The sequence below is a fragment of the Anomaloglossus baeobatrachus genome, chromosome 1 (genome assembly GCF_048569485.1).
Source record: "Anomaloglossus baeobatrachus isolate aAnoBae1 chromosome 1, aAnoBae1.hap1, whole genome shotgun sequence".
Classification (NCBI taxonomy): domain Eukaryota; kingdom Metazoa; phylum Chordata; class Amphibia; order Anura; family Aromobatidae; genus Anomaloglossus; species Anomaloglossus baeobatrachus.
Window position 1 is genome coordinate 316717240 of NC_134353.1, and position 144179 is coordinate 316861418.

A 144179-nucleotide genomic window follows, 5' to 3' on the forward strand; every position below is an offset into this window, starting at 1 on the left:
CCTAGCCTTGCCGGGATCCGAAAGGCCCCTGCCCTGGTGCTGACTGTTCTTCGTATACTGCTCCAGACCGCCGGGCCACTACCCGTCCGCGGTCCTTCCAGCAACCTCCGAGCAGTCACCCCTGCGGACTATCACCGCCGTCTGCTGACCTTGCTGTCACAGTCCGGGGCACACACCCGGACCAACTTCAGGCTTTACTACTGTCACTTTTCTGTCACGTCAGCTTTTCTCGTTAGCTCCACTACTACTTCCTTCTACTTTCACTTCCTAGCTCTTCTGCCTGGTTCCTCCCGCCTCCAGGGCTGTGAACTCCTCGGTTGGCAGAGCCAACCGCCTGGCCCACTCCCTGGTGTGAACATCAGCCCCTGGAGGAAGGCAACAAGGATTTTGGTAGCCTAGGTGTTCCTAACTGGGGTGTAGGGTGTGGTGGTGTGATGACCTGTGACCCCTGGCTTGCCCAGGGCGTCACAGTATACATAGCATTCTTCCCTGTATACACAGTATTATGTCCCAGAGCCTCCTGTACACAGCATTATACCCCAAAGCCACATATACATACTATAATGCCCCACATACACAAGATCATACCCTGTATACACAGTAATACCCTGCATGCACTGTATTATGCCCTGCATATAATGTGTTATGTACTATGTACACAGTACTATCTTGGTTCATGTAAGACAAAAATGGTGACAGGTTCCCTTTAAAGCACAAAAATTGTTACAACATAATATTGATACAGGATGTATCATATTCACTGGTTGAACATACATACAGTATATACAGTACATTGTATTTCATGTAGTATTCATTGTCCCACCACCTGGTGGCGCTGCCTCACATAATTACTGTAAAATTGGATGTAATCTTTTGCTCTGCGTTACGATAGAGGACAAAAAACAGGGGTGTATAGTAGTCAGTATGTATAGTAGATCCTGTACTATTTGGGCCAGAGAAGCTTCTATCTGTCACTTGTATCCTCATGATTATTCTTTTTATATCTGTGATGCTAATGCTTAGGCCGTGACAGATGTGGGGTCACTTCCGATTACTTGTGGCCCCCTGACTGTTGTAATATAGACTTCACTGTAAGGCTATGTGCCCACGTAGCGTATTTTCATGCAGTTACGCTGCGTTCTGCACCGCAGCGTAACTGCATGCGTCCTGCGTCCCCAGCACAATCTATGAAGATTGTGCCTAATCCATGCCCACGTGGCGTATTAGAACGCAGTGATTCGGCTGCTGCTGTGTCGCCAGGGGTTAAGGGGATACCCAGAACCGGGCCAAGGGGTCGCTTCTGGAAAGGGGATCACGGTGTCGTGACCCGGTCTGTGCTCCCTGGTTCCACAATAAAAAGGGGGGTTATGTTCGTGACGCCACCCGTGGAATGTGATCAGAGATGACCACCGCTGCTGCAGAACCTCCGGGGTGATGGAAGGCAGCTTGAGATGGGACGGCTCCCCACGGGTAGAGCCTTTTCCCCGGGGCAGTGTGTAAGTCTATGGGGGGAGTGCAGGACACGAGCACAATAAACAGGCAGACTCACGGTTTTGCAGTTTCTTTGTCCTTTACTGATGATGGTATTCAGCAGAGTACTGTCCACGGAGTCTGTGAGGGGTTCAGGGTTTCTCCCACCCAGCCGGGCCGTTTTGGCTTCCTTGCCTGCACTGTGTGTCTGTGGCCCTGCCGCTGTGTGAACTATGCAGCCGGCCCTGTGCTCCTCGGTACCGACATGACAGGCAACTCGAGTCCTTACTAGTATGTTCCTGAACTCTGCGCTTGTTGCTTGTGTCTGTGGTACAGGTGAAAGATCTGGAATCTTCACTTCTCTGGTGGTAACTATGCAGTATGTAACTTGCAGTCTCGGATCCAGCATCCGTTCTGTGTGCTCCACTGGGGATGAGCTCTGCAATGCTCTGTCTCCCAGGAATGTTCCTCTGAGTACTCTTTCTCCTTTCCTCAGACCCTCAGCTAGGCCTGGAATTGGTCAGTGGATCCTGAGGTGAGCTAAAGCCAGCTTCCAACCTACAGATCCTTTCTCCTCAGTGCTCTGCACTGAACTTCCAAAACTGAAACTACTCCTGACCATTTCCTCCCTCCACCAGAATATACAGGGAAGCAGCTTGGTCTCCCCCTTCTGGCCAGGAGGTCTTGGTGTTGTGTGTGGGGAGTTAACCCTTTGTGTTGTTACTGTGGCAACCCTGGGGTGCCACATTCCCCCTTAGTGAAGAACAGTACTCCGGGACTGTGAAAGAAACAAACAAGTTATCACAACAATTATATATATACAGAGTCTCAAAAGAAAAAAATACAAAAACCTTAAAGTTCAAAAAGAGTCCAACATGTTCAAAAATATGTAAGTATTCATACAGTATAGTCTCTGTAGGTACTGGGCTTTTGGTCTTAACGTTGCAATTAAATAAACATTTCAATAACCAAACGCTTCTTAAAGGTGTCTCTACTCTGGTCGTAAGTGCAGTAGACCTCACGGCCCTCGGGCCACCAACAATGTGATCAAGTTGTAACTCTCCGTGCTGCCACCTTACACCACTCTTCTCTCACCTTTTCTGTACACTAAACTGTTACGGTTTTTCATATAAACATTATAACATATGTACATTTTATATGCAATTCCACGTTAGTCTTTATATCTTGCTGGTATCTGACCCTGAGTACTACGCTGTGACCTGCGTACTGCTGGTGTACTGGGTGTACTTAGCATAATGGTGTGGGTGGAAGTGTACCTATTTGGTGATTCTGGTACTTGTGAGGATGGGGGGCTGACTGTAGGACTGGCAAGCTCACTGGGACCAGGAATCTGTTCTTCCTCTACGGTTTCAACTTCCAGTTCTTCTTGTCTTGAGACTTCTTGTGGTATGGGTTCTGATTGTGGTTCCACCACTTGAGGGAAGGCGATCATTGGGACTACTACTGCTCCATGGTAATTTGGCCATGTTTTTGGGAAATCTCCTAAGACTGTATGGAATACATCTTCTTCCTTCTTGACAGGTTGTACCTGTATGGGTAAGGTGACTTTTGGTGTCTTCAGGGTTTCAGGACACGGTTTGAGTTGATCTCTTGACACGACAGCTGATGTCCTTCCTTCATCCTTACTGATGAGACACACTTTGGGATTATCCATACTGGACGGTAAGACTGTATATGGGGTGGTTTCCCACTGATTATCCAATTTGTTTGTGCGCCGTTTCCTCTTGAGAACTTGGTCACCAGGTTGCAATGGGGTTGCTAGAGCATGCTGATTGAAGGTTCTCTCCTGTCTTCCCCTAGCTTTGTGGAGACTTTTCTCTACGCACTCTTGTACTTGGCGATACTGCTGCTGACGTAGGGTATCCCAATTGGATTCTTGAGCTTCCGCATCTGGCTTCAGAATTCCCATATCTAAATCAATTGGCAGTTTACCGGGCCTTGCACGCATAAGGTAAGCGGGGGTGCAGTTTGTAGAACTCACCGGGACATGATTGTACAAGTCCACCAAGTCTGGCAATTTCTCTGGCCATTGATTTCTTTCTGACTCTGGTAAGGTCTTCAACAGGTCAATCACAATATGGTTCATCTTCTGACATAAGCCATTTGTTTGGGGATGGTATGCTGTTGTGCGGATCTTTTTACAGCCATACATGTTGCAGAATTCTTGGAAGATCTGTGATTCGAAAGCTGGACCTTGATCTGCAAGGACTTGTTCTGGGTAACCATGGGGTCTGCAAAAGTACGTCTGGAATGCTTTAGCTGCTGTTCTAGCTGTAAGGTCTTTCACGGGTACCACCACTAAGAAGCGTGAGTAATGGTCCACGATGGTTAAGGCATAGACATAGCCAGACCGGCTTGGTGACAACTTGACGTGGTCTAATGCAACTAGCTCGAGTGGTTGCTTGGTTACTATGGACTGGAGTGGAGCTCTCTGGTTCTGTTGATCCTTTCTTCTGAGGTTGCACGGTCCGCATTTTCTACACCAATCTTCAATTGATTTTCTCATGCCAACCCAGTAGAATCTTTCTCTTAAGAGCACTTCCAACTTTTTCCAACCAAAATGACCAGCACCGTCGTGGTAAGCTTCCAGAACCATCTTGACGTCTCTCTTGGGCACGATGATCTGCCAGACCAACTCATGTGTTTTTGGATTGGTGTGCCTTCTACAGAGCTTCCCTTGGTACAGGAACAATTTACCTCTCTCTTTCCAGAGATGTTGTGTCTCAGCTGGGGCATTCTGATTAGGGTATGCACCTTGTTGTGTAAGCAGTTCTTTCACTAGCTTCACAGCTGGATCGCTGTCTTGTGTGTCAGCCCATCCATGGTGTGCTAATGGGTTGAGAGTTGCCTGCTGTTGTTTTTGGTAAACACTCGGTTGATACTGTCCCACCTTAGGACGGTGAAAGGCCGGCAGCTCAATTTCTTCCAGTCCCTCCGGTTCCTCTTCCACGTTCCCCGAGTGTGGCATCCGGGATAAGGCATCTGCATTCCCATTCTTGTGGCCTGCCCTGTACTTGATGACAAAGTTGTAGTTTGACAGTCGGGCTATCCATCGCTGTTCCAGCGCACCTAATTTTGCAGAGTCCAGGTGGGTCAACGGATTGTTGTCAGTAAAGATGGTAAATTCTGCAGCTGCCAGGTAGTGTTTGAAACGCTCTGTTACAGCCCAAACTACTGCCAGTAGTTCTAACTTGAAGGAGCTGTAATTCTCAGGGTTTCCTTCTGTAGGCCGGAGCTTCCTGCTTGCAAAGGCAATAACTTTCTCCTTGCCTTCCTGCCTTTGAGACAATACTGCTCCCAGTCCCACGTTGCTGGCATCCGTGTACAAAATGAAGGGTTGATGGTAATCTGGATATGCCAGGATCTCTTCTCCTGTCAGTGCCCACTTCAACTTCTTAAAGGACTCTTCTCTCTCATCACTCCACTGGAAAGGAGGATTTCGGGCTGCAGACTTCTTTGACTGTCCTACCAGGATGTCTTGAAGGGGAGCTGCTAGCTTCGTGAACCCTTTTATAAATCTTCTATAGTAGCCTACCAGTCCCAGGAATTGCCTCACCTCTTTCACGCTGGTGGGTCTCGGCCAATCTCTGATCACGGTAACTTTTTCAGGATCTGGTGCTACCCCTTCTGAGCTCACGACATGTCCCAGGTACTGTACCCTTGACTTTAGAAGGTGACACTTGGATGGCTTGATTTTCATGCCATATCCAGATAAGGCTTCAAACACTTCTGCCAGGTCTTGTAGATGCTGTTCATAGGTCTTGGAGTAGACTATGACGTCATCCAGGTACAGGAGGACAGTTTCAAAGTTCTTATGTCCTAGGCAGCACTCCATCATTCGCTGGAAGGTTCCAGGTGTGTTGCAGAGTCCAAACGGCATACAATTGAACTCACAGAGGCCCATCGGTGTGGTGAATGCTGTCTTCTCCTTATCAGCCTCTGCCACAGGAACTTGCCAATACCCACTAGTCAGATCTAGGGTGGAAAAGTAAGTAGCGGATTTTAATGCAGCGAATGACTCTTCTATCCTAGGTAATGGGTATGCATCCTTGTGTGTAATGCGGTTGATCCGTCTGTATACTACACACATCCTCATGGTCCCATCTTTTTTCTTAACTAGCACTAGTGGGGCTGCCCAGGGGCTACAACTGTCTCTTATTACCCCTGCTTCTTTCATTTCTTTGAGCATGTCTTTGGCGCATTGGTAGTGAGCCGGTGGTACTAGTCTATACCTCTCCTTTATGGGTGGATGGTTACCTGTGGGTATAGTGTGCTCTACCCCTTTGATCTGCCCAAAGTCTAATGGGTGTTTGCTGAATATTTGTTCATATTCTTTCACTACTCGGTATACTCCATGCTTTTGATGGGAGGGTGTAGAATCGGTACCTACATGTAGCTTTTGGCACCAATCCTCCAGCTTTCCCTCTGAGCCATTGTCTTCCGCCTGACTTGACGGCTTCAAGGGCTCAACGGTGGTGATGGCGTTGTTATCAACCGTATATAGCTTAGCCATGGTAGCATACTTTGGTAGGGTGACCTCATCTTCCCCACAATTTAGAAGGCGTATTGGCACTCTTCCCCTGTGTACCTCAACTATTCCTCTGGCCGTCAATACAGTGCGCCTACTGTCTGAGTACACAGGTTCTACCAGGGCCTGATAGTCTCGCCCTCTGATGCCTATTGCGGCTCTACACCAGACCAGCATTTCAGTTTTGGGAGGAATTACAATAGGTATTGGGTCACTTACCCTTGCACTGCCAATTTCACCTCCTGACATTTCTACCTGCTGCTTCAGCATCAAGGCTTTAATTTCCTTCTGCAGGAGTCTCTGTTGCCCAGGTTTGGCAGTCTCGACGATCTGCTGCAAGACAGTAATTACCTCTGCAAAACAATTTTCAATTACATTCATTCCTAGCAGCATAGTTGGTTCACGTTCTCGTCGGTCAACATCAACAATGATAATACCTTGGTTCTGCAATTCTACTCTCCCAATCTTAATGGTCATTTCTCTGAAACCAACCTGTGGTACTAATTCACCATTGCTAGCCCATATATTCAATGCAACATTAGATGGACCACTGCTAACGTCTGAATCAGCCCAGTACCTCTTATAAAGGACATGCGGAATTGATGATATTTGGGAACCAGTGTCCAGCAAGGCGTTGAGCGGAATGCCATCCAGCACGATGGGGATGACTGGACGTCCCCCCACATACTTGTCGTGCCAGGGTGAAGGACCTTGAGAGTTCATTCCTGAGGAGCGGCCCGCCTCCCCAGGGCATCCCCATTTAAAGCACATTCACGGGCAAAGTGACCTGGCTCATTGCAATGGCGGCAAATGGGCTGTCCATCCGGCTGGTAGCGGTCGCTGGGTCGTCCTCTCGTCGCTTGGTATCTCCTAGGCCTCATCCACGGGACATCCTCCTTGCTGGTCGCCAGCTCAATCTTGGGTGCAGACTTGGATCCACGCAGCTCCTGGACGATTCTAGCCATGGAAGCAACGGTGTCTGTAAGGGCTTCAAGCTTTTGATGTAGAGCCTCATTAGTGATCGGCTCCAGGTGGTTAGCAACAGCCGCTGACATGGCCGATGTCACCGGCACTACTGGCTGCTGGGGTGCCACTGTAAGGTGTTGAACAGAGTCTATATCCTGCGGCTCCTCCACCTGCTGGAGGCGGATGGCTCTATCCTTTAGCTGGGCAAATGTTAGCCCTGGATCCTGGATCACCATCATGCTCAGTTGTCCCCGGTGGGAAGGGGATGAGAGTCCATCCAGGAATTGGTCTATCAGCAGCTTATCTGCTCCAGGGGCTAAGGCAGGTTCTGCTAATTTAAGTGCTATGAGCGCCTCCTGTAAGTTTAAGGCAAAGTCTCTTGCGCTCTCTCTAGGTTTTTGCTTGCATCCAAAGAACCTCATTTTAGCCCGGCTGCCAGCAGTGGATTCAAAAGCTGCTTTTAGTCCAGCTATTATATGCTCTACAGTGTCCTTTGCATCGTCCGGCCAGGATGTAGCCTCCCGCTGGGCATTGCCAGTTAACTGTCCCATAAGCATACCAACACGCTGAGCTTCTGTCAGGGGGTACATGCTGTAGTAGATTTTTAGCTTTCCGATAAAGTCATTAAGTGTGTTGGGCTCACCTGAGTACTGCGGCAGCCACACTGCACCCGGGGTGTACGGCATCAGGAACGGCATGATAGGTGCCGCTGCACCTCCGGGTACAACAGCGTCTCCCTGCTGCGACATCTTTGCGCCCCCTTAGTTAATTTCACCAGTCTTCTTGACAGTAAGCCTGGGACACTTTTCTGCGTTTTCGTTCGGGTCGCAGCACCGAGCGCACCTCCTCTGCAAGCGGTAGGCGGAGTCTTAGTTTAGGCGCGATGTTTTCCCGCGCGTAGCAGGTAATGGCGTGATTAAAGATGGCGCCTGGAAAATGTTACCAATGATGTTTTGGGATTTTTCCAGGTATCTTTGCAAAGTTTAAAGTCCGTTCTTTGTTGCAACAATTCACAGTGCAAGTCTTTTATGCGATGCAATAAGTCTTTACAGGCACACGTCACCCGGGTTGCAGCCGGGTCCAGTCCGCATCCTGTTCGTGACGCCAAAGTTGTGTCGCCAGGGGTTAAGGGGATACCCAGAACCGGGCCAAGGGGTCGCTTCTGGAAAGGGGATCACGGTGTCGTGACCCGGTCTGTGCTCCCTGGTTCCACAATAAAAAGGGGGGTTATGTTCGTGACGCCACCCGTGGAATGTGATCAGAGATGACCACCGCTGCTGCAGAACCTCCGGGGTGATGGAAGGCAGCTTGAGATGGGACGGCTCCCCACGGGTAGAGCCTTTTCCCCGGGGCAGTGTGTAAGTCTATGGGGGGAGTGCAGGACACGAGCACAATAAACAGGCAGACTCACGGTTTTGCAGTTTCTTTGTCCTTTACTGACGATGGTATTCAGCAGAGTACTGTCCACGGAGTCTGTGAGGGGTTCAGGGTTTCTCCCACCCAGCCGGGCCGTTTTGGCTTCCTTGCCTGCACTGTGTGTCTGTGGCCCTGCCGCTGTGTGAACTATGCAGCCGGCCCTGTGCTCCTCGGTACCGACATGACAGGCAACTCGAGTCCTTACTAGTATGTTCCTGAACTCTGCGCTTGTTGCTTGTGTCTGTGGTACAGGTGAAAGATCTGGAATCTTCACTTCTCTGGTGGTAACTATGCAGTATGTAACTTGCAGTCTCGGATCCAGCATCCGTTCTGTGTGCTCCACTGGGGATGAGCTCTGCAATGCTCTGTCTCCCAGGAATGTTCCTCTGAGTACTCTTTCTCCTTTCCTCAGACCCTCAGCTAGGCCTGGAATTGGTCAGTGGATCCTGAGGTGAGCTAAAGCCAGCTTCCAACCTACAGATCCTTTCTCCTCAGTGCTCTGCACTGAACTTCCAAAACTGAAACTACTCCTGACCATTTCCTCCCTCCACCAGAATATACAGGGAAGCAGCTTGGTCTCCCCCTTCTGGCCAGGAGGTCTTGGTGTTGTGTGTGGGGAGTTAACCCTTTGTGTTGTTACTGTGGCAACCCTGGGGTGCCACACTGCCAAAGCGCTGTATTCTAAGAAGTGACATGTCACTTACTTTGTGTGCTTTGTATGCAGCCCCCACTCTGTCTATGGGAGGGGCTGCATCCAGAGCGCATGAAATCGGCTTTTCATTATGGACTGTTTCTGCAGCGATTAGAAGCGCACGTGTGCTGTTCAAATCGCTGCAGAAATTTCTGCAGGGACAGAATGCAACGTGGGCACGTAGCCTAACAGTATAGACTTCAAATCAGAAAGGGTTGTATGCTGATCTAGGCATCAGAGTGAATTACACTAGGCAGAAATTTTTCATACACTAAAGGGTCCTTCACACGCTGCGACATCGCTAGCGATGTCGTGCGCGATAGCACCCGCCCACGTTGCTGTTTCGTCATGGGGTTAATCGCTGCCATAGCGAACAATATCGCTACAGCAGCGTCACACGCACATACCTGCTTATCGTCGTCGCTGGAGACACCGAACAATCTCTCCTTTAAGGGGGAGGTTCGTGCGGCGTCACAGCGGAGTCACTAAGTGGAGATCAGCTGAGCTGTCACTGAGGTTACCCGCGGCCACCGCTGCATCCACTGCTGGATCCAGGTAACCTCAGTGACAGCTCAGCCGATCACGCGGCTCTCTTCATTTGCTGCGTGGAGGTGACAGGAGCGGCGGTTTCTTCTGCTGCTCCGGTCACCTTCATGCAGCAGAGCTGGAAGCGACGCTGGACCATCCTGGATTCCGCCGGACATGGAGGGCTTTTTGGGGCTGATTAAATTGGTGAACCAGGGAATGTGTTTGTGTTTTTTATTTCTAATAAAGGATTTTTCAGTTGTGTGTGTTTACTTACTGTAATTTACAGATTAATCATGGAAGGTTTCTCCGGGAGACGCCTGACATGATTAATCTAGGACTTATTGGCAGCTATGGGCTGCCAATAACTCCCTATTACCCCGATTTGCCAACGCACCAGGGCAAATCGGGAAGAGCCGGGTACTGTCCCAGAACTGTCGCATCTAATGTATGCGGCCATTCTGGGCAGCTGCTGACTGATATTGTTAGGCTGGGGGGCTCCCCATAACGTGGAGCTCCCCATCCTGAGAATACCAGCCTTCAGCCGTATGGCTTTATCTGGCTGGTATTAAATTTGGGGGGAACCGCACGCCGTTTTTTTAAATTATTTATTTATTTCTATACTCCATAGTGACACGCCCACCGGCTGCTGTGATTGGGTGCAGTGAGACACCTGTCACTCAGTGTGGGGGCGTGTCTCACTGCAACCAATCATAGGCGCCGGTGGGCGGGGAAAGCAGGGAATACGAGATTGTTTAATGAGCGGCCGGCTTTTTCAAATTAGAAAAAGCCACCGGAGCAGTGTGAATGCCAGGCAGCGCCGGTGATCGGTGAGTATGAGAGAGGGGGGGACACTTCAGTCACTCGGGGGATTAGAGGTCACCGGTGAATCCTTCACAGGTGACCACTAATCAGTACACAGCACAGACAGAGCCGCGGCATGACAATGAAGTCGGGTGAAATTCACCCAAGTTCATTCTCATCGCGCTACTCTGTCTGCTGTCTGCCGACATGTAGTAAACGACATTTTGCATCACACACGGACATTCCACATGGACAACACAAACACATGTCAGTTAAGTTTCACACGCACACACGGACATTTCACACGCACATACGGCTAGCATACGGGATACATACGCAGGCCACACATACCATAAAGACGGACCTAAAAAAACAGAAAACGGACCCGAAAAACGTTTTACAAGGACGTAGTTTTCACGGATGTGTGTTTTAGGCCTTAGACAATGTTGCCCCCCTCCAGTATACTAACTTTGGAGAGTGATGCCAATCACAGCTGACACATACTGTACAATCTCAGCTAGACTGCATATCATCAGTACAGAAGCTGGAATTAATCTGACATTTGTGAAATTTACAGTCTGATAAGCATCTTGTTAAATAAGGGCTTGTTCACGTGCTGCGATTTTTGCCCTTTTTTACTGCATAAAAAAAGCGTTTTACAGTACCACCAAAGTCAATGAGATTTCTAAAACCTCATGCACACAATGCTTATTTTTTCCTTACAGATTTGAACCATCAAAGCATCAACTCCGCACAAATCATTTTCTTCAGAGTTTTTCACCCATCAGGGAAAAAGAAAACTTATTGAATGTTCTCAGCGAGAGGAACAAAATTATAATCTTGTGATACCTTTTTAAAAATGGAAAAAGAAAATACACATTTTAATCAGCATTTTTTTTCTGCCAACAATGTGTGTGTGTGTGTATATAATATATATATATATATATATATATATATATATATATGCAGTATATATATACTGTAAGGATTTAGTGTAGTCTTGCCAGCAGGTGGCAAGGTATAACATCACATTTTTGCCTCCTGGGAGGGGATATGTGCAGTGCAGAGTGGGCGCAGCTTCAGCCTGGCATCGCTCTCACCCCTGCATAGCACATGGCTGACGCTGGCAGACAGGCATGATCTAGAGGTATGCTGGTGAGTGGTGCCTGGGCATACGTGTGCGCTGTCGTCTGCCCATGGCTATGTGTTTCTGTGTATATTCCCTGCAGGGGGCAGTTGCCAGGGTGACCGGCTGGTTAGTATAGCTTCTATTGTATGCAGGCTGGAGGTGACAAGCAGAGAAGCCATCCAATACACTCAGCATTCTAACCACACATTACACACCCCGCACCGTCCACATTCAGCTACAATAATTGCTTCGCTTGTCTATGATTCCCACTTTGGGCATATATAGGTGGTATAGGCTGGCATATCGCTCCTGACCTTTACACTGGATACTTGTAGAGAATGCTACAGTTCTGCAGTTGTATCCTTTGCCTGCAATGGATTCTTCCTTTGTCTTGTGACTGAATGAAGAAGAAACATTAGGTAGGTGGCATGAATGCATAGAACATAAGATGCAGTGTAAAGCCGTGACTAGAGCATGCTTGTATCCGTCTTCTTCACATGTCATTCTGTGCGTTCTACTATTTCATCTCTGAGCGCGTGGTATGGATTTCTTTAGCTACCTAATGTTTATTCTGCTTTGTTTTGTCCTGATGTAAAAGGAAGAATTGTCTTGTTGTAAAGGAAGTTTATATTTCAAAGTTTACAAATATTTAATCATTGCCAACATCATTGTTACCTTGAAACTGCTGACAAATCCTTCCGGAAATTGCACATTCCTTTATCACCATAGTCACCGTCCTAAAACCCGACATCTTCCTAAAACCCGTCACCAAATTAAAACCCGTCATCGTCCTAAAACCCGTCACCATCCTAAAACCCGTCACCATCCTTTAACCCATCACTACAATAAAACCCGTCATCATCCTAAAACCCATCATCATCCTAACACCCGTCACCATCCTAAAACCCGTCATCATCCTAAAACCCATCATCATCCTAACACCCGTCACCATCCTAAAACCCGTCACCATCCTAAAACCCGTCATCATCCTAAAACCCATCATCATCCTAACACCCGTCACCATCTTAAAACCCGTCATCATCCTAAAACCCGTCACCATCCTAAAACCCGTCACCATCCTAAAACCCGTCACCATCCTAAAACCTGTCACCATCCTAAAACCTGTCACCATCCTAACACCTGTCACCATCCTAAAACCCCTCACCATCTTAAAACCCGTCACCATCCTAAAACCCATCCCCATCCTAAAACCCTTCACCATCCTAAAACCCGTCATCATCCTACAACCTGTCACCATCCTAACACCTGTCACCATCCTAAAACCCCTCACCATCTTAAAACCCGTCACCATCCTAAAACCCATCCCCATCCTAAAACCCTTCATCATCCTAAAACCAATCACTGAATTAAAACCCGTCACCATCCTAAAACCCGTCATCATCCTAAAACCCGTCGTCATCCTAAAACCCATCACTATCTTAAAACCTGTCACCATCCTAAAACCCATCATCATCCTAAAACCCGTCACCATCCTAAAACCCATCACCATCCTAAAACCCGTCACCATCCTAAAACCCGTCACCATCCTAAAACCCGTCACCATCCTAAAACCCGTCACCATCCTAAAACCCGTCACCATCCTAAAACCTGTGATCATCCTAAAACCCATCACTATCTCAAAACCTGTCACCCATCATCATCCTAAAACCCGTCACCATCCTAAAACCCGTCACCATCCTAAAACCCGTCACCATCCTAAAATCTGTCACCATCCTAAAACCCGTCACCATCTTAAAACCTGTCATCATCCTAAAACCCGTCAAGTAGCCAATAGCAAATGTATCATATACGTTGTAATTGAAGCCAAATATTTTTAGTCATTTAGTCTTGTAAAGGTGGTATTGTTTCTCATGGATGGTAAATTATAAAATAATGTAAAATAATAGGAATAAAAATATTTGGAATATTTGGCTTATTGCCAGTCATGTGTTTGAACCTTGAGGGAGAATTTTGACACTAAACGGAACAAGACGACATATTGCAGATTTATTACTTGTCTTAGATCTCTTGTGTATCTTGACAGATTTGAAAAATATCTAGGATATTAGGGAATGAGTGAAAATCATAATAATATATTAATGCTGAACGGGACATTTTACACAATATATTGAGGAAAGGTGTGGCACCCGGGAGGCGTCATGAGTTGTGTCGAATGTATTATCCTTTATTGTGAATTGTGCCATTTGCAGCGTCTTGTAGGAAGATGCATCATTTTGCTATTTCGAGGCAGATTCACTGAGATAAATGCACCAGAATTCTGATACAAGCTGCATCACATGCTTTTTGCACCTCATTTGATGCGTAGGTTGAGCATAAATTAGCGGAAAAGCCAGTGTGACTTTGGGGAATATCTATTAGAACTGTCCAATTTTTAGTGAATATAAATTTAGATTAGACGGCATAAGGCTACGTGCACACACTGCGTTTTTTTCTTAATGCAGTTTTATCACAAATCTGCATGCCTATCGTTATGTCAGCAAAGTCCATGAGAATTCTGAAGTTTTCTGCACATTTTTTCCATGCAGATTTGGTGCAGAATATATATTGCAGTATGTCAATTCTTGGTGCGTTTTTGCCAACGTTTTTCCACCCTAAATGCATGGAAAGCACGACAAAAACACACTTTTTTCTGCCAGGAGATGCACATTTGGTGTAGAAATTTCTGCAACCAAATACTCAGAGTACGCACATAGCCTTAATAAATGCCAGATTTATAAGGCCCCATGCACACGCTGCAGTTTTTGCCACATTGCTTTTTTTTTGTCTGCAGTTTTTGTGTGACCAAAAAAACTACAGCATGTCAATTCTTTGTGCGTTTTTGTCCAGCATTTTTTAGCCCTTCCAGCCATTGATAGCACCCAAAAAAAACGCATTGGGAAAAAACGTAGCAAAAAACGTGTGGTTTTTTTTATGTGTTTTCTGCCAGAAGGTGCAGCTTTGTTGTTACCAAAAACACTGCAGCATGCGGACATAGCCTAAGGCTGTGTGCACACGTTGCGTTTTTTACCGCGGAAACGCTGCGTTTGAAACCGCAGCGTTTCAGTGGCAAATTGCATGCGTTCAGCTTTCCCAGCAAAGTGTATGGGAAAGCTGAAAAATCAGTGCACACGCTGCATTTCTAAACGCAGCGTTTTTGATGCCAAAAATCGGTGCGGAAAGAAAAGCAGCATGTCACTTCTTTTGTGCGTTGTGGCTGCGTTCTCTCCCCCATTGAAATCAATGATGTGGGGTCAGAACGCAGCTACACCGCAGTGACCTGCTTTTTTGTTGCGGTCCGCGGGCTTTGTCGGCACGCCAGAACGCAGGCATTTACCTGGAAGTGAGGTCAAGAGGTTTCCTGTTGACCTCACTTCCTGGCAAAGTTCAGGAAAGCCCCCGGTGTCGCCAAAGTGCCCGCCCCGACCCAACAAAATCCAACATGGCCGCGCGCACAGTAGCGCACCGGCCGCCCTGCTCCTATGTTATCTGTCGCATGTGCCTTGAGACATGCGACAGAAAAATGCACCCAGGCCCTGCCCGTTCACCCCAATTCCCCCCGGTGTCATACATACCTGTCCGGTCACAGCGCTGATCCCCCGCGGTTCCCTCCTCCTTCACAGCAGACACCGGCCGGTCACATGTGCCGAGCAGCTGACAGCCAGCACTGTGTTCAGTGTGAGCTGTGCTGGCTGCTCGGCACTCTGCAGCTGTGACCCGGGGAGAGTGGGTGCAGATTTTTGCACCCACTCTCCTCAAATGGAGGGTCTACCCTCCTAGAAAATGGGGGATACGTTCCCTGAACGTGCCCCCATATTCTAGAAGGTCCAGAGGCGACGTGGGACATCCAAATGGATTTCTGCGATCCCATTTTTTTATTAAATTGGAGAACAAGGGAATGATTTGGGGAGTGTTTTTTCTAATAAAAGATTTTTTGTTGTCTTTTTTTGCTTTTGTTTACTGTCAATTAGTTATGTCGGGTGTCTGATAGACGCCGTGACATCACTAATTGCTGGGCTTGATGCCAGGTGACATTACACATCTGGTATCAGCCCCATTTATTACCCCGTTTGCCAACGCACCAGGGCGCGGGATGAGTTGGGGCGAAGCGCCAGGATTGGCGCATCTAATGGATGCGCCACTTCTGGGGCGGCTGTGGCCTGCTATTTTTAGGCTGGGAAGAGTCCAATAACCATGGCCCTTCCCACCCTGAGAATACCAGACCTCAGCTGTCAGCTTCACCTTGGCTGGTGATCTAATTTGGGGGGACCCCATGTTATTTTTTTTTTATTATTTTTATTTATAAATAAAAAAAAAAAACCTGGGGAGCCCTCGAAATTGATCACCAGACAAGATGAAGCTGCCAGCTGTGGTTTGCAGGCTACAGCTGTCTGCTTTACCCTGACTGGCTATCAAAAATAGGGGGGACCCCACGCCATTTTTTTTTTTGTTTTTGTGATAAAAACTAGGCTAGGCACCCTTTAGTGCCACATGAAAGATACTAAAGGTGCCAGCTTAGAATATGCAGGGGGGGATGGGATGTTGTATATCTATTTGACCTCCATTGACGCTTTTTAGGCTGGATGCCCACAATCGGGGTTTGCAGCGTTTTGGGCGCAGAGTGTTTTCCCTGCGTCCATGACGCTGCGTTGTGCAGTAGAAGCACAGTGGAAGGATTTTTAGAAATCTCATGCCCACTGTGCTTCTTTTCTCTGCAGCATAAACCGACCTGTGAAGCAGCTTCCCGAGCCTCAGCATGTCAATTTATGCTGCGTAGATGAGTGTTCTGTTCTCTGCAGGTAGAATAGAGCTCCACAGCAGCCTGAACCCAAATCGTGGGCATGGCCAGCTGCGTTCTCCCGTGGGAAACACTCACATCTCTGCAGGAAGGCTGACACTGTGTACTGGACGCCGTGTCGCTGGATCATGGCCACATAGCCCAACAGTGAGAATATTGTTGCTACAGCTACATTTTGGGGGAAGTAGCTGTGGATTCAAAATGATTAATATACTCCTGAATAAAATCCTTGAGGGGTGCAGATTCCAAAATGGGGTCATTAGGTACCCAAGTCTTAAAAAACGCACCTAAAAAAAACGCATGGAAAACGCATGAAAAACGCATGAAAAACGCATGCGTTTTCGATGCGTTGTTTCTCAAAAAGCATTGTTTACAATTCTCCCCTCTGCCAGAGGGTGCGTTTTTTTCCGCGCGGAAAAAAAAGCAACGTGTGCACATACCCTAACAGAGGCTCATGATCAATGATTACAGTCTTGTCTAATCCCACACAATCTATTCGTTTACTCACTTTCCTACCTGAAGCTTGTGTAAAAATTTGGGTTCATTTTGTGCAATTTTATATCAGAACATAGCCCTTTCCTTCAAAACATAAAAAGTGGTGCAAGGCATGTCAGACATATTTGTTCCTCATTGCGCCAGAATTCTGCCACATTTCCTATGGTAAATTTCACACGCAGTTCTGCATTGAGATAAGCCAATTAATAAATGGTGGAAACTTAAGCGGGCTTTACACGCTACAATATATCTTACGATGTGTCGGCGGGGTCACGTCATAAGTGACGCACATCCGGCATCGTAAGTTATATTGTAGCGTGTGAAACCTCCGTGTGATTGAATGTTAAAACGTTCATCGCACGCACGTCGTTCAATTTCTAAAAATTGAACGTGAGGTGGTTCAATGTTCCCGAGGTAGCGCATATCGCAGTGTGTCACACCCCGGGAATGATGAACAGATCTTACCTGCGTCCCGCGGCTCCCGGCCAGCAATGCGGAAAGAAGGAGGTGGGAGGGATGTTTACGTCCCGGTCATCTCCGTCCTCCGCTTCTATTGGCCGGCTGCCGCGTGACGTCGCTGTGACGCCGAACATCCCTCCCACTCCAGGAAGTGGACGTTCGCCGCCCACAGCGAGGTCGTATGGACGGGTAAGTACCTGTGACGGGGATTAATCGTTTGTGCGACACGGTCAACAAATTGAACGTGCCACACATACGATGGGGGTGGTTACGATCGCATACGATATCGTATTCTTAATCGTAACGTGTAAAGCAGGCTTTAGACTAGACGGTCTATAGCATTTAGCTATTTTGGGGGAGATTTACAGAGATACACATTTTTTGGGGGGGGGGAATTTAGAGATGCATAAAGTTTATCATTAGATGGATAGATAAATAGATAGATATTGGATGGATAGATATATATATTGGATACATAGATGATATTATAGATGGATAGATAGATATGTAGATATTGGATGGATAGATATTGGATAAATAGATAGATACTGTAGATAGATAGATATTGGATGGATAGATAAATATTGAATAGATAGATAGATAGATAGATAGAGGGATAGATCGATCCCAATATAAACATTCTATTTTTGCCATCCTCTATGGATTTCTTCCTTTTATCCCTGTATTGGACTCCATTTTTATTACTTCATGATAGAAGATTGGATCGTCTAGATGCAAATGTGAGAGCATCATATTAATATTAATGGGGTTGTCCGACCATAGGGTACAAATTCAATGCACACTTTGAGCATTCTCCGATGCGTCAGGCACGTGACCTCACTGTAATTTTCATACATGTAGTAACGTGCGGACTAGCTGGGCTCAATACAAGTGTAATAAGTGAGGTCAGACACGTCTAGAGGGAATGTGGCAGGAAGTATGAAAATCGCATTCCTGACGTCTCCATCGGAGAATCTCCACAGCGCACACTGCGCGTTCTGTAAGGATTTGTAAGTCTGCAGTCAGATAGAGCGATACATACAGTGACTGCAGACTTGTGCATTTACACCGGACAACCCAATCAGATAATGCCACTTTTGGGTTTTATTCCCATTGATTTTACCAAGCAATAAGGTGCGCAAATAATCAGTGAATATTAAACACACAGGGGCTGATTAATCAAAGTGTTTACAATAGTATTCTGGCACACAACACTTTAAAAAGTTGCCAATAATTTTGTGGTACAGCAACCCAGAGTTGTGCAAAAATTTGGCAACTATTAACATTTTCACACTAGTTCTGCCAGTTCCACCAAAGTGGATGAAGCATGGGCGGAACAGAGGGTGGCAGTGCCCACCGCACAAATATGTCATAAGTTACGCAACTTTTATTGAATGTGGCACATCTGACCCCTCCACGATCCTTCATTAAGACTGTGAATAAACCCGACAGTATCAAAGAGGAAAAGCTCATGTTGAACAGGACTATTGCCACATTTAAAGGGAATCTGTCACCATGTTTTTGCTCCCTCATCTGAGAGCAGTATAATGTAGAGACAGAGATCCTGATTCCAGTAATGTGTCACTTACTGAGCTGTTTGCTGTCATTTTGATAAAATCACTATTTTCTCAGCAGTAGATCTAGCAGTTATCCAGAGCTCATGAATATGCTGGACTACCTGCAGCACGCCAAGTCGTCCTCTAATGATAATCTACTGCTGATTAATCAATGATTTTATCAACACTACACTAAGCAGTCCAGTAAGTGACACGCTGCTGGAATCAGGATCTCTGCATTATGCTGCTCTCAGATTAGGTGGCAAAAAACCTGGTGACAGATTCCTTTTCCAACGGTGACTATATACATGTATGCAAGATCACTAAAGCACTGTATTATAAAAAAGAACATCTAATAATGTCGCGGGCGGAGGAGGGGACGCCGCGCTCTCCCACTGCTCGGGTCCGGCTGCCGCGGCCTGCTGCTGCTCGGTGGCTCGAGCGATGGGCCGGATCCCGGGGACTCTAGCGGCGCTCCTCGCCCGTGAGTGAAAGGGGTTTGGGTGTGGGGATTGTTTATTGTCCGTGACGCCACCCACGGTTGTGGTGATTGAGTGTACACCACCGCTGCTCTGGCTGGGGATCCCGGAAGTGATGGTGTGGAGCAGCCAGTTGTTGTGTTGCCCCTCCGTGGGTAGGGGTTGGTGATACCGGGGCCCATTGATGGGGTTGGGATGGTGGACAGGCGGGCTATGGGCCTGTGGAGGTGCAGGGGCGCAGGGGCAGCACTGTGCCGCACGGCACGGAGGTACTCACTCAGCCAGTCAACACGACACAGTTCTCGGTAAACAAACGGCTGGTTGGACGGGTCCCTCAGACGGTTGCACTGTTGAAATACCCTGCAGGCGACGGTGACGGTCTCTTTCCTGCACCTATGTGTTGTTGTTTGGTTGCGATGGGTTCCCACCGGTAACCCGCTCCCCAGCTTGGATATGAGCCGGAGGAGCTCCACTCTTGCCCGCAGGCGCTGGCCCTGGGAAACTGGTGCCTTGGCGGTGGCGGTGTCTCCCCTCTATGGTCGGACTGTTGCCTTCAATCGGGACTTGGTTGTTGGGAGACAGTCATCCCCTTCACTGACGGATTTGGCAAATTATAGCGACTCCCAGCCTTGCCGGGATCCGAAAGGCCCCTGCCCTGGTGCTGACTAATCTACGTATACCGCTCCGGTACCGCCGGGTCACCACCCGTCCACGGTCCTTTCGGCAACCTCCAATCAGTCTCGCCTGCAGACGGTCACCGCCGTCTGCCAACCTTGCTGTCTCAGTCCAAGGCACACACCCGGACCAACTTCAGGCTTCTTGCTGTCACTTTCTCTGTTGCTCTTACTTTTGCTCCTCTACCACTTCACTTCACTTCCTTTCACTTTCAACTCTAACACTCATCTTCTTGTTTACTCCTTCACTTCCCTAGCTTAACTCCACTCTAGCCCTCAGCTAGACTTCAACTGCCTGGTTTTCCCGCCTCCAGAGCTGTGAACTCCTCGGTGGGTGGAGCCAACCGCCTGGCCCACCCCCTGGTGTGGACACCAGCTCCTGGAGGAAGGCAACAAGGATTTTTGTTTGACTTAGGTGTACCTGCAGGGAATGTGGGGTGCGTGTGGTGTGGTGACCTGTGACCCCTGGCTTGCCCAGGGCGTCACATTCCCCCTTAGCAAAATGCAGACCGTCCTCGGGCTGCCCGTCCAACACCGGTTTTATTTTCCTTTTGTTTGCTGTAAAAATATGAAAAACGGTAACATATTTACAACTTATGGCATCATCCCACATCGGGAGGTTCAATTCTTAAACGTTGCAAACGGTTTACGGTTACGGTCTCCGCTCTCTCCCACCCAAGTAAACTGGCCCTGATGCTGCCCCTAAAGCCCAGGCAGCACCCCTTGACCCCAGTCCAGCACAAGTTACCCGAGCGGGATCTGTCCTTCCCCTCCAGAGGGTAGCCACCGGTTCCTGTGGTGGCTGGGCCCCAGCCGGCTCTACTGCGGGCCCTCCCTCCAACCTGCCTCTCCGGAGGCGGCAACTGCGGAAACGGTAACGGTAAAACAACTTATTTACATGCCACTTAACGTTTGTGGTTGCCCTGCAAGTTCACGGGCTTGTCCATGGAAAGTTCTCCATGCAACTTTTTAAACGGTCCCCACGGGGACAACGGTGCCGGCAACGGCCGGTTTTCCAAATCACGGTGAATCAGGTGACTGTTCGGTTATCATCTTATCATCATCTTTTTCAAACTTGCAAACAAAACTCAGTGGTGGTCCCAACGGGGACGGTGCAGCGGTACCCCATTGCCATTACTCCGGATATTCAGCTTCATCCGAGGGAGGGGGTGCAGAACTCACTCGGCTCTCCTGGCTGCCCCTCAGTTTTGCATCTAGGGCGAACCACCCCATCTCTCCACAGTGCCGGGTATACTGCACGATGTCACCCGGCATCAAGTTACGGCCAGGGTGCTCCTCGGGCAGGTGGGCATTCACATCCCGCCGGGCTATAAACACTTCGGCCTCCAGGCCCGGTTCGTAGATAAACCCATAGCCCCGGCGGACATCAAACCGCCTCACCTGTCCTTCATACAGCGGGCCCCGGACACGGAACATCGCCTGGCGGAGGTTCTCCTTCTCTCAGATTGCCCGTGCCACCAATTCGGCTTTCTTCTTCTCCCTTTCACGGATCTCCGGACCCAGCAGTACCGGCTCCCTGTCCCAATACGGTGCTGCTGCGAGCTCCGGCGCACGGGTCGGGCCCCGCGGGACATTCTGGATGCTGCCCACTGTCAGAGATCTGGGCAGCAGGTCCCGCGGCGTCTTGGCCTTGGGCGCTGCCTTGCAGCGACAACCCGGCGCTACCTCAGCCGAGGTGTGGGGGATGGGCACAGGGGCTTTCCGCAGCTGGGCCTCCGGCTCGGAACGGGTCATCAGCTCCGGCTCGGGGAACTTCTCAGGGGCTGCCTCCGGTGCAGACTTCGGGGCCTTCCATGGCAGCACCTCCGACTTGCTACGGGCTCCAGCTACAGGTCGGCCCGCCGGGGCGGGCATGCTGGGTATCGGTACCGGTTGCGGTGGCAGCGGACCTAGTGGCGGGGTCACAGCTTCCGAGACGGGTGGCGAGGGAGTCAACAGAGCGAGAGGGCTTGGACCGGGTCCCGCAGCCGCGATGACCGGCCCTTCAAGGGCATCGGGGCGTGGGTCACTCACCCTCCCTTCCTCGGCTTCCTCCTCGCGTCTCCCCACGGTCACTATCACGTCCGCCATGTCGGCCTCCCACTCCTCCATGAGGAGCTGCATTTTGACCTGCAGCCTCTGATAGAGCTGCGCGGTCCGGATCTCCACCCACGCCGCGGTTCCCGGCGCGGGGGCTACGGTGCCTCGGGACGGCATCCACATTCTGCTGCTGACTTCTTCCAGGAACAGGGTGACTGCAGAGTCCTGGCGTCCCTGCTTTTATAGCTGCGCTCACATGCAGCCAGCCGCCATCGTGTCCCCCTTAGCTTCTTTCCGGCCCCTCCTCTATCGGGGCGGGGTTTTGGCCTTCGCGCCTCTGCTACTCGAGAAGACGCTCAAGCGGGAACTCTTCGCGCCAAAGATGGCGGCTTCTGAAATTTTTCGGCCGGACACCTCCAGCGGTAACAAGGCGCACCTCTACCAGACGGCAGAGCGGTAAGATCCTGTTCGTGACGCCAAGTTGTCGCGGGCGAAGGATGGGACGCCGCGCTCTCCCACTGCTCGGGTCCGGCTGCCGCGGCCTGCTGCTGCTCGGTGGCTCGAGCGATGGGCCGGATCCCGGGGACTCTAGCGGCGCTCCTCGCCCGTGAGTGAAAGGGGTTTGGGTGTGGGGATTGTTTATTGTCCGTGACGCCACCCACGGTTGTGGTGATTGAGTGTACACCACCGCTGCTCTGGCTGGGGATCCCGGAAGTGATGGTGTGGAGCAGCCAGTTGTTGTGTTGCCCCTCCGTGGGTAGGGGTTGGTGATCCCGGGGCCCAGTGATGGGGTTGGGATGGTGGACAGGCGGGCTATGGGCCTGTGGAGGTGCAGGGGCAGCGCTGTGCCGCACGGCACGGAGGTACTCACTCAGCCAGTCAACACGACACAGTTCTCGGTAAACAAACGGCTGGTTGGACGGGTCCCTCAGACGGTTGCACTGTTGATATCCCCTGCAGGAGACGGTGACGGTCTCTTTCCTGCACCTATGTGTTGTTGTTTGGTTGCGATGGGTTCCCACCGGTAACCCGCTCCCCAGCTTGTATATGAGCCGGAGGAGCTCCACTCTTGCCCGCAGGCGCTGGCCCTGGGAAACTGGTGCCTTGGCGGTGGCGGTGTCTCCCCTCTATGGTCGGACTGTTGCCTTCAATCGGGACTTGGTTGTTGAGAGACAGTCATCCCCTTCACTGACGGATGTGGCAAATTATGGCGACTCCCAGCCTTGCCGGGATCCGAAAGGCCCCTGCCCTGGTGCTGACTAATCTACGTATACTGCTCCGGTACCGCCGGGTCACCACCCGTCCACGGTCTTTTCGGCAACCTCCAATCAGTCTCGCCTGCAGACGGTCACCGCCGTCTGCCAACCTTGCTGTCTCAGTCCGGGGCACACACCCGGACCAACTTCAGGCTTCTTGCTGTCACTTTCTCTGTTGCTCTTACTTTTGCTCCTCTACCACTTCACTTCCTTTCACTTTCAACTCTAACACTCATCTTCTTGTTTACTCCTTCACTTCCCTAGCTTAACTCCACTCTAGCCCTCAGCTAGACTTCAACTGCCTGGTTTTCCCGCCTCCAGAGCTGTGAACTCCTCGGTGGGTGGAGCCAACCACCTGGCCCACCCCCTGGTGTGGACACCAGCTCCTGGAGGAAGGCAACAAGGATTTTTGTTTGACTTAGGTGTACCTGCAGGGAATGTGGGGTGCGTGTGGTGTGGTGACCTGTGACCCCTGGCTTGCCCAGGGCGTCACAATAACATCTAGCATCTAATAAGTGAACAAATTAGAAGAAATCAAAGATGATAAATTAAAAAAAAAAATTTTTTGACAGCTGCACAATAGGAAAATGGGGGCAGTAATGTCAGAGAATATAGAAGACTTTGCTGTTTTATTTATTCAGAAAATATATGGATAAAAATAAAACTATAAAACATAACAGGCAGTATTGTAACTAGTCATATGGGCCTCAGAGACAACACAGTAATTCATATAGCCAATAAAAGAACTATACAACTAACAAAGGCCAGCATACTGTTACTACACAAAACCCAATGTACTAAAACCAAATACTATCAGCAATGATATTAGAATTAGAGACTGATTATATACATACTGTATTTCCTAAAAGTTTAATAATGTATTATGGTTTTCCAAAATGTTCATAACAAATGTTGGCTGTCCATGATTTTTGGGCATGATGTCCAGAAAAAAATAAAAAAAAAATAGTTGTCTATTCTGTTTTGAGGCTATGGAAAAAGGGTCGCATAGCACCTCCTGAAAGTGACCCTCGATTCTTCACCCTTGGACTGAAAAGGGACTATACATTTCATATATCTAGTCACCCTTCCTGGTGCCTTCAGTTTGGATCCTGCTGCTACGTGTTCAAGTCCACATTTTGGTCCTCCTGCTTCCAAGTTGGCAACATGCCATTGTATTAGCCATCTTGACATCACTTTTAAAGGGTTTTTCCAAGAATGTGATAAAATGGCCATAGTCACATATTTCAAACTGCAGTCTGTCCTAATATCAGGAGAGGTTGCTGTCTGAGGAAACAGCTTGAGACAAAAGAGCATCTTAAATATACATACCTCCTCACTGACTGAGCACAAAGGGTTATTTTCTACAGCTGCATCCTTCTCCATGCTATACCTGCACTGCTGTGTCATACTGACAGCTTTATAGCAGGGAATGGAGTCTGCACACAGAGGAATGAGGCTGTAGAAAAAAAAAAAAAAATGTGCTCAGTCAATGAGGAGAAGATTTATTTTTTCTCATATCACAGCCCTGCTCTGGTGGCTGACTGAGGGATGTATATGATTCTTCAGGCTACAGCCAGTCCTGACATATGACTTCTACAGGCTTCAGTTTGAAATAAATGACTGATTATTGGAGAACTCCTTTAAGGAACATATATCTGGAGAGTGGAAGCAGCAGGAGGCAACCGGAGTGCACTAGCGCACGTCATTTCTTCAGTCCCAAGTTATGGCAACGCTCTAAAGGGAAGGTATCGCGTTTTTTTATTTTTGTATTAAAAATAATGATTATAAAATCAAGTATTTCTAATACAAAATGAAAATCGCTGCTTATTTAGTTTTTATTTAATTCTAATTTAACTGGAGGCACTGGGGGTTTGCATGCTGGATTTGCTGTGTCTGTAACGACAGTTACTCACTCCTTTATGGCAGCCCCTGTGCATAGAGAACAGTGGTCGGGATCCGACCCCATGCAGTACGTTATACTGGGTGTCTGCTGTGACCTGGACGCGCCCCCTGGGCTGCCTAGATCACAGCAAAGGGAGGAGATCAGCGCCATTATTGTGGAGCTCACAGTGTATGCTGTTTGCTTCACTATACCCCTGTCAACCGCCGGGATTTGTGAGTACGGGCTGACTCCCCTCCATCCCCTCCCCCCGTTACCGTCTCCGATGACATCCCATCCCTCCGTTCTCCCCAGCCCCTGCTCTGCCCCCACTACTGCCGCCACCCCTCCCCTCCGCCGTTACCGTCTCCAATGACACCCCCCTCCCTCCGTTCTCCCAAGCCCCCGCTCTGCCCGCTGCCGCAGCTCCCCCCGCTCTGCCCGCCGCTGCTGCTGTGTGTGTGTGTGTGTGTGTGTGCGCGCGCTACTGCATGTGAGTACCTGTGTGTGTACCGGTGATACTGTCTGCAGGGTTGTGTATCTAATCCTATCCTGTGTGATACTGTCTGCATAGCTGTGTATCTAATCTCCTGTGTGAAACTGTCTGCTGAGCTGTGTATCTAATCCTATCCTGTGTGATACTGTCTGCAGGGTTGTGTATCTAATCCTATCCTGTGTGATACTGTCTGCAGAGCCGTGTATCTAATCCTCTCCTGTGTGATACTGTCTACACGGCTGTGTATCTAATCCTATCCTGTGTGATACTGTCTGCAGAGCCGTGTATATAATCCTATCCTGTGTGATACTCCTGCTGTCCTTGGTGACACTTTAGACATTTGTGATCATCAACAAAATGGCTCTGGACTGTGCCCATACATGTCATTCTCTGTTATCTGTTGGAAGGGGGAGGCGTGCCATCACACACAGGAGAGCAGACTCCGCCCACTTTACTGCATATGTAATGTCAGCTTTTTTTACAGTGGAATTTCTGTAGGATTTCAGCAGCTGCTGCTCCTAGTGTTTAACAGTGGAAAATATCAAACGTTTTAATTTTTATTTTTATATTTTTATCAATTAAAAACAAATAATATTTAAACAAAACATTAAAACATTATAACTTTACATTTGTTCAGTTATTGAAAATTATTTTTTGTTGACGATACCTTCCCTTTAAGGTTTTTTAGCAGTTCTATGGTTTTTCTTCACGGCTGCCCAATCAAGATGTAGTCTCCTGCTGCCCTGTAGGGAAGCCGGTAACACCCTCACACATGTCTATCACACTCCTGTAACTAGTTTAGACCACCAGGCTGGCTCAGTGGTTATGTAGAATCCAGCCTGGGATTGCTACTCCCTTATCCTGGCAGCCTACTAAGATTGTTAATGTGTGATTAACTCCATATTTCAGCTCACTGCTGACCACTTTCTTAAAAAGCTCCGACACCAACCAACAGCGTGTTTCCGTCAGCAAATGTCAATCCCTTGGTTTAGTTATCTCTTTGGGTGACCTATATTTCTTTATGAGAAAAATGCAATTCTTCAACAGTTCCTTCAAACTTCCGTCTTACCTCATGTTTTACCATTAGTTACTTGGCTTGGATCTGTTCATATATTCTGTTTAAACATAAAATGTTGAAGAGCTGTCAATATCTGGTATAAAGAAGCCTTTTCACTGTAAATGCCTAGTATTAAAGGTAACCTGTCAGCTGATACATGTTGCACAATACGCTGGCTGTATGATCTCCGCATGTATGTTTCACTCTGATACGCTTTTAAGATAAATATATACTTTAATAGGCTGGCTGTGGTTTCAAGCCACACGACAGACTAGTCAACAGGCGGGTCTCCAGCAGAATCTTCCCGCCCGCTGCACTGGATTGACAAGTCTCTGCCTACATGCAGATATATGCAGTATAATGTAATGGAAGATTCTTTGGGCAACTTCAGTGCATCTTCTTGTAGAGGAAGATACTCTTTAAAGCGAACCAACCAGCAGGATTTTCATACACTATATAAAGTAAAGCCAGTGCTATACACATGCTATACTAGCGCTGGGATGCTGAATGTAAGCATAGCTTTTGTTCAGAGATTGGATGTTTTATTTCAGAAATATGTGTAAGTAAAGTTACAGCAATGCACTGCTATTTGATTGACAGGTGCAACAGGAAGGGAATATGTGGGTCAGGTCATGCTCTCTATTCCCGCTCCTGCCTGGACTTCCCCCTGTCCCTGTCATAGACGTTAATTCCAATGCAGGCAGACAGACATGGAATAGATAGCAAGACCAGACCCACATATTCCTTTCCTGTTATGTCGCGGGCGGAGGAGGGGACGCCGCGCTCTCCCACTGCTCGGGTCCGGCTGGCGCTGCTGCCGCGGCCTGCTGCTGCTCGGTGGCTCGAGCGATGGGCCGGATCCCGGGGACTCTAGCGGCGCTCCTCGCCCGTGAGTGAAAGGGGGTTTGGTTGTGGAGATTGTTTATTTTCCGTGACGCCACCTACGGTTGTGGTGATTGTGTGGACACCACCGCTGCTCTGGCTGGGGATCCCGGGAGTGGTGGTATGGAGCAGCCAGTTGTTGAATTGCCCCTCCGTGGGTAGGGGATTGGTGGTCCCGGGGCCCAGTGATGGGGGTTGGGATGATGGACAGGCGGGTTATGGGGCCTGTGGAGGTGCAGGGACGCAGGGGCAGCGCTGTGCCGCACGGCACGGAGGTACTCACTCAGCCAGTAAACACGACACAGTTCTCGGTAAACAAACGGCTGGTTGGACGGGTCCCTCGGACGGTTACGGTGCTGATGTTCCCTGCAGTTGACGGTGACGGTCTCTTCCCTGCACCCATGTGTAGTCAGTTGGTAGCGATGGGTTCCCACCGGTAACCCACTCCCCAGCTTGGATATGAGCCGGAGGAGCCCTTCTCCTGCCCGCAGGCGCTGGCCCTGGGAAACTGGTGCCTTGGCGGTGGCGGTGTCTCCCCTTAACGGTCGGACTGTTGCCTTCAATCGGGACTTGGTTGTTGGGAGACAGTCGTCCCCTTCACTGATGGATTTGGCAAATTATGGCGACTCCTAGCCTTGCCGGGATCCGAAAGGCCCCTGCCCTGGTGCTGACTAATCTTTGTATACCGCTTCGGTACCGCCGGGTCACCACCCGTCTACGGTCCTTTCGGCAACCTCCGATCAGTCTCGCCTGCAGACGGTCACCGCCGTCTGCCAACCTTGCTGTCTCAGTCCGGGGCACACACCCGGACCAACTTCAGGCTTCTTGCTGTCACTTTCTCTGTCACTTTCAACTCTTCCTCCTTCCACTTCACTGTTTACTCCTCACACTTTCAACTCTCAAGCTAATCTGCCTGGTTTTCCCGCCTCCAGAGCTGTGAACTCCTCGGTGGGTGGAGCCAACCGCCTGGCTCACCCCCTGGTGTGGACACCAGCCCCTGGAGGAAGGCAACAAGGATTTTAGTTTTGACTTTGTGTGTACCTGCAGGGAATGTGGGGTGCGTGTGGTGTTGTGACCTGTGACCCCTGGATTGCCCAGGGCGTCACAGTTACACCTGCCAATCAAATAGCAGTGCATTGCTGGAAAAACATGCAATCTCAGAAGAAAAGGTATGCTTAGATTCAGCATCCTAGCGCCAGTATAGCACTGGCTTTACATTATATATGAAAATCCTGATAGTTGGTTCCCTTTAAAGGGAACCTGTCACCAGGAATTTCCCTTATAAGCTGCTGCTCCCACTAGTAGACTCTTATATACAGCATTCTAGAATTCTTCTCTGCTGCAATCTCTGTCCTCCTCCTTTCCAGCCCCATGTGGATAAAGCATCATATGTCATCCACAAAGGCCAGCATTGTGGTATAGCAGAGGCCTACTTTGATCTGCCCTGCTGAGAGCAGATCAAAGTATTGTAGTTCGCATGCATGGGCAGTCTTTGACCTTTCCTCGCGTTTGCGCATTACAATACTTTAATCTACCCTCAGCAGGGCAGATCAAAGTGTACCTGCGCAGGATTGCAATGCCGGCCTGTGTGGATGACGTAAGATGTGTCATCCACACGGGGCTGGAAAGAAGGAGGATGGCAATCACAACAGAGAGGAGGCGCCGGACCCGCGAGCAGGGACACCCGTAGGACTGGACAACCCGCAGGCGAGTATAATAATGGTCTTCTTTACAATATACAGAGACACCTGAGCTCTTATATACAGTATTCTGGAATGCTGTATTTATGGGTTCACTGGTGGTGGCCGTAGCTTATAAGGGACAAATCTGGTGGCAGGTTCCCTTTAAAATGCAAGAAGCTGGAAAAAAAAATTATAAAGTATGCACAATGTTAATTTTGCTGATTGATTTTTTTTATTGATTTTTTTTTTATTTCTTAATCTACCATTTAGATGGCATTCTCTTGTATCCCACATTTTCATTCATGTAACTCTATTAAACATGAATCCTGCTCATAATAGTGGAAAATTATGAATTGTAGATAATACATTCAGAAGAAGATTAATCCTGGGGTCCTGCTGATTCTCATTATATTTACTAATGTCATTGGTGAAATATGAGGTTTTATAAAAAAAAAATGTGTAAAAAGTAATAAAAGGTTTCTGTGATTGTGCTCAATAAAGGAAATAGAAAACAATCAGAGATAATCCAGGCTCTCACATTACATTAGAAGCTACAATGGTGTAATAAATGTCATGTCACATAAATGGTAAGAGTCTTCATAACAACTGAGACCACCCGCAGCAGTGACAGGTTTACCGACACGCTTTCAGGCCTCACGCGTTACAAGCAGCTCACACAGTAGGTCTTGTTTGTAGACACCCATTACGATCACTATGTCATATGGTGTTTTGCAGCCTCGTCTATAACGTTCCCATTGTCACGATGGAGAAGTATGAAAATCTTGGCCTTGTGGGAGAAGGCAGCTATGGGATGGTGATGAAGTGTCGACACAAGGAAAGTGGTAGAATTGTGGCCATCAAAAAGTTTCTGGAAAGTGAAGATGACAAAATGGTTAAGAAAATAGCAATGAGAGAAATCAAATTACTTAAGGTAAGAACCCTCTTCCAAATTCTTGTCTTTCTTCATAAGATGGTATTTAGAATCAATGTCATACCTTGATGTTCACGGGCCCCAGTGCAAAATCTCTAGAGGGTCTACAAATATCACGCTTCTTTAAAGGGTATTCTCAAGTTTTTAAGTTATTAGATAGGAGATAAGCTCCTTCCCTATTCATGGGATAGGGAATAACTTCCCGATCGCTGGGGGTCCAATTGCTGTGACCCCACTAATCCCAAGAACCTGAGCTCTGCAGCACTGAGTGAATAAAGCGATGGGCAATCATGTGTATAGTCATTCTTAATGAGACCCCCGCAAATAGAAAAATGATGCGCTCGGCTGGTCATTGACACTCCAATAACAATGAATGGAGTGGCAAGGAGCAGGAGTTCAGTATTATTTTGTGTCCAATTCATTGTTAATATCAGGATAACGGCTCAGACAGTCGTTCGTACATAGCTTTTCAAAATATACCAGCCTTATCAGGTCTAAAGCCTGCTTTACACTTTGCAATTTCGCATACGATATCGTATGCAATTTGCAACGCCCCCATCGTATGTGCAGCACGTTCAATTTGTTGAATGTGCCACACAAACGATTAACCCCCGTCACACGTACTTACCCGTCCATACAACCTCGCTGTGGGCGGCGAACATCCACTTCCTGGAGTGGGAGGGAGGTTCAGTGTCACATCGACGTCACGCGGCAGCCGGCCAATAAAAGCGGAGGGGCGGAGCTGAGCGGGACGTAAACATCCCGCCCACCTCCTTCCTTCTGCATTGTGGGCCGGGAGCCGCAGGACGTAGGTAAGATCTGTTCATCGTTCCCGGGGTGTCACACACTGCAATGTCTGCTACCCCGGGTATGATGAACAATCTGACGTGCAATTCTAGAGAAAGGTACGATGTGTATGCGATGAACGTTTTAACGTTGAATCGCAATCGCACGTACCTGTCACACACTGCAATGTACCTTACGATGCCGGATGTGCGTCACTTACGACGTGACCCCGCCGACACATTGTAAGATACATTGCAGCGTGTAAAGTGGGCTTAAGGGATCAATTTAGTATTGTGTACAATATCTTCTGTGAAATATGGTGACAAAGCTACAGACAATTTGTGTATTTGTGCTGCTCCTAGAGTCCGTGGCCCAAGGTCATCAAGCCTCAGTAACAAGCAGCATTACGTAAAGTGGATTTGTGACTAGATTTCACAATCTAATATATAAAGCTGAGTGTATGTATGTATGTATGTGTGCATGTCCGCTAAAGGAATCCGCACCATCGCATTTACAATCACAAAATTTTGCACAGACACCCCATGTGACTCAGGGAACGTCATAGACTATGTTTAGACGGGAAAATGTAACCCTGTGCTTTACAGTTCCACTCTAAAATCCTGCCTCAATTAAACTGAATTGAGCTAGGAGCTGCAAGTTAATAGCAACTGTCAGTGGTTGCTATAGGAACAAAATAAACTGTTAGTATAAGAAGCTTATGTGTGAGGTAATATGATGTCGGTGGGGAGACGGATAGAGAGAGACAGAAAAAGACAGACAGTCACAGACAGAGACAGACGTGGAAAGAGACAGACGTGGAAAGAGACAGACGTGGAAAGAGACAGACGTGGAAAGAGACAGACGTGGAAAGAGACAGATGTGGAAAGAGACAGACGTGGAAAGAGATAGCCCGGGCAAAGAGACAGCCCGGGCAAAGAGACAGCCCGGGCAAAGAGACAGCCCGGGCAAAGAGACAGCCCTGGAAAGAGACAGATCGGGAAAGAGACAGACCAGGAAAGAGACAGATAAATACAGACGGGGAAAGAGACAGTCGGGGAAAGAGAGAGACAGACAGACACACACATAGAGACAGACACAGAGATAGAGAGAGACAGTCAGAGATGGAGACAGATAGACTGATACAAATATAGACAGAGAGATAGAAAGAGACAGACAGAGACATAGACACAGACAGACAAGGAAAGAGACAGACAGCGACACATAGGCAGAGACTGGGAGAGAGACAGGGAGATAGTTACTATCCTGGGCAACGCTGGGTACTACAGCTAGTTTAATCTAAAAACAGATTTCTTGGACTTTACGAGACTGGTGTATTTACATTGAAAATCCAAGTCAGAGTAAGTGTGTAATCCTAATATTAAGATGCCCTGTAAGTGCAGCGACTGGACCTTGCTCAGCTCACTGCAGTTTAAATCCTGATGTCATTCTCTGCTCTTCAGCTCCCATTGGCCAATCCTCCCCCGCAATGCATTTGTGGGCAATGGACGGGCTACCATTAATTCGGGAACATGCTGACAGCCCTCGCAACTGCCATGTTAGTCCCCGCGAGAATTTAGCCTCAGACTGACTGACAGCTGATTCTCTGACAGTGGCATTAACAGCACTCCGGTATGGGAGTGTGTTGTTCTATGAGCTGACAAGTTGCTATCACTGCAATGGATCTGTTAAGGAAAAAATAAAATAAAAAAAACAGAAAAGTTCACATCACCCACCTTTACCCCCATTAACCCCTTTACCACCCGGCGATTCTCCATTTTTTTCGTTTTTGTTTTTTTTCGCCCTTTCTTCTGCCCTTTCTTCCAAGTGTCATAACTTTTTATTTCTCAGTCAATATAGCCATACGAAGGCTTGTTTTTTGCAGGCTGCGTTCCACTTTTGAATTACACCATTCATTCCATGACATATTGTATTGGAAAACGCAAAAAAAAAATCAAAGTGCGGTGAAATTGCAAAAAAGGGAAATTCACTATTGTTTTGATTTTTGGGGGTGGGGGGGGAGTTATGGCTCTTTCACAAAGAGGAGAAAAATGAAAAGACGCTCTTGAAATTGTTCCAGTAAATTAAATACTTTAACGAGAAAATTATTGCAATTACATTCATACGTGGTCAAAATTGCTGGTACCCCTCGTTTAATGAAAGCAAAAACTCACAATAGTCACAGAAATAACTTGAATCTGACAAAAGTAATAATAAATAAAAGATCCAGGAAAATGAACAAATGAAAGTCACACATTGCTGCTTTTCTGCTTCCACAGAATTTTTTTAAAAAAATAAAACTCATGAAATAGGCCTGAACAGAAATGATTGTTCCTTCCTTAACTTAATATCGTGTTACACAACCTTATGAGGCAATCACTGCAATCAAACGATTCCTGTAACTGTCAATGGGACTTCTGCACCTCTCGACAGGTATTTTGGCCACTCCTCAGGAGCAAACTGCTCCAGTTGTCTCGTCTTTGAAGGTTTCCTTTTCCAGATGGCATGTTTCAGCTCTTTACAAAGATGCTCAATAGGATTTAGGTCACGGCTCATAAAAGCCACATCAGAATAGTCCAATGTTTTCCTCTTAGCTATTCTTGGGTGTTTTTAGCTGTGTGTTTTGGGTCATTATCTTGTTGCAAGACCCATGACCTGCAACTGAGACGAAGCTTTCAGACACTGGGCAGCACATTTCTTGCTAGAATCCCTTGACAGTCTTGAGATTTCATTGTACCCTGCACAGATTTAAGACACCCTGTGCCAGATGCAGCAAAGCAGCCCCAGAACATAACCAAGTCTCCTCCATGTTTCACAGTAGGGACCGTGTTCTTTTCTTGTTTTTCTGTCTGTGAACATAGAACTGATGTGTCTTGCCAAAATGTTTAATTTTTGTCTCAGCTGTCCATAGGACACTCTCCCAGAAGCTTTGTGGCTTGTCAACATGTAGTTTGGCAAATTCCAGTCTGGCTGTTTTAGGTTTGTTTTTTTCAACAATGGTGTCCTCCTTGTTATCTCCCATGAAGTCCACTTTGGCTCAAACAACAACGGTTGGTGCGATCTGACACTGATGTTCCTTAAGCTTTAAATTCACTTCTAATCTCTTTAGAAGTTTTTCTAGGCTGTTTTGTTAGCATTCGTATTATCCATCGCTTTAATTTGTCATCAATTTTCGTCCTGCGGCCACATTCAGGGAGGTTGGCTACAGTCCCATAAATCTTAAATTTCGGATAATATGTGCAACTATAGTCACAGGAACATCAAGCTGCTTGGAGATGGTCTGATAACCTTTACCAATTTTCTTTCTAATCTCCTGAGACAACTCTTTCCTTTGCTTCCTCTGGTCCATGTTGATTGTGGCACAGTGAGTATCTGTAGCCCTATATACAGGTCCACTGACTGATTACAAGATTGTAGACACCTGTGATACTAATTAGCGGGCACACATTGATTTAACATGTCCCTTTTGTCACAATATTTTCAGGGGTATCATTATTTCTGTCCAGGCCTGTTTCATGAGTTTTATTTTTTAAAAATTCTGTGGAAGCATGGTTAATAAGCAATGTCTGACTTTCATTTGTTCATTTTCATAGATTTTATATTTATTAATACGTTTGTCAGATTAAAGTTATTTCTGTGACCATTATGGGTTTTTCTTTCATTAAATGAGGGGTGCCAACAGTTTTGAACTCGTGTGTATGTTTCTTTCTTTTGTGTGTATTCGAACAAGTAAAAAAAAAGACAAAAAGACAAATTGTACATAATTTTACATAAAAGCCCTAAAATGGGCAGGAAAAAAATTGTTGGCACCCTCGGCTTAATATTTGGTTGCACAACCTTTGAAATAAATTACTGCAATAAATTGCTTCCTACAACCATCATTAAGCTTCTTATATCTCTCAACTGGAATTTTGGTCCACTCTTCTTTTACAAACTGCTCCGAGTCTCATATTTAAAGGGGGCCTTCTCCCAACAGCAAATTTAAATCTCCCACAGGTGTTCAATGCTGACTCACTGCTGTCACTTCAGAACTCTCCAATACTTTGTTTCCCTCCATTTCTGGGGTCTTCTTAAAGTATATTTGGGGTCCTTGTCCTGTTGGAACCTAGGATGCAAACATAGCTTTTTGACACTGGGCACTATATTGCCACCCAAAATTCTTTGGTAATCTTCAGTTTTCATGATGCCTTGCACACAGCAAAACAACCCCAAAACATCTTTGTTAGTGATGAGCGAGCATGCTTGTCACTACTCGGTACTCGCACGAGTATCACTGTACTCGGGCTGCTCGGCGGGGACCGAGTAATCTCGCGATACTCGTGCTTTACTCGTGGTCTTCATTTCTGCATGTTGGCGCTCTTTTGAGAGCCAGCCCTCATGCAGGGATTGGCTGGCAGACCACTGCAATGCCACAGCCCTGTTAGTTGTGGAATTGCAGTGATTGGCCGGCCTGCACAGCGTCACCGAGCCTTTATATAGGCCGGCGCGCTGTGCTCTGCTCACAGCTATTCTGACAGTGAGTGTAGGGAGAGTGTCGCTGATTCAGGGAAAGCTTTGCGGCCCTTTATAGCTTTTTCAGTTGCAGGGCTGCAAACAGTGTGACCAAAAGTCCTTCTCAGGACTATTCTAGTTGTATACAGGCAGGCAGGGTATAGCCAGGTCGGCGTACAGTAGCAGAGTCCTTCTCAGGACTATTGTTGCTATATACAGGCAGGGTATAGCCAGGTCTGAATACAGGCTAGTGACCAAAAGAGTCCTTGTCAGGACTATTGTAGCAGTATACAGGCAGGCAGGCAGGCAGGGTAGTGGTGACCGTATACCAGCCTTCATATCTGGGGCTGGTGTACACAGTGTAAAACAGTCCAGATAGTGTCTGACTTGTCTGTACTGTAATTGTCGCTCCCCAAAAAAACCTGTTAGGTTATTATTGCGTCCGTGCTTGGTTTTTAAAACCGCACGTGTGTGCCTGTTGGTGGCAGCGTACAGGTGCACTGGTGTGCGTTTACCAAACTATTATATAACGCACAAGTGTAGTGTATAATACACGTCAGTCAGCAGTGGCTGATAGTGTCAGAGTTCTTAATTTTTGCTCCTAAAACCTGTGTTAGGTTATTATTGCGTCCGTGCTTGGTTTTTAAAACCGCACGTGTGTGCCTGTTGGTGGCAGCGTACAGGTGCACTGGTGTGCGTTTACCAAACTATTATATAACGCACAAGTGTAGTGTATAATACACGTCAGTCAGCAGTGGCTGATAGTGTCAGAGTTCTTAATTTTTGCTCCTAAAACCTGTGTTAGGTTATTATTGCGTCCGTGCTTGGTTTTTAAAACCGCACGTGTGTGCCTGTTGGTGGCAGCGTACAGGTGCACTGGTGTGCGTTTACCAAACTATTATATAACGCACAAGTGTAGTGTATAATACACGTCAGTCAGCAGTGGCTGATAGTGTCAGAGTTCTTAATTTTTGCTCCTAAAACCTGTGTTAGGTTATTATTGCGTCCGTGCTTGGTTTTTAAAACCGCACGTGTGTGCCTGTTGGTGGCAGCGTACAGGTGCACTGGTGTGCGTTTACCAAACTATTATATAACGCACAAGTGTAGTGTATAATACACGTCAGTCAGCAGTGGCTGATAGTGTCAGAGTTCTTAATTTTTGCTCCTAAAACCTGTGTTAGGTTATTATTGCGTCCGTGCTTGGTTTTTAAAACCGCACGTGTGTGCCTGTTGGTGGCAGCGTACAGGTGCACTGGTGTGCGTTTACCAAACTATTATATAACGCACAAGTGTAGTGTATAATACACGTCAGTCAGCAGTGGCTGATAGTGTCAGAGTTCTTAATTTTTGCTCCTAAAACCTGTGTTAGGTTATTATTGCGTCCGTGCTTGGTTTTTAAAACCGCACGTGTGTGCCTGTTGGTGGCAGCGTACAGGTGCACTGGTGTGCGTTTTTACCAAACTATTATATAACGCACAAGTGTAGTGTATAATACACGTCAGTCAGCAGTGGCTGATAGTGTCAGAGTTCTTAATTTTTGCTCCTAAAACCTGTGTTAGGTTATTATTGCGTCCGTGCTTGGTTTTTAAAACCGCACGTGTGTGCCTGTTGGTGGCAGCGTACAGGTGCACTGGTGTGCGTTTTTACCAAACTATTATATAACGCACAAGTGTAGTGTATAATACACGTCAGTCAGCAGTGGCTGATAGTGTCAGAGTTCTTAATTTTTGCTCCTAAAACCTGTGTTAGGTTATTATTGCGTCCGTGCTTGGTTTTTAAAACCGCACGTGTGTGCCTGTTGGTGGCAGCGTACAGGTGCACTGGTGTGCGTTTTTACCAAACTATTATATAACGCACAAGTGTAGTGTATAATACACGTCAGTCAGCAGTGGCTGATAGTGTCAGAGTTCTTAATTTTTGCTCCTAAAACCTGTGTTAGGTTCTTAGTGCGTCCGTGCTTGCATTTAAAAACCGCACGTGTGTGCCTGTCGGTGGCAGCGTACAGGTGCACTTGTGTGCAATTTCCAGAAACTTTGATATAACGCACAAGTAGTGAATATACACGTCAGCAGTGCACAGCATTGCAAAATGCGCAAGGGCATTGGCAAGGAACAAGGAAGTGGACGTGATGGTGGTGCAGGCAGAGGCCGAGGTCGTGGGCAAGCTCTAATTTCGCCACAACAAAGGGCCACATCTAGTCGCTCGCACGTCCTGTCCCAAATTCTTGGGGACCGCAGCAGTACACCGCTCTTGAACCAAGACCAGTGTCAACAGGTTGTTAGTTGGATAGCGGATAATGCTTCCAGTCAGATTGGCACCACCACAAACACTCTGTCTTCCACACGGTCAAGTGTCAGTAGCCGTGATACTGCACCGCACATTTCTGAACCTGATCCTCCTTCCTACCACCAGGCTGAGTACACGTCCTCCTCGGACATTAATGATCCCACACTTGGACACTCGGAAGAGCTGTTCACGTTTCCATTCACACATTCTGGCCTCTCGCCAGCTCATATTGAAGTGGGTCATGAGGAGATCGTCTGTACAGATGGCCAAATATTTGAGCAGCCACGTTCTCACGAAGTTGGCAACGTGTCTCAACAAGTGGTGGACGATGATGAGACACAATTGTCAGCAAGTCAGGAGGAGGAGCAGGGTGCGGAAGAGGAAGACGACGTGGTGGATGATCCAGTAACTGACCCAACCTGGCAGGAGGATATGCAGAGCGAGGACAGCAGTGCACAGGGGGAGGGAGGCGTAGCATCACAACAGGCAGTAAGAAGCAGGGTGGTGGCCCCAGGCAGAAGTCAGGCAACCGTTCCCCGGAACAACACGACGACACAAGGTGCCTGTACAAATGTTAGGTCTTCACGAGTCTGGCAGTTTTTTAAGTTGGATCCAGATGATTCAAAAAAGGCCATTTGCAACACCTGCCGTGCCAGCATCAGCAGGGGTACCAAAACTAGCAGCCTGACCACCACCAGCATGATCAGGCACATGTCAGCCAAGCACCCGACTTTGTGGGAAGTACAACAGAGTCGAGGAGCAGTGCTTGCTGATGTCACTGCTATGTCTTCGCTGGTTGTGCATGCGAGCCAATCCTCTGTCCATGCTGCCTGCGAACAAGCCTCCTCCACTCCTGCACCTGCAGTTGCCTACGCAGAAAGAACACCATCATCAAGCACGTCCTTGTCCCAGCGCAGCGTTCAGTTATCCATTCAGCAAACCTTTGAACGCAGGCGCAAATACACTGCCAACACCCCACATGCCACAGTTCTAAATGCTAACATTTCGCGACTGCTTGCGCTGGAAATGTTGCCTTTTAGGCTGGTGGAGACAGAAGCATTCCGTGACCTGATGGCGGCAGCTGTCCCACGTTACTCGGTCCCCAGCCGCCACTATTTCTCCCGGTGTGCCGTCCCCGCGTTGCATAACCACGTGTCACAAAACATCACACGTGCCCTGAACAACGCTGTTTCACCCAAGGTCCACCTAACCACAGACACGTGGACAAGTGCTTGTGGGCAAGGCCGCTACATCTCGTTGACGGCACACTGGGTTAATATTGTGGAAGCTGGGACCCAGTCTGAGCGAGGGACGGAACACGTCCTTCCCACACCAAGGTTTGCAGGCCCTACCTCAGTCAGTGTTTCACCCACACTCTACAGCTCCGGAATGTCATGCTCTTCAGCCTCCTCCTCCTCCTGCGCATCCTCATCCACTGTGCCCTCCACACCAGTCACAAGCTGGAAGCACTGCAGCACTGCCTCGGCGAAGCGGCAACAGGCTGTGCTGAAGCTAATCTGCATAGGTGACAAACCCCACAATGCAGAAGAGCTGTGGACAGCTCTGAAACAGCAGGCAGATCACTGGCTCACACCTCTGAACCTAAAGCCAGGAAAGGTCGTTTGTGACAATGGCCGGAACCTGGTGGCGGCTTTGAGGCGAGGCCAGCTGACACATGTTCCATGCGTGGCCCATGTGCTCAACCTCGTGGTTCAGCGGTTTATAAAGTCATACCCAGAGCTGTCTGATCTGCTGGTAAAAGTTCGCCGCCTGTCTGCACATTTTCGAAAGTCACCTACTGCTTCAGCCGGCCTTGCCGGCTTTCAGCGCAGTTTGCATCTTCCGGCTCACAGACTGGTGTGTGATGTCCCCACGCGTTGGAATTCAACTCTGCACATGTTGGTCAGGATATGTGAGCAGAAGAGGGCAGTTGTTGAGTACCTGCATCACCTAAGCCGTCGGGAAATGGGTCAAACTCCACACATAACACCTGAGGAGTGGAGATGGATGTCAGACCTATGTACCATCCTCCAAAACTTTGAGGACTCCACCAAGATGGTGAGTGGTGATGACGCCATTATTAGCGTCACCATACCGCTACTCTGCCTTCTAAAACGGTCCCTGCTGAAAAACAAACATGATGCATTGCAGGCGGAGCGCGATGAGTTGCAGCAAGAAACAGTAGTGGGTGTGGGTGATAACACACAGCCCAGCCTCGTCTCATCACAACGTGCAGTGGAGGACTATGACGAGGAGGAGGATGAAGACATGGAGCAACTCTCCGGCCAAATTGAGGATATGACATGCACACCAGTCATATCCTCGATTCAGCGTGGCTGGCCAGAGGACAGGGTAGATGAGGAGGAGGAGGAGGAGGAGGAGGAGGAGGAGGAGGACAGCATGTTCAGTCATCTTGTTGGTCAGGCTACTGAAGTCCTGGCTGTTAAGAGTCTGGCGCACATGGCTGACTTTATGGTAAGCTGCCTGTCTCGTGACCCTCGCGTTAAGAACATCTTGGCCGACAATCATTACTGGTTGGTAACACTGTTAGACCCACGCTACAAGGAGAACTTTTTGTCTCTTATTCCCGTGGAGGAGAGGTCAACCAAAATGCAGCAGTTTCGGAAGGCCATACTCACGGAAGTAGGCAAAGCATTCCCCTCACAAAACGCTAGCGGCATAGGTCAGGAATCAGTGGACAACCGAGGCGTACAGCCGAGAGAGGCACAAGTCCAATCCGCCAGAGGTAGGGGAACAGTCTTTAAGATGTGGGACAGTTTTCTCAGCCCCTCACGTACCACAGCCCCTGAGGTGCGGGGTAGTGCCACAAGAAATCCTAAGTTTGCCCAGATGCTGAAGGAGTACCTTGCAGATCGAACAACTGTACTCCGACATTCCTCTGTGCCTTACAATTATTGGGTATCCAAGCTGGACACGTGGCATGAATTGGCTCTCTACGCCTTGGAAGTCCTGGCCTGCCCTGCTGCTAGCGTTTTGTCAGAGCGTGTTTTTAGTGCCGCAGGTGGAATCATTACAGATAAACGCACCCGCCTGTCAACTGAAAATGCTGACAGGCTGACTCTGATAAAGATGAACAAGGGTTGGATTGGGCCAGACTTCACCACACCACCAGCAAATGAGAGCGGAGTTTAAAGTTTGCCATGTACCTCCACTCACCCATGGGTACACTTCTCGACTTTGGATAATCGCTGGACTGCTCCTCCTTCTCCTCATGCGCCATCATGATGACCGTTACAATAGTTAGGTCTTTGTTTCAGGTATACCCCCAGTGGTAAATTTTTTCGCCCATTCTTTGCAGAATGGACATTACAACGACAGGAGACCCGCTCCTTTGCAATGGGAACAATGTTTTGAGGCCCTCATGCACGTCTCTACCCAGGGACAACGTGGAGCCTCCCAATTTTTGGCTGCCCTGCCTAAGGGCTATACTGAAATACACCCACTTCCTTACAATGGGCACTTCAGGTTTACAGGCCATCATGCACGTCTCTATCCAGGGACAATGTGGAGCCTCCCAATTTTTGGCTGCCCTGGCAAAGGGCTATACTAAAATAGACCCACTTCCTTACAATGGGCACTTCAGGTTTACAGGCCATCATGCACGTCTCTATCCAGGGACAATGTGGAGCCTCCCAATTTTTGGCTGCCCTGGCAAAGGGCTATACTGAAATAGACCCACTTCCTTACAATGGGCACTTCAGGTTTACAGGCCATCATGCACGTCTCTATCCAGGGACAATGTGGAGCCTCCCAATTTTTGGCTGCCCTGGCAAAGGGCTATACTGAAATAGACCCACTTCCTTACAATGGGCACTTCAGGTTTACAGGCCATCATGCACGTCTCTATCCAGGGACAATGTGGAGCCTCCCAATTTTTGGCTGCCCTGGCAAAGGGCTATACTAAAATAGACCCACTTCCTTACAATGGGCACTTCAGGTTTACAGGCCATCATGCACGTCTCTATCCAGGGACAATGTGGAGCCTCCCAATTTTTGGCTGCCCTGGCAAAGGGCTATACTAAAATAGACCCACTTCCTTACAATGGGCACTTCAGGTTTACAGGCCATCATGCACGTCTCTATCCAGGGACAATGTGGAGCCTCCCAATTTTTGGCTGCCCTGGCAAAGGGCTATACTGAAATAGACCCACTTCCTTACAATGGGCACTTCAGGTTTACAGGCCATCATGCACGTCTCTATCCAGGGACAATGTGGAGCCTCCCAATTTTTGGCTGCCCTGGCAAAGGGCTATACTGAAATAGACCCACTTCCTTACAATGGGCACTTCAGGTTTACAGGCCATCATGCACGTCTCTATCCAGGGACAATGTGGAGCCTCCCAATTTTTGGCTGCCCTGGCAAAGGGCTATACTAAAATAGACCCACTTCCTTACAATGGGCACTTCAGGTTTACAGGCCATCATGCACGTCTCTATCCAGGGACAATGTGGAGCCTCCCAATTTTTGGCTGCCCTGGCAAAGGGCTATACTGAAATAGACCCACTTCCTTACAATGGGCACTTCAGGTTTACAGGCCATCATGCACGTCTCTATCCAGGGACAATGTGGAGCCTCCCAATTTTTGGCTGCCCTGGCAAAGGGCTATACTGAAATAGACCCACTTCCTTACAATGGGCACTTCAGGTTTACAGGCCATCATGCACGTCTCTATCCAGGGACAATGTGGAGCCTCCCAATTTTTGGCTGCCCTGGCAAAGGGCTATACTGAAATAGACCCACTTCCTTACAATGGGCACTTCAGGTTTACAGGCCATCATGCACGTCTCTATCCAGGGACAATGTGGAGCCTCCCAATTTTTGGCTGCCCTGGCAAAGGGCTATACTAAAATAGACCCACTTCCTTACAATGGGCACTTCAGGTTTACAGGCCATCATGCACGTCTCTATCCAGGGACATTGGTGAACCTCACAATTTTGGACTGCCCTGGCAAAGGAAAATACTACAAAGACTCACTTCCTCAAAATGGGCACATTAGACTCAAGAGGCCTTCATGTACGTCTCTTCTCAGGGACATCGGAGTGCCACACAATGTTTTCACGTAAAATCTTTCATGTATTAATCTCAAAAAGTAACATACACCAGCTCTATCTCACTATTGGGTATGTGCCCTTAACATTTCTGCCATGAAAAATCATTTTGGGGTCATTTTGGAAGGTTTTCTGGTGAGTCCGTAAAAATGGCGTAAAACGCGGACAAAATTGTTCACAGCTGTGACTTTTGAGTGATAAATGCTTCAAGGGGTCTTCCCCATGCTGTTGCCATGTCATTTGAGCACTCTTCTGAGACTTTTGTGCCATTTTTAGGGTTTCTCCATGCTGCCGGGAGGTCATTTCACAAAAATACTCGGGTCTCCCATAGGATAACATTGGGCTCGTTGCTCGGGCCGAGTACACGAGTATCTTGGGAGGCTCGGCCCGAGCTTCGAGCACCCGAGCTTTTTAGTACTCGCTCATCACTAATCTTTGTACCTCCACCATATTTGACTGTAGGTACTGTGTTCCATTCGTTGTCTGTCTCATTCCATTTTCTGTAAACAGTAGAATGATGTGCTTTACCAAAAAACTCTATCTTGTTCACTTCTGTCCACAAGATGCATTCTCAGAAGGATTTTGCCTTACTCACATACATTTTGTCAAACTGCAGTCTAGTTTTTTTATGTCTCTGTGTCAGCAGTGAGGTTCTCCTGGGTCTCCTGCCATAGTGTTTCATTTTATTCAAATTTTTTTCAAATGTTAATGGATAGTTCAGGCTGACACTGATGCTTCTTAGCCCGCAGGACTGCTTGAATTTCTGTGGAACTTGATTGGCATGGCTTATCCACCATTCGAACTATACTGCGTTGCATCCTTTCATCAATTTTTCTTGGCCGTCCACGTCCAGGGAGATTAGCTTCTGTGCTAAGGGTTGTAAACTTCTTGATTAAGGAAAAGGGAACATCAAGATCTCTACAGATGAATGTGTAACCTTGACACTGTTGATATTTTTCAACAAGTTTGGTTCTCAAGTTATCAGACAGTTCTTTTCTCATTCTCCATGCTTAGTGTGGCACACACAGACACACAATGCAAAACTTGAGTCATCTTCTCCTGTTTTTATCTGGTTTCAGGTGTGATTTTCCTTTTGCCCACACTTGTTACTTGCCACGGGTGAGTTTGAATGAGAATCACATGCTTGTAACAAAGTTGTTTACCCACAAGTTTGGAACAGTCCCAACAGTTTTGTTTGGCCCATTTTTGGGGTCTTATGTGAAATTATATCCAATTTGCCTTTTTTTCTCAGAAATTTTTGTGTTTGTTCCAATACACACAAAGGAAATAAAGATGTGTAAAACAAACCATGTGTAATTATTTTCCTGAAGAAACACTACATTTTCTGGAACAATTTTAAAGGTGACAACATTTTAGGCCATGACTCTATGAAGGGTTTGGGTTAAATTGTTCATGTAACAAACGGATTGCATATGCATGTAAAAGATAGACATATTGTTGTTGGATGGAAAAAATTGTCTTTTTCTGGATTTAAAAAAGGACAATTTGGCATACGCTTGTCTGAACCCGAATGCTTATGAAACAAACAGACTGAAATACAGTTAATGCCTCCAGCCATATATTAACTGATGTGAATAACCGACCAGGTACATCAGAAAGACAGTCTTGTATGCATGAGAGTTAAAATACCAGACAGTTCATTATCTTCCACTATATGGATCCATCCCACAAACAGGATAACGGAAAAATACCTGCTGCCTGTCTTTGACTACAGTATTGTAGAGGAATAATAGGGTTTAGTATTTTAACCCTAGTGGGAAGATAGCTTGTGTAGCATAGCTGTCTCATGGAATGTAGAAACATTAATCCCCTAGTGTTACAAGAATACAGTACAGATTGTTTTTGTGATGGCATATACAGTAGTGTGCGGCACAAGAGCTATTAAATGGATGGTGTCACTCAGCAGTACCAACTTTACACCTTGTCAACTGTGCTGCTAACGTTCTCAGCTTTCTCACTAATTACTTACCCTCTGAAAGACTGAATCCAGAGGATGGCCATTTCTGTTAGGCCACATGCTACAGCAATCCATGCACCAATATTGATTGAAATGCAGACTTTCATCTGTATATAGTATATTGACAATTAAGGAAAGCCTGACTGAAATATTTATTACTAGGCAGTATTAAAACCACATTATCAGCTTCCTAATACTGTTTTTAATGATCACTGTGTGCTTAGAAAGGATGTTACAGCCTCCTTACTCTCCCTGCCTGCAAGTAGTGGACTAGTCAGGGACAGCTGTCAGTCAATGGTATATGACTCACCCGCCCCAGGGCCTTGGGTGACTCAGTGTCAGGCCGGACTAGTCCGGGGTAGTCAGCGGTGGCGGGGCCCGACTCCGTGACCCTGGTGGAGTCAATTAATGTGGCAATATTGGGGAGCTGGTAATAAAGTTTATATAAGATTTGTGACACCACCTGTGGAATTGTGCGGCTATGGAGCTGCAGCTGCTGGAAGGGACCTCCGGGGCTGATGTTGTGGCAGCAGAGGTGTTTCTTGCTCCCCACAGGTGGAGCGGGTACCCCAGGGCAACCTCTGGAAAAGTGTATTGTATTTGTTAATGAGGTGCAGGATAAAGTAGACGACACTGGCTTGCAGTTAAGATGTTTACTCACTGTTCAGTTTCAATGCTGCAGCTGACCGGTTACCCACCGAATGCCAGGATCCGCCGTCAAGGACCTCCGCCGATCCCGGATAGTTCAAGGGTCAGTACCGGTGCACCCCTCAATGTGTCCTGTCTGGCTGTCTCGCTAGCGCCAAACTTCACTAGGCTGTCCTACGCCTCCGCCACCGAGCCTGTCCAAAGGGTGTCTGACCTAAGTCTTCTAATGCTTCCCCTTGCAGGTGATCTGTTGCAGGTAGTGGCCTCGAGTGCCTACAGCAATCTACCGGGCCGTTGGTTTCGCTAAAAGTAATGTCTTTCTTATTTCAGCCTAGGGACCGTCCCTGTGTTGCAGCCGGGTCCCTCCACCCGGTATTCTAGTGGAACGGGTCCACGGGACGTTCGTACTTCTGTGGCACTCTGAAATCCCTTCAATCGGGTGTCACCTGGGCCTAACAAGACCCCAGGGTCTCCACCAGGAACCTCCTTCTGTCTGTCTTTCTGACCGCTGTCCTCTCCTGACAGCCCACCTCCTCACTCCTCGTCTCCTCCTGACTTTCTGCCCGAACTTGAACTGACTGGTTCCCCTTTCTACTCCCTGACTCCTCCCACACCCTTTCCTGGTAGGCTCCACCCCCTCATGGACCAGTGAATGGGACTTAAGGACCCATAACCAGGTATACTGGTCGCTACTCTCAGCATCAATGGAGTGCCTGCCTTAAACCCTGATCCAGTGTGTATCCTACCAATTGGTGTGTGCAGGGTTTTGTCTGTGAACCGGTAGATGACCCCCTTCTTACCCGGGATGGGATACCACACCTCTGGATGAGGTGCAGTACCTCTGTGGTGATGGAAGCCCCACGTTGGGCGCCACATATAGAGCACCCGTGGGATCTACCGGGCACTGGCGGATGCCCTATACCTCTCGGAGGGTGGTTGTCTACTTTTCGGGACTTAGGTTGGGACAGGACCTAAAATCCTGCCCTCAATTGGTTAATTAGCTAGGCCATTGGTGCTGGTCCTGGCTTCAGGGTCCAAGTACCCCCTTTGTGCATGGTTTCCGGGTCGGTCCTCCGGTGTTGGTACCGGCGGGGCTACAACCCTGCCCCGGTCCACCTCGGATTTCCGGAAGCAGTCTCCCCGTCTCCTGCTGACGCTGACCACTGTCTGCCACCTAGCCGATGGGTCAGGGCTCCGACCCTGACACCTGTCAGCTTCACCTCCAAACTCCACTCTCTCTCTCCTCAACTCACTCTCAACTCTCTCTCTCTACTGTTTTCCCGCCCCGGGCTCTCCAGACCCCTAGGTGGGCGTTTTCCTTCCGCCTGGTCCCGCCCACTGGTGTGTCTGTCCTTCCCTGAGGGGGTGACTAGGATTTTGTTGGCTGGTTTAACCCTGTGTGGGAGCGGTGTTATGCAGGGGCCTGTTCTGTGTGACTAACTGGTTTTGCCAGGGCGTCACATATACACATCACATAGGATATAGAGACTTCTGTGTACATCATACAGGATACACTGAAACTGCTATATAACATCACATAGGAGACACTGAAATTGCTGTACATTCATCACATACGATAAACAGTGACTCCTGTATACATCACATAGGATACACTTGACTTTGGTGTATACATTAAACAGGATACATTGTGACTGCAATGTACATCACATAAGGTTCAATGATACTCATCTGTATACATCATAAGGAAAATACACTTTAAAATAGGCTGCTTGGCTTGAAGAACATCGCTTGCTGCAAGATTAGTAGAAGAAGGCTCTATTATTGGACAATATTAAGAACCTGGGTAAATGAGAAAGGATTGTAGTGAGTAGTCGGGTGGTTAAAACATAACTTTTAATCTAATCAGAAATTGACCTACTGTTTCATTTAGGTTTTGGGGTTAAATTTAATTTTTGGTCAATTTTTACTTATTTAAAAAAGAGATTAAAATCTTCACACTTGCTACTTCTTTTTCTACTGTTATTTTAGGAAATCTAAAGCTGGGTTTACACACTGCAACATCTCAAACGACATCGCTGTAACGTCACCGGTTTTGTGACGCAATAGCGATGTTGTTTGCGATGTTGCAGTGTGTGAAACCTATCAGCGACCCGGCCCCTGCTGTGAAGTTGTAATCGTTACAAATCGTTCAGGACCATTCCTAGGTCCTTTGTTTCCAGCTGTGCAGCATGGATCGCTGGAAAGTTTCAGTGTGTGAAAGACTTTGCAGCGACTTTGTTAGCAACTTCCCTTTCAAAAGTCTGCTTATCAACGCCCCCAACAACCAGCTAGGTCGCTCTGCAGGTCCGGATCGCTGTTGAGTTGTTGGCCAGGTTTGCCTGTTTGACAGCTCACCAGCGACTTAGCAGAGACTTAGGGAGGTCGCTGTTACGTCACAAAACCGGTGACGTTACAGCGATGTCCTTTGCGATGTTGCAGTGTGTAAACCCAGCTTATATGTACATTAGCTACAATGAACAGACTCTCTCTTTTGCATTGAAGCAGCTAATTAATCTGTTCAAAGGTCATTGTGAAGGGAGGGGGAGAGGGTCAGCTGTGACATCGCCTATTGTGATCAGTAGATCCTGTATTTTCAGCTGTGTATAGGAGACTGGGGCAGACATATCGTTGTTGCAACTCGTGCATCCGTACATGGGCCCAAGAGAAAAGTGGCCCAACTTCCACCTCTGAGGCAGTACCACCTCTGTTACACACACATAAAGGGCTGCATTATTGGACTGCAAACTGTTCATATACTGTTCTAACAGAGAGGCCCTCTTCTATCTGTGCCCTATACTTATAGAGGTGATACCTGTAATTGTAATCCTGTCTCCGCTGAAAGGGAGCCTCCTGAACAGTGTAAAGGGTGCTTTACACGAGACGATCTATCGTGCGATAGATCGTCGGGGGTCACTATTTTTGTGACGCACATCCGGCATCGCTTGCGACGTCGGGCTGTGTGACACCTCCGAGCGACGCAGTATCGCTCACAAATCGTGAGTCGTTTACTCGTTGCTGGGTTTCATAATCTCATTTAATTAAAATGGCGCCGGTTGCTCATCGTTCCCGGGGTAGCACACGCCGCTCCGTGTGACACCCCGGGAACGATGAACACAGCTTACCTCCGTCCCGCGGCACCCGCCTGCTATGCGAAAGGAAGGAAGGAGGTGGGCGGGATGTTTACGTCCTGCCCATCTCCGCCCCTCCGCTTCTATTGGCCGCCCGCTGTGTGACGTCGCTGTGGTGCCGATCGACCCTCCCCCTTCAGGAAGAGGATGTTCGCCGCCCACAGCGACGTCGCACAGCAGGTAAGTGTGTGTGACGGGGGTTAACGACTTTGTGCGCCACGGGCAACTAATTGCCCGTGACGCACAAACGAGGGGGGCGGGTACGATCGATCGTGAAATTGCACGATAGATCGTACCGTGTAAAGCAGGCTTTAGTCTAAAAGAGCTTAAGTAGCCAGGGTTAAACTTTCAAGATTACTAAGAATGTTTTTTACAGTTTATGATAAAAAAAATTGTTAAAAATGTTTCAAAAATACATTTAACAAAAAAAAAACCCCTGATTTAAAAATGTGACTTTCTGATTACACATTCCCTTTAACTAGAAATGAGGATGGAATTTACTAAGTTGTTGAAGGCTTCATTTGCAGTGCTGTTTTTTTGCAAATGGGGGAAACTGGTTTTTCCAGAAGTCAAACAATTGTAACTACATTATAGTAGTGAAGAACGCATTATACAAACAAAAGGATGACATCTCGGCCAGTGATTACACGATACACACTTCACTTGCTACTTTGTTATCATATAAATATTGTTATAATTGTATTACAATTAACTAATATTAACCTTTTTTATATGTGTGGATATGCCTGTCTGTTTGTGAAAGGTTCTGCATGTGTGGAGCAGGCTCAGAACTGTGTTATACAGACATCTTCCTATAATAGCAGAGACTTGAGCTAGCTCCGATCGCTGCTATTACACTATGTAGATGCTGCTGTCAATTAATGAAAACAGCATTTTAATTGAGTGATCTCCAAACCCAAAGGATTCCAATGGGTTACTATGGTAACTGACAGCCTACGTAAGGCCCCCATGGCTACAATCCTGGTACTATTGGTACTCCACAGGCTGGGTTTCATTGAAGACTGTCATTTACATTACCTATTGCAATACTGTAGTATTGCGGTTTATAGGACAAGTGATCACAGGATTGCAGGTTCAAGTCCCATAAGTGGGTTTAAAAAAAATAAAAATAAACCACTCCAGTTTAATAATAAAGAAATAAAAAACACTAAAATAAACATATCTGTCGTTGTGTGCGTAAAAAGTCAGAGCAGGCAAAATATAAAAGTAATTAATTCATATGATAAATGGGGTAAAAAAGGAAAAAGAAAACTAAAATACCAAAAAAAGGATCAAAAAGGCATCTTCAGATGTCTTTGTTGCATGTATATGTTGCATCTAGTGATGGGCAGACTCGCAAATAACCGGGACCGGTGGGTCTAATCAGGTTAAAAAAGAAATAAAAACAATTCGGGCCCGGTTATCTGGCCGGATGCTGGTCCCCATATAGGTCTATGAGTACCAGAATCCGGCGATTATTAATGGTAGTAGAAGGGATAGGAGCAAGTGCTTCATACTAACTGAGGCTCCAGCGTGGCTGTAACTGCTTGTAGGCCACTGGTTCACTTCTGGGGCCGCTCATTTACCTTCATGCATATGCACTGCTTTCCCCGACCACCGACATCTGTGATTGGTTCAATCACAGACGCTATATGCAACTATCGTGGTATAAAAAAAAAAAATTAAATATTTGGTGCAGAGTCCTCCCATATTATTATACACAGCCAAGATAAAGCAGACAGCTGGGGGCTGGTATTCTCAGGCTGAGGAGGCCCATGGTTATTGGGCTCTCCTGAGCCTAAAAATAGATGCCTGCAGCCACTCCAAAATTGGTGCATACATTACACAGTTGCAGACATTTCTGCATGAAATCTGCGCCTCCTAGCATCAAAAACGCATGCAGTCTTGGTACTTTTTTTGCCCTGAGATGCAGATTTGGTGCAAAAATGTTTGCAAATAAAAATACTCAACATGTGCACATACCCAAATCCGGCATTGAGTTCATCTCAGGTCAATTCAGCTGAGGTCACAACTGGGGTACTGTGGGAACCCCAGCTGTGACCTTAGGTGAACACACTGACATCACCACTCACAGTTGCAGCTCCGTTAGTGTGTCCATGATGCTGCAGTGCTTGGTCACGTTTTCTGTTGTGACCGTGCACTGTGACCTCAGATGTAGCAGGGCCAGAATTGTCGTGGGACGTCATGTCTGTGAATTACATCGGATCTGCAAGTGTGTTTTGGGGGTTAATAAATTTGAGAGAGTATTTTATTTATTTATTTTTATAAATGAAGGATTTCTTTGTGTTTTTTATTTCTTTTTTATACCTTATATGGTTAGTAATGGGGCTCTCATAATAGCCAGGGTAAACAGTGAATATGCATAAAAGTGAATGAGTGGACCTAAAAGCAGTGTGACCGGGAGACTCAGTAAGTATAATTGTCCTGCTTTAACTCCCATTTTGTCTTTTTTTTTTTTTTTTTTTTTTTTATCTGGGCGGCCAAATCCGAACAGTAACACAGACTTCCGTGAGAAGTCCATGGTCAGGGTCTGTGCAAAGACTTTAGGTGTCCGGTACGGACCCCGAACGTTACAGTTCGGGTTCGCCCATCGCCACTTATTTTGCCATATTCTGACAGCTATAACTTTTTTTCTGTGATGTAGCTGTGTAAATAATTTATTATGAAACCTTGTACTTTTACAGATGTGACAGATCTAGAGATAAGCTGATCTTTTGAAATATGAAATTGCCAGCTTTGACAAATTTTCTCCCAAATTTTGATTTGCGTTGAATAAATTTGCTGCAGATCTCAATACAACAAAGCCTCTAATTGCCTAAAAAAGATGTGTATAACACTTTGAGGTTTCTTAGGACTGTATGGAACCCCTTTTGAACTCTTTAATGCAAACGCAGCTTTATTAATGTTCAGTTGACCTCAATCTATCTAACAAGAGAAATATACATGGTAACTGGTGGCAACCAACAGCAGTATTCGGTTGATGGGTACGGGTCTAATATTGGACTTTTACTTTTAAGGAAGTATGAAAAAAAATTGGGGGAGGGGCGACATACACATTTGGAAGTATGCAGTTGTGTTTAAATTTCTAGAATGTGGAAATTTTTATTTTGTATTTATTTTTCTTTCATTATGGTGAGGTAAACCCATCTCAGTAGCCAGGAAGTACATGCAATTCTTAATTTCACAATTTTTCTGTAGTGGTAGAACTACAAATGTGGTGTGTATTAAACTGACTTTACAGTGTGTGAAGAATAAAAAAATAAAAAAAAGATGTTTGTTTTTTTATGGTGCTGATAATGCTTTACATCACATATCAATCAATTTACAGCCATAATGACTCTGCAGGTCCAGCACCTCTCCATCACTTGAATCTTTAGAAGTCCATGGTCGAGATGTGCTTAATGGCAAATAAGTCTAGATATGCTGCAGGCCATGGTAGAATGTTTAGCCCACACAGTCTTCTAAGGGTACCATGAGCAACAAATGGCCTGGTGTTGTTGAGTTAAAAACAGATCCTGGGCCACTTTGGAGAAATGGCCTTACCAGTGGTTCCATGACCAAATCAATTTAATGCCTTGCAGGTAATGTACCTGGAATGAAGACTTGAAGGGTCTGGCAAATGTATATTATACCACCACACACCATAACCCTACGAGTAGGACCAATGTGACTTTCCCTCATGAAACCTCTTCATGGCACTGACAGGAGGCAGGAATGGAAAAATGTGGACTGAAATAGAGGTCTATCCCCCTCAGTGATGAGTTCCACTTTTGTTTTTGATGCAAACATAGCAGGAGATCTAGGTCTAGGTCTAGTTGAGCAGTGCAATGAAGAGACCTTCACATGGAAATGTCTTGACTGTCATACACCCTAAATTTAGGTGTGGGGTGGCAACATTCACAGTAGCCGGACATCTCTAGTCTTGATTCCAGATACACTAACAGCTCAGATTTATACTGATGGACCAAAGGGTAATAATGTTTGTTGAAGTTTTGACTTTCAGGCTTCATATCTCACCATCCACTACAGCTTTTAGCGTGAGACTACCATCATTATATAAATAATCTTGGCTATTATATACACTAATTTAACTTCCAACTATTTAGCATATGATTAGTTATGCATAATCTTGTCATGTCACTGCATTGTTACTGTTTTTCTCCTAAAAATGTAAATTTACATATTTATTATTTTGTTAGTATTTTGTAAATCCATCTTTGGCTTTCAACACTGCCTGAATCCTTCTGGGCATGCTCTCGATCAGATTCAAGCATGTCTTGACCGTTATCTGATCCCAGGTCTCTTCTTCATGTTGCCAATATGGGTGCACACTGGTTGATTCACTTGGCTACGTATACAGCTTTTTCTTCAACTCTACCCACAAGTATTAAAATGGGTTGAGGTCTGGGGACTGTGAGGGACAATCTTGCACCTCTACTTCATTGTCACTGAAACATTTCTTCACAAATCTCAATGTATGCTTCTGGTCATTGTCCTGCTGGAACACTATGTCGTCCTTTTCATACCCATAGTACTTGATTGTACAAAGTAACTCATCTTGTTGGATACTCATATACTCACATATAGCTCAACATTCAGACCACCTTCAATCCTGGTTGAGTATCCCACACATTTGTTTGTGAAACAACCCCATATCAGGCTTTCTCCATCGAACTTGACAGTACCTTCAATTTCTTGATCCATTAGCCCCTTTTTCTCTTGTTTCTTCCAGACCCATTTGCACCAAACAGAGCCTAGTCTATTGATTTTTGTCTCATCACTCCATATCACCCATTTCCAATATTCTACCATATACTTTTTATACTTTTTTGCAAACTTGAACCAATTCTTTTTATGACTATATTGAGGTTGAGGCTTCATCACCTTTTTTCAGACTTGGGTAGCATGCATTGCACGCTGCTTACAAGGATGTCTGTGATATCATTATGATGACATTATGACTACCTCCTCTGTGCTGTGTTTGTCGTGACAGAACTGATAGACCTTGTGATGAGCCAACTTATTAACTCTGCTATTTTGCCTGGACGGCCACCTCATGGCTTTTGAATAGATGGATAGACTACATTTCATATTCTTCTAACTGTCATGGCACTCATATGATGCAGCTTGTCAATTTTGTTCTCTTAAGGCCCCGTCACACACAACGAGATCGCTAACGAGATCGTTGCTGTGTCACCGTTTCCGTGACACAGCAGCGATCTCGTTATGTGTGACACCTACCAGCGATCAGGCCCCTGCTGTGAGATCGCTAGTTGTTGCTGAATGGTTGGGACCATTTTCTTCAAAGGCGATGTCCTGCTGGGTAGGACGCATTGCTGTGTTTGACACCCACCAACGACCTCCTAACATGGTCCTAATGCCCACTGAGATCGTTATACAGGTAGCTGATCGTTACTGCATCGTTGGTAAGATCTGACTGTGGGACATCTCACCAGCGACCTCCCAGTGACTTACCAGCGATCCTTATCAGGTCACATCGTTTTCGGGATCGCTGGTAAGTCGTTAAATGTGACGAGGGCTTTTGAGACCGCTATTGATGACTTAGATGATGGTGTTTCTCTTTTCCTGGGAATCAATCTAATAACACACTAGGGAATGTATGAACAGGTTGTAATTTGTAGTATACAGAAAGAAAAACATTTTTTAACCACCTGGAGCAAAACTGTAACAATGCAGTGAGATGACAGGAATCTGCATAAATAATCATATGCTAAATAGTTGCAAGTCACATTTTTGTGTGATAGCCACGATCACTGTCTATAAAATGAAGGTGGTCTCAAGCTCAAAGCTGTTCAAGCTCAAAGCTGTAGTAGATGATCTGATATAGAGCCTGAAAATAAAAAGTACAAAACATTATCCTTTTGCTTGTCAGTGTACATTAATGTGATCTTGGAGCCAGTGGTATGACTATTCCTCCAAAGTGTCCAAAGAGCTATTTTCAACACAACAATACCACATCGCATTTTGCTCATGCAACAGCGAGCAGCCTACGTTGACTGACATCTCTGGACTTATCACCCATTGAGCACATCTGAGACATCATTGGTGGGCAGCTGTAATGGAAGTTGCCAGCAGCAGATGCTGATAATTTGTATGTCCATAAGATTCCTCTACCATTTATAGCCTCATTAATAGCATGTAATATCATATAAGTGTGGACATTATTGCAGATGGCGGTCATTTTTGATATTTAATAAAGCAATATTTTTTTGTATCTTTTGCTTATCAGTAGTATGTCCATCGATCCTATGATTTCCGTAATTCCACATCTTTTCCTTATTGGTAGAGGTGAGAGAATTGATTTGTAGGCCTCTGGTCAGTAATCTGTGCTGCTGGATGAGAGGTCTGTGAATCTCCTTACCTCCATGACATCACGTCAGCTGGGCTAATCAAGAGAAGAGCTTGAAATGCTGGGAGGTGAGGAGATTATTGACCTGACTTATGGACTGGATTCCTGCCAATCAATTCTACTATCTCTACTTCTTGGAGTTGCAATCTTAATGTTTAGAAGTGCAATTTAATTTTCTAAGTAATAAAATATTTTCCTTTTTTATCCTTCAATAGCAACCATGACTCTTCCCTGATATCCCATTACACCCACCTCCATGAGTGTGTTGATGGGTTGTCATGGTGTGATAATAAAGGTCCCACAGGCCTGCCACTTTAGTACTCTTCTGAAGCATTGTCACAGTCTAGGGTTAGAGGGGACTTATCAGTTAAATCAGGGACAGGCATCTATGTTTAAATATAGTTTAAAAAGAAGCTGGGAACCATGTGGACAGTCATTTGGACAGTTCCCTGACAAGTTTTGCTTGATCAGCAGGTTTCTCCCTATTTGTGTATAGAGAAAAGCCTGTCAATCAGACTTAGCTTGGCTGCCCATAAGACTGTTCTTGCCTTTCCTAACTCATTCTTTAACTATATTTTCTCTGAAATGTTGTATCATGTAAGTGTAAGATATAGATGTATGCAATAATAGAGCCAGTTTACATGTTATATGAAAATGCTGACAACACAATGCACTGGAGTTCGGATTACAGTTCCCTAATAGGTAAAAAATAAATAAAAGACACATTTTTAACCCCTTAATGACCGCGGGTAGTAATATTACGTCCTGGCGGTCATAGTGGTAATCTCCCCTGGCTGCTGCAGGCTGCAGGCGGGGATCCGCGCACATGTCAGCTGATTTATACAGTTGACATGTGCCTAGAAGGTACGAGTGGAATTGCTATCCACCCGTACCTGTTAACCTTATTACCTTATTTGGCGCTGTCAATATGTGCCAGCGCCATTATAATCGCAATCAGCGCTAAAACTGTACTGACCGGCCGATACCGGAAGTCACGTGATCACGTGGATCTGGTGGTTGTCATGGTAGCACAGGGTCATGTGATGACTCCTGTAGCTCACATGACTAAGATCCTGTAGGAAGCAGCCGAGTACTGCAGCTTACAGGAGATGATCATTTCTCCTTGTCTGAGGGCTGCTGCTCTGATCGTGGGAAATGGAAGAGCGATCAGACTGCTGATCCTTATAGCTCCTTAGGAGGATTAGTAAAATAAAATAAAAAAAGATTTAATAAGTTTTGAAAAATTAAAAAAAAAATAAAAAAACCCTAAAAGTTCAAATCACCCCCCTTTCGCCCCATTGAAAATTAAAGGATTGAAAAAATAAAAAATATACCCACATTTGGTATCACCGTGTTCAGAAATGCCCAATCTATCAAAATATAAAATCAATTAATCTGATCGGTAAACGGCATAGCGGCAAAAAATTCCAAATACCCAAATTACGTTTTTTGGTCACCGCAGATTTAGCACAAAACAGGCGATCAAAATGTAGCATAGGCACAAAAATGGTACCGTTAAAAACGTCAGCCAGAGACGCAAAAGATAAGCAGTCAATGAGCCATAGATCCCGAAAAATGAGAACGTTACGGGTTGCAGAAAATGGCTCAAAACGTATGCCACTTTTTTCGGACAAACTTCTGATTTTTTTTAATCCCTTAGATAAAAGTAAACCTATTCATGTTTGGTGTCTACGAACCCACATCGACCTGAGGCATCACACCCACACATCAGTTTTACTATATAGTGAATAAAATGTCCAAAAAACAATAGTGCAATTGCGCTTTTTTTTTTGCAATTTTCCGCATTTGGAATTTTTTCCATTTTCCAGTACACTGCTGTATACGGTAAAACTCATGGTTTCATTTAAAAGTACAGCTCGTTCCGCAAACAATCAAGCCTTCATATGGTAAGATTGACTGAAAAATAAAAAAGTTACGTCACTTGGAAGAAGAGTGACGAAAAAAAAACGGAAAGCGTAAAATCAGCCGGTCATGAAAGGGTTGAGATTAAAATTAATTATTCCCATTTTCCCATTTAGCAAACCTAACCAAAGATATTTAATATTGTAGCATCTGTAGTCATCTCAATTATTAAACTTTGACATTACTTGTTGCTTCAGTAATATTTACTTACAGAGACTAATATTAGCAGTTTTTTGGTTTTTTTTTATAAACTTCTATATTGTGCATTAAAAGAATAATTTTTCAACCCAATAGGCTTTTCACTTTACATAGAATAGTTCTGTATAGCTTGATCTATATCCACATTTTTTATCTTAGAAAAGTGGTTGTCCAATTGTTTTAAAAATTAAACAAACTGCAGTAAAAATTATAAAATGAAAAAAAAAGTAAAAAAAATTGTGAAAAGGAAAAAAAAAACGAAAAAAAAAAACCTTGCAGTTGCAGTCTCTATGCTGGCCACTGTTTACTTATCCTTCAGTAATGAAGTCACAGACATTCACATGATGTCACTGGCCTCGATGGTTGTATGACAAACAGTTAGGGGTACTTTGCACGCTGCGACATCGCAAGCAGATGCTGCGATGTCGAGCGCGATAGTCCCCACTGCCGTCGCAGCAGCGATATCTTGTGATTGCTGCCGTAGCGAACATTATCGCTATGCCAGCTTCACACGCACTTACCTGCCCTGCGACGTCGCTCTGGCCGGCGACCCGCCTCCTTCCTAAGGGGGCGGGTCATGCGGCGTCACAGCGACGTCACACGGCAGGCGGCCAATAGAAGCGGAGGGGCGGAGATGAGCAGGATGTAAGCATCCCGCCCACCTCAGTCCTTCCGCATTGCAGCCGGGATGCAGGTAGGAGATGTTCCTCGCTCCTGCGGCTTCATACATATCGATGTGTGCTGCCACAGGAACGAGAAACAACATCGTACCTGTCGCTGCACCAGCATTATGTAAATGTCGGACCCTACACCGATGATACGATAACGACGTTTTTGAGCTTGTTAATCGTATCAAAAAGGATTTGCACACTACGATATCGACTGCGATGCCGGATGTGCGTCACTTTCGATTTGACCCCACCGACATCGCACCTGTGATGTCGCAGTGTGCAATGCCCGCCTTAGGTCTAGAAGTATTTGGACAGTGTCACAAGCTTTGTCATTTTAGCTGTTTACTAAAATTTATTCAAGATACAATTCTAATTCAATTTGGTAATGTCGCAGTAATCACTGCCAACATCTACAGTGAGCTGGCTGTGATCTCAGCACATGTCTGCTGATTTGAATAGCAGACATGTGGGGCTAACAGGCTCGGGTGGATCCGCGATTCCCCTGTGCCTGCTTGCCAGTTAGATTGCGCTGTGAAAATGGGACAGCACAATTTAAATGGCCGGGGAGTGGATTGCGCCGCTCCCCGCTACTATCGGTGGTCCCGTTACGTGATCCTGGGGAGCCGATGGTTGCCATGGTAGCTCGGGGTCATGTGATGACCCTTGATGCAACTGTGACGTACTTCCTGTAAGAGCCCTGCAAAGAATTGTGAATAGGGAAATTACTTAAAGGGAATCTCTCTCCAGGTTTTTGCTCCCCCATCTGAGAGCAAGTGATACATCGCTGGAATCAGGGTCTCTGTCTTTACATTATGGTGCTCTCAAATTAGGTGGCAAAAACCTGGTGACAGATTTCCTTTAAGTAATTTCCCTATTCACATTTGTTTGTAGGGCATTTTCCCCGATTTTGTTTACTTTAGCAGCCCCCAGCCCTTACTGCGACTATTTTACAGCCATTTTACAGCATCAAAGTTCGGGTCCCCATTGGCTTGTGGTCCAGGGTCAAGCTCAGGTCATGTTCAGGTACCAAACGTTTAACCACAGTTTGAGCAAATTCGAACTCCCACGGGTCTGCTTATCCCTAACCAGGTCTTTCTCATGTTCTGTGTTTCCTCGTCTTTTAGTGCTACATTAATTTCTTCTGTTGCACATCACTACAATAAAACCTAGGCAACAAGCTTGAAATTCTGCACATCAAGCGTGACAGCAGTGGTTGGGCTTCGATGCACTTGGCACGACTGCTGGCTCAAATATGTTGTTTACTTCATGTTCTTCCTTCATTGAAAAGAGCATTTAATAAGGTGATTTTAAGATTAAATGTAGTAAGCTGAAGACAATGGAAACTTGCTGAAAGCCGCACCATGAGACAAAGGTGAAAAAGCTACCTAATCACATTGGACACATGCCTGCTCACATTAGCTGTGTACAGTTCACAAACCTTCCCGAATTCCAAATTGCCAACAAATCAACCGGGCGCAGAGAAAAAGGAAAGGTTAACCACACATTGACATACTTCAGTATCTTCTAAAAGGATCATGAGACTTTCCACTTAGTAAAAAATTATTGAGAGCATACTTGTCATTTCCAATAATATTTCAGAATAAGCTGTCTTGTGAGAAATAGCACTATTTCTGACCATTTTTATGTCTTGTATCCTGAATTTTCCACCAATTACCCCCTCTGCAGTCTCGATCTCTATTTTTTTATCCCATTCTAAGATAGGACTCATACAGACATCCGTTTTTTACAAATACAAAAAACACGGGCCAATTTTTGGGATCAGGCTTTGATCAGAGTTTTATTAGATCTGTGTCATCATTTTTGAAAGGATAAGGAGAAAACAAAAATACTTTCTTCATTTTTTTCCATTCTGACAGTCCACGAAAATTGGACCATACTCAATGTCATCCAAGAGTAGCCCAATTTTTTCATGGACCCATAGTCTTGCATTGCCAATTTTCATCCAACCCTCAGATCAAAATCAGATATATCTCCACAATTTTCCACAAACCACACAGAAATATGCTACCTGTTAAAACCAACCATGCATAGCATTCGTATGCAAAAAATTGGACGTGTCACTAAGCCCATGGTGGGAGGCTAACTGTTAAGATGTCTCCTATGCACAACACACAGAAACACAGGGATCCTGTGTTTCTTTCTGTTTTTAGCACATGTTCAGAAGCAGCAACATCATGAAAGACAAATTACTGTACAGCAACATGGAAGATTTTACATACCAGTACTGAGCTATGTGACTGTGAATCCAGCACTGTACTAACGTAGGACAGTTTCTTGAAAATGAAGCATGTCTTCCTAGTCTTTCATTGTGCTAAGTGCTCTTCACCCCTTTTTCTGCCTCCTTTCTCCATGGATATAATAAAAGGTGTAACATAACACCTTACTGTGGAAGTAGTCCATCTTGATTTGATGAAGACGGAGTTCAACTGTTTTTCATACTGAATGGTGAGTTTAGGATGGAGACAGTGGAGGAAAAGAGGCTTATAGATTAGAAGGAAGCAGACGTTACTGATAAGATATGTTATAGAGATTCTTCTATTCACTTTTCTATTGATTAAAGCCCGCTTTACACGCTACAACATATCTAACAATGTGTTGGCGGGGTCATGTCATAAGTGACGCACATCCGGCATTGTTAGTGGTGTTGTAGCGTATGACAGCTACGTGCGACTGCAATTGAACGTAAAACCGTTCATCGCATACACGTCGTTCAGTTCCTAAAAATTGCACGTCGGGTTGTTCAATGTTCACGAGGTACCACACATCGCAGTGGGTGACACTCCGTGAACGATAAACAGATCTTACCTGCGTCCCGCCGGCAATGTGGAATGAAGGAGGTGGGCGGGACGTTTACGTCCCGCTCATCTCCGCCCCTCCACTTCTATTGGCCGGCTGCCGTGTGACATCAGTGTGACGCCGAACGTCCCTCCCACTCCAGGAAGTGGATGTTCGCCGTCCACATCGAGGTCGTATGAAAGGGTAAGTACGTGTGACAGCTTTTAAACGAGTGTGCTATATGGAGAGAAGGTATGCACACCAGTGACTATGTAAGGGGAATATATGAAAAGCAGAAACTTCTGTGTAAATACTGACATGAAAAATCCAATAGCTATGTGTAAAAGTGAAATATAAAAATGGAATCTGCATTACTGCCATGAACATATGAATAAAGAGAAATTTAGCTACTGAATTGATCAATGCAATAGAGCCCCAACACTACGCCAAAGTATTTCTCTACGTTGGGATCCCTAGCTAGTGTGTGTCCTCTCATGCAGTTAAAAAACTTATGCCAGTATTCACACAGCAGTTTCTGCTTTTTATATATTCCCCTTACATAGTCACTGGTGTGCATACCGTCTCTCCATATAATGTAGACTTTAAACGATTGTGCGACACGGTCAACAAATTGACCGTGCCACACATACGATAGGGGCGGGTACAATCGCATACAATATCGTATGTGATATTGTAAGGTGTAAAGCAGGCTTTACGCAGTGTGCTGAAGCAACAATGACAATTAAAAAAATGTAACCAGTTAAGGGTCTCCCTAAAGCAGAGGGAAAAAAATCTTTTCACCAATATTTTATCCATATCAGAATAAAATTAATTTTCCCCACATTTAGCCACCTTTTCACTTCTTTGCAGCTCTGGTCTCTACACTTCATTGTGGGTGGGCATATCTATCTACTTCTTTCTTCCCTTGCTTCTCATCCCGGGTTGGGCATGGAGCACTACCATAGTCAAACATGTAATGTATGCAAAAACTACACATTATTTAATGGATGTATAATGCAAATACACTTTGCTTGACATGCCTAGAATTTTGGATAATACTTTCCATAGAACAACCCCTTTATATATGCACATTTTCACCGTCAATACATGTGCAGTCATCTACAAATGCACTGTTAGCTATCCATAAAGTAGCAAATTCAATAATAAATTAAAATACCAATACAAACTCTTATGTATACATACAGAATATATTTTTTATGCCAAGAGGCCCTTTGGACATACAGTATAAGATCGAGATCTGAACAGCAGCATCAGTTCAATAGGTATGTATAGATATTCAGCACCCTGGGGCTATTAATAAGGGGTTGACATGTAAGGGACAATCGATAGGCGCTATACATCATTAATTCTATAATTATACTTAAAGCCATTAAAGACAAAATTAAAGAGGTTGTCTATTACTTTTACATTGATGACCTATTCTTATGATAGGTAATCAATGTCTGATTAGCTGGGGTCCAACATCCTTTGTCCCTGCCAATCAGCTGTTCTTGATGCAGTAGGCACCTGGAAATACTCAGTTTCGGAGCTGCTCCATCTTCTAATAACGGCCGCGGCCGGGTACTGCACATCCGCCTCCTATTCAAAGCAATAGGAGGCAGATGTGCAGTACACAGCCGCTGCCGCTATCAAAAGGCGGAGTTGCATTGCAACTGAAAATTTCCGTCTGTCTCCTGCCGTGGTGGCACCGAAAGCGGCTGATTGAATGTCAGTCCTCGGTCAATCAGACATTAATGATCTATCCTAAGGATGGGCCCTTAAGGTTAAAGTAGTGGACAAGCTCTTTAAGATGTATGTTTCCATAAACACAATTAAGGAAATCTCCTTTGTTAACACCTAGAGTTAAATTCTTTGTTGCAAGTCAAGCCCTGGAGACTAATTTTAAAAGATTGAAGTTCCAAGTCTCCTACATGCATTATTCCCTACTGACAGGTTCTGTGATATTCAATATTACTTACTTATTCAATAGTACTTTCTTTTATCTATATACAGTGCATTAATTCCTTATATATTTACATGTCTTGGTCATTAAAAGGTCTATAAGTGTATATACGGATAGGTCCAGAAACATTTGGCCAGTGAATCTTTGTAATTTGGGCTTAGGATGCCATTATATTTTATTTACAGTGAAACAAATGACAATCAATCAAAGTGTAGACTTTCAGGCTTAATTAAATAGTTTAGGAATTGTAATTATTTTTACACAAAGCTTCCTTATATCAGGGGCTCAAATGTAATTTAACAAAATTTCATCATAAATAAAATATTCATTTTTATTACTTTATAGAGAATCCTTTGCAGGCAATGACTGCCTGAAGTCTGGAAGCCATGGACATCACCATAGCCGTTTTTTTCCCGTGATGCTTCACCAACCTTTACTGCAGCTGACTTCAGTTGTTGATTGTTTGTGGTTCTCTATGCCTTTAGTTTTGTCACCCAGTTCAGACATAGAATGGAGTTCCAAACGTTATTTCTTATTTGTTAGTTGTTTTTCGTTTGGGAACCCTCCCCATACACACCTATTGCCAATCCACATCGTATATATAGCCTGGGTCTCAGCTTCCCATACACGGTAAGTTTTTTAACTGCATGAGAGGACACACACAAGCTAGGGACCCCAACGTAGAGAAATACTTTGGCGTAGTGTTGGGGCTCTATTGCATTGATCAATTCAGTAGCTAAATTTCTCTTGATTCATATGTTCATGGCAGTAATGCAGATTCCATTTTCCACATTTCATTCGTACATATAGCTATTGAATTTTTCATGTCAGTATTCACACAGCAGTTTCTGCTATTCCATGTATTCCCCTTACATAGTCACTGGTGTGCATACCTTATCTCCCCATAGTTTAGTTTTGTCTTCAGCATGCAAAATGCAGCTAGATGGGGATGAGATCTAGTGATTGACTAGGTCATTGCAGAATATTCCACTTCTTTTCCTTAAACTCCTAGGTTACTTATGCAGTATATTTTGGGTCATTGTCCATCTGTACTGTCAAGTGCCACCCAATCAACCTTGGTTAAATCTGAGCAAAAAGTATAGCCCTGTACACCTCAGAATTAATCTGGCTGCTTCTGTCGTTAGTCACATCATCAATAAACATTAGTGACCCAGGGCTACTATAAGCCATTTGTCCCAATGCCATCACACTGCCTCCACCATGTTTTACAGAGGATGTGGTATGCTTTGGATCATGAGCTGATCCAAACCATCTCCATGTTTTCTTCCCATCAATGTGTTAACAGTTTGATCTTATTTTCATCTGACCAAAGAATTCCTTTCAATAACTTGCCTGGCTTCTTTAGATTTTTTTTGGGCAAAGCCTAATCTGGCCTTTCTGTTCTTAAGGCTGATTTATGGTTTGCGCCTTGTGGTGAGCCCTCTGTATTTGTTCTCAAAAAGTCTTCTCTTTATGGTGGACCTAGAAACCAAATCACCTACTTTCTGTAGAGTGGTCTTCATTTGCATGGATGTTGTGCAGGGATTTTTCTTTACTATAGAAAGTATGGAAAATATATGGAAATATGGGCTTTTTTCAGTTCCCAAGCTCAACAGTGCAATTTTTTTTTTTTGTTGTTGTTTTTGTTGGGGCGGTGGATCGCACCAAACTGTTGATTTCACCAGTCCTAACATTTCTGCTATCTCTTTGATGGAATTCTTTGTTTTCAGCCTAATGATGGTCTGTTTTTCTTAAATTGAGAGCTTCTTTGACAGCATGTATGGGTTCACAGCAATAGTTTTCAAATGCAAATGCCACCGCTAGAATCAGCTCCAGTCCTTTTCCCTGCTTTACTAATGGTGGATTATTGATGGAATAGTCCATTAAAGAGCTTTTGATATACAGTGCCTACAAGTAGTATTCAACCCCCTGCAGATTTAGCAGGTTTGATAAGATGCAAATAAGTTAGAGCCTGCAAACTTCAAATAAGAGCAGGATTTATTAACAGATGCATAAATCTTACAAACCAACAAGTTATGTTGCTCAGTTAAATTTTAATACATTTTCAACATAAAAGTGTGGGTCAATTATTATTCAACCCCTAGGTTTAATATTTTGTGGAATAACCCTTGTTTTGCAATTACAGCTAATAATCGTCTTTTAAAAGACCTGATCAGGCTGGCACAGGTCTCTGGAGTTATCTTGGCCCACTCCTCCATGCAGATCTTCTCCAAGTTATCTAAGTTCTTTGGGTGTCTCATGTGGACTTTAATCTTGAGCTCCTTCCACAAGTTTTCAATTGGGCTAAGGTCAGGAGACTGACTAGGCCACTGCAACACCTTGATTTTTTCCCTCTTGAACCAGGCCTTGGTTTTCTTGGCTGTGTGCTTTGGGTCGTTGTCTTGTTGGAAGAGGAAATGACGACCCATCTTAAGATCCTTGATGGAGGAGCGGAGGTTCTTGGCCAAAATCTCCAGGTAGGCCGTGCTATCCATCTTCCAATGGATGCGGACCAGATGGCCAGGCCCCTTGGCTGAGAAACAGCCCCACAGCATGATGCTGCCACCACCATGCTTGACTGTAGGGATGGTATTCTTGGGGTCGTATGCAGTGCCATCCAGTCTCCAAACGTCACGTGTGTGGTTGGCACCAAAGATCTCGATCTTGGTCTCATCAGACCACAGAACCTTGAACCAGTCCTCCAAGTGATCATGAGCAAACTGTAGACGAGCCTTGACATGACGCTTTGAAAGTAAAGGTACCTTACGGGCTCGTCTGGAACGGAGACCATTGCGGTGGAGTATGTTACTTATGGTATTGACTGAAACCAATGTCCCCACTGCCATGAGATCTTCCCGGAGCTCCTTCCTTGTTGTCCTTGGGTTAGCCTTGACTCTTCGGACAAGCCTGGCCTCGGCACGGGTGGAAACTTTCAAAGGCTGTCCAGGCCGTGGAAGGCTAACAGTAGTTCCATAAGCCTTCCACTTCCGGATGATGCTCCCAACAGTGGAGACAGGTAGGCCCATCTCCTTGGAAAGGGTTTTGTACCCCTTGCCAGCCTTGTGACCCTCCACGATCTTGTCTCTGATGGCCTTGGAATGCTCCTTTGTCTTTCCCATGTTGACCAAGTATGAGTGCTGTTCACAAGTTTGGGGAGGGTCTTAATTAGTCAGAAAAGGCTGGAAAAAGAGATAATTAATCCAAACATGTGAAGCTCATTGTTCTTTGTGCCTGAATACTTTAGGGGAACCAAACAGAATTCTGGTGGATTGAGGGGTTGAATAATAAATGACCCTCTGAATAAACTTTTCACAATTTAAAAAAAAAAGAAATAACATTCTTTTTTGCTGCAGTGCATTTCACACTTCCAGGCTGATCTACAGTCCAAATGTCACAATGCCAAGTTAATTCCGAATGTGTAAATCTGCTAAATCTGCAGGGGGTTGAATACTACTTGTAGGCACTGTAATTGTCTAATTGCTTTTGGTCCCATGAAAAAGAGGAAGCTACATATTGAAAAACTGCAATTTTTAAATTTTCTCCAATTAGAATGTGAATCCCCTCAAATTGAAGCTGACAGTCTCCACTTTAAGTCAATATTGATTGTATACCTAAACCTTGAATATTAAGGTGGAGTTTATAAAAGTGTCCTGAAGTGTCTAAGCCTATATTAGCTGACTGTCCCTTCAAAATCTATTCCTGGACAACTCAGATATCTGCAGTAGTCAACCAGCTCCAAGCCATAATAATTGCAGTATTTATGTATACTTGGCACGGAGATACAGAAATTTCAACGGTTTACTGTTCTGCCACACGTACTCTTCAAGATAGGGCTTGATGACTGAAGTAAGAGAAATGCCAGTTATCTGATACGATGTAATGTGACAAAATTACCTATGTGCCAACACCTTGCTTAATGAAATGCTGACCTATTCTTGAACCAGTATGTTTCGCTTCTTCACATTTGTTGCCATGAAACAACTTGCACCAACTGCGCAAAAATAGAGATGTCCTTGTTTATGTTCCAATATATTTAGAGGACAAATGTGGAAAAAAAGTCTCCACTTTTGGAACACACTTCAAGGACATATCTGGTTACAGTTTGCGGCACACACATCAATCAAAATGTGTCAAATTTATTAAACTCTTTGTAGACAATTTTTTTGGTCTGGGGTATATTGGGGCAGATATACTGGACAGCCTTAAAGTGTGCAAAATTTATCACCAAGATTCACACAGAATGATACATTTGGCTCATCTTTAGACATTTTTGTCTAACTTTTAGTGCACAACAATACTTTAGAGCATATTTTAACATTTAAGTCCTTTTGATGCCCACATGTCAACTAAAGTTCGAAAAGTCTAACACATACATCAAATAAATGTAAAACAATTTATTTTTTTAAATTGTCCCTTTTTTCTTAGTACATATCCTTCTGTGCATCCTAAATCTAGTTCATTGGACCAAGCACTGAACGCATTCTTGTAATAAAATAGTTTCACATTTTTTTCTTACCAGTTATACCAAAAATCTGAAGTACAGCACAACTGGTTATGCTAGGGTTTATGAACTACTATCAAGTGACTTTGTAAAAATTAAAAACTAAAAAAATCATCAAAAAAACCCTTCACAATCTGTAATACCTTCATTGCCTACACAAGTATCAAAAATATGTTACACATATAACTTTTTAGAATTTTCTCATTTTTATAGCCCCATTGCCCCTCACCAAATCTTATTAAACTGAAAAAGACCACATGTCCAGGACTATATGTTAACACCTCCTAGCTCAATAAGACTGGTAAGGGGAGAGGAATAGGAAAAAACAGTATTTAACTGGTGAGCATTATCATATTTGATTACATTTAGGAATATCCAGTTTATAGACTAAAGGCTACTTTACACACTGCGATATCGGTCCCGATATCGCTAGTGTGGGTACCCGCCCCCATCTGTTGCGCGACACGGGCAAATCGCTGCCCGTGTTGCACAACAGCCGACACACATACTTACCTGTCCGGCGATGTCGCTGTGACGGGTGAACCGCCTCCTTTCTAAGGGGGCGGTCCGTGCGGCGTCACAGCGACGTCACTGAAGCGTCACTGAACTGCCGCCCAATAGCAGCGGAGGGGCGGAGATGAGCGGGACGTAACATCCCGCCCACCTCCTTCCTTCCGCATAGCGGCTGGGAGGCAGGTAAGGGGAGCTTCCTCGTTCCTGCGGCGTCACACGCAGCGATGTGTGCTGCCGCAGGAACGAGGAACAACTTCGTTACTGCTGCAGTAACGATTTTTGAGAATGGACCCCCGTGTCGCCGATTAGCGATTTTGCACATTTTTGCAACGATGCAAAATCGCTTATCGGTGTCACACGCAACGGCATCGCTAATGCGGCCGGATGTGCATCACAAATTCCGTGACCCCAACGACTCTGCATTAGCGATGTCGCAGCGTGTAAAGCCCGCTTAACTGTCATGGTTCCACCTCCCTTTCCACATGGCTATGGGGAGGAGCCTTCTCTCGGGTCTCACTTCTGGAGCTTGGATGCTTTAAATTCTGTCATCTCTGGTGAACCAGCGCCGGCTTTAAGCTTAACACTGCTTTGCCTCTGATTGCCGGTCCCTGTAAGGGGTACTTTGCACGCTGCGACATTGCTAGCCGATGCTAGCGATGCCGAGCGCGATAGTACCCGCCCCCGTCGCACATGCGATATCTTGTGATAGCTGCTGTAGCGAACATTATCGCTACGGCAGCTTCACACGCTACAGCAGCTTCACACGCACTTGCCTGCCCTGTGACGTCGCTCTGGCCGGCGACCCGCCTCCTTCCTCAGCGACGTCACACGGCAGGCAGCCATTAAAAGCGGAGGGGCAGAGATGAGCGGGACGTAAACATCCCGCCCACCTCCTTCCTTCCGCATAGCCGGTGGACGCAGATAAGGAGATGTTCCTCGCTCCTGCGGCTTCACACACAGCAATGTGTGCTGCCACAGGAACGAGGAACAACATCGTATCTCCTATTGGTGCGACATTATGAAAATGACCGACGCTACACAGATCACCGATTTACGTCGCTTTTGCGATCGTTTATCGGCGCATCTAGGCTTTACACATTGCGACGTCGTTACCGGCGCCGGATGTGCGTCAATTTCGATTTGACCCCGACGATATCGCAGTAGCGATGTCGCAATGTGCAAAGTACCCCTTAGTGTTTCCTGATCCATCCTTCCCCTGTGCTCTGTCTGTGTTCTGTCCCACCTCCTTCTTTCCCACAATAGCCCCAGTCATTCCCCCTTCTCCTACCTCCCCACTTGGTTGCTTCCTCTGGTACTGAACTTGGCCTGACCTTGACCCTGCTTTTACTCGTTCCTCCAGTCTTCTTTCTTACCGTACTGTGTATGACCTGGCCTGCCTGACCATCCCCCGCATGCCACGTGGCCTCTGTATTCTGGCTGACTCTGCATGGCTCTCCAGCACACACTGTGTGTCCACCTCCATGCTGATTCAGCTCTGTGTAGTGTCTTGTCCTGCAGGGCTCCAACTCCCCCTGGTGGTAGCCTGACACTACTATTATAAAAATAAATTCCCTTTAAGTAAATTTGCATCTTTTCCAGTCTTCTGAGACATGTCATATGTCAATCTCAACCAAGGAGATCTGCAATGACCTCTTCATATGCCGGAAACTTTACCCAAACTGCTCAAACAAAAAAGCCAGAGTCAGGAAAGATGCCAATTTTTTCCCGTTCAGCCACTTCATTAAAACTTTATAATATATCTTATCAGATCAAAGTAACAAAAAATTCTTCACATCTAAGCAACCTTTTGGTCTCACCCCATCTTCTGAACTCATAATTTACTTTGAAAAACAGCTACAATCTGACATGTTCAAAACAAGACAGACGGCCAGCTCACTGAGATTTCTCATTACAGCTGCCTATTGATAGGAGGATGCAGAGAACTAGAGTTAAAGAGAGAGCGCATAAAAACACATAGACGTGTTTTGCTACTTTCTAGTGTTTTAACTCATTCCAAAGCTGAATTCACAGCAACACTGCTCAGTACTCCTGTTTGATGTTCTCCATGCTGCTACTGTTTCTGAACATATACTACATAAAGACAATAGAGCAGGAATGCCTCACCTCATGGTTCTCTGAAATGTTAAAGGTAAATATCAAAGCCGCTAGAACAGCTAGTCTTCACTCAGTGGCACAGAGACAACTATAATTTAGAGATAAAGCCTGCAGATGGGTGAAAATGCAGGTCAAGTCATATAATTGCCAGAAATGGTCACCTGATGCTTCAAACAATTTAACAATCTGCTTCATGTTTTCTTTTCTCTTTTTTTTGCCACAGCAATTACGCCATGAAAACTTGGTAAATTTATTAGAGGTCTGCAAGAAAAAGAAGCGCTGGTACTTAGTCTTTGAATTTGTTGACCGCACAGTACTTGATGATCTTGAACAGTTCCCAAATGGGTTGGATTTCAACAGAGTTCGAAAGTATTTATTTCAGATTATAAGAGGGATTGGATTCTGTCACAATCACAATGTAAGTAGCATGCTACACCATAATAATGAATGGCAATATTATTAATGATTATTCCCATCTATGTGTAGGTTAGGCTTCATTTATTAGTTATTGTTGAACTAATACTATATGTAAAGTAATATACTTTTTAACAACTACTCGAACAACCCCTTTTCAATCCCTACGTTTCCCCATTTTAAAATAACAACACTTATACTCACCTCCAGTGCTGACGCCATTCCAGAGGTTTCGGCACCTGCTTTCCTAGCGATGGCACAACAGTCTTGTGTCAGAGTGAAGTGGCTCCTGATTGGCTGTAGGACTTGCGTGGCGTAAAACTGTTACGCCATCATCGGGAGGGAGAGTGCTGACACTGCTGGAATGGCACCGTAACTGGTGGTGTATATAAGTGTTATTTCAAAGATGGAAACATTCTGCTTGACTAGGAAGTCGTTGTCCAAGTAGTGGAGAACGTGTTTAAGCAAAAATCTTGTGGACCCTACCCTATTAATGGTTTCTGAAGATTTGGCCAAGACTCTGGACATTCAGTCTACTGGGTGCTATTGGTAGGTTCCAAGTCTTGTTTTGTTACAATTGCACATACAGTTAGGTCCAGAAATATTTGGACAGTGACACAAGTTTTGTTATTTTAGCTGTTTACAAAAACATGTTCAGAAATACAATTATATATATAATATGGGCTGAAAGTGCACACTCCCAGCTGCAATATGAGAGTTTTCACATACAAATCGGAGAAAGGGTTTAGGAATCATAGCTCTGTAATGCATAGCCTCCTCTTTTTCAAGGGACCAAAAGTAATTGGACAAGGGACTCTAAGGGCTGCAATTAACTCTGAAGGCGTCTCCCTCGTTAACCTGTAATCAATGAAGTAGTTAAAAGGTCTGGGGTTGATTACAGGTGTGTGGTTTTGCATTTGGAAGCTGTTGCTGTGACCAGACAACATGCGGTCTAAGGAACTCTCAATTGAGGTGAAGCAGAACATCCTGAGGCTGAAAAAAAAGAAAAAATCCATCAGAGAGATAGCAGACATGCTTGGAGTAGCAAAATCAACAGTCGGGTACATTCTGAGAAAAAAGGAATTGACTGGTGAGCTTGGGAACTCAAAAAGGCCTGGGCGTCCACTGATGACAACAGTGGTGGATGATCGCCGCATACTTTCTTTGGTGAAGAAGAACCCGTTCACAACATCAACTGAAGTCCAGAACACTCTCAGTGAAGTAGGTGTATCTGTCTCTAAGTCAACAGTAAAGAGAAGACTCCATGAAAGTAAATACAAAGGGTTCACATCTAGATGCAAACCATTCATCAATTCCAAAAATAGACAGGCCAGAGTTAAATTTGCTGAAAAACACCTCATGAAGCCAGCTCAGTTCTGGAAAAGTATTCTATGGACAGATGAGACAAAGATCAACCTGTACCAGAATGATGGGAAGAAAAAAGTTTGGAGAAGAAAGGGAACGGCACATGATCCAAGGCACACCACATCCTCTGTAAAACATGGTGGAGGCAACGTGATGGCATGGGCATGCATGGCTTTCAATGGCACTGGGTCACTTGTGTTTATTGATGACATAACAGCAGACAAGAGTAGCCGGATGAATTCTGAAGTGTACCGGGATATACTTTCAGCCCAGATTCAGCCAAATGCCGCAAAGTTGATCAGACGGCGCTTCATAGTACAGATGGACAATGACCCCAAGCATACAGCCAAAGCTACCCAGGAGTTCATGAGTGCAAAAAAGTGGAACATTCTGCAATGGCCAAGTCAATCACCAGATCTTAACCCAATTGAGCATGGATTTCACTTGCTCAAATCCAGACTTAAGACGGAAAGACCCACAAACAACCAAGACCTGAAGGCTGCGGCTGTAAAGGCCTGGCAAAGCATTAAGAAGGAGGAAACCCAGCGTTTGGTGATGTCCATGGGTTCCAGACTTAAGGCAGTGATTGCCTCCAAAGGATTCGCAACAAAATATTGAAAATAAAAATATTTTGTTTGGGTTTGGTTTATTTGTCCAATTACTTTTGACCTCCTAAAATGTGGAGTGTTTGTAAAGAAATGTGTACAATTCCTACAATTTCTATCAGATATTTTTGTTCAAACCTTCAAATTAAACGTTACAATCTGCACTTGAATTCTGTTGTAGAGGTTTCATTTCAAATCCAATGTGGTGGCATGCAGAGCCCAACTCGCGAAAATTGTGTCACTGTCCAAATATTTCTGGACCTAACTGTATCTGTTTATGTATAGTGTGTTAGTAGGCCATACAGTCCATGCTAGAGTTGGAATACATAGAATAATTATATTTTCTCCCTTAGTACCAGCTTTATGGCTTCATGTGAGATGATAAACAGTACAGCCCATAGAGCGATAGGTTAAAGGAATTTGAAAACACTTGAAGCTTAAGTGCTCTTGTGAGTGTAATGATCCAAACAAAACGCACCCTGAATCTACACTTCCTGAGCTGGAGTGGGAAGTGTTATTTTGAGTTTAACCACTATTAAATTCCTAGGTTTAAATCGATATTTAAAGAGAAATCCCCAATGTTCCCCTGTGTGAATTCTTACCTAAAATCCTGATGTCTAAAGCCATTGCTGTTTTCTCTGGTGTTCTAAATCATGAGATACCTGCAGAAATGTGTCTGGATTATTATGTATTATAGACACCTACACTGCCAAGCAAAAGAGTAATAATGTTTTGAACTTTTGATGCTCAGGCTCCATATTTCACCATTAATTACAGTTTTGAATGTGAGGCTACCTTAATTTTATAGACCATCATCTTGGCTATCTCATATGAATAATCATGTCATGTCACTACATTGTTACTGTTTTGTTCCTAAAACTCTAAATTTTAATTTGTATTATTTTGTTAGTATTTTGTAAATCCTCTTTGGCTTTCAACACTGCCTGAATCCTTATGGTCATGCTGTCAATCAGATTTATGCAAATAAGAAAGCTGCGGAGACACCATCACGTGTTTCTCAACGCTGCCAGGAAACTATCCAGGTCTTTCACAGGGAAGGAACAACCACGGGAAGGGCAGTCTCCAGTCAAGGAGACCACCTATACCAAACATGGTATCCATCCACAGACAGCCGTTTCGGGGTATTTGCCCCTCATCAGTGTGGAGTAGGAATCTGGCTAGTGGGGGCAATGCCTAGTAAAAGACTACTTAAGCAAGCATTGTTGACCTTAGGGAGATCAACATATGGCAGCGTTGAGAAACACGTGATGGTGTCTCCGCAGCTTTCTTATTTGCATACTTCCCAGGGGGCGTTGCTCTAGAATCACTGCGTTGAGAAACACGTCATGGTGTCTCTGCAGTGGATATGTTGATCTCCCTAAGGTCAACAATGCTTGCTTAAGTCAATCAGATTTAAGCATGTCTCGACTGAAGCCTGGTCCCAGGTCTCTTCTACACGTTCTGAATGGTGGTGCATACTAGTCATCTCATTTGGGTATGTGAACAGCTATTTCTTTAAATCTGCCCACAAGTGTTCGATTGGGTTGAGGTCTGGGGACTGTGGGGGCCAATGCAGCAACTCTAGTTCATTATCATTGAACCATTTCTTCACCAATCTCTACAAACTATATTTCGGGACATTGTCCCGCTGGATCACTATGTCGTCCTTTTCATACTCATAGTACTTGAAGTAACTTATCTTGTGGGATACTCACCTACAGCTCAGCACTGAGACCACATCGATCCAGGCCAAGTATCCAACGCCTTTGGCTGTGAAACAACCCATGTCATTAGGATTTCTCCACTGAACTTGACAGTACCTTCAGTTTCTCGATCCATTAGCTCATTTTTCCTTTGTTTCTTCCAGACCCATTTGCACTCCCCAGAGCCTAGTCTATTGACTTTCATCTCATCACTCCAGATCACCAATTTCCAATATTTTACTGTCCACTTTTCGTACTTTATAAATACGAGTTGACGCTTCTTATGATGATATTTAGGCTCCTTCACCTTTTTTTCAAGCTTCCATTTCAGGCTTGTGTAAGGTGTGTTGCACGGTGCTTGCATGAATGTCTGTGATCTCAGTATGAGGAAGCATATGAGCCGCATCGACTGCCATGTTTGTCGCACCAGAATTGATAACCTTGTGATGAGCTAACTTTTTCACTCTGATATTTTGCTTGGACGTTCACTTCTTGGCTTTTGAATGGGTGGATGGACATAATTTCATATTCTTCCAACTCATGGCACTCATATGATGTAGTATGGCAATTTTCTTGGCCCAAAGACCGCTACTGATGAGATGGATGACGCTGTTTCTCTTTTTTTGGGAAATTTTCTTCATGGCTGCTCCTCAATTTAAACCAAGGACCTTTCACTTGGGAATGAACCTAATAACACAAAGCACTATTAGTGAATGTGAGAACAGTCTGTAATTTGTAATATGCATGAACAAAAAGATCTTGCAAACACCAGGAGAAAAACAATAACAATGCTGTGACAGGACAAGAATTTGCATAAGTAATCATATGCTAAATAGTTGCAAGTCAAATTTATTTATGAAATTGCCAAGATGATTGTCTATAAAATGAAAGTAGACTCACGCTCAAAGATGTATTGGATAATCAGATTTGGAGTCTGAAAGTCACAAGTTCAAAACATTGTTACCATTTTGCTTGTTAGTGTATTTTTTCTTTTTTTTTATCTGGATGTTCCAAATTTATTTCAGTTAAGTGTTTTTAAAAAGTTGATTAATGAAGTTTTAGGATTTTTTTTAGACATATGGAGGCAGAGTGCTGGATCATTTCCTTTTGTGGAATAAGTCAGCAAGTTCAGAAAGAATGTATCTGATGATAAGGCAGCACAATTTGGTGTCAGCTGACATAGTCATAGTATGACCTTCCAGGCATTTTTCTGGAGCCTTCTTTAGAATTTCTAATGAAAATGCTCCAACCCTCAGAGCTGAATTTAGTAACCAAGAAAGGAGGTTTATTCCTGTTGATTTCAATAAAAGATTTATACTTATATATTCGTTAAGTTTTTGTATGAACATTTTATCATAAAGATCTGGATTTTTCTCACACTGTGTAAATTCATTTTATTAAATGCCTTTTCTAGATTATTCATAGAGACATAAAGCCGGAGAACATATTGGTTTCACATTCAGGGGTGGTAAAACTCTGTGATTTTGGCTTTGCACGGACCCTTGCTGCTCCAGGAGAAGTATACACAGATTACGTGGCCACCAGATGGTACCGAGCACCTGAGCTTTTGGTTGGGGATATCAAGTATGGCAAGTAAGAACGTTTACCTATGAACATTCAGCAATTTGTCTTGCCCTCCAGGGATGATAAAAGATGTGATCTTTTTTTTCTTCAGGGCTGTAGATGTGTGGGCTATTGGCTGTTTAGTAACAGAAATGCTTACTGGAGAACCACTTTTTCCCGGAGACTCTGATATTGACCAATTGTACCACATAGTGAAATGCCAAGGTAAAGTTATTTTAAGTGATTTCCCTAAAAACTGTGAGCCATTATACAGGTGCATCTCAATAAATTAGAATATCATCAATATGTTAATTTATTTCAGTAATTCAATATATTATATAGAATCACTACAAACAGAGTGATCTATTTCAAGTGTTTATTTCTGTTAACCCCTTAACGACCCATGACGTACTGAATACGTCATGGATCGTGTGCCGGTAAGCCCCGCCCCCTGCCGCCGGTCGGCGGCGGCGAGACGCGCACATATCAGCTGTTATCAACAGCTGATATGTGTGCCTGCTAGCCGCGGGTGGAATCGCTTCCACCCGCGGCCATTAACCCCTTACATTTCGCTGCCAAAGTCTTGGCAGCGATATGTATATGGGCGCCGCCATGACAGTGACTTACCCCGCCCCCGCCGGAAGTCACGTGACATGATCACGTGACTTTCGGCGGTTGCCATGGTAGCACAGGGTCATGTGATGACGCCTGTGGCTAACATAAGTCACTTCCTCTCAATGCCGGAATACAGCCGGCATTGAAAGTGAAGCAGCAAATCTGCAGTTCTCAGCTCTGTAGCTGAGATCTGCAGATAGTGCAGAGCGATCGGATTGCTGATCGCAATAGCCCCCTAGGGGGACTAGTAAAATAAAAAAAAAAAAGTAAAAAAAAAAGTTTTAAAAAATTAAAAAAAAATAAAAAAACCTAAAAGTTCAAATCACCCCCCTTTCACCCCATTGAAAATTAAAGGGTTAAAAAAATAAAAAATACACACATATTTGGTATCGCCAAGTTCAGAAATGCCCGATCTATCAAAATATAAAATCAATGAATCTGATCAGTAAACGGCGTAGCGGCAAAAAAATTCCAGACGCCAAAATTACGTTTTTTGGTCGCCGCAAATTTTGCGCAAAATGCAATAACAGGCGATCAAATCGTAGCATCTGTGCAAAAATGGTACCGTTAAGAACGTCAGGTCGAGACGCAAAAAATAAGCCATCACTGAGCCTCAGATCCTGAAAAATGAGAACGCTACGGGTTTTGGAAAATGGCGCAAAACGTGCGCCACGTTTTTCGGACAAGCTTGTGAATTTTTTTTAACCCCTTAGATACAAGTAAACCTATACATGTTTGGTGTCTATAAACTCGCACCGACCTGAGGCATCATAACCACACATCAGTTTTACCATATAGTGCACACGGTGAATAAAATATCCCAAAAACTATTGTACAATCCCACTTTTTTTGCAATTTTTCCACACTTGGAATTTTTTTGCTGTTCTCCAGTACACTATATGGTAAACCTTATGGTTTCATTTAAAAGTACAACTCGTCCCGCAAAAAACAAGCCCTCATATGGCAAGATTGATGGAAAAATAAAAAAGTTACGCCTCTCGGAAGAAGGGGAGCAAAAAACAAAAACGCAAAAACGGAAAGTGCCCGGGGGCTGAAGGGGTTAATGTTGATGATCATGGCATACAGCTAATGAAAACCCAAAAGTCATTATCTCAGCAAATTAGAATAATTGCCACAAAACACCTGCAAAGGCTTCCTAAGTATTTAAAATGGTCCCTTAGTCTGGTTCAGTAAGCTACACAATCATGGGGAAGACTGCTGACTTGACAGATGTCCAGAAGGCAGTCATTGAGACACTCCAAAAAGAGGGTAACCCACCATAGGTCATTGCTAAAGAAGCTAGTGGTTCATAGAGTTCTGTATCCAAGCATATTAATGGACAGTTGAGTGGAAGAAAAAAGTGTGGTAGAAAAAGGTTCACAAACAACCAGGATAACCGCAGCCTTGATAGGATTATTAAGAAAAAGCCATTCAAAAATTTGGGTAAGATTTACAAGGAATGGACTACTGCTGAAGTCAGTGCTGCGAGAGTCACCACACACAGATGTATCCAGAACATGGACTACAACTGTCGCATTCCTAGTGGCAAGCCACTCATGACCAATAGACAATGCCAGAAGCATCTTACCTGGGCCAAGGAGAAAAAGAACTAGACTGTTGCTCAGTGGTCCAAGGTGTTGTTTTCAGATGAAAGTAAATTTTGCATTTCATTTGGAAATTAAGGTCCCAGAGTCTGGCGGGAGAGTGAAGAACCACACAATCCAAGCTGCTTGAGGTCTGGTGTGAAGTTTCCACAATCAGTGATGGTTTGGGGAGCCATGTCATCTGCTGGTGTACACAAAGGGAGGTATTCCGCTCACCCCTCTTCACTCCTAATCACATAAAACATTTTTCTATATTGTATCTGCTGGTGTAGGTCCATTGTGTTTTATCAAGACCAAAGTCAGCACAGCCGTCTACCAGTAAATTTTAGAGCTCTTCATGCTTCCCTCTGCCAATAAGCTTTTTGGAGATGGAAATTTAATTTTCCAGCAGGACTTGGCACCTGTCCACACTGCCAAAAGTACCAATACCTGGTTTAATAACCACAGCATCACTGTGCTTGATTAGCCAGCAAATTCACCTGACCTAAACCCCCATAGAGAATCTATGGGGTATTGTCAAGAGGAGGATCACCAGACCCAACAATACAGACAAGCTGAAGGCTGCTATCAAAGCAACCTGGGCTTTCATAACACCTCAGCAGTGCCACAGGCTGATCGCCTCCATGCTATGCCGCATTGATGCAGTAATTCAGGCAAAAGGAGCCCCGACCAAGTATTGAGTGCATCTACTGTACATACTTTTCAGTAGGCGCCAACATTTCTGAATTTATAATGATTTTTTCAGTTGGTCTTATAAAATATTCTAATTTTATGAGATAATGACTTTTGGAATTTCATTGGCTGTAAGCCATAATCATCAATATTAATCATCAATATTAACAGAAATAAAAACTTGAAATAGATCGATCTGTTTGTAATGACTCTATATAGTATATGCGTTTTCCTTTTTGTATTGAATTACTGAAATAAATTAACTTTTTGATGCTATTCTAATTTATTGATATGCACTTGTATTTGTATTGCCCCATTTAACCTCTTGATCTTTGGTTTTGTACAATGAAATGTGCAACCGCAGTCATTTAATGGATATAACGATAGCATTTGGCAGCTAATTAATAATGCTATTAAAATGAGTCGCAAAGTAATGTATTGCCTTTATAAGTAATACTTTTCTGTTCTAGGAAATCTGACTCCACGCCTGCAGGAGCTATTCTACAAGAATCCACTGTTTGCCGGTGTGACTTTGCCAGAGATAAAGGAAATTGAACCTCTTGAAAAGCGATATACAAAACTCTCTCATGTTATATTAGACTTAGCCAAGGTATTCTTTGTCATCCATATATTCAGCATTACATTATGTTTGTCTGCTCTAAGGGGTATTTTACACGCTGCGACATCGCTAGCATTGTCTAGCGATGCCGAGCGCGATAGTACCCGCCCCCGTCGCACTTGCGATATGTGGTGATTGCTGCCGTAGCAAACATTATCGCTACGGCAGCTTCACACGCACATACCTACTTGGCGACGTCGCTATGACTGCCGAACAATCCCTCCTTCAAGGGGGATGTGCGTTTGGCGTCACAGCGTCATCACTGCAACGTCACTAATTGGCCGGCCAATAGAAGCGGAGGGGAGGAGATGAGCGGGACATAACATCCCGCCCACCTTCTCCCTTCCGCATTGCCATTGGGACGCAGGTAAGGAGATGTTTGTTGCTCCTGCGGGTTTACACACAGCGATGTGTGCTGCCGCAGGAGCGACAAACAACATCGTACCTGCGGTCGACCCGACAATATGAAAATGAACGACGCTACACAGGTCACCGATTTTCAACGCTTTTGCAATTGTTTATCGGCGCATCTAGGATTTACATGTTGCGAGGTCGTTACCGGCACCGAATGTACGTCACTAATGATGTGACCCCGACGATATTTCGGAAGCAATGTCGCAATGTGTAAAGCCCCCCTAAGGGCAGGCTAGAGAACTTCAGGTTTTAGCACTGCTAATTCATTAAATTTACCACATGTATAAATCAGTGGTTGGCAGCTGACGGTTTTTGGGTGCTCTCTCTGTGGTCTTGGTTGGTTTCCATATCTTTCAAAGATGATAGTAAAAAGAGGCAGTGTGTGGTCATGGTCACACTACAAACCACTAAATGTAGGACATTAATGTTAATGTGTGGTCTACAGTTAGTGTCAAGGGCTGCTAGGTTGACAACTTAAGTCTGTCACTATCAAAATGCAAACTAAACAAAAAAAAACAATTATAGAGGACTTAGCCCCTATAAATATCATATTAGTGGTATACATTTCATTGTTGTAATTAGTTTAAAAACGCTTTAAATTCATATACAAATGAGAGTTCTTTAGTGCACATTTGCTGTGGCCAAGAGTTTGGTGCACTATTACGCCCCACATTATTAATAATACATTCCACAATTGGATGTGTTTAAAAAAAAAAATTGCATGTGCTGAGATAATCTTATCAATATGCTTCTGCTATGTCCAGTAGAGAGTTCATGATCGTCATGCACTGCAGCTTCTGGCCAGGGGGAAGCATAAGAAGTGAGTATACAAATGAAAAAGCAGGAGCTTATAGCTGGCACTTTCCAAGGTAACACATTTCCAGGCTTGAGATAGCACATTTCGCTGCCTGTTTTATCACAGGAGTGAGTGTTTCTTCTGCATCACAAATCATATGAGCTCATCATAAATCAAGTCAGTGACATAAAAGCTCCTTTATCAATAACTTGATTTATGATGCATAGTAGAAACATTCACTTCTTGCCACAACGACTATGGGATAGTGGGGAATCGGGGCTCCTAAACTGACGCACAAGATAGGGGACTGTATGCTATTCTTAACCTCAAGAATACTCCTATTAATGGAGAGGCCACAATCTCCTTCCTGGCCCTGCTCCTGATTAGTCCTGAGCTTATTCCCTCTGCCTCTCCTCCCAGGGATGGACAGAACAGAAGTGTGTTGAAACCATTGAAATAGACAGGGGAAACCAAAGCTCTGTTACTCAGCACGCACACACAGAGGTATAAGACAAAAAGAGATTAGAAGGAAAATAAGAGCAGGAAGGAAGCAACAAGATAACAGGGGTAACTCCACAACCGCTCTAAGCAAAAGCAACACTTTCACCAGGAAGTCTGGGACACCAAAGCTCAAAGTCCAACACAAGAGAACCTATAGCTGGCATAGGTAGAAGATTTCATCCAGCATAAATGGGAGGGGAGCAGATGTGATTGGATTTCCCACCACATGTGATCACAGGAACCTAACAATCAGACTAGTAGAGATTAACTCTTGCTAGCCTGCCAATGAATCAGAGCACAGCAGGTTGATGTCTGTGTCTGCAATAGACACAAGATAAACCATTGGGTATAGTGTCAGAATCTTCAATGCGAACAGAGCCCGAAGCCACTATGACAGTCGGTGAAGTTTGTGCATGTGACATTTCTGTGATAAAACAGACAAAAAAATGTGTTACCAGAAAACTGGTGAAAATACCTTAATGAATCTGACCCACGAAGTCTGTAAAAGTTGAGTGGTATATTTTTTAAAAATTATGCTCAATTAATTATGTTAAAGGCATGCATATTGATTGAAAAAATAGTATCTTTATCATGAATGCTAACTAACCACACACATGCATAAAAATAGGAGACTTTTTCCAGTCCACTAGTAATAAGTTTAGATCAGTTAAAGAAGTCCTGTCACCAAATTTTCCATTTTAAACTGGACACACGATGCAATAGTGGCTGAAGACTGTAATAAAACATTTTTTTTACTTCGCCTTTCCACTGTGGAGATATTAGCAATGAAAATATTTTGCACCTAATGAGTTATCTTTTTTAAAACCTAAACTGGTGTTATCAAATAGTTTTCGCTGCAGTGTGTACTTCTTCTCCCTCAATGATGCTGACCAAATCATAAGCAAGCCGCAATACTAAAAAGAAAGAACACCCCCCCACCTTAACTTAAAGCATATTTCTTAGTGTGTGAAATGTAATGATAACTCCTGGTCTAATCTCCTGCATGAGTCAGCATGGGGGCTGGAGTGGCAGTACAGCTGAGTTTAGCTGTGTCATAAACCCTTCTATCAGCTGTCCTGCTTACAGAGTGTAAATCTGGGTTTACACGCTGCAACATCGCAAAGGACATCGCTGTAACGTCACCGGTTTGGTGACGCAATAGCGACCTCCCTAAGTCTCTGCTAAGTCTCTGGTGAGCGTTCAAACAGGCAAACCTGGCCAACAACTCAACAGCGATCCGGACCTGCAGAGCGACCTAGCTGGTTGTTGGGGACGTTGATAAGCAGCCTTTTGAAAGGGAAGTTGCTAACAAAGTCGCTGAAAAGGCTTCACACACTGAAACTTCATGCTGCACAGCGGGAAACAAAGGACCTAGGAATGGTCCTGAACGATTTGTAACGATTACAACTTCACAGCAGGGGCCGGGTCGCTGATAGGATTCACACACTGCAACATCGCAAACAACATCGCTATTGCGTCACAAAACCGGTGACGTTACAGCAATGTCGTTTGAGATGTTGCAGTGTGTAAACCCAGCTTAACAGTAATCATACTTATCAGTTGGGCTCAAACAACTTGTTATTGCTCTACAGTGACATCAGGGCTGTCATTTACAACCCACACATGAGTAAAATGCCTATTCTGATTTACTCCTGTGTGAGATGTAATGAGACTCTGCTTTGATCTCACTACAGAGTGTATATAAGTTCAGCACAACAGATATAAGTGTGATACTGACACTTTCAGCTCTCAACCCTGTAAAGGGTGTGTGGGGGAAGGACATTACAGCAGAGCTGACAGTGCTGAAAGAGGAGGAGAGTTAATAGAAGGATTTGTGATGTGACACAGCTAAACTCATCTGTGCTGCCCCTTCCTTTACGCTCAACACAGAAGGGTAAACAAAGAGATCTTGCTTTCTGTCGTACATCTCACGCTCAGAGAACTCTGATCTAAGCTATGTTGGGGGAATGTTCTTTTTTCCTTAAAGTGTTGCTTCCGATTATGATTAGTCAACATAATACAGGGAGAAGAAGTACACGCCCCCAGTGAAAACTTTCTAACATCCACATGGACTTAAAAAAGTTAAAAAGTTAACTCATTAGCTAATATATTAATTGCTAATATCTCTGCAACGACGAAGTGAAATAGAAAAAAAAAACAAAACATTTTATTATCCTATGTAGCCATTATTTACATGGTGTGTCAAATTCAACATGAAACATTTTGTGAAAAGTCCTGTTTAATTGAGCTATACACATATAATACTTATCTTTTAAATTCACTATGATTTTTTCATATGTCTATAAAATGCTTGACTATACAGAAAAAAAGAGAAATTGAGGTTGGCAATTTCTGTTCATATCATCTACATAGAGGCACATTAGAGGCACATTAGATAACATGCTGTGTCAGTTTATTATGGGCCTTGATGGTTGACCACTTCTGCCCTGAAAATATAGAGATGGATATTGGATATAGACGCGGATAGCTCCCAATATAAAGTATAATTAACTAATAAAGCACGCTACAAACAAAGCACCAGAAACGTGACATATTTCTTGCTGCTCTGTGTGAATCTTGTGAAACATCTCAAAATAGTCTGGATTTCACACAGTGCTGTTTAGACTTTCTACAATATACCATCTTATTACACTTGTGAAACCATGTATAATCATTCTGCTTGGACAATTAGCACTAAGCTCTCCAGTTTATTGCAATCATTATCATTGTACATCTTTTCCAGAACTGTTTACAAATTGATCCAGACAATAGGCCATCATGTATGGTTTTACTGCAGCATGATCTATTCAAGAAGGATGGCTTCTCCGAGAGGTGGGTAAGAAGCTTATTATTAGTAAATTGTGCCTCCTTGTAAATTATAAATGAAGCACCCTACGGGGCCGGGGTTTTACTTGTCACCGGGCTGGTGATGGAAGGGGATGTCATGGGTGGCCCTGCCCGGCTTTGTGATCCTGCAGTGTCCTCGAAAGGGAGCTGAAGGGAAGGGGATGTTAGGAGTAGTAGTTGTCTCGTGACGCCACCTGTGGTATGCGGCCAGAAATTAGCCGCCGCTGCAGTCGCTGTCCTTTGGGGCAGATGGCGTCGCAGCCTGGATGGTTCGGCTCCCAACAGGTGGAGCGGGCCCCAGGGAGGACGCTGGCAAAGGTAGTGGCCAGTGGTGCCAGAGCACATGGTGACGGCAATAATGGGATGACACAGGGGGCTGCGGTCAAAGTTCTTTTTACTCAGAGTACTTTCGTCACCCTCGGAGTGCCGGTTTATGCCATGATGGACCCCAGTCGATCCCAGATGTTTCCGAGGCCACCACCGGTGTTGTGGAGTGTGAGACCTTCCTTCCTTGCGCTTGTAGTGAGGATCCCCATGGCGTGAAGCTACTTGGGGTCCCCTGCATTTGGTAATTAATTTCCTGTCCCATTCGCAGGCAGCGCAAATCAAATGTGGGACCAACCGTGGTCCTGACTCCTGACTCTATGTGCTGCTGTGCCCCGGGATCTTTGGTGGCCAGAGAGATGTGAAATCTCCCTGTCCTGCAGATTCTGGTGATGCAACTTGAAGTATACGCCACCCCAGGGCTCTGCACCCTCAACTGCGCTGGTAATGAGGGAGCTATTGAGCTCAACCTCCAGCTACCATGTTGCTCCTTTGTCTCACCAACTCCACTGGTTGTCTTCTGTTCCTTCCAGTCGGGCCGGTTCTAACTGGGGAAGCTCTCAAGCACTCTCCCCAACGACCGTGTTCTACTGTGTCCCAGACTATTTTGAGGTAAAAGCTTGTTGTTCTCTAACTCCCTTTATGCTGCCCCCACCTTCCTGATGACTCACTAGTGCTGGGGAAAACACATTGCTATGGTGACCACCTCTAGCCCACTTCCATTCCAGTGTTGTGTGACTGCTGACTCACTTCTCGGCTGTGTTGAAGAAGAGGTTAACCAGTGGTTAACCTTTTCCTTACCCGGAATGAGTAAAACACCTTAAGTGAGATGCAATACCCTGTGGCTAATGAGCCTGAGTGGCGCCACATAAACGTCTGACTACTGTATTGGGTTCCATATGGCAAACGTGTACATTTTTACCTTGTGTAAATGTTGCTGTTCTTCTGAATTTTACATAGTTTTTTTCTTTTGCTCCAGCCCCCCTCCATTCCTGGGATATGGCCCTCTCTTCGCTGTATGTAAATCTATTCTTTTTAGTCAATGAGGCGGGATCTGAAAGAAACCTCCTAAATAGAAGAATTGAGGACAATACCCACTAGGCTAAAAAAAGACTAGATTTATGTTTGGGGAAAAAAGATTATAACTCAGCAATTGGTGAGGCTCAAGAACAAAATAAATCCTACTCCAGATTCAGGAGAACTGGGGCATTTACACATTACCTATTTATGACAAGTGACAGGTTCTATTTACAAGCTATATGAAAAACTACCAAGGCAAAAAACATCACCAAATTCATTTTTATGCAAATCTCCAAATTAAAACACATAGGGGAAGTGAAGTAAGATTTCTCAATATGTATGCCATAGATAGAAGTTATACTCTTTCCAAATGCATATGTATTTCATGTATTTGTACTGAGGACTACCATTTATTAAAGTGTCTGCAGTTTGGCATATTTGTCATGGCTACATGACAGCCCATTGATTTTAAAGGGTGATGTTTAATGATTAACTTAACTTATTACTTAGAAGTCATTTTTCTTGGTAAGGCTGGAGTCATACGAACATATGGCATCTGGTGCAAGAGCAGTGGATGCAATATGCTAATGACCCTCGGCTCCCGCTCTGCTGTGAATGTGAGCTGTGTGTCATGTGACTGTGATCCGATCTTGAGATCGGATCACGGCTGCGGAAGAGAGGGAGGGATTAATCTCCCCATCTCCTCCATTTTCATCCTGTGCGTATATCGCACTGCACTGTTATGTCATCCGAGTGCAGTCCGATGTTACACTCACACCCATAGACTGGTATGTCTGCGAGTGATCCGAGACTCAAAAACAATTGCAGCATGCTGCGATTTTTCCCTCAGAAATCAAATCAAATAAGCTTTATTGGCAGGCCCAAATACAGATTAGTTTTGCCAAAGCAAGTGTACATTAGGGACTGCTACTGTAGTGATAATGGGTAGGGAATGTAGGAAGGATGGATGGGGCCACAACCAGGGTGGTGACTGTAGGAAGGATCAATGGGGGCACATCTAGGGTGGGGGCAGACTACCGCACTGTACCAGACCGGCAGAATTCTGTTCCACTAGGGCTAGTGCAAAGTTCCTGTCGGCCTGTCAGGGTTGTGGGAAAGCTGACTCAGTTCCACTCCCCGTGCCTCTCTGTGCCAGCTGGGACAGGAGGTGTCAGTGCTGCACTATGCCAAACGGACCTTACGTACCCTTTGGGGGCGCAGAACGTCATGTGTTGGCTGAAGTGATGAGGTCGTCTCTAGAGTTGAGCGAGGTTCGAGGTTCTCCAGTTCTAGGCTCGAGTGATTTTGGGGGCTGTTCGAGATCGAACTAGAACTCGAGCTTTTTGCAAAAGCTCGATAGTTCTAGATACGTTCGAGAACGGTTCTAGCAGTAAAAAGCAGGGCTTTTTACAGCGACAGTGTGCAGGAGCCATCGCTGGCAGCCTGCCACAAGCTGGTAACCAAGATAAACATCGGGTATCCAACCAAAGCGCTTTGGTTAGTAACCCGATGTTTATCCTAGTTACATGCAGGAAGCCCACACTTCCCCGCTCAGCTCACTCCGCCCCCTCCTGCCCGCGGCATGTATTGTACACATGTACACACACACACACACACACAAACACATACACACACACACATGGTCCCGCTCGGCTTACCTGCGGTGATGAAGTCCCGCCATCCCGACCTCAGCGGTGTCACTGTCCTCCATGGCCGCCGCTTGTCACATCACCTTCTCTCGCTTCCGACCCGAGACTGACTAGCGGTGACGTCACGGGCCTCTCGCGATGCTTGGCTGTGAAGGCGCCGGTCATTGAACTCAGTGACAGGGGCTGTCAGTGTGCTGGAGATCAGCGCAGGTAATGTACCTCGCTGACAGCAGCACTTGTCATCCCCTGCAGTGACCTGGGCTGACCCATTGATGTTAGCTCAGGTCACTGCACTGCTCTCCCAGCCAATGGGGAACATCCTGCTCTTCATTGACTGGGACAGTGTGGATCGTCATGGCAACCCCTTGGATTACACCAGACCTGGATTTGTTTTTCATTCTAATAAATTGGTTAAAGAGGGAATGTTTTGGGGAGTGTTTTTTCAAATAAAAATGTGTTTGTCGTCTATTTTTTTTTATTACTGACTGGGTTGGTGATGTCGGGTATCTGATAGACGCCTGACCTCACCAACCCCAGGGCTTGATGCCAGTTGACATTACACATCTGGTATTAACCCCATATATTACCCCGTTTGCCACCGCACCAGGGCGCGGGATGAGCTGGGGCGAAGCACCAGGATTGGCGCATCTAATGGATGCGCCACTTCTGGGGCGGCTGCGGCCTGCTATTTTTAGGCTGGGGAGAATCCAATAACCATGGACCTCCCTAGTCTGAGAATATCAGGCCCCAGCTGTCTGCTTTACCTTGGCTGGTGATCCAATTTTGGGGGACCCCTACGTGTTTTTTTTTTAATTATTTATTTAATTTAAAATAACAGCGTGGGGTGCCCTCAGTTTTGGATTACCAGCCAAGGTGAGGTTGCCAGCTGTGGTCTGCAGGCTGCACCCATCTGCTTTACCCTAGCTGGCTACAAAACTAGGGGGAACCCTACGTCATTTTTTTTTTCATTTTTTTGGCTAAATACAAAGCTAAGCACCCCTTAGTGCCACATGAAAGGTACCAAAGGGTGCTCCACTTTTTCTCCACTTTTTCTCCATTTTTTCTCCACTTTTTCTACATTTTTCTCCACTTTTTCTACATTTTTTTCTACATTTTTTCTCCACTTTTTCTCCACTTTTTCTTCACTTTTTCTCCAGTTTTTATCCATTTTTTCTCCACTTTTTCTACATTTTTTCTCCACTTTTTCTACATTTTTTTCTACATTTTTTCTCCACTTTTTCTCCACTTTTTCTTCACTTTTTCTCCACTTTTTATCCATTTTTTCTCCATTTTTTCTCCACTTTTTCTCCACTTTTTCTCCACTTTTTATCCATTTTTTCTCCACTTTTTCTCCACTTTTTCTCCACTTTTTCTCCACTTCTTCTCCATTTTTTTCTCCATTTTTTCTCCACTTTTTCTCCACTTATTCTCCACTTATTCTCCACTTTTTCTCCACTTTTTCTCCACTTTTTCTCCATTTTTTCTCCACCTTTTCTCCACTTTTTCTCCATTTTTTCTCCACTTATTCTCCACTTTTTCTCCACTTTTTCTCCACTTTTTCTCCACTTTTTCTCCATTTTTTCTCCACTTTTTCTCCACTTTTTCTCCACTTTTTCTACATTTTTCTCCATTTTTTTCTCCACTTATTCTCCACTTTTTCTCCATTTTTTCTCCACTTTTTCTCCACTTTTTCTCCATTTTTTCTCCACTTTTTCTCCACTTTTTCTCCACTTTTTCTCCATTTTTTTCTCCACTTTTTCTCCACTTTTTCTCCACTTATTCTCCACTTTTTCTCCACTTTTTCTCCACTTTTTTCTCCACTTTTTTCTCCACTTTTTTCTCCACTTTTTCTCCACTTTTTCTCCACTTTTTCTCCATTTTTTTCTCCACTTTTTCTCCATTTTTTCTCCACTTATTCTCCACTTATTCTCCACTTTTTCTCCACTTTTTCTCCACTTTTTCTCCATTTTTTTTCTCCACTTTTTCTCCACTTTTTCTCCACTTTTTCTACATTTTTTCTCCATTTTTTTCTTCATTTTTTCTCCACTTTTTCTCCATTTTTTCTCTCCACTTTTTCTCCACCTTTTCTCCACTTTTTCTCCACTTTTTCTCCACTTTTTCTCCACTTTTTCTCCGTTCTTTTTCTATGGTCGGTCTACCCATTAGCTCTGCCATGCATACTGTAGCTCTACACCTACCGCACATGTTACTTTATGATTGACATCTCTTTCGTACCAGAGCTGTCTAAGCCTACTCTGACCCCATATTTGTCATTACTATATTGTCCTTGTACTGTATTATGACATTTGTATCATGTGTTTCATTTCTTGCTGTGTTGCAATTTTTTTGCTGCATCCCAATTGTACCTCTACATTGTTCGAGTTTATGCTATTGTTCTCTCACTCTTATGTGATACTGATTATTGTCATTTTTCATGATTACATGCAGATAAGTCCAATCTGACGAAGGCTCAGGCCGAAACGTCATTTGTAACTTGTTTTGGACAAAAACATATATGCTTATGAAAAAAAAAATTTTCTTAATACGGACCAATAAAGAGTGATTTTGCATTACTATCCATTGTGACTTACTGACTTAGTCTGGGAGATTTAGAGTGCCGAGGTTACTCACTAATTTCATCTATTATTACCTCTGAGCACCTATATACCAGTGAGCAGAGCTTCCTCTACAGTAGTTCTCCTGATTAGGCATGCCCTTACCTCATGAGCAGGGCATTGCAGCTTTGGTAGTAACCATTACGACATGGACTCTGCTGCTGTGGACCCGAGAAGAGTGAGTGCAGATTCATTGCACCCACACTCCTCACATGAAGGGTCCGCACTCCTAGAAAATGGGGGATACGTTCCCTGAGTGTCTCCCCCCCATATTCTAGACGGTCCAGAGTCGTCGTGGGACCCCTTTATTTTTTTTCTTACAATAAATTGGTGAAAGAGGAAATGTTTTGGGGACTGTTTTTTCAAATAAATTTCTTTTGTCGATTTTTTTTTTTTTGTTAGTACTGACAGTTTATGATGTTGGGTATCTAAGAGACGCCATGACATCACAAACTGCTGGGCTTGATCTCAGGTGACTTTACAGCTAGTATCAACCCGATTTATTACCCCGTTTGCCACTGCACCAGGGCACGGGATGAGCTGGGTGAAGCGCCAGGATTGGCGCATCTAGTGGATGCGCCACGTCTGGGGTGCCTGCGGCCTGCTATTTTTAGGCTGTGAAGGCCCAATAACTATGGACCTTCCCACCCTGAGAATACCAGACCACAGCTGTCCGCTTTACCTTGGCTGGTGATCCAATTTGGGGGGGACCCTACTTTTATTGTGTAATTATTAATATTTATAAAATAATTATAAAAAAGAGCCTGAGGGGACCTCCACATTGGATCCCCAACCATGGTAAAGCTGCCAGCTGTGGTTTTCAGGCTACAGCCGTCTGCTTTACCCTAACTGGCTATCAAAAATAGGGGGACCCAACGTCATTTTTTTTTTAACTATTTTTTAAATAGAAAAAATTAATGGGCTTCCCTGTATTTTGATTGCCAACCAAGGTAACGGCAGGCAGATGGGGGTGGCAACCCATAGCTGTCTGCTTTGTCTGCGCTGAGAATCAAAAATACCGCGGAGCGCTACGTCATTTTTTTAAAGATTTATTTTTACAGCACTGTGATGTCCAGCCATCAAAATACAGGGAAGCCCATTTTATTTTTAGTTATTTAAATAAATAATTAAAAAAAATATATATGGGCTCCCGCTGCATTTTTTGTATTGCTAGCTAAGGGTAATCCAAGCAGCTACTGGCTGCTAACCCCCACTGCTTGGTGTTACCTTCACTGGCAATGGAAAATCCAGGGAAGCATTTTTTATTTTTTTTGCCAAAAAACTACAAAAAAAGGACGTGAGCTTCGCCATATTTTTGTATGCTAGCCAGGTATAGCAGGCAGGTGCTGGAAGAGTTGGATACAGCGCCAGAAGATGGCGCTTCTATGAAAATGCCATTTTCTGAGGCGGCTGCAGACTGCAATTCGCAGCAGTGGGGCCCAGAAAGCTCAGGCCAACCTGTGCTGCGGATTCCAATCCCCAGCTGCCTAGTTGTACCTGGCTGGACACAAAAATGGGGCGAAGCCTACGTCATTTGTTTTCTAATTATTTCATGAAATTCATTAAATAAATAAAAAAGGGCTTCCCTTTATTTTTGGTTCCCAGCGGGGTACAAATAGGCAACTGGGGGTTGGGGGCAGCCTTACCTGCCTGCTGTACCTGGCTAGCATACAAAAATATGGCGAAGCCCACATAATTTTTTCAGGGGGCAAAAAACTTCTGCATACAGTCCTGGATGGAGTATGCTGAGCCTTGTAGTTCTGCAGCTGCTGTCTGTCTGTATGGAGAAGAGCAGACAGCAGCTGCAGAACTACAAGGCTCAGCATACTCCATCCAGGACTGTATGCAGAATTTTTTTGCCCACCAAAAAAATGACGTGGGCTTCGCCATATTTTTGTATGCTAGCCAGGTACAGCAAGCAGCTACGGGCTGCCTCCAACCCCCAGTTGCCTATTTGTACCCGGCTGGGAACCAAAAATATAGGGAAGCCCGTTTTTTTTTAATTATTTCACTTATTTCATGAAATAATTAAAAAACAAATGACGTGGGCTTCGCCCCATTTTTGTGTCCAGCCGGGTACAACTAGGCAGCTGGGGATTGGAATCCGCAGCACAGGTTAGCCCGAGGTTTCTGGGCGCCTCTGCTTTGGATTTCAGTCCGCAGCGGTCCCAGAAAATGGCGCTCTCATAGAAGCGCCATCATCTGGCGCTGTATCCAACTCTTCCAACAGCCCTGGAGCCGGGTGGCTTGTTGGGTAATCATGAGTTAATACTGGCTTTGTTTTACTAGCCAGTATTAAGCCAGAGATTCTTAATGTCAGGCACGTTTGACCCGGCCATTAAGAATCTCCAATAAAGGGTTAAAAAAAAACACCACACAGAGAAAAAATACTTAAATAGAAATAAATACACAGACACATTAGAGACTCCATCTTTATTACCCCCTGTCAGCCCTCCACGATCCTGCTCTTCTGTCTTCTTTCTTTCTAGTGTAGTAGTAGTGACGATTGTAGTGAGGATGAGGTTCCCCAGCTCATCACTTGATGAGCTGGGGAACCTCATCCTCACTACAATCCTCACTAGTGTAGTAGTAGTGACGATTCTAGTGAGGATGAGGTTCACCAGCTCATCACTTAGGGCTGGGGAACCTCATCCTCACTACAATCTTCACTACAATCGGGAAGCAGCGTGCAGCCTTCACTCCGTGAGTGATCAGTGCTGGCTGTCAGCGGTAACAGCGGTAACGCTGACAGACGCGTTACCATAGCAACGGTGCTCTCGGAGCCGCGGTTAGCGGTGACGTCACCGCTAACTGCGTTGCTATGGCAACGGTGATCTCCGTTAATGACCGGCTGTGTCAGCCGGTCCCTAACGGAACGGGGAGTCGACCGTGTGCTAGAGCATGTCGCCGGTACACGGCGATACACATATGTGCACCGTGTACCGGAGAGATGCACTCGCAGGTCCTACATGACGCGTCATAGTCATGTGACCAGTCTGTAGCCAATGAGATAATAGCCACGTGACTGGTCACATGGCTATTTTGACGTCACGATAGGTCCTGCATCTCTGCTGGCAGTGCCGGTCACCGGGAGGATTCAGCGATCATCGGATGGAATAGCGGCAGGAGACAGAGTGCAGAAGGGATCGCGGGGACCGGTAAGTGTTATGGCAATGTTTAATAACTGTTTGTGTACATTTATAATGCATTTTTATGTGTTTGTGATTGCCTCCCATTATAGCCTATAGGTTCGAGTTTGGTTCGTCGAACGTTCGACGAGCCGAACTCGAACGGGACCCCCGTTCGGCGAACCGACCTCGAGCCGAACCGCGACTGGTTCGCTCATTTCTAGTCGTCTCGTGTGGTCCTGATGTATTAGAAACGTCAAGGTGGGGCTGCGAGGTGTGGTTTCATCATAGATTGACTGGGATGAGACCGAGCGGGGTAGTCCGAGTGACTCCCTGGCCCGGGTTTGTGGCCCCTCTGGCCCCTCAGTCCAATTAGGGCTGAGAAAAAACTTGCAGATGTGAGCTGCAGCATTATCTTACACGGGGTCGAGGGCCATGTGAGATTTTCTCACTTTGCACTCGTGCGAGTCATATGTCAGTGTGAGCGTACCCTTACAGTGAGTTAGCAGGATACCATGCCTGTGCAATAAATCCATTACAGAGGGATACAACTCCTGAGGTTGTTCAACAAGAGCAACACTTTAAAAAGTAACCTCATTTAGATAGACTTAAGCTATGTTCACACGTACAGTAGCACGTTTGCAATATTTTTTTTTTCCTGCAGCTAAAACCTGTCCTCTTGGCAGTAAAAACGCTGTCTTTATGCTGCTTTTTTTGGAACATGTTTGTTCAGTATTTTGGGTGCGGATTACATGTGTGATTTGTCTACAGAACATGTTTAGTAAACTTAGTTTAATGCACCAAAAACGCAAAAAGCGCAATCAAACTGTTTGTTGCATTTTTACAGCATTTTTTCACTCATTGCTTTCTATGAAACTATTGACATGCTGCACATTTCAAAAACGCTTCAGTGCTCAAATGCAGACAGGAAAAAAAACAAGCATGTTCATGAGATTTCTTAAATCTCATAGCGTTTTCTAACTGCAGCAAAAAATGCTGTCAAAACGCTGCTTGTGAACATAGCCTTATTTATCCAGGATTATCAGTTTGTATCACCTGAATTTCTCCCCAGTTCTACTGGCAAAGATAAGGTAAGAGTTCAGTAGAAAAGTGAGGAGTCCAGGTTTATGATGCAGTATACAGACAGTAAAACTGGAGTCTAGCGTATTGCATCAGATGCGATATGCTAATGACTCTCGTCTCCTGTTCTGCTGAGAGTGTGAGTCGTGTGTCATGTGACTGTGATCCAATCTTGTGATTGGATCACAGCTGCGGAGGAGAGGGAGGGATTAATCTCCTCATCTCCTCCATTGTCAGCCTGGGCGTATATCGCACTGCAGTTGGATGTCATCCGAGTGCAGTCCAATTTTTCTCTCGCACCCATAGACTTGTATGGGTACACATGATCCGAGACTCGCAGACAATCGCAGCATATTGCAATTTTTTTCCTCAGTCCAATTATGGCTGAACAAAAACATGCAGAACTGAGCTGCAGAATTGTCTTACATGGGGCCGAGTGCAATGCGAGATATTGTCGCATTGCATTCTTGCAAGTCATATGCCAGTGTGACTCTGCCCTTATACACAGATACATTCAGTCTTTCTGAACAAGGCTTACTGTAATCTTTACCGTGACATTGTCTTCTATGCGAAATTGCTTCATTGCTGTGCTAGAATATTACAAGTCATTAAATGTAATGACCCTGCAGGGACTGTAAAGGTACTGTCACACTAAGCGACGCTCCAGCAATCCCACCAGCAACCTGACCTGGCAGGGATCGCTGGAGCGTCGCTACACGGGTTGCTGGTGAGCTGTCACACAGGCAGAGCTCACGAGCAACCAGTGACCAGCCCCCAGCCAGCAGCGATGCGTGGAAGCATGCTGCGCTTGGTAACTAAGGTAAATATCGGGTAACCAACCCGATATTTACCTTGGTTACCAGCGCACACCGCTTAGCGCTGGCTCCCTGCATACCTATCCAAAGTACACATCGGGTTAATTACCCGATGTGTACTCTGCTACGTGTGCAGGCAGCAGGGAGCTGGCTTCTGCGGACGCTGGTAACCACGGTAAACATCGGGTAACCAAGAAGCCCTTACCTTGGTTACTCGATATTTACCTTCGTTACCAGCGTCCGCCGCTCTCACGCTGCCAGTGCCGGCTCCCTGTTCCCTGCACTCCTAGCCACTGTACACATCGGGTTAATTGCCTGATGTGTAGTCTGGCTATGTGTGCAGAGAGCAGGGAGCCGGCACGGACAGCGTGAGAGCGGCGGACGCTGGTAATGAAGGTAAATATCGAGTAACCAAGGTAAGGGCTTCTTGGTTACCCGATGTTTACCGTGGTTACCAGCGTCCGCAGAAGCCGGCTCCTGCTGCCTGCACATTCAGTTGTTGCTCTCTCGCTGTCACACACAGCGATGTGTGCTTCACAGCGGGAGAGCAACAACTAAAAAATGGTCCAGGACATTCAGCAACAACCAGCGACCTCACAGCAGGGGCCAGGTTGTAGCTGGATGTCACACACAGCAACATCACTAGCAACATTGCTGTTACGTCACAAAAGTCGTGCCTCAGCAGCGATGTTGCTAGCGATGTTGCTTAGTGTGACGTGGCCTTAAGGATGATCAGGGGCAGGAACTTTATGATATGCTGTGAGACATGTGCGATGTCGCGAGCGATAGCACCCGCCCACATCGCTGCCATAGCGAACAATATCACTATGGCAGCGTCACATGCAATTACCTGTTCACCGACGTCGCTGTGGCCGCTGAACAATCTCTCCTTTAAGGGGGAGGTTCGCTCGGCGTCACAGCGGCGTCACTAAGCGGCCGCCTAATAGAAGCAGAGGGGCGGAGATGAGCGGCCTGAACGTCCCACCCACTTCCTTCCTTGCTCATTGCCGGCGGCCGCAGGTACGATGTTGTTCCTCCTTGCTGCGGTGTCACACACAGCGATGTGTGCTGCCGCAGGAACGACAAACAACCTGTGTTCCAAACGAGGAACGATTTGTTAAAAATGAACGACGTGTACAAGACGAACGATTTGACACCTTTTTGCGATCGTTACTAATCGCAAAAAGGTGTCACACACAACGACATCGCTAACAAGGCCTGATGTGCATCACCAACACCGTGACCCCGACAATATCTCGTTAGCGATATTGTTGTGTGTAACTGGGCCTTAAATCTTGCTTTTCATTTTCCTGCAGTACCAGATAAGATCTGTTATTTCAGAAACGTCACCCTCTGTTCTTGATTCCAAAATCACAACATCGGTGCGGTGTCTTTGTAAATTAGCACATAGTGAAAGGGGTTTTCCACTTTTAGAAAAATGAACCCCAAACATTGCCTGTTCTTTAAAAGAGCAAAATCAGACAGGATTTACTCTCACTAGGTCCAGTGCTGTGTCTCCATAGTAGTGATAGGCCATCCACACAAAGAGCCATGTGTGAATGAATGATTGGATTCGGCACCACAGTGAGAGCCACTTACGGTTTCTAATAGCTCCCTCCGCGGGGTAAAATTACAGTGTTTGGCTGCAAATGCAACCACATTTTACCTTAATTGTTTCTTTGCAGGTTAACACATATTTAATTAGGATCCAACAGAGCTGTCTCCTTTTGGTGAGCAGATCCAAATTATCCAAGTCATTAAACCATTTGGGAACATTAAGAGTTCTCAGGTTTTTTTGGCTGCAGTGGTGACTTCACATCAACAGCTCATATGATCACTGTAGTTACTGAATGAACTGAGCAGCTTGTACCGCTAAAATCACCAAGGGACTGAGCTCAGTGATTGGCTGCAGTGTGGATGTGAGCTGTCGGTGTGATGTTATCATAGCAGCCATAGCACTGAGATCGGAGCAGTACCGGAGAGGGTTCATATTGTCTGATTTTGTTATTTTGCATGACAACGTTATGGTCAACTTTATAAAAGGTGTAAAACCTCTTGAATGTTGGCAAGAAGCTGCAAAGTTGTACATTCCAGCTTTGCCCCCAAAGCAGCTTAAATACATCGTTGTACGCAAGGAGCATGTGGAATGAAGAAAACATCACAGAACAGTGAGGAAAAAAAACACATCATCAAGCGGTTTTAAGCACTGGATGATGGATTTGGAGCATGTGTATTAGATAGTAAGCGAGAAGCACTTTGAGTTATGTATATGTTGGTCAAATATCATGCCACCATAAGGTTGGGGGATACTAGGGGCATCATACTCTGTGGGAGTCAATGAAGGAGCATCATACTGTATTGGTGGCACTGTGGGGCATCATATTTTGCTAGGGTACTGTGGGGGTCATCACACTATGCATATACTGGGTAATGTGGGGGAATTCACTGTGTGGGTATCATACTGTCTATGGGAAAAATTTGGTGTAGACATTATACTTTATGGGATCCATGAAAGGCATATCGTAGTGGGTAAAAACATTAAGTGGGTGCAGTAGGAGCAAAATAACTGTTGTAAGTGATGCAATACATGGTCCTCTCATGGTCTTTAAAAGTTAGTAGTAGATGCTGGAGAGACAAAAAGGCGCAATATAGAGTCAGTGACTTTTGTCCTGAAGAAGAAGCAAGACTCCGAAACACGTAGAATAAAATCACGATACTGATCGTTACTGGATCCTTCTTTACTAAACATTGCAGCGTGGATTTAATCCCTTCTCATCATGCTTTATCCATTTGGTCTTAACTGCGCATATGTATCATCACACCATTTACTGAAATTAATTTCTTTTTTTTATGGGTTTTTTTGAGTGAGGAGAGTAATTGTGACTTTTGCCATGGAGACCCATTGATTTCTATGTACATTCCTGGTTGGAAGAGTTGAAAAAAATAAGCTATATATGCAAGTCTAAAGATATTTAACTACATTTACTTTTATGACAGATCACAATGCAGATTGAATGGTATGTAATTTATATATAACAAATATTTCTGTAATATTTTTCAAAGGTTCTCACAGGAAATCAGTGCCAAAGTTCAAAAGCTTTCTAAGGACAATCCATCACCACCACGGAAAGTCAAAAACTCCAAAAAAGATGATTACCCAGGAGAGAAGAAAGCACTGGCCATACAGGTGAATTTATATTTACTTCATCTATACTCCGAGCCTGTAAATGTGAAAAACAAGACAAGAACTCGGCTAGCAAAGCTCTTGCATATAATTGTATTAGAGATCTGTGTCCCAATAATCCTGAATGAAACAAATTAAAATATATAGGCCTAGACTGAACAATAGATCACAAATGTAGGCTGCAGGTCAGAATCTTGAAAGAGCCATAGATTAGCAAACAGTTACTTTATTTAGGGTTGATTCTACTTAAATTAACATGGTTTCATTTTCTTGCCTTTACTTACAGGACTTCAACATAGAATCTAAAGGAAAAGATGCAAAACCCTTAAAAGTCAGGATAATCAAAATGGATACAGACAGGAGTGAGAAGAATGATGTAGCATCTAATGCTAGCACTTTATTTAATGGGTCAAATCAGAACAGAACGCCTTATGTAGCACTGAAGGAATCTTGCACCAACTTAGATCATCAAAAAAGCCCATGTAGCATAATTCCTCCTATCAGTTACAACCTTACTGCCATCTCTCCTCACCTGACGGCGCCAACCAACGCCTCATCAGTCTCCAGCCATGTCAGCTTCAGGTAACGGTACAGAAGATTTTCAGAAAATGCTCACGTCCCTCATTGATTTCCATTTTACTTGGGTAATTGAGTCGAGCCAGCATCCAACCACTCATTACGAGTGCAGAAATACCAATATTAAAAATGATCAAAAAGATTTGTAGAACCTTAGTCCATTAGTCACAAATGGTAATTCGTGGTTACCATACTGGCGCTTTACAAACTTCCTCTTACCACCTGGAGTACACAGCACGATGTTGTCGTTTCGCATGACGCACACATGTTGTTCTGGGCCTATTATTCGGAAGAGGCACCGAGGATGCCATTAAGTAGGTTGAGGTTCACAGAGCTCAGGTCTGGAGGCCATGAACTACCAACATAGGTCCTGCAAATCTAACAGTATGTTTTTGAATGCTATTGATAGACGATCTCTTTTATATTTGTTCTACAAGATCTAGGAAGAGTTTCCTTACCTTTTAATTAGAAACATCAGTCAAATAGAGTATAGCTGCACCAAGGATGAAGGATGAAAACTGAAAAAATGGTGGACACATACTGTTGGACTCTTGTGCCATAAGATCCACTAGTAAAATTGACTATTTGCTCACACTAAAGCTACCAAACAGTAATACTGCCCCTAATTCTGGTACTATGTAGTAATAATGCCTCCCATTCTGACCAATATATAGTAATACTGTCCCCCATATTGAGGCCAATATAGTAAGAATGCCTTTCCAAAGAAAAATAATATCTCTCATTTGGCCCTATACAGTAATAATGTCCCTAATTCCGACTCCCATAATATAAAAATGTCCCCCATTTAGTAAATCTGTCCCCCATTCTGACTCCAGGCACCATTAATGCCCCCCATTTTGACCCCATACAGTCATATTGTTCCTCATTCTCCCACCATTACAATAAGAATGTATCTAAGTTTGGCCTAAAGAAAGTAATAATATCTGCCATTGTAGCCCTAATATAGTAATAATGGGCCTTATTCTGGGGACCATACAGTAATAATGTCCCCCATTTTTGCCCCAAAAGATTAATAATGTCCCCCATTTTGTCTCCAATATGGTAATAATGTCCACAATTTAGGTGCTGTTCACTTAGGAATTAAATAACACCTATTTCCTCTCACTTGTTCCTACACCCATGAGGTGCAGATCCTCCTTTTTTTACTATAGCCTGGTGCAGCAGGTGCAGTGTGGTGCAAGCCGATATAGCTGCAAGCTTTTGATAGGTTGCTAGCGTATATAGGTATTGCAGTGCAGGGATCCAGTGGTTTTCTTCTCCGCAATACTTTTCAACTGGATGTGCATCCAAGCACACACATAAACCTGAAAATAATGTTTGAGGGCCCTCCTCCACTCCAAGTCTGGTCGTATCCTCGCCGACTGCTATCATTACACCTCACCAAGGGATTCCCTGATTCCCCAGAGGGTAAGTCCATACCTGTGCCATGGAGGAGCAAAACAGATTAGTGCAGATTGCTGTTCGGATAGATTGTGAAACCTGCAGCCCATCAGAGGCTGCTGATTGGCTACAGCTGTCATGTGACATTGTTTATTTCGAGAGACCGATAAGTGAAAAAGAAGCCAGTGCCGAGGAGCCAGTGCCAATAGATCTGAAAGGTAGACACTTGGTTTATGATGGTGCTGATTTTGACCAAGCCGTAATGTATAAGTTTTCTCTGAAGCTAAGTGTTGTTAGGAGTTACATATTAAATTACCTTTTTATTTACTTGAAGAGGAGAAGAAAGAGGGAAGATGTTCGTCAGTTCTTTGAAAAAAAATGGAGGAAAACCTTCCCCGGCTTACAATCCGAACATTTCAACACTGGTAAGTTTCTGTCCTGTATTTTTTTCTACAAAATAAAATCATATCAATAAGAAAGTTCTGAACATCATCAAACAATATCATGTAGAGAAGACCTCCCAGTAATGCTTACTTCCTACATAGATACGGAGCCAAGCATCTCCAGACTTTCAATTAAATTGTAAATTTGTATTGATACAAAATCTAAAAACACAGTCAATTAATCAGGAGTAACAAGTAAGAATATATATAAAAATGGCGTCAGGTACACCGTGAAGATCCCAAGGAGGCAGGACAATGGGACACTTAATATATGGGTAAAAACCATAACCAATAGGTCATTGCTACTCAATAGGGCAGAACAGATCTGCCTAATGGGCATGAGAAAAGAAATCACAGCATGCTGCATTCACAGTGTATATCGGATCACACGCATCCATACAAGACAATTCCCCACATTCTGTGACAATTCCTCACATTCTGCTAGCTCTCCTCTAGGGATTTTATATTTGCCGCTACCTCTTCTTTCTCGGGGACACACACATTCTCACTCCTACAGTCCTAAAGGACACATTTCATCTATCCCATCCAAAGCTTTGCTGGCCAATGATTCATAAGGAACTCTCTCCATTGCTCTCCACCACAGCAATAAACTCACAGGTTTCTGCAAGTGTTTGATATTTGAATGGTATTTGCATCAAGGTCATATTGACCTCTAATACAATCTTTTAATATAGATTGGTAATGACAAGACGCCACTTCAACTAAGCAAGAAAAAATGGGAGTTCTCAAGAGCTGACATGAGACTGCCAGAGATTAACTATGGCCATTTGCCAGAACTGAAGAGCACAGATGTTGGTTCTCTTTACAGCGGTGAGTGTTTTATCACTATATTTCTCGAGATCCTAAACTCTTAAGTGTAAATTGAATAAAAGGATTTTACCAGTATTTGCTAGTCTAGAATACATGGAAGTAAAATGTGACAAATTTATTAAAAAGCACAATCATGAGGACTCAATACACATTAGATAAAATTCGACCAAGCCCACCAAATTCAGTAGGATCAACCAACCATTAAATGTAAAAGAAAAGGAACACCAGCGCTCAGGGTTAAAAGGATGAGGGGAGGCAACCAATAAATGTGTATGGAGACTTTATGACAGTTCCCCACCAAACTATGTTGGAGAACATACGAATCATGCAGTTGTATGGCCCATTTTTTCCAGTTAATACACCAGAAAAGAAAATATATTTCTGGTATGTGGTAGCAGGTGGAGGGGCTGTCAGAAAACAGATGACTGGAGAGGTGGATTATATGGAAACAAAATTGAGGTCATGCACTATCGTTTTGGTTACAGCTGAGGACAGAGTGCGTTTTTTAAATCGATTTTAGGTTGAAGAAGATAGTAGAAGCTTAAATGTATGTTTTGAAGGTCAGAAGATTATCCAAGAAGAAGTGAATGCTGTCAGAAAGGAAAGGATGTTGAACCACTGAAGCATATTAAATTTTTAAGTTCGTATGAATCGATTCACAGCATCTTGTCCATCGGCCACGTCAGTAATCTGTGGTTGCTGAACGAGAGCCCTAAGAATTGCCTCTTAACTGATGGCATCCGCAGCACATCATTTGATATGTTGTGTGATACTACATGTGCTTTAGGCCACGAGCATGACGTTGCACTAGGCTGGCTAATTGAAAAAAGTTCTGAGGATGCCATCAGGTAAAAGGCAGTTTTCAGGGTTCTTGTCCAGCAATCACAAATTACTAACATGGTTAATCAACTAAGTTCTGTGGACTGATTCTCACTAAAGGTCCAGTCACACTAAGCAACTTACCAGCGATCCCAACAACGATAGGGATCGCTGGTAAGTTGCTAGGAGGTTGCTGGTGAGCTGTCACACTGCGACGCTCCAGCGATCCCACCAGCAACCTGACCTGGCAGGGATCGCTGGAGCGTGGCTACACGAGTTGCTGGTGAGCTCACCAGCAACCAGTGACCAGCCCCCAGTCTCCTAGTTACAGCACACATCAGGTTAATTAACCCGATGTGTGCTGCAGCTAAATGTGCACAGAGCAGGGAGCAGCGCACAATGCTTAGCGCTGGCTCCTTGCTTTCCTAGTTACAGCACACATCGGGTTAATTACCTGATGTGTGCTGCAGCTACATGTGCACAGAGCAGGAGCCGGCACTGACAGTGAGAGCGGAGGAGGCTGGTATCAAAGGTAAATATCGGGTAACCAAGGACAGGGCTTCTTGGTTACCCGATGTTTACATTGGTTACCAGCCTCAGCAGAAGCTGGCTCCCTGCTCACTGCACATTAGTTGTTGCTGTCTCGCTGTCACACACAGCGATCTGTGCTTCACAGCAGGACAGCAACAACTAAAAAATGGCCCAGGACATTCAGCAACAACCAACGACCTCACAGCAGGGGCCAGGTTGTTGCTGGATGTCACACACAGCAACATCGCTAGCAACGTCACAAAAGTTGTTCGTTACCAGCGATGTTGCTAGCGATGTTGCTTAGTGTGACGGGGCCTTAACTCTACCTATCACTAATCTTTTTAATAAAAGAATTGGGTAGCCCAAGACATGATGATTTTCATAAGTAAAAGTTATCTAAAATATGCATAACAATAATGCCTTCCAAAGAGCCCAACTCTGTAGCAAGAGATGATCCCGAACTTCCAGGTGTGAAATCCTGTCATAGAAAGTGGGAACCAACAACCCTTCGGGGGTCTTTTTATCATGAGATCTAGCACTTAAAACTAACCCTGCATTGACAAACAGTTTACTAAGTGCTTTTACTGCAAGAGGGGCCAAGAACTCTCGTGGGATCATGCTCTGCATGGCGGGATGCCATATCTAGAATGTTCGGCTCTGACATTTGATAGAAAATGGGGCCCTTTCGAGGAGCATTATGGAGTGTTTTGCACACTGGAAAATAACAAAAAATATTATTAAAAGTAATGGTATTTTATCAGCTGTCCTAGGCCAAAAGTATAGATAGAGAGGAGACGGGATCTCACAATAGAGCTTGGAGGGCGGATGATATAGAGAGGATAAAAGTAGGTAGTGTAGAGTGAGTGGGACAGCCTAAATGTTTGTTGGTACATCCAGAGGTGTATTGTCTCTGTGATGACAAGAGTATTTTTAATACGAGAAAGTGGTGGACAGTGTCAAGATACCAAAAAAGATAAACACAACTGTGAAACCCTCTGCCATGCTACCCTGTCAATTTACCATGCTTCTTTGATGAAGTGGCGGCTGTGGCTGACAGAAGTAGATCCGTCAGAAAGATTGAAACATTGCCTAATAGGCATGTTAGGACTAGAGATGAGCGAACCGGTCCCGGTTCGGCTCGAGGTCGGTTCGCCGAACGGAGGTCCCGTTCGAGTTCGGCTCGTCGAACGTTCGACGAACCGAACTCGAACTGCATAGGAAACAATGGCAGGCAATCACAAACACAGAAAAACACCTAGAAAACACCCTCAAAGGTGTCCAAAAGGTGACAAACAACTCAAACACATGGGAAAGTGACAAGGACATATACTCATGCGAAAACAAAACAGCTGGACAAGGAAAAAGAGGAGGACACACAGATATAGGCATGGCACGCCCTTCTAAAGTCATGTAAAACACCGCAAGGTGACTTCAAGCGGAGTCTCCCTTTTTTCCAAAAATTGGGCCCCACACACACCCACCCCTTCAGTGGCAGCAGTTGTGTCCCAGTTGTACACTTCACAGCTAGATTTGCATCAAGCACATTCAAAAATACGCCATTCTTATCCGTCCCCAGGATGACACCGGGGTAGGTAGCAAAGTCTTTCCTGATCCCAGCTCTGTTCATCTTGGCTTCTTTTTTAAAACACATCAAGCAAGGGTTACTCCAAGCGGAGTCTCCCTTTTTTCCAAAAATTGGGCCCCACACACACCCACCCCTTCAGTGGCAGCAGTTGTGCCCCAGTTGTACACTTCACAGCTAGATTTGCATCAAGCACATTCAAAAATACGCCATTCTTATCCGTCCCCAGGATGACACCGGGGTAAGTAAAAGTCTTTGCTGAACCATGACTTGTTCATCTTGGCTCCTTTTAAAAACAATATAAGGAAGGGTTACTCCAAGCGGAGTCTCCCTTTTTTCCAAAAATTGGACCCCACACACACCCACCCCTTCAGTGGCAGCAGTTGTGCCCCAGTTGTACACTTCACAGCTAGATTTGCATCAAGCACATTCAAAAATACGCCATTCTTATCCGTCCCCAGGATGACACCGGGGTAGGTAGCAAAGTCTTTCCTGATCCCAGCTCTGTTCATCTTGGCTTCTTTTAAAAACACATCAAGCAAGGGTTACTCCGAGCGGAGTCTCCCTTTTTTCCAAAAATTGGGCCCCACACACACCCACCCCTTCAGTGGCAGCAGTTGTGCCCCAGTTGTACACTTCACAGCTAGATTTGCATCAAGCACATTCAAAAATACGCCATTCTTATCCGTCCCCAGGATGACACCGAGGTAGGTAAAAGTCTTTGCTGAACCATGACTTGTTCATCTTGGCTCCTTTTAAAAACAATATAAGGAAGGGTTACTCCAAGCGGAGTCTCCCTTTTTTCCAAAAATTGGGCCCCACACACACCCACCCCTTCAGTGGCAGCAGTTGTGCCCCAGTTGTACACTTCACAGCTAGATTTGCATCAAGCACATTCAAAAATACGCCATTCTTATCCGTCCCCAGGATGACACCGGGGTAGGTAGCAAAGTCTTTCCTGATCCCAGCTCTGTTCATCTTGGCTTCTTTTAAAAACACATCAAGCAAGGGTTACTCCAAGTGGAGTCTCCCTTTTTTCCAAAAATTGGGCCCCACACACACCCACCCCTTCAGTGGCAGCAGTTGTGCCCCAGTTGTACACTTCACAGCTAGATTTGCATCAAGCACATTCAAAAATACGCCATTCTTATCCGTCCCCAGGATGACACCGGGGTATGTAAAAGTCTTTGCTGAACCATGACTTGTTCATCTTGGCTCCTTTTAAAAACAATATAAGGAAGGGTTACTCCAAGCGGAGTCTCCCTTTTTTCCAAAAATTGGGCCCCACACACACCCACCCCTTCAGTGGCAGCAGTTGTGCCCCAGTTGTACACTTCACAGCTAGATTTGCATCAAGCACATTCAAAAATACGCCATTCTTATCCGTCCCCAGGATGACACCGGGGTAGGTAGCAAAGTCTTTCCTGATCCCAGCTCTGTTCATCTTGGCTTCTTTTAAAAACACATCAAGCAAGGGTTACTCCAAGCGGAGTCTCCCTTTTTTCCAAAAATTGGGCCCCACACACACCCACCCCTTCAGTGGCAGCAGTTGTGCCCCAGTTGTACACTTCACAGCTAGATTTGCATCAAGCACATTCAAAAATACGCCATTCTTATCCGTCCCCAGGATGACACCGGGGTAGGTAAAAGTCTTTGCTGAACCATGACTTGTTCATCTTGGCTCCTTTTAAAAACAATATAAGGAAGGGTTACTCCAAGCGGAGTCTCCCTTTTTTCCAAAAATTGGGCCCCACACACACCCACCCCTTCAGTGGCAGCAGTTGTGCCCCAGTTGTACACTTCACAGCTAGATTTGCATCAAGCACATTCAAAAATACGCCATTCTTATACGTCCCCAGGATGACACCGGGGTAGGTAGCAAAGTCTTTCCTCATCCCAGCTCTGTTCATCTTGGCTTCTTTTAAAAACACATCAAGCAAGGGTTACTCCAAGCGGAGTCTCCCTTTTTTCCAAAAATTGGGCCCCACACACACCCACCCCTTCAGTGGCAGCAGTTGTGCCCCAGTTGTACACTTCACAGCTAGATTTGCATCAAGCACATTCAAAAATACGCCATTCTTATCCGTCCCCAGGATGACACCGGGGTAGGTAAAAGTCTTTGCTGAACCATGACTTGTTCATCTTGGCTCCTTTTAAAAACAATATAAGGAAGGGTTACTCCAAGCGGAGTCTCCCTTTTTTCCAAAAATTGGGCCCCACACACACCCACCCCTTCAGTGGCAGCAGTTGTGCCCCAGTTGTACACTTCACAGCTAGATTTGCATCAAGCACATTCAAAAATACGCCATTCTTATCCGTCCCCAGGATGACACCGGGGTAGGTAGCAAAGTCTTTCCTGATCCCAGCTCTGTTCATCTTGGCTTCTTTTAAAAACACATCAAGCAAGGGTTACTCCAAGCGGAGTCTCCCTTTTTTCCAAAAATTGGGCCCCACACACACCCACCCCTTCAGTGGCAGCAGTTGTGCCCCAGTTGTACACTTCACAGCTAGATTTGCATCAAGCACATTCAAAAATACGCCATTCTTATCCGTCCCCAGGATGACACCGGGGTAGGTAAAAGTCTTTGCTGAACCATGACTTGTTCATCTTGGCTCCTTTTAAAAACAATATAAGGAAGGGTTACTCCAAGCGGAGTCTCCCTTTTTTCCAAAAATTGGGCCCCACACACACCCACCCCTTCAGTGGCAGCAGTTGTGCCCCAGTTGTACACTTCACAGCTAGATTTGCATCAAGCACATTCAAAAATACGCCATTCTTATCCGTCCCCAGGATGACACCGGGGTAGGTAGCAAAGTCTTTCCTGATCCCAGCTCTGTTCATCTTGGCTTCTTTTAAAAACACATCAAGCAAGGGTTACTCCAAGCGGAGTCTCCCTTTTTTCCAAAAATTGGGCCCCACACACACCCACCCCTTCAGTGGCAGCAGTTGTGCCCCAGTTGTACACTTCACAGCTAGATTTGCATCAAGCACATTCAAAAATACGCCATTCTTATCCGTCCCCAGGATGACACCGGGGTAGGTAAAAGTCTTTGCTGAACCATGACTTGTTCATCTTGGCTCCTTTTAAAAACAATATAAGGAAGGGTTACTCCAAGCGGAGTCTCCCTTTTTTCCAAAAATTGGGCCCCACACACACCCACCCCTTCAGTGGCAGCAGTTGTGCCCCAGTTGTACACTTCACAGCTAGATTTGCATCAAGCACATTCAAAAATACGCCATTCTTATCCGTCCCCAGGATGACACCGGGGTAGGTAGCAAAGTCTTTCCTGATCCCAGCTCTGTTCATCTTGGCTTCTTTTAAAAACACATCAAGCAAGGGTTACTCCAAGCGGAGTCTCCCTTTTTTCCAAAAATTGGGCCCCACACACACCCACCCCTTCAGTGGCAGCAGTTGTGCCCCAGTTGTACACTTCACAGCTAGATTTGCATCAAGCACATTCAAAAATACGCCATTCTTATCCGTCCCCAGGATGACACCGGGGTAGGTAAAAGTCTTTGCTGAACCATGACTTGTTCATCTTGGCTCCTTTTAAAAACAATATAAGGAAGGGTTACTCCAAGCGGAGTCTCCCTTTTTTCCAAAAATTGGGCCCCACACACACCCACCCCTTCAGTGGCAGCAGTTGTGCCCCAGTTGTACACTTCACAGCTAGATTTGCATCAAGCACATTCAAAAATACGCCATTCTTATCCGTCCCCAGGATGACACCGGCGTAGGTAGCAAAGTCTTTCCTGATCCCAGCTCTGTTCATCTTGGCTTCTTTTAAAAACACATCAAGCAAGGGTTACTCCAAGCGGAGTCTCCCTTTTTTCCAAAAATTGGGCCCCACACACACCCACCCCTTCAGTGGCAGCAGTTGTGCCCCAGTTGTACACTTCACAGCTAGATTTGCATCAAGCACATTCAAAAATATGCCATTCTTATCCGTCCCCAGGATGACACCGGGGTAGGTAGCAAAGTCTTTCCTGATCCCAGCTCTGTTCATCTTGGCTTCTTTTAAAAACACATCAAGCAAGGGTTACTCCAAGCGGAGTCTCCCTTTTTTCCAAAAATTGGGCCACACAGACACCCCATCAGTGGCAGCACTTGTGCCCTAGTTGCAAACAGGATGTTTTGATTTGCATCAAGCACATTCCAAATCCACAAGCATTTACTCTCCCCAGGATGACACAGGGGTAGTAAATTCCTTCTGGATCCATGACTTGTTCATTTTGACTTACGTCAGTCTGTCCACATTGTCACTGGACAGACGCGTGCGCTTATCTGTCAGCACACACCCAGCAGCACTGAAGACACGTTCAGAGAACGCTGGCAGCTGGACACGACAAAATCTCCAAGGCGTAACTGGAGAGCTCTGGCCATTTTTCTAGATTTCAAGCCCAAAAGGAGCAAGGCTCCATTTGCAAAGTCATGGCATCGATGTTCATTTGGAGATACTCCTGTATCATCCTCTCCAGCCGTTGACTATGTGTCAGACTTGTTGTCTCTGGTGGCCTTGCAAAAGAGGGTCTAAAAAAATTATGAAAAGATTCCATAAAATTGCTGTTACCAGCACCAGATACGGTCCTACTGGTACGGGTAGACTGTTGAAGATGACGAGACCGTCCCATGTTTGTCAAGTTACAACTGGGAGATTCCCTCCCTGCACCTGCACGGTTGTTTGGTGGAAAAGCCGAGCTAAGATCGAGTAACAGCTTCTGCTGATACTCCTGCATACGTGCGTCCCTTTCTATGGCTGGAATTATGTCACAAAATTTGGACTTGTACCGGGGATCTAACAGTGTGGCAATCCAGTAGTCATCATCACTTCTAATTTTGACAATACGACTGTCATGTTGGAGGTAGTGCAACAAAAAGGCACTCATGTGTCTTGCGCAGCCATGCGGACCAAGTCCACGCTGTGTTTGTGGCATAGAGGTGCTAACCGTTCTTTCTTCCTCTGACATCTCCCCCCAACCTCTTTCAACTGAAATTTGACCAAGGTCTCCCTCATCCGCTGAGTCTTCCATGTCCGTGGACAGTTCGTCCTCCATTTCTTCATGTTCTCCTGCACCTTGCTCAACATTTCGCCTGCTACTATGCGCCCTTGTCGATCCCTGTCCCCCATGGTCCCATGCCTGCTGCGTTGGTGATGATGAACGTCTGGACCTTGGTGATGTTGTTGTCCCTTGCGCATATGAATCCTCCTGTAGTTCCTCCCCTTCATGTTGTCCCACCCCCTGACTCCGAATAGTGTTTAGCGTGTGCTCCAGCATGTAAATGACTGGAATCGTCATGCTGATAATGGCATTGTCAGCGCTAAACATATTCGTCGCCATGTCGAAACTGTGCAGAAGGGTGCATAGGTCCTTGATCTGAGACCACTCCATCAGGGTGATCTGCCCCACCTCTGCATCTCGTTGGCCCAGGCTATACGTCATGACGTATTGCACCAGGGCTCTGCGGTGCTGCCACAGTCGCTGTAACATGTGGAGAGTTGAATTCCAGCGTGTCGCCACATCGCATTTCAGGCGATGAACCGGCAGGCCGAAAGACTTCTGGAGCGATGCAAGTCGCTCAGCTGCGGCGCTTGAACGGCAGAAGTGAGCAGACAGTTTTCGTGCCCTGTTCAGAAGGCCATCTAGGCCGGGATAGTGTGTTAAAAATTGCTGGACGACAAGGTTCAACACGTGAGCCATACAAGGTACGTGTGTCACCTTGCCCAGGCGAAGGGCCGCACCCAGGTTTGCAGCATTGTCGCACACGGCCTTACCAGGCTGCAGGTTGAGTGGAGACAACCATTTATTAAACTCGGACCGCAGAGCTGACCACAACTCCTCAGCTGTGTGACTCTTATTCCCAAGACATGTCAAGCTAAAGACCGCCTGATGCCGTTGCGCTCTGCTGCCAGCATAGTAATGAGGGGTGCGTGATTCCTTCTGCGCAGTGAGAACGCTGGTGGCCTGACCAGGCAGGCTTGGGGCGGAGGTGGAGGACCCAGATGAGGTGGAGGATGCAGAAGCAGTGGCGGAACTTGGACAGACAGAGGATTGACACACAAGTCGTGGGGACGGCAAGACTTGTGCAGCAGACCCTTCACCATCTATCACCATAGTTACCCAGTGGCCAGTCAGCGACATGTAACGTCCCTGTCCATGCTTACTGGTCCAAGTATCGGTGGTGAAATGCACCCGTTCACACACAGAGTTTCTCAAGGAAGCGGTGATGTTGTGTGCGACATGCTGGTGTAGCGCGGGCACACCTTTCTTAGAGAAGTAGTGGCGACTAGGCATCTGGTACTGGGGCACAGCGACAGACATAAGGTCTCTAAAATCCTGTGTGTCCACTAGGCGGAAAGGCAGCATTTCGGTAGCCAACAGCTTACAGAGGGATAGAGTCAACCTCTTAGCTTTGTCATGGGTCGCAGGAAGTGGCCTTTTATTTGACCACATCTGAGGGACAGAGATCTGGCTGCTGTGTGTAGACGGTGTTGAGTAGGGTGTCCCTGGAAAAATGCAGGTTTGTGAGGAAAGTGCAGGCGGAGACATGATGTTGCCTTCATCCAACGTTGGTGCTATCGATGTCTGAGAGAGCTGTACACACTCACTTGTTTCCCCTTCCAAACCAACTGACGACCTACCAAGCAAACTGCCTGTTGCGGTTACAGTGGTGGAAGTTGTGCGTGGAAAAACAGGTGTGACAGCTGTCCCCACAGTCATAGAAGATGAAGAGCACGCGGATGCACTGGAAGGGGCAGGCGGTGGATGGTTCGCTCCGCTAGGTCGCATTGCAGCACGGTGAGCTTCCCACCGGGACCTATGATATTTATTCATGTGACGATTCATGGAAGAAGTTGTCAAACTGCTGAGGTTTTGACCTCTACTAAGAGAATCATGACAAAGTTTACATATCACATAATTTGGGCGATCTTTTTCTATGTCAAAAAAGGACCAGGCTAGGCAAGGCTTAGAGGCCATGCGACCTGTTGATCTACCACGAATAATGCTCAGAGGCAGAGTGGTGGCTGAGGATGCAGTTGTAGACGTGCTACCAGTGCTCCGACTCTGTCCAGGAAGGCGCAAGGTAACTTCGTCGTCGGTTGCATCCTCCTCCACCGCCTCTGTTGACCTCCTCGAGTGCCTGACTGGGGGTTGACAGTAGGTGGGATCTAGAACTTCATCATCAATTGTTGTGTTTGCACTCCCCTCCCCCTCAGACCGAGCCTCTTCTTGCCCTGACCGAATATTTAAGTTGTCATCCCAATCGGGTATCTGCGTCTCATCTTCATCAGAATGTTCCTCATTGTCTATAACCACAGGTGTTACAGTTTGTGACAAAGGGTCAACATTATGCTCAGAAACTTGTTCCTCACGGCCTGAATCCGAGTCACAAAGGTTCTGGGCATCACTGCAGACCATTTCCTGTTCTGTACTCACTGTAGCTTGGGAGCAGACCTCTGATTCCCAGGCTATAGTGTGACTGAACAGCTCTGCAGACTCAGCCATCTCAGTTCCACCATACTGTGCAGGGCTGATGGAGACTTCAGAGCTGGGAGAAATCAAGTGTGATTGGGATGACAACTCAGAGGACTGGTGTTTTTTGGATGCGGTACTTGAAGTGGCTGAGAGGGCACTTGTTGGACCACTTGAGATCCATTCAAGCATTTTCCTTTTTTGCCCATCATCTACCTTTCTTCCTGTTGTTCGTGTCCGTAAAAAAGGGAGCACATCGGATTGTCCATGGTAAGTAGTAGACATCTTACTTTTGCTGGTAGAGGGTCTATCTTCAGCAGATGATAATGGAGCTTTGCCACCTTCCCCACGGACAAAACCTTTTTTGCCTTTTCCACCACGCCTCTTCCCCTTTCCACCAGCATCTGTCATTTTGCCACTCATGTTGATTGCGACAAGATTGTGGACTGAAAATGTGGTAGTAAAAATTGAGAGGTGGTGTAGATTGCAGTGGTGGTCTAGCTTTATTAACAGCAGAATAATAAAGAATAAATATCCCTGACAATGCAACTACAGGCCTTAAACTGGCAGCAAAAATTGCTAGTCTAATGGCTTAGTTATAATGAGTTGGAGTGTGCAATGCAGGCAGACGCGCTCTGCAAATGTCTTTGCACTAGTGGGACTATAGCAAAGTCCAATAGCCACGTATAGGATGCCACTAGGTACACTGAGTGTTTGCTAGTATAATGGCTTAGTTATAATGAGTTGGAGTGTGCAATGCAGGCAGACACGCTCTGCAAATGTCTTTGCACTAGTGGGACTATAGCAAAGTCCAATAGCCACAGATAGGATGCCACTAGGTACACTGAGTGTTTGCTAGTATAATGGCTTAGTTATCATGAGTTGGAGTGTGCAATGCAGGCAGACGCGCTCTGCAAATGTCTTTGCACTAGTGGGACTATAGCAAAGTCCAATAGCCACAGATAGGATGCCACTAGGTACACTGAGTGTTTGCTAGTATAATGGCTTAGTTATAATGAGTTGGAGTGTGCAATGCTGGCAGACGCGCTCTGCAAATGTCTTTGCACTAGTGGGACTATAGCAAAGTCCAATAGCCACAGATAGGATGCCACTAGGTACACTGAGTGTTTGCTAGTATAATGGCTTAGTTATAATGAGTTGGAGTGTGCAATGCAGGCAGACACGCTCTGCAAATGTCTTTGCACTAGTGGGACTATAGCAAAGTCCAATAGCCACAGATAGGATGCCACTAGGTACACTGAGTGTTTGCTAGTATAATGGCTTAGTTATCATGAGTTGGAGTGTGCAATGCAGGCAGACGCGCTCTGCAAATGTCTTTGCACTAGTGGGACTATAGCAAAGTCCAATAGCCACGTTTAGGATGCCACTAGGTACACTGAGTGTTTGCTAGTATAATGGCTTAGTTATAATGAGTTGGAGTGTGCAGAGGACAAGAGGGTACAGTGGCAGGATTGTGGGGCTCTGGGTAGAGGAATGGAAGCCTGCCTTTCTATTCCCTCCTAATGGTGAAATGCAGGGAGGAAATCCCTGACCTTGGCTACACAGACGCTGTTGCTGTTTTCAGGACCTGTCACCTATGGCTCTCTGACCCTGCCGGTTTGAGCCCTTAAAAGGACTGCTAGAAAGTGCTCTCCCTAAGCTGTCTAACGCTGTGTATGCAGCGCATACAGCTGTATCGGCGATAGGACTCAGGAGGACGGAGCTGCGACAGTGATGTCTGACACCAAAGACGCAGAAGGCAGATAATGGCGTCCTGGGAGGAAAATGTCCGTTTTTATAATGCAGGGACATGTGACATGGACATCCTATCACAAATGCCGTTGCTTCTCTGGCTAAAAGTCCACTTAGCTGTGTGTGTGTCTGGGATTGGCTGACATGCTGGCCCGCCTCACTACACGCGCGCGCTTAGGGAAGGAAGACAAGGAAAAAAAAAAAAAAAATGGCGATCGCCATTATAGAAACAGCAGTGATCTGAAGGCGCTGTTCACGCACACTATACACTGAAATGTCATAATAGTGTGATTCACAGAGTGATTTAGCTGGTTTTTTGCTGCTAGAACCGTTCTCGAACGTTTCTAGAACTATCGAGCTTTTGCAAAAAGCTCGAGTTCTAGTTCGATCTAGAACATGCCCCAAAATCACTCGAGCCTAGAACTGGAGAACCACGAACCACGAACCGCGCTCAACTCTAGTTAGGACTACACATCCTTGCTGAAGCATTGTGAACAGTATCCCAGAGCGTGCTGTATTATTCCAGATGTCAAAGAGAAACCTACTATGACAGACCTAACAAGAGTGTGAAGACAGCCTAAACTGCTATTTTCTATATACGGAGCACGCTGTCAGATGTTCTCCAGTTCAGGAAACAGATCTCATAACTACGACATGTCTCTGCTGTTTGTGTATTGTGGGTCTCTTAGGATGTGTTATGTGGGGAATAAGTCATACATGTAGCTAGGAAGAACAATTCATTAGTGAGTATTCCCTCTGGGTGTTCAGTGCGTAATGTATCACTTCATTTCTCATGCAGATACAATGAGGTAATTATTTTCCAGCTACAAAAGTTTTCATAACTATGCAATTACTTCTTAATAACAATAAAGCAGTATATGCTGAACTTTTCAGTTTTTCTACTCTCCAACATAAAAATGTTACTACCGAAATATTTGTGGTTTCCTTATTGTTTTTCTAGTTCGTAGTTCAAAACTGGTGAAGAAAGAAAATAAGACAATGCCAGAGTCCCGCATCCCTTCTCTTGCTATGATTGATCTACATAACACCAGCACAGCCTTGTCACAGGTTAGTCAACGGAAATTTCACAAAGAAAATGTGAGAAAATTATATAAAAGGAAAAATTTCTTTGATGCAATTGTAAAGGGCAAAATGGCATATTTTAGCAGTGCCATAAGAAATAACTAGTGATGGGCAAGTGTGCTCGGTACTTGGTTGAACATAGGGGTGCTTGAGATGCTCGATACTTGATCAAGTATCCTGGAACTCAGGCACCATGCTCAAGTTCCGCTCTGCATGTTTTACATGCTTTTTCAGCCACTAAACATGAGAGGCATTGCCTGCCAATTATTACGGTAATGCCGTAGCCATGTTGGCTACTAGCATTACTGTGATAGGCTGGCTGCATTGTGTCATGAGGTCTATATAAGACCCAATAATGCCCTGCCTGGTGCAATGCACTCAGAAATAGTGTAGGGAGAGTTTCTGCTGGAGAAGGGAAACGGTTTTATAGCATCACAGAATCTGCTGATGCAACATTAAACAACAGTACTTTTCAGGACTAATTCTATAATAACACCACTCTTAGCTGCATTTAGTGTAGGGCAGTTGCTGGAGACGGGATAGTGTATTAGAGGCATGTAGGCAAGGATTCTAGCCTTACAGACCTTGTTGCTACGTAAAAAATCTATTCTATAATAATACCACTCTTAACTGCAATAAGTGTAGGGCAAGCTACTGGAGAAGGTATAGTGTATTAGAGGCATTTAGGCAGAGATTCTAGGCTTACAGACCTTGCTGCTGCTACATAAAAAATATATTCTATAATAACACTGCTTTTAGATGCATTTCATGTAGGGCAAGCTGCAGGGGAAGGGATAGTGTATTAGAGGCATGTTGGCAGAAATTCTAGCCTTACACACCTTGCTGCTGCTCCTGAACAAGGTATTGGCAAGTACATTGTACAAGAGAAGAAGCAGTGATGTCACCCGAAGACATTGATTGTGGACCTAGGAGTTCAGCCCACCTAGTCAGGCGTTTTCATGACATGTTCCTGAGCATGCTGGTGGTGGTCAGGCTTATAATGTTCAAGTCCCTGCTGGTTTTGGTATGGCACAGGTTGCAAGTGACCGTTCATTTATCGGCCACACCTTCTTTAAAAAAGCGCCATACTGAGGAACACCTAACCCTTTGCATCAAAACATGCCATGTGTGGTAGCTCTTGGGAACAGTTGCCCTCCGTTTCCTTCTGGCCACCCCACTGCCTCTGATGGCCCTATCAAAATTCAGTGAGTGTCAGTGCTGGCCCTATAAAATTATGAGTGATGGCCAGTTGCTGACCGTCTAAAAATTATGAGTGAGGGCCAGCTACTGCATCTCTAAAAATTGAGTGAGGATTGCCTGCTGGCGGTTAAAAATTATGAGTGAGGGACAGCCGATGGCCCTCTCAAAAGTATGAGCTATTGCATCATGATGACTGTGTGGATATGGTGGAGGACAAGTAAAATAATAAACCATGAATCGTATACTTTTTTGGGGTTGAATTGGTGCATGGGAATACACCAGAAAAAAAGAACATTTCAATTGGCTTTATGTTCCCCATAATGTCATCCACTGAAGTTGAGAAGTCGGGGCCAATCCATTCCAATCCTTGTTCATTTTTAGAACAGTCAGCCTGTCAGCATATTCAGTTGACAGGCGGATGTGCCTATGAATTATTATGCCCACGGTGGCAATAATCCCATGAAATTAAATTAAGCATGGGGGAAGCTGTGAATACTTTTACTTCTTGCGGCCTGCGACACTGATTTGGCTCACGTCTGTGGTGAGTAAAGGCCGCCTGATTGCCCTGTAAAAATTTGGAGCGAGAGCTGCATGACATCCCTGTTTATATGGTGTAGGAGATGGAGGACAAGGAAAATAACTCATGTCATGAACCATATACTCTTTTGTTGGTGGGAAGGGGTGCATGGGAACACCCAAAAAAAAAACTTTAAATTTTTTTGTTCAGTTAATGTTATCCTTTGGAGTTGAGAAGTTGGGGCCAATCCAGGCCTTGTTCATTTTGAGAACAGTCAGCTTGTCAGCATTTTCAGTTGACAGGCAGTTTTGCCTATCAGTTATTATGCTCCCGTTGGTACTAAAAACCTATGGAGTCAACTTAGGCAGGGAGGGAGCAGAGAATGCGGCCTGCAAATTCACATTTGCCTTAATTCCTTGTAAAAAAACATAGATAAATAAATAAAGATGCATTCATACAGAGGGAGAAAGACCCAAATGCACTTCTTGTGTGAATAAATGGACAAAAGAATGGTGGTGTTCTTTTCTCCAGAATGGGTTGGAGAAATTCCCCCCATATGGTTCATGAATCTTCATTGGAAAAGGTCTTCAAGGAAATAAAAAAAAAGAAGTTTGGAAACCACGGCTTCAATGTATTTGAGGCAGCCTGATGCCCTGACCCGACACAGGACGAACTGCCGCCCAACTTAGCTGGAGCAAAATTGGAGTCAATGCCTGAAGATCCTTGTTGTGCTACTTGTACTCTGAGTAGTGGCCTCGAATGCGGGACTTTTTCTTGTAGGCCAAAAAAGTTCCACTCCTTCTAAATGTAAATATTTTCTGAGGCCCTACTCTACTTGTGTTCCAGGGCATATTGGAGTGACTCCTAATTTTTGGAAGCCCTTACACATAGTGCATACACCTTACCAATCCCAAATAGAGAAAATTATCTTTTGAGGCCATCCTCTACAAATATTGAAGGGTGTATTGCAATTTCTCCTTTCAATTTTTGATAGGCCTTGCTCTTAGTGCATAGCCTTCACCAGTCTAGGAGTATCACTCCTTACAATTGGGAAAAAATGAGAGAAATCTCACGCATGCAATTCTTTTTTTCCTGACTGAAATTGAAAATTGCTGCATTTTAGAAAGAAGGAGCATGTCAAAGCTTTCTGCGTTTTTGCCACGTTTTTCACCATTGAAGGCACTATAAGTGCACTATGAGTGCGAAAACACAGTAAAAACGCTATGTGTGAACATAGCCTTAGGAGTGGAGGAGGCAGTTTTTCTTTCTAGTTAAATTTGCCTTCAAAACAAGTCATTATACAGGAAGAAAAGTGGAGTAACACTCTGACAAAATTGTTTCCAGCAGTGACCTGGGAGTCAGAGATGTGTCCAGGCATCTTCCCCATGCTGTTCCCATTCCATTTAAGTACTTTTTCCATCCATTTCAGTGATTTTACCGCCCAGACTTTTTGGTAGGATCTGCTGGAAAAATACTCGAGTTCCCTGTTGACATCCTATCTAATCCTTACTTGAGACGAGCACCTGAGCATTGCAATTTGCTCAATTCTCAATTTGAATACCGAGCAGCTGAGCATTTTAGTGTTCATTCAGCACTACTAATAATCCATTTTACATCAGACTAAGCAACTTTTCCTTTTGGGGCTTTTGATTTTTTTTATCCTCCTCTTCCAAGGGCCATAACTTTTATATTTTTTCAGCGACATAACCACATGGTGTCTTGATTGATTTTTATTGCACTTTTTTTTTAATGACGAGTTGGCATTTTGATTTTCTTTTCTTTATGGGGTTTACCTTTATGGGGTTAATTTTTTTATTTTCATGCAACAAATTTTATAGATATGATACATTACAAATTGTCTCAAACATACTTTGATAAAACTGACACACAAAAGAAATAGACATGAAAAGTGTCAGTTCATGTTGATTTGGTGTCTAAGATTTAAAGGGGTTCTTGCACCAAGAAAGTTAATTTTTAAGTTCATTTTAAACAATACATCTTGGAATAATAATAATTTCAACAATTGAATGTGTTGTTTTTTTAAACAAAATGTTCCTGTGTTGAGATAATCTTATATACTGTATGTGTGTCCCTGCTCTGTACTGTGTAATGGCCGTGTCTGACCGTACAGGGACATGGTCTGACCATACCACAGCTCCTGGACTGGGGAGGAAGTAAAGAAATATACAGGTATTACAGCACAGGATGGATAAATCATTTCCCTGTCTGTTTTTAAAAAATGTTTTACCTCAAAAAAATAATTATTCCTCTTATAACTAAAGATAATACAGAAGGACATATGTATTATAAAAAAGAAACATCCATAGTTGCCAGAAGGAGCAGAGTATCAGGTCCAAAGTCCTCTTTGTAAGTGGAGCAGTAATGAGCATGTGCATTCACCCAATCTGGCAGACAGATAGTAAATGGAGCACATGTGCCACATGCTCACTACCGCTCTGTTAAGATATAAGACTTTAAGATGGCCTTTCTTCTGGTCTTGAAGGTCCCAGATCAAGAGATTAGTCTTCCAGCACGCATACAGTTAAAGTGAACCTGTCGGGTGCAATATGCACCCAGTACCATGAGTAGTCTTCGGTGCCTATTGCTAATCCCTGCCTAACCGTCCCTGTATACACTAGCATAGATAAAGAGATGTTTAGAAAAAGTATTTCTAAAGATCCTTTATGATATGCTAATGAGCGAGGAGACTAGTCACAGGGGTGATATTTCCCCAGACTAGTCAGCCCTCTTAGCACGTTAGCACGACCGTAGGGGTGTACTAACATGCTACTCAATGCCCATTGCCCAGCGTCATCAGCAGTGATGTGAGTACCTGTGTTCATTGTCATCGCTTCAGTGTGCATGATCAGAAGCCCGCCACTTCCAGTCATGCGCACTAGATCTCTCTGAAGCCAGGACGCATACACTCGGCTTCATAGTGTGCATGACCGAAAGTGCGGTGACTTCTGATCATGTGCACTGACCCTAAAGTGGGCGTCACCGTTCATGACTCTGTGTAATGAGCATTGAATAGCATGTTACTACGCCCATGTGGGCGTCTTAACATGGTAAGAGGGCTGACTAGTCAGGGGAAAAAATGCCCCTGCGACTAGGTCTTTAGAAATAATATGCTACTATATACAGGGACAGTTAGGCAGGGATTAGCAATATATACCCAGAACTGCTCGTGGTTCTGGGTGCATATTGCACCTGACAGGTTCCCTTTCACACCTAAGCCGTGGATAGATAATATAGAGAAACTTGTAGAAATGTATACCTATTTTCCTATTTTATAATCTATTTCATTACTATTATTTGCAGTTTGTGGGAAATTCAGTACAAGACCACCCAGATGTTTCAGAAGCAAACTTCCCTCCAGTTGAACATTAAAAGTGCATTTAAAAATAAGGAAAAGAAACAAGAATGTGACAAGTTTTGTGAAAATGTGACTCCGCGCATGAAGACACCGGATTGGGATGGGCTTGGAGCCTTACTTTGTAGCAAATAGTGACAATACAGTAAATTGCTGTGAAGAATATCATCCACTAAGTGCTGCATACATGATGGAATAACATATGCCATGTTCATTATAGCTTTACTCGTCTGGATATCAGAAAGCAGTACCTCTCACTACAGCACATATATGAATATGCTACAATGCAGCAATGGCAAGTCATAGACATATACTCATCACTCTGTGGGATTGTTTCAGTAACTATCATTTGAGAATGCAGCATGTGTGGGCTATGACAAGTGACTACTATATGAAGAAAATCATGTAATATACGCACAATATGTATACACAAGAAGGTTAACGTGAGGAATATTATCATTTGGATTGCTGTTTTCCAAACTGACTGATAAATTACGTAATACAAATATACCCTCTTTTGTTTATTAAAAGACAGACCAAGTGTAACTGACTGCTCTCTATAGAAGGAGACTGGATTAATCTTGCAGTGTATGGATTCTACAAGAACATTTAGTAATAAAGAGATCCTGACTATCGTTTGCCCACTGTGCAATTCTTGTAATTATATACCGCCAATATAATTATTTTACACATTTACAATTGATTTTTAGTGATGAGCGAGTACTAAAAAGCTCGGGTGCTCGAAGCTCGGGCCGAGCCTCCCAAGATACTCGTGTACTCGGGCCGAGCAACGAGCCCAATGTTATCCTATGGGAGACCCGAGTATTTTTGTGAAATGACCCCCCGGCAGCATGGAGAAACCCTAAAAATGTCACAAAAGTCTCAGAAGAGTGCTCAAATGACATGGCAACAGCATGGGGAAGACCCCTTGAAGCATTTATCACTCAAAAGTCACAGCTGTGAACAATTTTGTCCGCGTTTCACGCCATTTTTACGGACTCACCAGAAAACCTTCCAAAATGACCCCAAAATGATTTTTCATAGCAGAAATGTTAAGGGCACATACCCAATAGTGAGATAGAGCTGGTGTATGTTACTTTTTGAGATTAATACATGAAAGATTTTACGTGAAAACATTGTGTGGCACTCCGATGTCCCTGAGAAGAGACGTACATGAAGGCCTCTTGAGTCTAATGTGCCCATTTTGAGGAAGTGAGTCTTTGTAGTATTTTCCTTTGCCAGGGCAGTCCAAAATTGTGAGGTTCACCAATGCCCCTGCATACAGACGTGCATGAGGGCCTGTAAACCTGAAGTGCCCATTGTAAGGAAGTGGGTCTATTTCAGTATAGCCCTTTGCCAGGGCAGCCAAAAATTGGGAGGCTCCACATTGTCCCTGGATAGAGACGTGCATGATGGCCTGTAAACCTGAAGTGCCCATTGTAAGGAAGTGGGTCTATTTCAGTATAGCCCTTTGCCAGGGCAGCCAAAAATTGGGAGGCTCCACATTGTCCCTGGATAGAGACGTGCATGATGGCCTGTAAACCTGAAGTGCCCATTGTAAGGAAGTGGGTCTATTTCAGTATAGCCCTTTGCCAGGGCAGCCAAAAATTGGGAGGCTCCACATTGTCCCTGGATAGAGACGTGCATGATGGCCTGTAAACCTGAAGTGCCCATTGTAAGGAAGTGGGTCTATTTCAGTATAGCCCTTTGCCAGGGCAGCCAAAAATTGGGAGGCTCCACATTGTCCCTGGATAGAGACGTGCATGATGGCCTGTAAACCTGAAGTGCCCATTGTAAGGAAGTGGGACTATTTCAGTATAGCCCTTTGCCAGGGCAGCCAAAAATTGGGAGGCTCCACATTGTCCCTGGATAGAGACGTGCATGATGGCCTGTAAACCTGAAGTGCCCATTGTAAGGAAGTGGGTCTATTTCAGTATAGCCCTTTGCCAGGGCAGCCAAAAATTGGGAGGCTCCACATTGTCCCTGGATAGAGACGTGCATGATGGCCTGTAAACTTGAAGTGCCCATTGTAAGGAAGTGGGTCTATTTCAGTATAGCCCTTTGCCAGGGCAGCCAAAAATTGGGAGGCTCCACATTGTCCCTGGATAGAGACGTGCATGATGGCCTGTAAACCTGAAGTGCCCATTGTAAGGAAGTGGGTCTATTTCAGTATAGCCCTTTGCCAGGGCAGCCAAAAATTGGGAGGCTCCACATTGTCCCTGGATAGAGACGTGCATGATGGCCTGTAAACCTGAAGTGCCCATTGTAAGGAAGTGGGTCTATTTTAGTATAGCCCTTTGCCAGGGCAGCCAAAAATTGGGAGGCTCCACGTTGTCCCTGGATAGAGACGTGCATGAGGGCCTCAAAACATTAAGTGTCCATTTTAAGGAAGTGGGTGTATTATAGTATAGCCCTTAGGCAGGGCAGCCAAAAATTGGGAGGCTCCACGTTGTCCCTGGGTAGAGACGTGCATGAGGGCCTCAAAACATTAAGTGTCCATTTTAAGGAAGTGGGTGTATTATAGTATAGCCCTTAGGCAGGGCAGCCAAAAATTGGGAGGCTCCATGTTGTCCCTGGGTAGAGACGTGCATGAGGGCCTCAAAACATTAAGTGTCCATTTTAAGGAAGTGGGTGTATTATAGTATAGCCCTTAGGCAGGGCAGCCAAAAATTGGGAGGCTCCACGTTGTCCCTGGGTAGAGACGTGCATGAGGGCCTCAAAACATTAAGTGTCCATTTTAAGGAAGTGGGTGTATTATAGTATAGCCCTTAGGCAGGGCAGCCAAAAATTGGGAGGCTCCACGTTGTCCCTGGGTAGAGACGTGCATGAGGGCCTCAAAACATTAAGTGTCCATTTTAAGGAAGTGGGTGTATTATAGTATAGCCCTTAGGCAGGGCAGCCAAAAATTGGGAGGCTCCACGTTGTCCCTGGATAGAGACGTGCATGAGGGCCTCAAAACATTAAGTGTCCATTTTAAGGAAGTGGGTGTATTATAGTATAGCCCTTAGGCAGGGCAGCCAAAAATTGGGAGGCTCCACGTTGTCCCTGGGTAGAGACGTGCATGAGGGCCTCAAAACATTAAGTGTCCATTTTAAGGAAGTGGGTGTATTATAGTATAGCCCTTAGGCAGGGCAGCCAAAAATTGGGAGGCTCCACGTTGTCCCTGGGTAGAGACGTGCATGAGGGCCTCAAAACATTAAGTGTCCATTTTAAGGAAGTGGGTGTATTATAGTATAGGAAAAGACCAAAAGAAACTTATATGTAGGGGAGGGATCAAGTGTATAGACCAAAGGACCAAAAAACCCCTTTAAAAATACTTTATATTTTATTTAATGCTTGTTAAAACATACCCCAAACAAACACAAAACACATATAGACGGGACATAAATTCCAATAACCGCCAGGACAGTAAAGGACCCCTTCATTCAGGAGGTCACGCTGGCTAGCACCAGAAAAAGGGAAAATGCACGTCCCTAGTACATAGCAATTAATACTGCCTATTGTAACAGTCAGATTGTATATAAATATCCAATCTAGATTGGTTTGAAACAGTCAAATAGTGTATGAATAACCAATCCGGATTTAGAAGGTGCAACCAGGGTATGGCCAAACGAACCCTATGAAGGCCCTGCCTTGCCGCGGAGGTTGGCACCCTAAACCTAAGCGCTGTGGCGCCCCCACTCAACGAAGACTCACCCTGCTTTCCCTTCGCTGGTCTTATTGTGCAGCTAGTCTGGGAAGGAGGAAGTGAGGGACGGTTGCACTTTGCAGAAAATACTCAGGGGAACTCTCATACAATCATAACAATAGAACAGTATTAAATTAAATAGTATAGAGTGTTACAAGTGGACCATACCAACAGTATTTATAAAGCTTCAAAAATTGGCACACCAATAGTTACTGTGGTGCCTACATATACCACTCACGTATCTCTACACATGCACAAGACAAAGGTGGTAAGTCAAATGTGCCTACAATATAAAGAACCCTTGGAAAGACCTCCTAGGTTCCATAAACTACTCAAATGAGCACCCTCATTTCCAGAAAGAAGGAGATAGTCACAATTTCGCATGACAAGACAAAGGCAATGCCTAAAATGTCCTAAATAGAATCTCCTAATGATCCATTGATCACGTACCAAAAGCTCCCTCCACAAAAAGTTTTTTGGGAGACAACAGTCCGTATAGTTAAATAGACATAGGGTGCACACTTCACAGAAGGCAAATAAGATATTGTAGACACTTTCATAGAAGGCAAAATGAACTTCACAGAAGATGATACATGAAGTGGATTATAAGCTAGTTACTAAGGTCCACATAACCATAACAGACATTGTAAGATGTAAGCATAGTACTTAGCTTAATCATAGAAGTCCTATGACGGATGTAAATACATCAGGGTCCAAATTGACACCACCAAAGCACTGCCCAACGCGTTTCCCCCCGAAGGGGATTAAGAATTACTATTGCCCCAGCTAACAGATCAAGGTCAGATGGGCTTCTAGCCAAATGGGAAGAAGAGTCTATAGCGTCATCATTAAGATTCATGAACATATTATTGGAGGAGGAAAAAGTCACACTTGAGAAATCCTCTAACCATTTGCAGAAATTAACTGAAGAGGTGTTGAAACATAAAACGGACCCAGACTTCGCTAATAGAGAAACAACATTAAAAACAACTATTGAAAGATATAGGATTAGTCTTAAGGATAGAAAACATAAAAAATTTATTAGAGATCTGTTGGATTTTAAAGATAAACAGGCCTACAGTTTTCTGACTAAAGAACAACGACCTGGTGATTTTTCTTCAACGGATGCCGAGTCATCCGATACTGAAAATAGGAAATCAAGAAATAGGGGACCCCCTAAGCGAAGATGGAGGGGGAATTTGGACAGGAGAAACTTACAGGCTCCCATTCGAGATCAGTTTCCCACATCTGGGGACTCCTCTTCTTCTATGTCCTCTGTACCACCAGTATCAACACCTTCTTTTTTAGAAACGCGAGACTTGGGCCCGTACGACTTGAGACGGAAACCTCAACAATACAACAACAAAAGAACCAAATAGGTTCAGATGATTTGCAAATAGTTAATCTCTCATCCCATATACTGACTACCACTGAATGTTCAGTATTAAAATCTGGACTGTCCTTTGTACCCACTGTCAGGTTCGACGCTTTTTCTTGGGTCAAAGATATTAATTTGTTTATTCGTAAACTTAAATGGAAGAAGTTTTTTGCCAATCATGATCGCCAGAAATGTAAACAGTTGGGTATATCATCGGACCTGTTGTCTGATTATAATACACTAATAGACCTAGAGGAGGAGGGCACGAGAATTGAAGGAGAAGGACCTTTCTCTGATTTAAAACTTAGGAGTAAAAGAATGCCTCCTATCAGTGAATTTAATAGCACTGATATTTTTCTTAAGCTAGTCTGTGATGACATTAAGAAAATTAATCCGAGGTCTACATCAGCTCCTCCCAACATGACCCAAGCTTCCTCCTTCCCAGACTAGCTGCACAATAAGACCAGCGAAGGGAAAGCAGGGTGAGTCTTCGTTGAGTGGGGGCGCCACAGCGCTTAGGTTTAGGGTGCCAACCTCCGCGGCAAGGCAGGGCCTTCATAGGGTTCGTTTGGCCATACCCTGGTTGCACCTTCTAAATCCGGATTGGTTATTCATACACTATTTGACTGTTTCAAACCAATCTAGATTGGATATTTATATACAATCTGACTGTTACAATAGGCAGTATTAATTGCTATGTACTAGGGACGTGCATTTTCCCTTTTTCTGGTGCTAGCCAGCGTGACCTCCTGAATGAAGGGGTCCTTTACTGTCCTGGCGGTTATTGGAATTTATGTCCCGTCTATATGTGTTTTGTGTTTGTTTGGGGTATGTTTTAACAAGCATTAAATAAAATATAAAGTATTTTTAAAGGGGTTTTTTGGTCCTTTGGTCTATGTATTATAGTATAGCCCTTAGGCAGGGCAGCCAAAAATTGGGAGGCTCCACGTTGTCCCTGGGTAGAGACGTGCATGAGGGCCTCAAAACATTAAGTGTCCATTTTAAGGAAGTGGGTGTATTATAGTATAGCCCTTAGGCAGGGCAGCCAAAAATTGGGAGGCTCCACGTTGTCCCTGGATAGAGACGTGCATGAGGGCCTCAAAACATTAAGTGTCCATTTTAAGGAAGTGGGTGTATTATAGTATAGCCCTTAGGCAGGGCAGCCAAAAATTGGGAGGCTCCATGTTGTCCCTGGGTAGAGACGTGCATGAGGGCCTCAAAACATTGTTCCCATTGCAAAGGAGCGGGTCTCCTGTCGTTGTAATGTCCATTCTGCAAAGAATGGGCGAAAAAATTTACCACTGGGGGTATACCTGAAACAAAGGCCTAAGTATTGCAATTTGTAACGGTCATCATCATGGTGGCGCATGAGGAGAAGGAGGAGCAGTCCAGCGATTATCCAAAGTCCAGAAGTGTGTACCCATGGGTGAGTGGAGGTACATGGCAAACTTTAAATTCCGCTCTCATTTGCTGGTGGTGTGGTGAAGTCTGGCCCAATCCAACCCTTGTTCATCTTGATCAGAGTCAGCCTGTCAGCATTTTCAGTTGACAGGCGGGTGCGTTTATCTGTAATGATTCCACCTGCGGCACTAAAAACACGCTCTGACAAAACGCTAGCAGCAGGGCAGGCCAGGACTTCCAAGGCGTAGAGAGCCAATTCATGCCACGTGTCCAGCTTGGATACCCAATAATTGTAAGGCACAGAGGAATGTCGGAGTACAGTTGTTCGATCTGCAAGGTACTCCTTCAGCATCTGGGCAAACTTAGGATTTCTTGTGGCACTACCCCGCACCTCAGGGGCTGTGGTACGTGAGGGGCTGAGAAAACTGTCCCACATCTTAAAGACTGTTCCCCTACCTCTGGCGGATTGGACTTGTGCCTCTCTCGGCTGTACGCCTCGGTTGTCCACTGATTCCTGACCTATGCCGCTAGCGTTTTGTGAGGGGAATGCTTTGCCTACTTCCGTGAGTATGGCCTTCCGGAACTGCTGCATTTTGGTTGACCTCTCCTCCACAGGAATAAGAGACAAAAAGTTCTCCTTGTAGCGTGGGTCTAACAGTGTTACCAACCAGTAATGATTGTCGGCCAAGATGTTCTTAACGCGAGGGTCACGAGACAGGCAGCTTACCATAAAGTCAGCCATGTGCGCCAGACTCTTAACAGCCAGGACTTCAGTAGCCTGACCAACAAGATGACTGAACATGCTGTCCTCCTCCTCCTCCTCCTCCTCCTCATCTACCCTGTCCTCTGGCCAGCCACGCTGAACCGAGGATATGACTGGTGTGCATGTCATATCCTCAATTTGGCCGGAGAGTTGCTCCATGTCTTCATCCTCCTCCTCGTCATAGTCCTCCACTGCACGTTGTGATGAGACGAGGCTGGGCTGTGTGTTATCACCCACACCCACTACTGTTTCTTGCTGCAACTCATCGCGCTCCGCCTGCAATGCATCATGTTTGTTTTTCAGCAGAGACCGTTTTAGAAGGCAGAGTAGCGGTATGGTGACGCTAATAATGGCGTCATCACCACTCACCATCTTGGTGGAGTCCTCAAAGTTTTGGAGGATGGTACATAGGTCTGACATCCATCTCCACTCCTCAGGTGTTATGTGTGGAGTTTGACCCATTTCCCGACAGCTTAGGTGATGCAGGTACTCAACAACTGCCCTCTTCTGCTCACATATCCTGACCAACATGTGCAGAGTTGAATTCCAACGCGTGGGGACATCACACACCAGTCTGTGAGCTGGAAGATGCAAACGGCGCTGAAAGCCGGCAAGGCCGGCTGAAGCAGTAGGTGACTTTCGAAAATGTGCAGACAGGCGGCGAACGTTTACCAGCAGATCAGACAGCTCTGGGTATGACTTTATAAACCGCTGAACCACGAGGTTGAGCACATGGGCCACGCATGGAACATGTGTCAGCTGGCCTCGCCTCAAAGCCGCCACCAGGTTCCGGCCATTGTCACACACGACCTTTCCTGGCTTTAGGTTCAGAGGTGTGAGCCAGTGATCTGCCTGCTGTTTCAGAGCTGTCCACAGCTCTTCTGCATTGTGGGGTTTGTCACCTATGCAGATTAGCTTCAGCACAGCCTGTTGCCGCTTCGCCGAGGCAGTGCTGCAGTGCTTCCAGCTTGTGACTGGTGTGGAGGGCACAGTGGATGAGGATGCGCAGGAGGAGGAGGAGGCTGAAGAGCATGACATTCCGGAGCTGTAGAGTGTGGGTGAAACACTGACTGAGGTAGGGCCTGCAAACCTTGGTGTGGGAAGGACGTGTTCCGTCCCTCGCTCAGACTGGGTCCCAGCTTCCACAATATTAACCCAGTGTGCCGTCAACGAGATGTAGCGGCCTTGCCCACAAGCACTTGTCCACGTGTCTGTGGTTAGGTGGACCTTGGGTGAAACAGCGTTGTTCAGGGCACGTGTGATGTTTTGTGACACGTGGTTATGCAACGCGGGGACGGCACACCGGGAGAAATAGTGGCGGCTGGGGACCGAGTAACGTGGGACAGCTGCCGCCATCAGGTCACGGAATGCTTCTGTCTCCACCAGCCTAAAAGGCAACATTTCCAGCGCAAGCAGTCGCGAAATGTTAGCATTTAGAACTGTGGCATGTGGGGTGTTGGCAGTGTATTTGCGCCTGCGTTCAAAGGTTTGCTGAATGGATAACTGAACGCTGCGCTGGGACAAGGACGTGCTTGATGATGGTGTTCTTTCTGCGTAGGCGACTGCAGGTGCAGGAGTGGAGGAGGCTTGTTCGCAGGCAGCATGGACAGAGGATTGGCTCGCATGCACAACCAGCGAAGACGTAGCAGTGACATCAGCAAGCACTGCTCCTCGACTCTGTTGTACTTCCCACAAAGTCGGGTGCTTGGCTGACATGTGCCTGATCATGCTGGTGGTGGTCAGGCTGCTAGTTTTGGTACCCCTGCTGATGCTGGCACGGCAGGTGTTGCAAATGGCCTTTTTTGAATCATCTGGATCCAACTTAAAAAACTGCCAGACTCGGGAAGACCTAACATTTGTACAGGCACCTTGTGTCGTCGTGTTGTTCCGGGGAACGGTTGCCTGACTTCTGCCTGGGGCCACCACCCTGCTTCTTACTGCCTGTTGTGATGCTACGCCTCCCTCCCCCTGTGCACTGCTGTCCTCGCTCTGCATATCCTCCTGCCAGGTTGGGTCAGTTACTGGATCATCCACCACGTCGTCTTCCTCTTCCGCACCCTGCTCCTCCTCCTGACTTCCTGACAATTGTGTCTCATCATCGTCCACCACTTGTTGAGACACATTGCCAACTTCGTGAGAACGTGGCTGCTCAAATATTTGGCCATCTGTACAGACGATCTCCTCATGACCCACTTCAATATGAGCTGGCGAGAGGCCAGAATGTGTGAATGGAAACGTGAACAGCTCTTCCGAGTGTCCAAGTGTGGGATCATTAATGTCCGAGGAGGACGTGTACTCAGCCTGGTGGTAGGAAGGAGGATCAGGTTCAGAAATGTGCGGTGCAGTATCACGGCTACTGACACTTGACCGTGTGGAAGACAGAGTGTTTGTGGTGGTGCCAATCTGACTGAAAGCATTATCTGCTATCCAACTAACAACCTGTTGACACTGGTCTTGGTTCAAGAGCGGTGTACTGCTGCGGTCCCCAAGAATTTGGGACAGGACGTGCGAGCGACTAGATGTGGCCCTTTGTTGTGGCGAAATTAGAGCTTGCCCACGACCTCGGCCTCTGCCTGCACCACCATCACTTCCACTTCCTTGTTCCTTGCCAATGCCCTTGCGCATTTTGCAATGCTGTGCACTGCTGACGTGTATATTCACTACTTGTGCGTTATATCAAAGTTTCTGGAAATTGCAAACAAGTGCACCTGTACGCTGCCACCAACAGGCACACACGTGCGGTTTTAAAAACCAAGCACGGACGCAATAAGAACCTAACAGGTTTTTTTGGGGAGCGACAATTACAGACAAGTCAAACACTATCTGGACTGTTTTACACTGTGTACACCAGCCCCAGATATGATGAAGGCTGGTATACGGTCACCACTACCCTGCCTGCCTGCCTGCCTGTATACTGGTACAATAGTCCTGACAAGGACTCTTTTGGTCACTAGCCTGTATTCAGACCTGGCTATACCCTGCCTGTATATAGCAACAATAGTCCTGAGAAGGACTCTGCTACTGTACTCCGACCTGGCTATACCCTGCCTGCCTGTATACAACTAGAATAGTCCTGAGAAGGACTTTTGGTCACACTGTTTGCAGCCCTGCAACTGAAAAAGCTATAAAGGGCCGCAAAGCTTTCCCTGAATCAGCGACACTCTCCCTACACTGACTGTCTGAATAGCTGTGAGCAGAGCACAGCGCGCCGGCCGATATAAAGGCTCGGTCACGCTGTGCAGGCCGGCCAATCACTGCAATTCCACAACTAACAGGGCTGTGGCATTGCAGTGGTCTGCCAGCCAATCCCTGCATGAGGGCTGGCTCTCAAAAGAGCGCCAACATGCAGAAATGAAGACCACGAGTACAGCACGAGTATCGCGAGATTACTCGGTCCCCGCCGAGCAGCCCGAGTACAGCGATACTCGTGCGAGTACCGAGTAGTTACAAGCATGCTCGCTCATCACTATTGATTTTACTTCCAAGGATCCAATCCATTTAATTTTCCATATGACTTTAATGATTGATATAAGAGCGACAGTATATGAAGAGTCAAGGTAGATGTGTGAGGGGACAGAGATGCATTGAAGGCAATCTGTCACAAGGGTTTTGTTTTGTAATTTGAGAGCACATGTTGTAAGGGAAGAGACCCTGACTATAGTGATGTGTTACTTACTGGGCTGTGTTTTTCCTGTTTCAATGCAATCAGTGTTTTATTGGCAGGAGATTATAGCGGGCTTTACACGCTGCGATCTCGCTAGTGAGATCGCAAGCGATCGTACCCGCCCCCGTCGGTTGTGCGACATTGGCATATCGCTGCCCGTCGTACATCACCTTGCTTACCCCCGTCACATAGACTTACCTGTCCTGCGACGTCGTTCTGTCCGGCGAACCGCATACTTTCTAAGGGGGCGGGTCGTGTGGCGTCACAGCGATGTCACACGGCAGGCATTCAATAGAAGCGGAGGGGTGGAGGTGAGCGGGACGTAAACATCCCGCCCACCTCCTTCTTTCCGCATTGCCGGTGGACGCAGGTAAGGAGATGTTCGTCGCTCCTGCGGTGTCACACATAGCGATGTGTGCTGCCACAGGAACGAGGAACAACATCGCTAATTAGAAGAGGACGATTTTTTGTTTTAGGACGACCTCTCCACAGCAAACGATTTTGGCCGCTTTTGCGATCATTTTAGGTCGCACATAAGTGTCACACACTGCGATATCGTTAATGACGCCGGATGTGCGTCACAAACAACGTGACCCCGACGATAAATCATTAACGATATCGTAGCATGTAAAGCCCGCTTATCACTAGAGAACAACTGCCCTTGTGCCTCCTAGTCCAACCATGACCCCAGCACTGATTAGCAGCCTTCTATCACTATACAATGTACACAAAAAGCTGTGATATGGGTGGGGTTATACACAGCTCAACAACTGAGCTCTGCAATAATTGCACCAGAGAGAATTGTGACTTTATCATAACAGCTGCACCAAGTAAACTAAGTAATACATCGAAGGAATAAGCATCTCTATCATTACCTCATTGCTGCTGTCAGATTATGTAGCAGAAAACTGCTGACAGATTCCCTTTACTACTGTGTGATGCCCCTGGATTATAAGGTTGTCACAGGGTATTGCATAATCTGCCATCCCGTGCAGTATCCACCTCCTTCTTGGTTTAGGGTCCCTAACTACATGATGTTGCCTACATCAGCTAATCAAATCCTAGATACACCCTGCACCACACCCACCAGACACACCAGTGGACGGCTTGAGTGGAATAGAGTCGGCCACCTGGGGGGTTGGAGAGGAGAGGTCAGGAGTGTCAAGAGGAGAGAGTTGGGTCCGAGAAGTGAAAGAGAGAGGAGATCAGGAGCAGGGCTCCTGGGAAGCAATCTAGGTGGCAGACAGTGGTCTGGGCCTAGATGAGCTGGACCCCCGGTCGCAGGGGATCGTGGCAAGGGGCATGGATCTGTCGAGGAGGACAGCCGGCGGCCTTGCACCATCACCGGGCTAGGACCAAGGCACGACGGGGTACGTGGACCCTAGGTCGGGGAGTAGCTTCAGGCAACCCGATAATTTACCCGAGGAGAACGGAGTCTTTAAGAGTCGTTCCCACCCGCTCCAAAATCAGGGCATTAGCGCAACGAGGGGGATAGGACTTTCCAATTCAAAACAGTCCAGAAAATACCAAGCGTGAGCCCTGAGAGCAAGCTCCCACACTTAGCCATAGTGGGGAGCGGGATCCGGCAAGTTTCACACTACCGGGACCACCAAAGAAGAAAACTTAGTGCCAAGAGGCAGGTCATGGATCACCAGGCAGCACCATTGGAGATGGGACCCGAACTAAGCTCCCCTCAGCGGCAGCGGCATCCAGAGATTTGTTTGACCAGTTGTCGGTGTCAGCTTAATGGACTGAGTGAGTACAACAGTGACCCCCCTTGCATCCAACGGCACTCCCCCTACCATCACCGAGTCCCGGGGCATTCCCCCTACCCGTGGAGGGTCACAACACCTGGCTGCCCCATTCCATCATCCCTGGGTACTCACAACTGCAGCGGTGATACTCCCAATTACCACACACTACGAGTGGTGTCACGAACTCTATAAAATCCCTTGTAAATAACCCCCTTCATTTGAACGGCCGCACGACCCCCAGGTCCAGAGACCCTCGAGCCACTGAGAACCTGGATCCGAGCAGCTCGGCTGCTGGCACTGGGGCGGCACACTCTGCATACATCTGAATGGAGTTGTTTCTGCAGCATGTCCATGGATTTCTGGAAGCTGTATTTAGAAGAAAGGGTAATTTCAGAAATTTCTGCAAAAAGATGAAGTGTGAAAATAACTTTAACAGAAAGACTTTGACCCCACTAATTATAATCTAGATATAACTTTATGTCTGTTTTTAATGGGAATCTGTCAGCAGGTTTTTGCTATCTATTCTGAGGACATGGGATAAGCCAAAATGGTGAATATAAAAATAAGAAATATCCTTTAAAAAACTTATGTATGTAATCCAAATAGTGAAAACAGATACATAGAAAAACCTTGGTAATGCGTATACCTACTCAACTGGAGTTGCAACAAACACACGCTGACAAAAGATCAATAATATCCACCAATGAAAATGATAGTTATCATATATTAGTTAGGAGCATCACAGCCGTTTTCTTTGTGCATATTAATCTCCTCATGATCCCATTAGGAAGAAAAGTGTTGGGTAGCACCAGGGCCACATTAGAGGTATTTTTATTATGGGTAAGCTGTCAGCAGCCTCACTCACCTCCTCCACTTGTCTCTCGTCCAGCTCCTCCCTGGCATGTGGCTGTACAGGGCGTGCTGTGTGATTGTCGTCACAAAACAGACATAGCCGCGCACAGTGCACATTGAGACTGCTGTATATACATCACAGGGGGGCTGGGGGCAAATACATCCCAGGGAAGGCTGGAGCATAGACATCGCTGGGGGCATAGACTGCACTGGGGGCATACATGTTACTGGGGGCACACATGTTACTGGGGGGCATACACATTACTGGTGGGGGCATAGATATCACTGAGGAAGCATATAAGTTACTGGGGGGCATACAAATTACTGGGGTAAGTGGGTTGCTTACATATCACTGGGGCCAGTGGGAGTATACACATTACTGGGGTCACTGAGGGGCATATGTAGCACCCACAGGGCAAGGGTTAAATTACTCATCACCGGGCTTGGTGATGTCGGGTTTGGGGATGTCATGGTGTGGCCCTTTTGCCCAGTTACGTGGCCCTGAGGTATACAATAAAGGAGGGGGTGGTAATGGATGATGGTGGAGGTTTGATTTTGTGACGCCACCTGCGGTATGTGGCCAGGCAATAGCCGCTGCTGCTATCGCTGTCCTCCGGGGCAGATGGTAGTAGCAGCTAAGATGTTTCTGCTCCCCACAGGTGGAGCGGACGCCGGGGAGGATAATGAGGGGAGTAGTAATGGCGGGCGCCGAAGCGTGAGGCGGCGGCGCTGGCAAGGACAGGCGGACACAGTCTCTGCAGGTTCAAGGATTTCTTTACTTACAGTCCTGGATTTATCCGGAAGATGCTGGTCACCGCTGTGATGGGCCCCAGTCGATCCCGGATCTGTTGGAGGTCAGAACCCGTACAGTGGACGGTGAGCCCTTCCTCCTTGAACTTGGTGTTGGATCCCCATGGCCTAAAGCTCTTATGGACCCCAGTTCTTAAAAAGTGTTCTGGGAAATTACACATACTCGGGGATGCTGGGGCCTGGGGGGCATACACATACTAGAGGATGCTGGGGCCTGGGGCACATTGCGCGATAGCTCTGCCCACAGATGAACCCCAACCTGCAATATTGCATGTGCACGCAGCGCTGAGCAGAGAATACTGCAGGTGCCTGGTCAGCTGGTTTAAAGCACTGTCTGCAGACCCTTGAAATCTGCCCAGGGACTGCAGGAAAGGCAGTAACTGACCTACTCCTGCCAACCACAAGTGGGCCCCCACTGGCTGTTCAGGGCCCTGGCACTTGCCCAGGTTGGCTGGGTGCTGTCGCCAGCAGGGCAAGAGCAGGGCTTGTTCCACATAGGGCCATATGTGGACTGCCCTTCTTAGGGCAGGAGTATTGGAGGTAATAGGGTCTGTATAACGTGGCTAGATCTGTATAGGTTTGACTTCAGGCCTCTTCCAATAGGACAGATGAATCCCTGTAGGACCGTAGTCTACAGACGGTCTGTGACTATCCATTATCAAGACTCCACTCCCTTGACAAGTCTGGAATGGGTGAGATTATTTCATTTTATACCCCTTTTCCATTTATCTTACACACCAATCTGTACTAAGAGGTCAATCAAACTAATATATGATCATTATTATGTTCATTGGTTGACATTATTGATCTTTTGTCAGTGTGTATTTGTTGCAACTCCAGTTGCGATTATGGAGTAATACATATTACAAAGGTTTTTCTGTATATCTATTTTTATTTTTTAGATTACATACACCCGTTTAAGATGCATTATTAAAGGTTATGTCTCAAATTTTACTCACCAATTTTGCTTATCTGATATTAAGTAAGTTAGCTCTGTTGGCAGTTTATTAGCACTGAATTGAGCAGGATTTTGTGCGTGTTTATTATGTAATCTGAGGAAAGCATGAAGTAGGGGCTGAGACATTGATTTCATGAATGTGTCACTTATTATGCTGTGTGCTGTTGTTTACTTAAAATGAAATTTTTGTTACCAGGACATTATCACTGCCAAGACAAGGTGTTACACGCCTGCTAGGCTCCCCCTGTGATAAACTGCTCACTGTTAGTATACAATATACAAACAAAGCTGTGGTGTGGGTGGGGTTAGCTTTCTGAGCTTCGCTACATGTAAAAACTCTGATTGTATCACCTCTGCGCATGATACATCATTGTAATCAGAATTATAGAACGGCGCTCAAACCAGACACATTACACATGCAGTTAGGTGCCTTCGCCACAGGGGGGAGTAGACTGGGGTGGACAGGGAGAGTTAGCTATCCAGTAGTATGGGACTTCCCGGTCACCAGAACAACCACTGGGGCGGGTGCCACATGGGATATAAGAGGAGGTAGCCATGACACATAGTGAGCTTTGAAGGAGGGAAGTCCCCTGAGACCAGACTGGGTGCAAAAGAGCACCAGTGCTGGTGGGACAACACACAGCTTATCTTGCCGCTGCTGAGCCTGGGGCTTGGGAGCAGGAGCTCAGCCCAGGTTCCTTCTGCTGATTGCTGGATTGCGAGGAAAAACAGAACATTTACACTTATACTGGTTACTACGTGGAATGGAACTTGCACTGGATAACCAGAGACTTACCAGCAGTGAACCAGTATGCTCCGAGGCAATTTTCTAACCAGTGAGTAAAACATCTGAACTGGAGCTCTTGCCTCGTCCTCATTATTTACCGGCGACGCCGTCCTGCGCTTCGGCCCACTAACTGCATAACCTACCCCCTGGGGCCCCGGCCCTACTTGCGGAGGGCACAACATCCAGGCCGTCCCCGTGAATATACGGCCCGGGACCAAGTACCCCATAGCCCTGGGGCGGTACACTAAGCTAAAGGTCAGCTATTACAGGGAACCTCTCATCAGGATTCATGCTGCTAAACCATTACAAAAATTGGTAGGATGCTAATAAGATGCCACAAAAAACAATCTGTACCTTACCCCTTCGCAGACCAGCATGTTTCAAAAAATGATTTTAGTTATATGCTAATGAGCATTTTGATGATATGCCTGGCTACAGTTGTGTAAGGGACCGATTACTAAGATGCTTACAAGATGGCAGAAAATGTGGTGGCAAAGGTTTAGAAGTGGGAAATGTGATGACAGACAGGTTCTCTTTAATATGTACAACTAAATTCAGAATAAATATGGGAGGAAAGAGCTCGGATCCTGCAATATACATATGAGAGGCAAGCGGGGATGCCTGGATGCCGCCACACAGTAATGGGAGGAAAGTGGTGGAATCCTGCAACACAAAACATGGTGGGTAAGGGGAAGTGTCTTAATCCTGCCACACAGCAATGACACAAAATATGGGGGGGTAAGGGCAAATTGCTTGATCCTGCAATACAACTATGGGACGAAAGTGCTTGGACCCTGCAACACATCAATTGGAGGAAAGTGCTGGTGTAGCGCCCCACGGGGCACGTGGTTAACCTAGTCATCGCCGGGCAGTCGCAGGTCGGGTCAGGCGATGTCACGGATGGCCTTGCCCGGTTCCGTTGTCCCGAGGCGTACAAGAAAGGGGATAGGAAGCAGGGTGTTTGTGGAAAGTTTGTCGTGATGCCACCTATGGTATGCGGCCATGAGTAGCTGCAGAATTCCTCGCCAGGGCAAGTGTTATGGCAGCCGGGGTGGTGTCGCTCCCCACAGGTGGAGCGGGTGCACTGGTCACCGCCGTTAGGGGCTCCGGTTAATCCCAAGCAAGGACGGGGGTACCACCGGTGTTTGAAGAAAGAGAGAGAGCATGTTCTTTTCCTACAATGTCCTCTCAGTGATTAGGTACCCGGACTGAGCTCCCTCTCCAAGCCCCCGGGCCTAGTGAAGTCAAAGACTTCCAGAGGTGTCTTGTCAGAACTATGGTTCCGACTGGTCTGCTTTTGATGTGAGTGTGTTGCGCCTATTTCTACCCCAAGTGGAACCCGCCCCCCAGGTGGCTGGCTTCAGTGACCGGGGAAGTCCCATGTGTCGTCATGGCCACCCCCCTGCCTACCCTGAGCCATCCCACCCTATGTGAAGTCTCCTAATCCGAATGTAAAGTGTGTGAATGTGGAACACCGGTGATTAAACCCCCCTCTTACCTGAGATGGATACCTTAACTGAGGCACAATACCCTGTGGCTACCAGAGCCTCAGGGGCACCACACTGGGATCCTGCAACACATCAATTGGAGGAAAGTTCTGGGATCCTGCAACACAGCATATGGAGGACAGTGCTGGGATCCTGCAACACATTAATTGGAGGAAAGTGCTGGGATCCTGCAACATAATAATTGGAGGAAAGTGCTGGGATTCTGCAACACAGCAATTGGAGGAAAGTGCTGGGATCCTGCAATACAACAATTAGAGGAAAGTGCTGGGATCCTGCAATACAACTATTGGAGCAAAGTGCTGGGATCCTGCAACACATTAATTGGAGGAAAGTGCTGGGATCCTGCAACACATCAATTGGAGGAAAGTGCAGGGATCCTGCAACACATCAATTGGAGGAAAGTGCATGGATCCTGCAACACATCAATTGGAGGAAAGTGCTGAGATCCTGCAACACATCAATTGGAGGAAAGTGCTGGGATCCTGCAACACATCAATTGGAGGAAAGTGCTGGGGTCCTGCAACACATTAGTTAGAGGAAAGTGCTGGGATCCTGCAACACATTAATTGGAGGAAAGTGCAGGGATCCTGCAACACAGCAATTGGAGGAAAGTGCTGGAATCCTGCAATACATTAATTGGAGGAAAGTGCTGGGATCCTGCAACACATTAATTGGAGGAAAATGCTGGGATCCTGCAACACATTAATTGGAGGAAAATGCTGGGATCCTGCAACACATTAATTGGAGGAAGGTGCTGGGATCCTGCAACACCTTAATTGGAGGAAAGTGCTGGGATCCTGCAACACAGCAATTGGAAGAAAGTGCTGGGATCTTGACATATTGCACTAATGACCTCTTTGTGGCAGATGCAAAGTTAAGGTTCATTCAGACATCCAATTTTTGCATACAAATGCTATCCTAGGTTTTCACGGATAGCCCTTGTACGTGTGATAGTCTATGGGGCCAATCTCATGTCTGTGATTTTCCTTGACCGTGCGATCAGAGCACAATTGCAGACACATGTCCGAATCTGATCCAAGGGGTTGGCCCAAAATCAACAATGCAAGTTTGTAAGTTCGTGAATAAATCAGATCCGCTCGGATGACATCACAGACTAATTGAAGAAGGTGAAGAAACGTTTTCTTTTCCTCCACGTAAGAGTAAAACTGATGCCATTCGTAACCACACTCTGGTCAAAGTCTGATCAAAATTGTATCCGTTTTTCTCACACACAGAGAAATCGGATATCTGAATGAGTCCTTGAAGGGTCTCTGTCAGCACAAAATGACTGTTCAAACCAAGTACTGGCACTTGTGCAACACCTTCTCACCTGCTTGTTTTCCATCTATCTCAGCCCATCTCTATCTCCCCATCAATCAAAGAAGAGGGGAGGGTGGAAATTGAGAGAAGACAAGAAAGTGGGAAGACATATTTAAATGATTAACCCCGCTGTGATGCACCAGCGCCTGTGCTTAGTTTGAACAGTTATTCTGTGCTGACATAAGGACAGAGTGCTGTTATGTGGCTTATTTAAAGCAGTTTTTTTATAGGTCAGTGTCTATGTGGAATGTTATAGCTGGGTGCACTCGGTAATAAGTAGTTATAACAACCGTTCTGGCTGTCATCCTCACCTATACTTAATGCTTTTTGTAGCTATAAAACCAAGTTATTAATTAATTAAGTAAATGTTTCATATTCATTAGAACTCTCATGATCTGTATTAATTGCATCTGTTTGTGAGACCATGACTTAGGGTTCCTTTTTTAAAGAACAGACCAGAGATGGTTAAATAAGATTTAACTTTTTTTCAGATAACACGTTCACAAGCTTATTGATTTCAATTGATAACTTTTTATGTGTACAGAAGCTTAATGGTAACAATGGACTCTAGGTGACGTGATATTCTTGGCCAGCCATCTCCTGCTACCAGTGTTTCTCAACTCCAGTCCTGAAGACCCACCAAGAGATCATGTTTTGAGATTTTCCTCAATCAAGTCTTCAGGATTTCCTTAATATTGCACAGGTGATGGAATTATTTCCTATTTAATATTGAGGAAAACCTGAAAACATGATCTGTTGGTGGGTCTTGAGGACTGTAGTTGAAAAACACTGCGCTACACCCTGGTAATCAATGGTAAACCAATCTGGCATCTCACACAAGCTTTCCACTTTCCAGGTTTACTACCAACCACAACCCAAGCCACACTGACTCCCTTTAGGCTCATGTCATCCTCCCAGTCTCAGCATACTCCTCCCTGTGATAACACCACACCATCTAAGGCCTGCGACACACATTCGTGCCGCCGGTATGTTTTTGCCATTTTTTGCATGTACCAGCGGCACAGAGACACGTTCAGCAATGCTACCCTATTGTAGCAGGCACACACATGTAAAACCACACGGAACGTGTGTCCATGTGCGTTTGTACGTGTGTGCGTTTTTCTACACGCTGACATGTCAGTGTTTTCTCCGGCAGCACGGGTGTCACACGGCCCGTACCCATATCACACGGGTGTAGTGTGGATGCAGTCCCGTGTGACACGCGCCGGAGAAAACACACATGTCAGGGAAAAAAAAAAACCTTAACTCACCTTCTCCAGCCCTCCTGTCTCTGCCGCTGCTGCCTCTTGCTGCCGACCGCCGCTCATTATTCTCATTTAATATTCACTTCACTGCGGCGGAAGCAGCAGCAGCGGGGAGACGGGAGGGCTGGAGACCGAAGATCAGCACCACGGACAGCAGAAAGGACCACGTGAGTATGAATATAACCTGTTCTCTGTATGTTATCACGGATAGCATGCGGAGAACACACGTGGCCCACACGTACCAGAGACACGTACTTAACCACACGCAACACGCAGGAGAAATACGTGTTTCTCGGCACGTGCGTGATTTTCACGTGAGTGTGTCGGAGGCCTAAGGCTGTGTGCGCACTTTGCATTTTTTCCTGCGTTTCCGCAGTGTTTTGAGCTACAGCGTTTTCATGCCAAATTGCATGCGTTTTGATTTCCAAGCATAGTCTATGGAAAATAGGGCTTTCTTGTGTGCACAATGCTTTTAAAAACGCACCGTTTTAGGTGCGTAAAATTTGTCAAAAGCTCTGCGTTTGAAGAAGCAACATGTCAATTGTTTTTGCCATTTTGGCTGCGTTCTACACCAATTGAAATCAATGAGTTGTAGAAAAACACTGCCAAAATGTTAAGCAGTGCGTTTGCATTGCATTATTGTCCGCATGTTTTTTTTAACATTACAAACGCAGGTCTTTCGTCTTTCTCTCTCTGTCTGTCGGTCTCTCTCTCTCTCTATGTCTCTCTCTCTCTCTCTGTCCATGTCAGTCTCTCTCTCCCACCCCCTCTCTCATACTCACCGAACAACGATCACCGGCGCGGCGCTGCACGGCGTTCACACTGTGGCGGCTTCTCCTCTTTTAAAAATGCCGGCTGCTCATTAATCCATCACGTATTCCCTGCTTCCCCCGCCCACCGGCGCCTATGATTGTTTGCAGTCAGACACGCCCCCACGCTGAGTGACAGCTGTTTCACTGCAACTAATCACAGCCGCCAGTGGGCGTGTCTATATTGAGCAGTAAAAAAAATAAATAAATAATTGAAAAAGATGACGTGCGGTGCCCCCCCAATTTGGATACCAGCCAGGGTAAAGCCACACGGCTGAAGGCTGGTATTCTCAGGACGGGGAGCTCCACGTTATGGGGAGCCCCCCAGCCTAACAATATCAGCCAGCAGCCACCCGGAATTGCCGCATCCATTAGATGCGACAGTCCGGAACTTTACCCGGCTCATCCCGAATTGCCCTGGTGCGGTGGCAATCGGGGTAATAAGGAGTTAATGACAGCAGCCCATAGCTGCCACTAAGTCCTAGGTTAAGCATGGCAGGCGTCTCCCCGAGATACCTTCCATGATTGACCTGTAAGTTAAAGAAAATAAACACACACATCCAAAAAATCCTTTATTTGTAATGAAAGACAAAAAACACCCTCTTACACCAATTTATTAACCCCTCAAAAACACCTCCAGGTCCGACGTAATCCACGCAAGGTCCCACGATGCTTTCAGCTCTGCTACATCGGAAGCTGACAGGAGGGGCAGTAGAACTCCGCCGCTCCTGTGAGCTCCATGCAGCAACTGAAGTGAGTTGCTTGATCAGCTGTGCTGTCACTGAGGTTACTCGTGGCCACCGCTCTCAAGTGGAAGACTGCAGCTGTGACCGCGAGTAACCTGAGTGAAAGCACAGCTGATCGCGCGGCTCACTGCAGTCACTCAGGGGCTTTGCGATCACAGATGAGTCTTTCACGTGTGACCGCAAATCAAGACGTGGCATACGCACAGAGCCGCGCGATCACAATGAAGTCGGGTGAAGTTCATCAGAGTTCATTCTGATCGTGTGGCACTGTCTCGCAGCCAGCCACGCTCTTTTTGACAGTGCGGTCCCACTCGGCTCTGCTGCAAGTCTATGGAAATGCTGCAGAGCCGAGTGGGACCGCACTGTCAAAAATGTGCGTTCTGGATGCTTTTCCCACTCTGTCTATGGCAGAGAAAGCATCCAGAACGCATGAATTCTCCAGGAATGTGCGCACGTTGCGTTCTGCCGAATGCATCTGAGAACGCAGCTTTTTCGGCTGCGTTCTGAGATGCACAGGCAGTGACTTACACGCTGCGGTATAGAATGCAAAGTGCGCACACAGCCTAAGGCCTCTTTACAAGTCTATGTATCCAGCACGTGTGACATGCATTTTTTTTTCATGGATACATGTATTATCTATGGTGATCATCACCAGGGGCGGATTAAGGCTATGTTCACACTAGAAAAATGATTATTGGTGCGTTATTTTAACGCAGGTGCGTTTTTGGTGCGTTTTGTGTGCGTTTTTTGGTCCATTTTTTTTCAGGTTGGTCCCTGCGTTTTTTAATGTTTTTACAGCAATAAAGCATGTTGAAAAAGAAAAAAAAAAGGAAAAAAAAGATAGAAAGATAGATAGATAGATAGATAGATAGATAGATGGATGAATAGATAGAAAGCTAAGGAATAACAGGAGCCTCAAGAAAGCAGCAGAAACCCTGAAAGGAAATGCGTGCAGAACCTTCTACGCCATCAGAAGACAACTGTACCACCTCAAACCACCTGTGAGAGTCTGGCTCAAGATATTTGACAGCGTCATCACCCCTATACTGCTGTATGGCAGCGAGGCATGGGGCCCCGCGACCTACCCAGACCACACAAAGTGGGATTCCAGCCCAACCGAAGTCTTCCACATGGAGTTCTGTAAATATCTTCTCCAAGTCCATCGCAGCACATCAAACATAGCCTGTCAGGCAGAACTGGGCCGATTCCCATTATGGCTCAGTATACACAAGAGGGCGCTATCACACCAGGCGCTCATACAGAACAGCAACTCCAGCTCCTACCATCATAAAGCCATGCTGAGTCGGAGCCCAGAGCAAGCCAGGAACCCTGGCAGCCAGTACAGCCAAAGTCAGCAACACACCCTGACAAAAGGCCAAATAAAAGAGATCTCAGAGAGCTACAAGATGCAATACATAGAGGACTGGAAGAGTGAATTAGAGAACTCCCAGAAACTCACCATCTACCGGTCACTGCGGAGGGACTACACTGTGGCCCCATACTTGGAAAGGTTACGCCACCCCAAAGACATGCAAACCCTGAGCCTGTACAGACTGAGTGCCCACAGCCTAGAGGTGGAAATGTAAGGGCCCGAGGACAGAGGACCGCAAATGTTCTATATGTCACAGTTGCTGTTCTGGCACGAGGTTGCAGGGGACGTGTTCCCTGGGTAGTCTATAAGGCCCTGATGTTCCCTGCAATCCACCCCCACACAGTATCCACAGCTGATGGACAGTCCACAGACACGGTCTTGGGGATAACAGTTGCATTAATATAGCAGGAACAAAGCAAATCAATACGGAATATACTGTATGTTTCAGTCTTTTGTGGGTAGGCCACGCAAATACAGCTTGGAGTTGAATGCTGAAGTGCAATTAGGGTTCTGGAGCTTTTAAGAGCATGATTTGTTTCAGATTTAATTCTGGTATGCTTTTAGAAGCAGGTTCAGAGTCTTTTGAGCTTAGAGTGTAGATATAATAATACGATTGTACAGACCTGGAGTCCTGGGGTTAATTTCACTGCTAGTCCAGACACGTGCAGTACTTGTAAGCAAATGTAGAAAGTTGCCCAGCGTGCTACGGGGACTGGACGGCTGATGCGTGGACAATGGCATGCAAGCCACTAATATTGCAGTGGGGTGGGAGACTCTAAAACTTCCCCAATCTGCGTGCAGTAGGGTCTGGTATATACTCAGTATGCCCGACTGTCTGAAGAGATGTATATCTGGCCAGTGAGGATTCAGGATAAGAAGCCTTCAGTATATTGGCTGTAAAAGTCAGGAAATGGTGAAATTCTAGGCCTTGGGCTTCGCTCTGAACGCCTCAACAGTTAACCCCTTCACGACCGGCCGATTTTTTGCTTTCCGTTTTTTTTTTCGCCATTCTTTTTCTGAGAGATGTAACTTTTTTATTTTTCAGTCAATATGGTCATATGAGGGCTCATTTTGTGCGGAACGAGCTGTACTTTTAAATGAAATCATCAGTTTTACCATATAGTGTACTAGAAAACAGCAAAAAAATTCCAAATGCAGAAAAATTGCCAAAAAAGTGCGATAGCACTATGGTTTTTGAGATATTTTATTCATTGTGTTCACTATATGGTACAACTGATGTGTGGGTGTGATGCCTCAGGTCAGTGCGAGTTCGTAGACACCAAACATGTATAGGTTTACTTTTATATAAGGGGTTAAAAAAAAAATCGGAAGTTTGTCCGAAAAAAGTGGCGCACGTTTTACGCCATATTCCGTGACCCGTAGCGGTCTCATTTTTCGGGATTTATGGCTCAACGACGGCTTATTTTTTGCGTCTCGAGCTGACGTTTTTAACGGTACCATTTTTGCGCAGATGCTACGTTTTGATCGCCTCTTATTGCATTTTGCGCAAAAGTTGTGATGACAAAAAAACATCATTTTGGCGTTTGGAATTTTTTTGCCGCTATGCCGTATACTGATCAGATTAATTGATTTTATATTTTGATAGATCGGGCGTTTCTGAACGCGGCGATACCAAATGTGTGTATATTTTTTATTTTTTTAACCCTTTAATTTTCAATGGGGCGAATGGGGGGTGATTTGAACTTTTAGGTTTTTTTGTTTTTGTTTTATTTTTTAAAACTTTTTTTTAACTTTTTTTTTTTTATTTTACTAGACTCCCTAGGGTGCTATTGCGATCAGCATTCCGATCGCTCTGCAGTATCTGCTGATCACAGCTACAAGGCTGTAAACAGCAAATACGCTCTCTTTCTCTTTTGCTGTGCCGCTGGCACAGCGAAAGTGAAAGTAAGTCAGGTGTAGTACAGGAGTCATCAGATGACCCTGTGCTACCATGACAACTATTGGGAGTCACGTGATCGCGTCACGTGACTTCCGGTATCAGGCGGTAAGTAAATGTTTACCGCGATCGCGCTTATAATGGCGCTGTCACATATTGACAGCGCCATATAAGGGGTTAAACGGCACGAGCAGATAACGATTCTGCTTGTGCCTAGCAGGCACACATCTCAGCTGTGAAAATCAGCTGAGATGTGTGCCGATCGCAGCATGATGCTGCCGGCAGACCGCGGGCAGTAACATTATGACCGCAAGGAAAGTAATTTTACGGCCCGCGGTCATTAAGGGGTTAATCTTCCTCTTGAGCAGGAATGATATTGTTTGCTGGCTCAGGTGAAATTGGCAG

The 144179-nt window shown here is 45.4% G+C and overlaps 1 protein-coding gene across 2 annotated transcripts; it reads left to right on the top strand.

Moving 5' to 3' along the window:
* The first annotated feature begins 11475 nt into the window (after positions 1 to 11475).
* CDKL2 (cyclin dependent kinase like 2) lies at positions 11476 to 119437 on the top strand. Of its 2 annotated transcripts, none has more exons than XM_075351342.1 (13): positions 11476 to 11568; positions 30036 to 30231; positions 69911 to 70105; positions 75189 to 75367; positions 75450 to 75562; positions 78699 to 78838; positions 83302 to 83390; positions 97100 to 97223; positions 97507 to 97802; positions 99532 to 99622; positions 100336 to 100471; positions 113591 to 113697; positions 118751 to 119437. In XM_075351342.1, the coding sequence occupies exons 2-13, from the start codon at positions 30064 to 30066 to the stop codon at positions 118817 to 118819; spliced, it is 1707 nt and encodes a 568-aa protein (XP_075207457.1). In that variant the 5' UTR covers positions 11476 to 11568; positions 30036 to 30063; the 3' UTR covers positions 118820 to 119437. The 2 variants fall into 2 exon arrangements, with proteins under 2 accessions (XP_075207457.1, XP_075207463.1); XM_075351348.1 differs by lacking the exon at positions 11476 to 11568 and adding an exon at positions 11722 to 11969.
* Positions 119438 to 144179: the final 24742 nt, after the last annotated feature.

What these genes read in the sequence shown, in the direction of transcription:
- CDKL2 (XM_075351342.1), top strand. Translation starts at nt 30,064, where the DNA reads ATGGAGAAGTATGAAAATCTTGGCCTTGTGGGAGAAGGCAGCTATGGG. An exon ending in GATTCTGTCACAATCACAAT is followed by an intron (nt 70,106 to 75,188) that starts GTAAGTAGCATG and finishes TGCCTTTTCTAG; the next exon opens with ATTATTCATAGAGACATAAA. An exon ending in AAGGATGGCTTCTCCGAGAG is followed by an intron (nt 83,391 to 97,099) that starts GTGGGTAAGAAG and finishes TATTTTTCAAAG; the next exon opens with GTTCTCACAGGAAATCAGTG.